Source organism: Harpia harpyja, chromosome 20 (assembly GCF_026419915.1).
Source record: "Harpia harpyja isolate bHarHar1 chromosome 20, bHarHar1 primary haplotype, whole genome shotgun sequence".
NCBI lineage: Eukaryota > Metazoa > Chordata > Aves > Accipitriformes > Accipitridae > Harpia > Harpia harpyja.
Window position 1 is genome coordinate 3,687,869 of NC_068959.1, and position 114,672 is coordinate 3,802,540.

At 51.5% G+C, this 114,672-nt stretch overlaps 1 protein-coding gene and 2 long non-coding RNA genes across 9 annotated transcripts; 1 reads left to right on the forward strand and 2 right to left on the reverse strand.

The window, feature by feature from the left end:
- Window positions 1-4,479: 4,479 nt before the first annotated feature.
- Window positions 4,480-20,636, reverse strand: LOC128134339 (uncharacterized). The gene is made up of 3 exons (XR_008232723.1): window positions 20,226-20,636; window positions 11,284-11,444; window positions 4,480-6,933 (listed from the first exon to the last, which is right to left on the reverse strand). It is a non-coding gene; the product is annotated as an uncharacterized LOC128134339 (long non-coding RNA).
- On the forward strand, window positions 18,613-102,849 carry JADE2 (jade family PHD finger 2). 7 transcript variants are annotated; one of them, XM_052771966.1, is made up of 12 exons: window positions 18,613-18,996; window positions 21,158-21,634; window positions 26,096-26,153; window positions 29,160-29,245; window positions 62,412-62,581; window positions 73,905-74,116; window positions 78,128-78,295; window positions 78,833-78,949; window positions 85,084-85,545; window positions 90,838-90,955; window positions 95,553-95,681; window positions 98,235-102,849. In XM_052771966.1, exons 2-12 carry the CDS (start codon window positions 21,597-21,599, stop codon window positions 99,116-99,118), a joined length of 2,442 nt encoding a protein of 813 aa, XP_052627926.1. In that variant the 5' UTR covers window positions 18,613-18,996; window positions 21,158-21,596; the 3' UTR covers window positions 99,119-102,849. The 7 variants fall into 7 exon arrangements, with proteins under 7 accessions (XP_052627926.1, XP_052627921.1, XP_052627927.1 ...); XM_052771961.1 differs by lacking the exon at window positions 21,158-21,634 and adding an exon at window positions 41,657-41,814; XM_052771962.1 differs by lacking the exons at window positions 18,613-18,996; window positions 21,158-21,634 and adding exons at window positions 21,922-22,052; window positions 41,657-41,814.
- Window positions 102,850-111,522: 8,673 nt separating this feature from the next.
- Window positions 111,523-114,151, reverse strand: LOC128134421 (uncharacterized). The gene is made up of 2 exons (XR_008232740.1): window positions 114,099-114,151; window positions 111,523-113,021 (listed from the first exon to the last, which is right to left on the reverse strand). It is a non-coding gene; the product is annotated as an uncharacterized LOC128134421 (long non-coding RNA).
- Between the last annotated feature and the right edge of the window lie 521 nt (window positions 114,152-114,672).

The following is a 114,672-nucleotide window of genomic DNA, read 5'->3' on the forward strand; positions in this document are numbered from 1 at the left end:
CAGGGGGAGGGTGCTTGCTGCTTAATCACATTAATAATTGTGATGGTTTCTGTGACCCCACTCACAGGAGCAAATGCTCTGAGCAGAAGTTGCAGGACAGGCCCTTACAAGAAGGGCGTTTTTTCCTGGGCTGTACATGCACCAGGGCATAGTAAAGGCTAATAATTTACAACTGTCTGAACAAACCAATTACAAACCTGTTTCTTTTGGTTATTTGCTGAGTAATGACTATGCTAAGCTCTTTATAAAGCATATACAGAATCACAAACCTCAGCCCTGTGCCGCGTATGCCCCGAATGGGTAGGGAGTGATGTTTTGTCGTCCACCTCTTCAATCAAACTGTATTATTCCCAGTGCTGCTGCTGTGGGGCTTGTGCTCCAGGCAGCCCTGCAGGTCTGCATAACACCAGTCCAGAGCCCTTCAAAGCCTGCAACAGAAAAAGCTTAAAAAAAAAAAAAGGTATTGAGTATTTCCATCCCAATTTCTTTTGTGGACAGGTTTAAGAATCAGCTAATGAAGTGTGCCTGTTTGCAACATGCTGGTATCCTGGAGATGTAAATGGGGTAGTTCAAAGAACACACATTGGTTAAGTAGCTTAGTCTTTAATTTTAGTGGAGTAAGCTATTGTCAGATACTTTCAGGGAGCTAACAGGAGAAAAACAATGACTCTATTTGGTAGAGTCCAGTGGATGAAAAGTATCAAAGGTATAAAGTCCTAAACTGCTGAAAATAGTTGAAAATAACGGATTAGTTCTCTCCTGACTCAATGCCTTTATTCTTTTTGACATTATTTTTTTTATTGCCTTTGCTCCTATAATGCGTCGTGGTGACTCAGTGTGAAAGGTCTGTAATAATGTTTCATTGCTGTGAAGTCACCAGATAACTGCTATTCATCCTCTGGTCTAACGCAGTTACAAATGTTCAGAATATAGCCAGAAGTGGGCTGACATTGATAGAATAGGGTAGAATAAGAGATGGAAAGAGCATTAAAAAGCATAAACTGAGGAATCATACACCCAGAAAACAAGGGTTTGAATATCTATTGGAAATCAGAAATGGCTTGTGATAATCTGGTGGCGTACAGAGCTATTTCATAGGATAGCTGGTGCCACAGCAGCACGCTTATACCTTCCTCCTGTTGAAATAATTGGACTTGCTCACAGATACAATGCTTGAGTCAGTATTCTCAGTAAGTTTGCAACTTACTTAGCCTCAGACCCTATCTGATGCTTTTTGGTCTTTAAAATATGAAGGCTCAGGCCATGTGGTCCTGTAAAAGTGCAGGGCTGTCAGCGTGCTGCAGTAGCAGGTCTGAGCTGGGATGAGGCTCTGGAGATGGGACCCACCACCCAGTTCAGCTTGGGTTTTGGCATTAGGGCAGGTTGGAGGAGGGAGGTGCCACCTCCCTTTAAAGCCTCTGTGCCCAGTTCTGAGTTTGCCAGCTCCTTCAGATGCCTGAGTGCTGCCCTTCAGAGCAGAGCGCCTGTTCCCAGAAACTTGACTTGGTTTCCTCCCTTAGCAGGGACATCTGAGGACCATATTTTAAGTAGAGACATCAAAGCTTGACCTAATAATAAACCTATTGACTTAGGGCATTTGGGGGCATAAATACAGTAAATTTGTGTTTTACTGAGCATAGTGTTGGCCAAGTCCCTTTTGCTAAAAGGACATCTCTTCTGAAGCAACCAGGGCCCTAAATGCAGCAAAATGGAGAATGTATTTTAAAAAAGTGCTGGCTTGACAATATCGCACAGTCCTGTCCCAGTCTGTATCCAGTTCTCAACTATTCTCTGCCTCCAGTTCAATAGTAATGTCATATTTATTTACTTGGCACTGCTGTGTTAATGAAAAAGCCACTTAACAAAACAAATAGAAGGAAGGACATTTGCAACCAATTATGGTATTGCTGATCAGTCAAATTGCATTGGAAATTACATGTTGAAGTTCAGCCCAGGCAGCTGATCAATTACCTGGTAGCTTGGCACTGGTGCATGCTATCAACTTAAATCAATGTAATTTCAGTTGCTATGCCAGAATATATATGTGTATTCAATATGACATCAATATTATATAATGATGGTTAAAACTAATTGGCCAAACGCCGTGTTCTCTTATCTGCTCTGCAACCCCACTGGAGCCTGATGGTGCTCCAGCAGGCAGTGTGGAATTTGGCTAGCTATTCTTCAAATATACCCCTGGGCATCATTTAAAATCATGTTTTTAAAGCCTTTCTTTTTTGCAACCACAAGGGAAGTTAGCACTCCAGCATATAATTCAGGGTTGACCAAATTGCCAGCTCGCTATCTGCTTCTAGGGGAAGACTTGCTGTGCGCGCTGGCTCCTGGCGAGGGTTGTAGAAAATGGGCGCTCTCTCTTCGGTGGCAGATGCACATCTTGGCTGGTTTACGCACAGCTTCCTCTTCTTAATTAGCTCTGACATTTTAGCTATCATGATATGGGGTTGGTTTAGAAGTGAAGGCTGAAAGCACTGGGTTTTGCTGAAAACAAAGTTTGTGTTAAGTATAGGGAAACCGAGACACTTCCAGCAGTCTGAAGGCTTTGTGATGGGTGGGAGCACAGAAATACAGGAGCTTCTGGAAGTGCCAGTGGTCACTGGCTCCCACACCCGATATCACCAGTTTCAGCGCTCGGTGCTCTCCTATTTCACTCTTGGCCAATGAGTCTGATCTCTTTGCCCTCCCGTTCTGTGCCAGTGACAATTGCAGTTCACTGGCGGTTCCCAGCTCTGCCGTACCTCTCCTCCAGGGAATGTGCTGTTATCAGTACGTGTTTATATTTTGGGAGCATGTACAGGGAATTGAGCCATGGCTGTCCTAGGTGCTTTGCAAAAGCAGGGGGGGAAAAAAAGGCAATCCCTGCCCTGAAGGTCTTATGTTTTGCAGGCACTAATAACCATGGGGATGCAGCATACAAAAATATAGATATAAGGCAAGGATCCTTCTTTGGTAGTGTAATTTGGTTTGGCTAATGCTTAGCTGAGAGTGCAGGTAGGGAGCAAGGAAAGGAGGAAAGAAAATCTTGGTTCATCGGTTGCCCAGCCATAGCCAAGGTTGTGTTTGGTAGGTTTTTTGGCAGAAGTGAGTTGTAAGGATAGTTTTGAAGGAGGAGAAAGGAGTGGCTGTTCAGATTTTATCGGGGAGGTTTTCCCAGGCTTAAAAGAAAGCTGGGCAGAAAGCGAGTCTGCGCTTAGGGAAGAAGCTGACAGACGGATTATGGAGGCTGGCGGGGCAAAGGTTATGGGCTGGCCGTATGGTAGGTAGGTTATTGGTTCAGCGAGGTAAGAGGAGATGTGGAAAGGTAATAGGAATAAAGAGAAGAAGGCAAGAAGCTTGTAAATTATGTAAACAAAGGACCAGTATGATTGTGGAATGAATTGATGTGGTCTTGAGGGCAGCTGCTAAAACTGAAGATTGCAATAACTGATGTAAGAGAGGAGGGAGGCTTGGAGTAGAATATTTTTGTTAAGAAAAAGGCTTTAGAGATATTAAAAAGAAAAAGAGCAAGCTTGAGACATGATTCCAGAGAAATCCAGCCTGTGCATGTGGTTGAGACTGTGGGCCTGAGTGAGAGGATGGGGGTATCACCTGGGTGAGAAGGAAGGGGGAAAAGAGGGAGGACGGCAGCAAACTGCCTGTGCCTGGCTTACCGGGAGGGGTGGAAAGTGGAGATCTGAGCTGTTCTGTAGAGCTGTTGCAATCTTTCTGAGTTATTTGAGTATTTTTCCAATGTATTTTTTGATTAATGGATCTTTATATTGTTGCTGATTCTGGTAACTTACCCAGCATCACAAAATGTAGGTAGCTGTGGATGGTACCCTGGCTATTCAGTCAGCCTGATTCTTCATCTGACACCAACTTCATGCAAACAAGATTTCTTTTGCAATTTCCAGAAGTTCCTCGCAGAAAAATACTCTGAGAAAATTTTGGCTTGTGGTGGTTTATCCTTTCTAACTCTGGCCATCACTCAAATAAAAAATGGCAGTGGTCTGTGGAAAAAAGAAAAATAATTAAAAAATAGATGCTTACTTATATTTTTCCAAACCACCAGACCAGTTTACTTGATTGCGTCTTTTTCTCAGGAATGGGTAATGTTTCCCTTAATGTCAGAATGCAAAATAATGCCTAGATGAGTCTTTCAAAGAAGATACTTTTATATTTGTCCCATCAAATGCAGATGATCAGCTATTTCTTTCTCCTACCCCAAATATTTACACCTAGAAATGTTAAGAAGTAGATTTGTTTTCCTTTCTTAATTTGCTTGGCTGGAAAAAAATTCTTTTTATGACAGTTTTTTGGTTTGTTCATGTTGGAGTATAAAAACAGGATGTAGAACAATTGGATATGGGTGGGAGATTTATATCGGTTAGACTTGGAGAGCATCATACCCCAGTATGGTATGATGGAAAGAAGGTGTGAAATCCTGGATCCAGAGACATCGGTAGCAGTACTTCTTGTAGCTTTAATTTCCTTTATTAGATATGAATAATAGAATAAATCATACTCTTTCAAGAGCAAACACAGATTTCTCCACAATAAGTGACTTCTTTGTGATCCTTTTCAAATTGGAAGCCATCTTACTCGATTTTAGTTCTCAACCACACCAGCAACAATCACATTTCTATCTGGAGAAACCTTCACCACAACTTCGGCTCTGAGTTTGCTTGGGTTTCCACGAGGAGTTCCCGAACTGCGGACAGGGTGGGATAGCGAGGAGCAGTGCTGCCAGTGTCACTCTCCTGGGGAGGGTCTCTGGGAGGTGATGCTCCGGCTCGTGTCTCGGCTTGCGTGGATGTCTGCTGGGGACCGAGCAGGTCTGTGCTTGAGGCATCTCCTCCTGACAGCTCTCTCCAAGGCAGCTGTGCAGGCAGGAGCTCTCCCAAGGCTTTGCCGAAGTCTCTGTGTACGTACACCTATGTGCTGTGACAGCTCTCATTTCCACTCAACAAATGGCTGGAGGTGGAGTGACGATGATGAAGATGAAGTGATGCAGCCTCAGACTCTGGTGCCCACAGAAACGTGCAGCTCCCGATGCTCTAATGTGGCAAGTCAACCCGCAGATCTGCAGGAGGACTATCTGCTGAGAACTCCGGCCCCAAACGAGCCCTGCGGCTGGTCTTTACTTTGGACTCGGATGACACACAAGGATGGGCATCTCCAGCAGCCCTCAACTCAGACTCCTCACCCTGCTATCCCAGTGAGGGTAGCACATTTGCATAAGAAGCAACCGGGTGAGTAATACCTGCCTCTGCAGGCATCAAATGCCGCAAGTATTTTGCGGTAAACTTGTTGCTGCGCTGGGCAGGGAGGATGCACTTTACTCCGAAAGCAAAGGATGAAAGCCTTTGCGGCAACGGCTGTGCTTTGAAAGCGACTGAGCCCAATCGTCTGCACAAGCAACTGTTTTATTATCAGAATAACTGATCTCCCAAAGCACTTAACGCCACTGCCTGCACAAAACGGAGCCAGCACACGCTGCAGCCTTGCAGCCTTTTGCTAGTGCTGAGTATCTCAGTCTTAATCCAGCCAATATATTGCTGTTAATTGCAGTAAAATAGTGGATTTAAGGGATTCACCTGTTTAGGTTGCTCATTCAAGTGGGCTCAGCGTTGTACAGAGAGAAAAGAACCACCATTAGATGGCTAGCTTGTATCTGTGTGACCTGAAATGGCTGTATTTGCCCAATCCCGAAGCTACAGGTGTGCAGTGACGCAGACCTGTGGCTGTCATCACAGAACTAAGAATAAACTAGATTTGCACCTTGCATATCTGTTTGTAGATAAGATCAGTACTTCAGAGCCAGGTGGTCGATATAGCTGATGGACAGACTGGGAACCTGGGTGCTGGGTTACTCCTGACTTTGGCCTTGGTCACTTATATCACTGGAGCAAAATTTTGTGTGCTTCTGTTTTCTTACATGGAGATAAGGATACTGGTGCCTGGATTAAGAGTGTTATTAGGGAGCCACATTATGATTATAATTATTGTATTACAGGCTGAAAGGTGTGCAGAGGCTGGCAGTGCTGATGCTGAGCTTCCTCAAGGAGCGTGTGCATTTGCAAAAGGGAAGAAGAAACTGTACAGGAGGATTTTTCTCATATAAACTGAGGAAATGGATTATCTGTGAAACAGCCAACAGTTTTTATTTACTGTGAAAATCTGAATCTCGCTTTCAATTTCCCATCAAGATAAAATGCAGGCATTTGGTTAAAATGGTAACTTAATGCTCCAGAGGTTTAATTACTGCCGCTCCATAATCAGAATCAACACAGAGTGCAGTCTGCAGCTCTCAACTTCAACAAGAAATGCAGCTCCCCACAAAGCAGTCAATAAAAGGAAGATATATAGCATGTGCTCAGACTTTGTGGTCCTTCCCATAGCTGAACTTGCAAATCTGATATTGCTAATAGTTTTCTTTCAAAGCTCAGGTTCTCCCTTAGCTATTGTCAACTTGATAGCTCTGTATTACTACATTTTAACTTTCTCTGTGTATAATATCTATATACATGGTACTGAATTAAGGGAGTTCAGTGCTGGAAACTAAATTTCCAAATTTTTTTCTTGTATCAACAGAAAGCACTGGTCTGAACTTGTCTTGATAGCAGTGGTTATTGAAACTTTGTAAGGGCCTTGGCTGGAAGAAGTGTCAAGATGGCAGATACATTTTCTGGACTGTGGCTGATGTGATCTCTGGCATGGGCCTCTGCTCCATGGGATTATTGATGCTCCTCCATTGCAGTTCCTGGTGCTTTTCTTCTTGCTTTTCTTCTTTAAAGGCTTCAGCAGACTTGCAGATAAGACATAGGGCCAGCCTCAGTCTTACTTGGTACTGTTTTCCCTCTGCAAGTTAAGATTTCTTTTCTCCAGTGCATTTTCTGAACGAGGTCATCTGGCTGTGCCAACTGTTGTCGATCCCTGTGAAAATTGCACATGCTCTATTTTACACGTTATTTTGCAAGTTTGGTTTTTAGTGAGCAAAGCCTTTACCTGTATTGCAGCCATGCTCCTGCCTGGCACTAAGGTAGCTATATCCAAGCAAATCTGGCCAGCACAGGTACTGCTAGCAATGCAGCTGCAGTCCTCTGCCTTCTGCTGGGGATCAAGCCCTGGCTTTACATCACGGGATGCTCCCGAGCTGGAGCAGTTTCTGCAGGAGTTGCAGTAGCAGCCACAGAAGTCGCACTCAAAAAAAAAAACCTTTGCTACAGTTTCTGCTCCTCTAAGCAAGGGTTAATTTTTTCTCATTACCAGCCCCCTGTAAAAAGCAGCACATCTTGTATCCTGCCCTTACTGACTTGTGGAAATAAGAGATACCCTATTAACAATCTTTGTACAAACAAAGTGTTGGCCTGGTTAGTGCCAGCACTTTCCATCCAGCACTAGTATTTGTTTTTCCATGCTCTTAATCTTATAAATTGAATCGAGTCTGATAAAAGTGACTTCCTGAATATTGCATAACAGTTTGTTTCTGTCAGGATGGAAGACAAACAAACCTGACCTTGAACTCAAAGTTTCCTCTCAGCAGGTAGGGGCTTCCAAAAGTCTGTGCTGATCTGGGAAATGCCGGAGGGGGCTTCTGGTCTCCTTGCTGCTCTGGGACAGCAGTGAGGCTTCCCTGGCAGCCACCCTCTCCCCCAGAAAAGCTTTGGAAAATGCTTTGGATCCTCCTCTGGGGACCGGAGAATCCCCTGGAAAGAGCTGCAGCAGGAAGACAGCAGCAAGTTCTTGCTCCAAAAAGGAGGCAGAGGAGAAATCCTGTCCATATCTGGCATAGTTTAGCCTCCAGGGATTAATTAAAGGTTTTTTCAGTTTTTCTTTCAAACCTCACAACATTCATCTCTGCCTCACTGAATAGGGAAAAGGGAGAGGCGTTTTCTCTAGTGAATCACCAGCCTGTTTCAATTTTCAGTTTTACATTGCAGTAATATTTTTTTCCTAAGGGAATACCACAGGAAGGGCAAACTCTGGCTTCTCACCATCAGAGCATTACATCATTAATACGAGCTGAAAACCTGAGTGGCGGGCGAGACAAATATTCCCTAAACTTAGCAGCCCCTCCTTTCCTTGGTGCTTCCATCCCCTCTTCCCGGCCCATGGGTGAAGGCAGCTGAAGGTGTTGGCAGAGCCAGTGTGGGACAGGGGACCAGGGCACTGGGAGCCCGTGCGTGATGATGCTACGGGAGCAAGGAGGTGTCCTGCATCCCCTGAGCTGCTGGCAGTGCTGGGGCCCTGGGGACTAATGGAGCTCTGGGGCAGCAAAACCCTTTCTTCTGTGACTCAGCCTTGTGGCAATGGGGGGGGGAAGGAGCCACCTGGCTGTCGGGGCTCCATGTGAAACACAGGGGGTCTTTCACACACTTTTCCCAGTGCCAGAAAAGCATGGGATTGGGAGACACTGGTTTTTGGGCAGCATCCTGAAGAAGGGCCGCAGCTCCTGGCACAGCCTGACCCGAATGTGTGTGTGGTGCCCTGTCCATTGGGCCCTGCAGACCAGCTCTCCGGCTGTGCCCTGGCTGCAGTGTTTGTTTTCTGACCCCATTACCTATTCCAGTTTGGATTTCAGCTGCTTAGGCTTGATTATTTTAAACCCCCTCTATCTGATTATCAGCCAGGCCAGATATGAAGCTTCCTGGGGGATCCCCAGCAGCATTGCAGAAGGATAATTTGCCTCATTCATGCTCCTGGAGGGGGTTGGTCAGCAGAGATGGGGGGGAGAGTTATGGGGACAGTACAAGACGAGGGGAAGGCAGCTCCCCCCGCACCCCCTGTGCTGCAGCCTCTCAAATCGGACAAACTTTTTGCGATGGATCCCCTTGCTGCCGTGGGTGTGCAGGGTGATGTGCCCACCACCCCCCCAGGAGGTATCGGTGATGGGTACCACGGCACACGCTAACCCCCGTCGGCACGGGAGGATGCTTCTGGAAGCAGAGCAGAGCGTGACTGCCAGCGCCGAGCAGCACAGCAGCGACAGGCTGGCATGGCAGGGTGCAGCAGATTGGTACCGAAGCCGGGCAGCCCTGTGCAACCTTCCCAGAGCTGCCTTGCTCTTGCTTTTCGGTTTTCTGTTGTTAGCCTAAAGCTGTCCTCCTCCTCCTTCTCCCCCCAGCAGGATGAAGAAGCCTCCAGCTGGCCTAGGAGGCTTATCAGCTCTGTCTGGCTGGGTGTTAACAGTCTATTTGCATAAGTACCTGTCCCCGTCATATGCTGCTTGCCTTTGTGACTCACTGTATTTGTTTATTTTTCCTCCAGCAGCCAGGCTTGCGGCGTGCTGCTCCCCGAGGTATGCCAGGGCAGATGCCACCACCCCCGGGCACCGTGCAATGCCGTGCACGCTTGGGCCAGGGTGCACACCCTCCCTGGCTCACCCGCTCCTTCTGCCCTGCGGGACCGGCTTGGAAATTAAATGCGTAACTCGCTGGGTCCTGTTTTCTCCCGGCTGTCAAGATAAAATTAAACTGAACCCCCCCTTTCACACTTTGGCAGCTGTCCCTGGCTGGGGAGAGCAAGGCTTCCCCTGGGACCGAGGTCCCAGCTCGTATTGCAGGGAAGGGTGATGCATCTGGGTTGACGGCTGTGTGATGGGGAGCTGCCTCCTCCCTGCTGTTAGGTGGGCACGAGTCGAGATCCTTAAAGCCCTTTCTGAACTCGGGTCTTGGCTCCAAAGGCAGAGGCAGCGTAGCCTGCCAGACCAACTCTTTTGGATTTGCTGTGCTAAAGCGAGCATCGCTACAGCTCTGCTCCAAGCGTTGGTCATGACCGTGGAGTCACCTCCTCAGGTAGGAGCTAAGCGGTCTTGTTTCTGCTCATTAGCTCTGAAGGGTTTTTCCATCCATAATAAGAAAGTCATTAATGTTAAACTTCCGCTGCCAGGTACGATTGATTTGAAGATTATAACCACTATAAAGGGGGTATGCGTTGCATATACAATATGTTAAATTCCTGGCGTGCAGGAATTGTTGCTTCGATGGTTGTCTGTCATCCATGGAGCTCACCAGAAAACGGCTCAGATGGATGTGGGGCTGCTCAGCAGCCTGGCAGCACAAGTTAAGAGTGGCCTCTTTTCGAAGGGCAAAGGTAAATTCAAATCAGTAGCTGGCACATCCTTTGCAGAGGGGCTGTAATCCTCTCCTAGGAGACAATAGACTCAATGATTGTACGAGTCTTCATGCTCTCATTGCTGTGATATTTTACAAATATAGTGCACATCTTCGAGGTCCTCTGTGCTCACAGGAGGGTGATGTTCAGTGTGGGATCCTCTCTGCAAGGAGCTACCAGTACTGAAGTATTTTCTTCTGAATGTGGCCCAGAACCCTGTCCTGCTGGTGTGTTATACTTCCCCTGCATGGCTGATGAGCCAGTGAATCAGCTGTCCATCCATCCATTCATCCAGCCAGCCACTTCTTGTATGTAAAAGTTATTTTAGACACATATTTCTGGCATTCATTGTATCATTCATCATATAAAGTGCTTTTGACAACCTATCAGGTGAGCTGTGCCAGGTGTGCGTTTCTCCTCTGAGCGGGAGAGCGGATGGATGAAGTTGGGTGAGAAGAACAAGGGATTTGGCTTGGCTCAGCACATCCAGTCTCAGTTTCGACTGTGTGGCCTGGGGTGTGATGTTGCAGGGCAGACTGAAGTGTGCTCTGCAATGGAGTGAGATGAGAGAGCGTGGAAAGGCAGATAGCAATTTGATATGAATATCATCGTTGAAGAGGATCAGTGGACCAGATTGTGCAAAGAAAAATGCAGTGGGTAGCAGAGGGAGAAAAGAGAGGGAGGAAGAAGCAGACAACACGCCACAGGAGCCATCCAAGAAGGGGCTAAAAGAGGAACAAAACCACAAAAGGATAAATTCATAAAGCCAGGAGAGGGCTGCAGGAATCCCATGCCTTCTTTTAGAAGAACAGTGCTCAAGCTTTCAGCTATGGCAGATTTAGTGGCTGCTCTTGGAGGCACCATGGGTGGGAAATCCACTCTGGCTTCTACTGTTAACCATAAAAGTGTCTGATTTGTGACCAAAATTCAGATGCCCTCATTTCCCCACCCTGGCACTGATGACTGCATGCCTATGGATGGTAGGGTAGCCATTCTGGCTTTATAGACACAACGAAATAAAGGTTATGGCTGCAATTTCTTGAATTTACAGGCAGACTTTGCTCCTAACTACGCAGCCTAAAAAGGATTTGAAAATTACAAATCCCCTAAAATGTGGATTATCTGGCTATGTCAAACCCAGAATAACTGAAATTAAATTAGCGGGATTACGCCAGAGGCAGCGGGTTCTCCTCATCTGCTCCTCCCGTGTCGCGATGAGCCTCGCACCTCCAGCTATCGTGCTTCAGCAGTAATAGAGAGGCAGTTCACGTGGTGGGTCCTGGTCGCATCGGAGCAGTGTTTTCCAGTCTTGGCAATGCCACCAAATGGACCTGTGGTGCAAAATGCATGCGAGAGGGGACCTAGCTGCCTGTGTGGCAGGCGGCTTGCTCAGCAAAGCACTTTGTCGATCTGCACGAATGGCAGCATGAGCCTCATCTTAGTCCTGTTCTAACAGGAGACAGAAAGACTAGATCAAGGTCTTCAAATTTCAGAGGAGCAGAAGGTGGAGATCTTGGATCCAAAAATCATATTTACTGTCCCTCTCTCACAGCCCTTTGTATATTATGCTAATAAATAGTGCTGCACATGCACAGCTTGATCCATACCCTGAAGAAATCAATAGGAACTGCCAGGTGCTCTGTCCTCTGAAAATCAGATCATGCATTTATGTGACTGAATGTGGCTTTCGGAACCAGCTTTCAGGCACACTTTTCAAAAGCTGGTATTGGGGCATATTGTATTGGGTCCTGGCTATACTGAGACCTGATGAATTTTCTTGAAATAAATAGTGTGAAGTTGTGAATCTCAAGAAATCTCTCACTTTCCAACTTTATCTCTTTTCCTCAAATGCATTAGCAGCTCATTTGTCCTTCTGGCTACTCTTAGGTCTTTCTGAACTGTCGTCACCTGTCCCATGTCCCTCCCTCTCTGCTCGCTGCATCCAGGCTAAGTTTGCTGCTTGGAAATAGTGCTCAGGCGATGGAGTATCCGTGTCAACCCCCCTATGGTTAAAACCAACCCCGTAAGCAAACCCTCATCATTTTATTTATGACTTTTGGATGAGATAATGGTTTTCCACTTTGAAAAGAAAGCTCTCTACTTCAACATTTATTTTCTATAAATGCCTTGGCATTTATATTGCAACAGGAGACTATTCAGTGACATTATCTGATAAATATCATGTTATACAGCTGCAATTTACAATGCATATATTTTTAACAGTGGTTCTAACCTAAATTAAATGCTTCTAAAATATGGTACTTATGGAAAACAAATGTCTGTTCTAGCAATTTTGTTTTTCAGGGTACACTATTTTTTTAAAATCGGATACCATCTTTATCCTGTCAGGCAGTAAATTATGCACTTGCACTTTCATAAACGCTCCCCTTGGGAACTTAGTCAATGAAATGGAAATGTCTTTTTCACACCCTCCAACTCCAGAGAAATACAGGGAAATAGCCAACTCGGTTATAAACTGAATGTCTAGAGGGAATCCATATAAAATGTGGATTAATACAGTCCTGATGCATGTATTGTTTAGCATATGTACCATTCACTCAAATGGCGCATTGAATTGTGACTCAGATCTTTAATGTCTCTCTCTCTCTTTTTTTTTTAATTGGGAGAGTAATTTCATGTTCTGTGGTGGGATCTGCAGGTAGGAAGACATGTGCTGGCACCTGGCTGTTAACCTCCCTCCTAAGCCAGGGCAGCTGCGGGAGGAGGAAAACTCTGTTGGCCTGCTCAGGGGAGTAAAACACAACTGCTTTTACACCTAGGCGGATCCTTCCCTGGGTTGCAGGGTGGGAATGGGCAGGAAAAGGGTTTGTAATGGCACGTCCTGCCTTTGGGATAGCCTTTCATGAGGGAGAGAAGAGGTATGTAGGCAGTTGGACTAGATGATCCTTGTAGGTCCCTTCCAACTGAACTATTCTAAATCTTCTACCTAAACACCTTCACGCTGAAACCACGAGCGGTCCGAGGAGCTGTGATATCCCATCACCGCCTCTAATGTGGAAAGTTTGAAACGCCGACAAAAAGGGAGCAAAGGAATGAAAGCGGGGAAGTGCGTTGCAGGGGAGTCTGCTGTGAGGCCCAAGGATCCGTCCAAAGCAGGAGGAACCACAGCAGGTCTGCCGTCGCAGGAGCAGCACTGAAGCTGTTCAGCTGACCGTCCTTGTTTCCCCAAATCTACCCTTGAGGGTCCTTTGAAAGCCCCGGTTCTTCCAGTCTGGGGACTGCATGAAATGTGTGATGTATTAGATGCACTTTGCAATAGAAGTGAACTTACAGAAAACAGAAACCAACAATAACAACAAAAGGATTCTTGAAATTTGGCAGAAAAAATGCAGTGCACAAAACCCACAAGAACATGACCATCTTTGCACAAAACCAGTTACGGATGCATTCCTTAAAGGTAATCCCTTCAGACAGAGAGAGGCTGCCATTTCTTTGACAGGTATTAAAGCAGCTGTTGCTAGAATACAGAGAATTTTTGAGCTATCCATCAAGGGATGGACATTTAATGCTGTATCTATTTTTTTGTTGTTGTTTACAGTTTATTTTGATACCAGATTTCTAGCTACTGAAGGTAATTGAGACTGCAAACAAAATCTCTCTATCACTGATCTGCCAAATCAAATTTTCTTCTCCTCCAAGTGTAGTATTTTTCCTTAGCTTCAGAGAGGAAAAGAATTATGCAGAATGAATGAGAAAGAAAAGAGATTAGTTTCTATAATGACCATAGCGGCCACCTCTCCCTTGATCTTTCTGTAGGAGTTCTTTCTCAAAGATGGGAGTGATTACTATTGTAATTTAGAACAGAGCTTGTTCTTTTTCCTTCTGCTGCATCTGCTTACTACTTTCCAAATTAACACACATTTTAGTAAAAACTAAATATCCTGATTATAGCTGGGATATTGGACGGCCCTATCTGGGATACGGATGCAGCAAGATTTTCATCATCTTCGCGTTTCCATCCTGGAATGGTCTTTGATAGAAATTAAAGTAGCCGCAAGGCTATTTTGACGACTTCTGGCTACCGGAGGCCTCAGAAGAGGGTATCTAAGGCAGTAAATGAGCAGCCACGTGTCTCCTGCACTATTTTCAAGTTGTGTGGTGCTTCTGAGGATCTCCACGAGCTCTCTGTCGTCAGAGCATCTCCCTGCCCTGTGGTGGTCCTCCAGTGCCCAGCATCAGGGCCGGGTGGGTATTGCAGCAGGAACAGGCTGAGGGAGCTGAGCTTTCCTCGTGGTTTCTCACTAGCTAACATTAGTAAATAGGTTGTTTCTCCAGGTCTTCAAAATGACATTGGATTTTCATTGCGGTTGGGGACTACTCGCACTCCCTTGGACCTGTCCTATCCGCGTGTCTGGTGCTAACGTACTACAGCAATCAAATTTAATGCCAACGAGGCAACTGGGTTTTCTTCTTCCTCTCCCGCGAGATCTGTCTGTACCGAGGTTTTCACTGGTCTCAGGTCTTGTTGAGAAGTTTTATTAAACCAAACTGTTGGGAGATGAGCTATTTTACACGCTTGTTCTCCTGAAGCTGCTTTAACGGCTTTGTAACCATAGCTCTAGGGTGAGCCAATTCACCCCTAAAATCAGTGTATTCACACCTAGTCATGCCAGCACCGTGCTCCCCCAGAGCGCGGCGGCAGCCCAGCAGCACGGGCAGTGGAAGCAATAGCTCTGCGGCACTTCGGGGGACTCGTGTTTAGTGACGGGATTTAACTCCGCAGAACTCATACAAAACTCATAAAGACTCCGTCCTTCGCTTAAAACCATCTGTTAATTCTACTTACGAGCTCATCATCGAAAGGTTGCCTATATTTTTCTTCTAGCTTTGCAAAAATAAGCACCGGTGAATGAAGATGAAAGGAAAATGTTGCTGGTTTCTTCCCTGGAGATCGTATTTCTTACTTGTTGCATAACTGCTTATTTTAGCATCAATCAGCCAAGCCTTTGTTGTGTAGACAATTCTGTCGTTTTAGAGGATTTGTGCAGTATTATTTCTTCCAAAATGCTTTTTTTCTTTTTATCATTAGATTTATTTCTTCTCTTAGCAAATGCCAACTGACAACACCCTGTCAGAGCTCTTCATAAGTGTTACATAAATGTCATACTATGTAAACTGAGTATCGTATATATCATATAGATGACCTTTCTGTAGAACCATCCGTCAGGTGTTATCTCTGGGTATTTTACGTGTATGTGTTACATATATGCAACTGTATACAAGTTTTGTTTAAGTGTGCCTATACGGTAGCCAAAAATCTGTTGAGCGTGCGATCGCTACCGCCCAGGAAAGTACTCCAAATGCAGAAATGTCCGAATTCTTGTTGTCAGTGCAACTTAATCTACACCCTTTTGTTGAAGCAGAACACGATTTTAATTGCATGTTCAGATACTATTTTTCTTCTGCGTCGCTATGGCGTGCAGTGCATGAGATGGTCAGTGAGGGGCTCAGCAATGCTGGCTTGTTCCTATTGTTCAGCACATGATCCTAGGCCTTAGCTCAGCACATTATTCACATGTCTGACCACTTTTGGATTTCGCCGCAGTAGAAAATACGGCTCCAATATTTCCATGTGCCGTTTTCAAAGCAGAACAAGGTGCTCATCTTCTGGATAACAAAAGCGCACTGAGGGTGCGTCGAGGGATGCTGCGGACCTGCTGCGTGCAACCCGTCTGCACGGAGGAACTGATCTGCGTACCTGGATTTTGACACGCTGTGACCTCCTTTAGAGGTGTTGTGCAGAAATCCCGGAGAAATGGCCAGAAGGGTCATAAGGCTGTAGTGTGCCGTACAGGACGGGAGCAGGGATGTTGGCAGGTTCCTCCAAAGACAGAATTATTAATTTCCTCATGTTTTTTTCTACGGTGCTTTGCACTATGCTGCATCAGTGCTTCAGCACGTTCATTAATCCTCCCCAAACACCCGTTATGAAGACAGGTCAGGGTGACACGTGGATGGATTAAGGTCAGTTTTGACTAATTTGGGGTACTCCATCTGAGAAGTGTAATGTCTGCTTTTTCAGCGCATTTAACACGATACAGCACTTCATACGTGCAAGCACAGCACCCACTGCTTCCAGCTGTACTAAGATGGATGTCAGCAATTCAGGCTAAAGGTTTCAAGCTACGCACCCACAATGTGGGCAATACAACCGTCAGCACCCAAAAGTTTAGTTTAATGACTTTATTAGCATTACAAAGCCTGTGGCAAGGGCAAGGAGAGAATCCTGGTCTTTGGGAGAGTTCTATCCTGTCCTCACTGTCAGACTGCGTCCGCGTCCTGCAGCCCTTGCTTTGTTCTGTGGGCAAGTTTTTGGTTCTGCAGATAAGATGAGGATCTGGCCAAAATTTGTTTCTGTTTTGACTTATGGAGCAGGTCCATGGCATGCAGGTGTCATATGGAAAACAGATTGTGATAGTGTAATTAAGAACTGCATTGGAATATGCATGCACGAGAAAGTCTCCATAAATCGGTACAGAATGCCTCACTTTGGACATTTCTGACGTTCTGACCAGGTAACACAGTGACCTTCAAAATATCCCTTCGCACAGCCTGTGCATATAGATGGGGTGGGATCGATCCATAGGTGAAGTCCTGGCAGCAAATGCCGCTGTGTGCCAGAGCGGCGGGGCTGGTGTCCGCCGAGGTGCCTGGGGCTGGCGGGGACCGACAGAAAGGGGCTGTGCTCATGCGTCCCACTGCTCTTGTCCTACCAGGAAAGGCTTTTTTAATTAGGAGATGAAGTTTCCAGTTCCCTGGGGGGCCGTTGAGCGGGGTCTGAGCACTGGGGCGGCAGGTGCCCCACGAGCAGCATCTCGAGGGACTTCAGCAGCCAGAATGAGGCACAGTTTTGCTGCGTGTTGTGACCTGCTCATCTTCAAAGCCCAGTAACATGACTAATTTGGGTGAGTTTATCTAAAAGACCATAAAAGGCTGCCTCACGCCAAATTTCCAAGACCCTACTTCCAGAGTTACATTCCTAAAGCCAAACCAAAAAACCTCAACAAGCCCAAGAATGACCAAAGCAATGCTCCTCTCCTCCTCTTGCTTTCATCCTTGGAAGAGCCAAAGGACTTGGGAGCATTTGGAAAACGTCCAGCACAGGCTGCCAAGGCAGAAAGTTGCAGCCTAATTCATTCAAGTTTGGCAAATTATAAGGAGCCAGAACAGGGACGTACAGCGGGGAGTGTCCGACTGCCTTAGCTGTGGTGGTTCTAGCTGTGGTCCAATGGTTTTCTGCAACCGGTAACTCTTGAGTTTTAGAGCTGACCAGGTTAACGAATTTAAGAGGTGATGGCAGATTGTGATTGAAAGACCATCTTTAACCCGAATTTTAATCTTGGGCAGCGACGGCTTAAAACAGCGCCCGACAACTTCTGCAATTTGTTTTACCGTAGGGCCTCCGGGAGTTTGGAAAGATGTACGTTGTATAGACCACTCCATCCAATTATTATTATTTTAATTTAAGAAAGCGTTTTGTATCTCGACAGCCGCCCTGCTGCTGTTTCTAATCCTGGGCACAGAGCTGGCCGTGGCCAGCCCTGAGCCACACCGACCCCAAGCCATCCCTTTGGGGAGCGGGCGGGAGCCGCTCCGCTCCCCTCCGCGGAAACTCTGCGAAGTTTGGGGGGATGATATCCCCCCCCCCCACCCCTCCACGCCGAGGCTTTGCTGCTGCAGCCGCATCCCCTGCCCAGCCGCTCCTCGCCCTCCCGCGGGCGCTGCGCGCCTCCAGCGCGGCCGCGTGTGCCGGCGCGGCCCGCGGAGCAGCGCGGAGCCTCCGCGGCAATTCCCACGCCGGCGGCCCGCCCCGCGGCCGCGCAAGTTTACTACGCGGAGGGAGGGGGTAGTAGTGGTGGGGTGTGTGTGTGTATGGGGGGGGGGGAGCAGCTCCGCACCGCGGCCCCCACCCGCTCCGCGCTGGGCAAGAACCGTCTTTTTGACGCAGGAGAAATGGCAAATTTTAAGTACGTCATTAATATGGCGCCAAAAGGTTTTTTTTTTTTTTTTAAGTATAAGCTTTTTTTTTTTTTTTAATTTTTTTTTTTTAAGGTTGCAGAAGCGGCCCCGTGTACGCCTGTGCGGAGCGGGCGGGGGGGGGGGGGGAGCGGGGCGGGAGGGGGGGGGTGAAAGAGAGGAGGGAAAGAGTGTGAGTGTGTGAGTGTGAGTGTGTGTGAGTGTGCAGGGCCGGCGGGACCCCTCCGGGGCGAACGGGCTCCGGGTGTGCCGTGCTGGGGCTCCGGGCAGCGCCATGGGGCCCCGGTGGCCGGCGGGGGGGTGAAAAACGAAACGGGGCGGGCGGGCGGACGGCGGTACGGCCCGGGATGGGACCGGCGCTGGTGGCACCTGGCCCTGCCGCTGCGCCTGGGGAAGGAAGAAAACGCAGGAGGGAAAGAAATTGAAGATTTGGGGCGGCCGAGGCGGGGTGGGGGGTGTGTGTGTAAAGGGGGGGGGGGGTGGTGGGGAGGGAGGGGGGGGGGGGGAGAAGCGCAGCCACCATTATCCGTCCCCGCTCCGAAAGTCGCTTCCCCGCCTCCCTGCCGGAGCCCGAGCGGCGGCGGGGCGAGGAGAGCCTGAGGAAGTGCGGGGGTAAAAAAGAAAGAGAAACAGGCGGGGAGGGCTCGCCCGGCCGCCGCGGAGCGGCCATCTCGGCTGGGAAACGGGGGCCGCATCCATGGAGTTACCGGGCGGGCGCTCCTAAGGAGGGCCCGACCGGCGCGGCCCCGGCAATGACACCGGATTGAAGCCGGCGAGGGGGCTCTCCCGGCCGGGGACTGCGGGAGCATCCCCCGCCCCCCGCCTCCTCCCCGCCCGTAACCCGAGAGACAGCCTCAACTCTTGGAGGACACTCTCCTGGCAAAGGTAAAGGCTCGGCGGGGCTGGCGTCGGCAACGGGCTTATTTTGCAGCGGATGGTTATTTTGCAGCTCCCCGTGCTTCGCTTGTATTTATTTATTTTATTTATTTTTTTTTTTTCTTTCCTCCCCCCCCCCCCTCCTTCCCTCCCCCCGGCTGCGAGGCGGGGGATGTGCAGCATTTCCAGGGGTGGATTGCGCATGTTGGTCACTCTTGTTTTAAAGTGTACGAGGGAGGCAGCGGGAATGTAAACAAGAACTTTTAAAGGCTCGGCTCGCAGCTTCGCCTTTTTTTTTTTTTATTTTCCAAATTAATGACTGCGGCAGAGGCTGCTGCGCGCCCTGCCCGCCCGGGGGAGGGAGGGAAGGAGGTTGGGGGGGGGACGGGGGACGCGCACCGCGGCTCCTCGGGGCGATGTGCGGTACCGGGCCGGGCTTTGGCGGGGGGGGGGGGGGGGGGGGGGGACAGGGGGGAGGACGGACACACAGACACACACACGGCTCCGGGGCTCCGCGGGCCGGGCAGCGCTGCCGCGGGGCTGGCGCTTAAGGCCGGGGAGCGGCGGGCCCGCGGGCGCGGAGCGTTGCGCGGGGCCGGGATGGCGGTGCCCGGGGGCGTGGCGGCTGCCGGCTCCCGCCTGCCCTCCTTCCCTTCCCTTCCTTTCCCTCCCTCCTTCTTCCCTCTTTTTTTTTTTTTTTTTTTTTTTTTCTCCCCTCCCCACCGCTCCCGGCCGCCGCGCCTCGGGGCTTTCCCCGCTGCCTTCCCCCGCCGTACCGCCCCGCTGGGTCCCCGGGTTACCGGGCCCGGGAGGCGGCCACCGACCCCCCCCCCCCCCCCCCGCCGCCACCGGCTACCACCCTGCATCACCCCGGGCTCGAAAAACATCGCCGTGGCCCTGCCGGGGGTCCCGCGGGGTGGTTTTCCCCCCCCCACTCCCGGGCTCCGAACCGGCAACCTGGCCCCCTCCCGCCGGGGGGGGGAAGCAGCGGCGCCCCGCACCGCCCCCGCGGCCGCTCCGGCCCCTTCCCCGGCTGCGGAGCGGGGCAGGCGCTTCGTTTTCGGGATGCGGGGCTGGGAGCAGCTTACCTGCCACCCCCCGGGGCTGCTCCGCTCCTGGGGCTGGAGGCAGCGACCTGGAAGAAGTTGGGAAGAGCTGCAAAGGGAGAAGGGGCTGAATTGTCAACCTCGGGTGCAATAAGGAGGGAAAAAAATAAAATAAAATAGCTACCTCCATACCTGTACATCCTGAGCGCTTTTTGAGTGGGAAGGATGGCATGCACAGGGAAAATTCCCAGCTCCTTCTTTCAGCACCCACAGTGAAAATTGTTTACTTGCGGGTTTGAGCCTAGACCCTCCTACCGCTGGGACATTTCTAAGAGGGGATTTTGCCTGGGGGAAAAAAAATCGGTGATCTCAGCCCTTCTCCCCGGGGTAAGGAGCCCGGCTCTTAGGAATGGTGTTTGACCTTTAAGCATTTATTGGCTACTGAGGTTAAAATAAGCTTGAGATAGAAGTAAAAATAGCTTGCGGAAAGGTTAAATCAAAGGTTAAATTTGTTTTTCCTAGGAAAATTGAGGCTGATGTCCAAAAATGAAGGCTTGGAGCAAAGGATGGGAGGGTACACGTTAGGTCTGTAGGCAGGGAGACGCAATTCATTTGAAGTATTGGGGGCTGCTGGTAGCGTTTGACGCCAAGTTCTGAAAGTTGGTGGGTAGGTGGTCTTCAGACGAAGGTATTTCAAATAAGGTCTGGTCTTTGCCTTTCTCTGGGTACTTGGTACAAGGATTGGAGTGCCCATAGCTCCTGTTGATTTTCCCTCTTGAGTTGCGGATGCTCAGAGACCTGCAGGGCAGGGCAGCCGACTGCGAGCGAGGAGCTGTGCCCTGTGTCCCTGCCTGTGCCCTGTGTCCCTGCCCGCTCCCTCCTGCCCAAAGGCAGGGGTGGCCCCGAGTGCCCGCAATAACCTTTCTGATTACTTGTGCTCTGTCTGGGCTTGCTGAAGAAAAAACCGGATAATTAGAGGGTAACAAGTCAGAAGAGGCAAGCAGAGTTGTGAGTAGTAAAGCAAAAAAACCCAACCCCTTGTAGATGTGGAAAAAGGCAAAGCACAGGAAGTAAAGGAGGGCTTGTTTTGTTTTAAATTGAAATGAGATTAAATTTTGCCCCAGGGAGCCAAGACAGCCAGCAGAGTTGCTGTGGAGAAGAGGAGGAATGGCTCGCTCTTCACCTGGGCAGTTGAGTTTTTGCTGAGGATGTTGGAGCTGACAGCAACCTGTGGAGGAGGCGGAGGGGCAGGCGAGCCCCGGCTGGCAGGGACAGGCTCCTGCTGCCCAGAAAATGAGTGTTCCTGGGTACCAGGATCGTGCCTTTCTGGATTTCCACTTTGCAGGGTTACCAGCGAGGTTAAGGAAAGAGCAGCGCGGCTTCCCCCGAGATGCAAGGGCTGAGCACCAAGATTTGCTGGCGGTCTGTTGGCACAGCCGACGCGCATCCTTTGGGCGAAAAGTTTGTTCTTCTGTTACTGTGAAACTGGGGCTGTGCCTGCGTCGGGGGATGCTGCTGCTCTCTCAGAGCCTCCCATAGCAGCGCTTGGCTCCAAAATCATTAATGAGAAAAGGCAATCCGACGAGGACAACCCTCCTCCGGTATAAAGGCTGGGACCTTCCAGCCCTCCACCCTTCTTCTTATGCTTTCTAACAACTGGCTGGTATTCCTAGACAGAGCAAAGAAATAGTTAAAGCATGGAGAGCAGCCCCTCGACTCCATCCACCCGGGGCGCAGGCGATGGATGGGACAGGGGCTCAGGGACCCGGGGAGGGGGGGGGGGTCCATGGGAGCAGGGGGGGTCCGGGCTGGCCGGAGCGGTGTGCATGCCGCTGGGGGCACTATTTTCTGTTTGTGTTCCTATTTCTGGGCTGGAAGAACAAACAGGGAAGTGGTTTTTCTGCAGTCTCATTGCAGCTCACAAACAGAGCACATAATTCAGCCGGTGTTGCTCAACTGTCACGGCGTCAGAGGTGACGGCGCAGGGGGACCGAGCACGGTGCATTCCTTAACGTGCGGGTGAGCGCTGGGAAGAGGTGATGACCAAATACTTTTTTTTTTTCTTTTGCTGCAACTTATGCAGGTTTCTGTGCCTGTTCCCTGTGGAAGCCAGCAGCGAGCGCAGGCACGTATGAATTTCTCTAGTTTGCTTGCCACAGTCCAGAATGGTTCATTCTTGCAAACAGCCCCTGCACAGGGTGCTGCGATGCCGTCAGGAGCTCCAAATCCCACGTGGACTTGACGTACGGAAGAGTTTGCAGGGAGCTGGGAAACGTCAGCGGATTCCCCAGAGCGTGGGGATCGTGGAGGGGGTCCGCAGAGGGTGAGGAGTTGTTTGAAGGCTGGCTGAGGCATTTTGGTTGAGCGTGCGTGGGAGCGAGCGGCTGGCCCAGGCAGTGAGGAGTGCCCAGGTGGGACAGGAGCTCAGGGTCTGGGCACATGCATCATCTCTCTGTACTGCTGCCTTTGCTTCTCCCAGGTTGCATGGGCTGGGCAAAATTGCATCTCCAAAAGGTCCTCTTCAAACCCTCCCCTGCTGGGAGGCAGGACCTGGCAGCCCGAGGCCATCATCTCAATTTTACCGCCAATCCTGCTGCTAATTTGTCCAAGGCTCTAGTGATTTACATTTGTTTAGGCTGATGGAGGGCCATCATCTTCCTTGGTTTAGCATTTATCCGCCTTTCTCAGCTTGAACAAAGGCAATGCTAAACATGTGTTAGTTTGCAAGCAATTCCGTTTTTGGGTTTCCAGGCATTAGCGCAGGGCTATGCCTGTGGATTTGAGTTGCAGACACTTCAGGGGGATGTTCATTTGTTTATAAAAGAAACCCACATCTGTTTCTGTTTGAATTTTTTAAGCAAGCATACATAGAAACCTTTCTCTTGGTTTCTGGCTCTGTAAAAGCTAGATTTTGGGCCAAGTTTGACCTAAGAGCGACCTTTTCAAAGTATTACAAATTTTTTTGGTATTTGTTTATGACTTTAATAATGATGCCATGCGGGGAATGGGTCAGTTAAAGGTGAAATTAGCTTCTAATGTAAACAAAAGATTAATTTTGGAGCAGTATTTTGTGGAGACTTTAAATTGCTTAGTAGTACACCAAGTGAATTGCTCCTGAGAGCTTGCTCCCAGTGAGGCTTGTTGGGGGCTGGAGCTGGGGCCCTGGGAGTACCAGGGATGTGGGCAATGGGTCCCCCCCCCCCGCCCTGGGTGCCGGAGGGGTGTGGGGAGCCTCCCCCAGCCACCATCAGACTTTATAACCCTGTGCTCCAGATGGGGAAATGGCCCAATTACCCTTCTTCTACAGTAAATTCCTCTGTTAAGTACCATGCTTTTTACTACTGTTTGGCTGCTCAAGAAGATGAGTCCTTCAGAAAACAGCATCTTCTTTGCACTGCCTGGAAGTTAACCATTTTCTGAAAGGGGCTGGTCGAGCCCTGTGGTTTTGGCCCCAAATTTCGCTCCCTTCAGGGACACGGTACCTTATGGGCTGTTGCGTGCCATCCCCTACCCAGGCGGTGGTTGCCTTTGAGTGCTGCTGTGTTCAGAGATGTCTGTGCTTGGCTAGAGCCAGAATTTCATTCAGAGCAATTTAATGCAATTTGGTTCAGAGGATGCTGTCTTGGATCCTGCCAAACAGCGGCAAAATGATTTACGGAATTAGGGCCACTATTTTACCTGCAATGTGAACCACTTTTGTATGTGAATATAAATTCATGCTGTTATATAGCGAGGGCCTGAAAGTGTGTTGTGTGGGTAGGTGTAGGACAGGAGCAGGGTGCAGGGACCAAGCTCACTTCAGGGGATGATCGGTGCATCTTCTCACATATATATTAGAGCCAAAACCAGTACCAGCATCCTGACATCTGTGCTACGCATTAATCATATACCTTTTTCCCTCCCTTGGAAGGAGAGTGATGTCAACGACACTGTCTTGCTGTAAAGGCAAAGATGAGAAACACTGGAAATGCCACTGCTTATCAGTAGTGTTCCTTTGCTTCAGCTCAGGTGTTTCTTTTCCCTGTTGACTTTGGCTTATTTAATCTCTGTGACTAGGAACTCCAGAATCAATAAAAGCATAGCTCCAGCTTTGTGCTCCGAAAGCCTGTTCGCCACTTCAGACCAGTAGGAACCAGTTTAAAAGGTTCAGGTAGAATTTCCACTAAAAGTAAGTAAACTGCAGTTAGAGCTATTTTCAATATCATTTTCCCCAAGCAAAATCTAATGGCTACTTGGAACAAGGCTGGTTTAATAACATGTGTTTCCCCTTGAATCACTGGGGGAAAGTATTGATATTGCCATATTCTCGAGGAATGTTTTAAATCATGTTTTGACAATGCCTTACCACAACACTGATAGTTAAAATGTTTACGATACTTTGTAGTATTATCCCTTATAATGGTGTGATAAAACATAGCACATATATTGTAAAATACAGGCATTGCAAGGGTTTTATATGCTTATGTGGAACTTTTCCTGTTGTTTGGGGGGAAATGGCATGCTCTAGCCTGCTATCCAGTCTGTGTGCTGCTAGTACCTGCTGCGACCGAACCACACATAACCAGTGTTTTATTATCATTCCCACTTATCGTTTACGGAAGCAGTAGTGTGTATGCCATGTTAACAACCTTGGACTCTTACAAAATATCTCAGAAAGTACTAGGAAGATTTCCACGAGATTAACGTTGTTTTCTGCGGGTGTATTTTAGCTCACAGCCTGTTGGATAGTTGTCTGGTCCGTGGGTAGCCCTTTCCATCCAGAGCTCCCCAAGCCCTGTCTTGGGGGCCACATTGGTCAGCCACCAGCCACATTGGTAAACTGGGGTCTTCAAAAGTTAAAATCTCTTTCTTCGTTCTTTCTTCTTTCTTTCTTCTTTCTTTCTTCTTTCTTTCTTCTTTCTTTCTTCTTTCTTCTTTCTTTCTTCTTTCTTTCTTTCTTTCTTCTTTCTTTCTTCTTTCTTTCTTCTTTCTTTCTTCTTTCTTCTTTCTTTCTTCTTTCTTTCTTCTTTCTTCCTTTCTTCTTCCTTTCTTCTTCCTTTCTTTCTTTCTTTCTTTCTTTCTTTCTTTCTTTCTTTCTTTCTTTCTTCAAAGCACCTACTGGTACAGGTACTTGACTTTCAGCTCTGAGTGCTTGGTTCTTGAGGGGTGAGTTCAGGAGAACCTGCAGATTTCAAGCGGTTCTGGGGCTTGTTCAAAGTCACAAAGCAAATCAGCAGCCAAGCTTGAAACGGCTCTCCTGTCCTCCTAAGCGGTGCGGTGGTACCCAACTGCTGTGGTTTTGTCTCTGAGAGGATGGAGAAGTCACAGCAGCTGGGCAGAAGCTGCTTGCTGACCCCCCCGGGAGCTGCGGTGCTGGCGGTGGGCTGCACGGCTGTGCCGAAGCAGGCAGAGCAGCACTGGGTGATGGGAAGCGTGCTTCAGGCTTGGCTAGCGCATGCTAGCTGTGTGACAGATATACCAGAAGTCTTAAAAGAAGTAGATACCGCCTGAGTGGGAAGATGAGTCAGAGGGTAAAACCCCGGTCTCATTGTACACGGGGGTCCTCTTCAGCTCCGGGATGCTCGGACTTCCCCCTGCAGACATACTGAGAGTGCGCGCAGTTTCCATTCTTCTGTCTGCGCGCCTCTCAAATTTGCAGCCCAGACTGGTGGTTCACGTCTTTTGTCCCGTCCAGCAGTGCCGTGGTCCGTGGTGGGGCATCCTCCGTGGTGGGGCATCCTCCGGTGACGATGCTCTTGCAGAGGGAGAGAGAGGCATTTGGTAGCAAATCCCCGCATAGGCAAATTGCCATGCAAAGCTGAGTGATGAAAGTGTACTCGCTGTACCTCCTAGGAGTGGGGAAAGCTGGTGGAGAGACACCGATACCCTTAAAGTTTTTTAAAAAAGCCCTGTGAGGATTGTTTTCTTCCTTTTGTAAGCCCCTGGGTAGTTGTCTGTCCTGAGGGTAAGTACTGGCTCGTGCTGGGATAACACGGTGTGCGGATGTTCAGAGATAGCAGTGATTTGGTGCTGAGATGAGTTTCCTAGGCATTAAGTGTAATGTTCAATTTCTTTTGTTACAGATGGAAGAAAAACGACGCAAGTACTCGATCAGCAGTGATAACTCAGACACCACTGACAGTAAGACCTTTAATTCAAGGCTTTGAACGAGATAACTAAGCAATTCACCTCCAGCAGGGAAAACGCTTGAATAATTGCTTTGCAAAGAGTGGAGGATACTGCATTTACTGGGAAGTGTCTGCACAATGAACTGTGCGCGGGGCTGGGTTTGTCAGAAATGCAGCAACAAGCTGATACCAATTTAAACACCCGGCTGTGGCTCCTCTTAACTGATGAGAGTGTCTCCCTCGTGTGAGGAGTCTGGGCGAGGGAGAGCTGTTGATTGCAAATCTGCTAACGAAGCAAACACCCTCTGTAGACAAGTTGTCCTCTCCTGTGAGCTGCAGCCTGAGACTAGTTAGCTCTTGACTGAGTTGTACTGGGGGAAAGGGAAGTTTTTACTGGAGTCAGGGTAAAACCGGAGCCGCCTTGTTCCCTTCTTGCGAGCTGAAGAGTGACGTGGGAAAAGGGATAAGGCTCAAGCCAGCAAAGCTTGCAAGCCCACGCTTGCTTTTCAACATGTACCTCACTTCATCCTCATTCAGGAAAGCACAGAAGCATGTGCTCAACAATAAACATGTGCAAGTGTGCTGAATTTTGGCTATAAATAGAGCGCTTTCCTCTCCCACTTATTCCAGGGTTTCACCCACTGCAGACATACCACAGTGCCTTAGTGTTCAGTACCCTCGAGGCACTAGTCTAATCCCTTGTCTGGGCTCCGGAGTTTCCTACTAGTTGCTCTTGGTTTCTTACGAATGTCACAGTAATTTCATCTGGGCCGTGCTGGGAATTTGCTCTCCACACTTTACAGGATCTGGCTGCTGGATATCCGAGAACGAAAGGGACTTTGCTAAAGACACTAAACTTCTGGGCCTTTTCCTAACAGGATGATGGGGAGATTACAGGGGGTTATGGAAAGGCTGATCTTGCTGGGTTTGGCTGCCGTTCCCACAGCTTTAGCCAAAAAAATTGTCAGCGTGAGCGGAGTTTGCACCACTGCTGCCGACGGGAACCTGCTGTTTGGCTGCTGGGGGGGACCCCCATTCTGCTGGAGCCCTGGGGGGGTCTGGGGGCTGAGCCGTGCCTATGGAAAGTGTTTCAGGCTCTGTCAACACTGCTGGCTTCTCGTAAAATAAAACATCTCTATCTCAGAAAGGGGTTTGTTTTGGAAGCTGTGCTCCAAACTTCCCCTCTCCTAATCCCCAGATGCTCAAAGGCTTACCAAGCCGAGCCCCGCTAGCTGGCTTCTCTGCCTTTCGGGGGTAAGGCATCTTTAATCACGGTATTAAACAACATGGCCTTATCTCTATTGGGTTTGGATATTTATGCTGCAGGTGATATCTAAGCTGTTGACAAATGCTCTCCTGCAGGATAATTGTAAACAAAGTGATGACCTTCTTTTTTATGCCTCTGCCAGGGAAGGATGGTAGTGGCATGTTATCTAAGTCTACGTACTTGTAGCACCACATTGTAGCTTGAGGAGAGGGGGCAAGGTGGAAAGTAGTGACTCGATCTCTCAGTGTAAACTGTGGATCTGCTGCTGCAATGCTTTGAGCAGCTTGCCGAATAAAGCGGCATTTCCCGGCGGCTGCAGCGTAGGGACTTCTGCTGTGGGCTTTGCCTACGCAGTCCTGTTACGTACTGAAATGATAAAAAAAATGCATATGCGTGGAGCCCACTTTAATGACACCTAGCCTGACACTGCAGTCAGAAAAACAGCTGTCCTTCGGGAATGACTGATGCCATCAGACCTGGTCTTGATTTTACAAGTATGAGAAAGGGGCTTTATCAAGTAAAAGAGTGCAAGGTGAACTAGTGCCTCTTCCCCTGCAAGCAAAATCAGGCATGTGAGATTTATCTGGGCTCATGAGGGACTCAATTGCCTGAGCTGGTGGAGGGAGGCACATTTCCCAGCGCAGTAGTCCTGCACCCGGGACAGCCCTGGTCCCTTGTGCCAGCTCGGCTCCTGGCCAGAGCCCCTCCTGAAGTCCTTGCGTGCATGGCTCCATCGTGTTTGGCAGTTGCTTGTGTGCACAGTGGTGTTTCCTCCTATTCAGCCGTCCAAGGGTAAAATCAGTGTTAAATAGGCCTATCGATAGTGAATTTGTTGCACCCTGACAAAAGCATTTTTATATAGTGGAACCTGGAGGGGTCCTGCTATGCAGAAGACCCAACTGTCATCATTATTATAAAAAGATTCCAATAATTAGTTTATTGTTTATTATTACCAAATACATACAGCTTTTTTTTTTTTTTTGAGTGATAGTAACACGTGCAGGTTGGAAATAGAGATTAATGACATAATGGTCCCAGCACATTTCAGGTGTTAGCTTCCCTTGCCTTGTGGAGGTGGTAGTGGTGATGCTGATACTGCTCCAGTCAGGATGATGAGAGTCCATTTGTAATACTCCCAGAGTAATGTAATCCCAAAGCAAATGCTGCCTTACTACTGAAAAGTGTAAAGTGCATTCACTCGATGTGTCCTGTTGCGTGAGTCCCACTAGATGCTGAACTGCACACAGGCGTGGAAATGACTAGTCCTGGCATGGGCAGAGGAGTTTTACCCAACTTGGTCAATATTTTTGACCAGGGGGTCTGAAGTCCTCGAGCAGTTCAGATGCTTGTCTTTAAGCATACTTGTTGGAAATTTTTTAGTCTTACCTCCTTAATTCATGATCCCAATAGATTCCTGATTCCAGGAATGAGCCCTGGCTCATTCCCTCTTAGAAGCTGTTCTTTCTCGTGACTTTGGATTTCTCATTTCTGATGTCTGCATTTGAAAACAGTGTTTTTAAATTTCAGAGGCCTCTGTTTCATCTATAGCAGCAGGAAAGTGATGTTCATCTATTTTGGCGAAGTACCCTGGGATGTGCACAAAAACAGTGCCATGTCAAGGTATTACTGCCTCTTAGCATTGACCCAAAGTGTTAGTTGAGGCTGTAGTAGCAAGCAGTGGGGCTGGTGACAAAGACACGGAAAAAACTTTGTCTCTTTTCCAGGTAACCTGTCTCTGTTGCCTCCTTGCAGGTCACACCACGTCCGCCTCCAGATGCTCCAAAATTCCGAATACCAAATCCACCTGGTCACGGCAGAAGGAGAAGAAGCCCTCTGAGGTAGGCGGGCTTTTAGGCTTTTGCCAAAGGAGAGCTTTTCCCCCCGGGGCCGTGCTTGCCCAGATGTGGTGGCAACCGGCGTGCCCACGGCTGGCCGTGGCCGGTGGGTGCCAGGACAGGGCATCCTCCAAGAAGCCAGAGCCCACGGTGCAGAGCCAGCCTCAGCCTCGTGCTCGGCTCTGCTGGGAGGGAGCAGGCGGAGGTACCCGGTGGGCATCTCTGATGAAGGGTGGGGGGTCCTTGTGCCCACTCCATCCCTGTTGATGGAAGTGGGGAGAGGTTGAGTTTGGTGGGATTGGGAGGTCCTGCAGCATCGGGGTGGCTACGTGCTGAGTGTTTGGGTGCCTGCCTGGATGCCCTTTCATTAATAGCACGGGTCATAGCGCTGATGCCAGGGGAGGGTGGCTTGCTGGCATGGAGGCTTCTCCCCGTGAATAAGTGGGAGGTACAGAGAGCCCTGAAATGAGAGACAGCACAGCTGAGTTGCAGATTATGTTGTGTTGGTTTCCTCCTGTCGCGGGCCTCAAGGGCATTAAGCTGAGACCCTTGGTGTCCGACCTTGCCGCAGGGTTGTCCGTCGCTCCTAGCTGGTACGGGCAGCGCTGCCCACCCCGGGGGGGACACTGCCGAGGTCGCCCCTGCCCGCTCTGCGGTGCAGGGTCTGGGACCGGGTCGGGAGGAGAGGTGTTTCCCGAGGACCGTGCTGGAAGGTACGATGCTCTGCCCCGTTTTCCCTCACGTGCCTTGGATACGTTTCCACTAGACGTGGAAACTATACTAGGCATGAGCTGCTGTTGTAGCAACTGCAGGGTTTAGCGGTGGTCATCTTCATTTCAAGAGCAGCGTGAGCGAAGCCAGAGGGACATTGTTCTCGCATTCCCTTTCCTCTGGACCGGGGTCCGGAGTCAAACGGAGCTAGGTTTAGAAGCAGGTGAAGCTGGCATGGCCGATGCTTGCTCGCAGGCTGTAAACTCCTTCCCAAGCCCCCACGTTACGCCTCGCCTGAGGCTGTGGCCCAGTAAGCGCAAACCTCTCTTAACATCCCCCCTTTGCGTCAAGCTGAGTAGAGATTTTGAGGTTTTCCTGTGGTCACTGCCTGAATTACAGCTGCACTTAGTTCTTACCGCTCTGACAGATTTACATTGATATATCTAACGTGTTGGCAGTGGACAGAAACTTAAAAAGTCCGAGTTGTTTGTGCCTTGGGTAAAGAGAGGGGCTGAAAAGCTGTTATTACCGGCTGAGGTAATTGGAAACACTCCAGTGAGCAAAGACCAGGGGTGCAGATGTCACTGGCTGCTGACAAGGCTGTCAGAAAGTTGTGCATTAGGGCTGGTAATGTCATTTTTTGCTTGTAGATGTGTCTCTTGAAATGGGCAAGGGGGTGTATTCTGTGAGCTGAATACCCCATTGAAAAATTGAAGCATTTAGGGCATCTCCTCCCTCTGGGACACCGTTACTCCCTCTCTGAAATAACTGCCCATCCCTGTGCCCAATGCGTCCATAAAGGCATCAGATTAGCTGTGTAGGTGTCTTCAGGAGTCCCGCGGAGATGCCTGGCGTTAGACCTGGTTAGATGCGCGAGGATGTGACTCATGCGTCACCAACAGCGCCATACGTGCCACCCTGTAAAATCCTCCTCCAAGAGAGCCTGTGTTGGGAGATGTCTTTCTGCATCACTGGTACAGACACACTTTTGTCTTTAATACGAATTGGCTTTATCAGCCAGCTAGGAGTTTACCTGGCTGTTAATGAAGTTACTGGGTATAAGTCCAAGTGAAAATGCTTCTGCACTTGATGAAGGATGGTCAGACCCGGATCCAAGTTTTGCTGCTCTGCAACAGCTGGAGTGAAAACTAGATCTTAGTCCACGGCACCCAGGGAGACGTCAGATGTGGGGCCTGCAGAGGCCAGGCTCATCCCTCTGCTTCATGCTCTGTTATGTCCAGAGGATGGTTCTCAGTGAAATGTAGCTCTGGAACAAATAAAGTGGAGCAAAAGCTTAACAGTGCCCAGCTTAGCAACAGTTGAGACAGAAAGTGAACCCCGGTGGCGTATCTGAACTGAAACTCCAGGGGAATTCGGGGAGGCGATGTGTAATTACTCAAGCTGGAGTTTGGCCAGGATGCTCAAGCTGACAAACCATCTTTTACAAAAGCGTGGTGGGAACGTGAGCAGATGGGAGTGGTCCAGATCTCAGCTTTACTCCCCTTACCCTGCATCTCCCCCGCGGCTGCTGGCATCCAGTTCTGCTTGAATTCAGCTGAATCCCAGCAGTCAGGAGAGTGTATCCCTGGGGTTGGACACAGGATTGTCCACACGGCAGGTCCGAGACCCGTAGCGGTGTGTGGTAATGGTTTGGAGGTCGCTCCAGTGAGCGCCGGTTTATGGATTTCCTCTACGACAGCATCTTCCAAACTTTTCCACGAGTGACCCAACTTTGCTCTTGCCCTGAGCACTGGTGAACCCGTCTGGTCCATGTGTGGGATCCACTGCCCGTCATCTGTGAAACGCTGCGGAGTTTGGCATATCCCGTGGGATTTCTCACAGGAGCCCTGGAGGATTTCAGGTGAAGACTGGGATGGGCGTCGTGTCCCGCTGGAGCAAGTACCGAGAAGTGTAAAACAAACCACACCACTGTCAAACTACTTCACATGAAATAGCGAAGTACCTTTCTCTTTGCTACCCCATTGAGGATGGAAACCACAGGAGGGTAACTGGGAGAGCATGATGAATGTCTTATCAGATGTTGAACCCCACCGGGGCAGTCTGCCCCAGACTTTTTGGGGCTGGACAAGCCTTTTCAAACAGTAACTCAAACTCCAGGTTTACACATGGCTTGTAGTTTCATCAAGAGCTGAGCTGCTGTCCAGGTGCAGAGGGTCCGGGCACGTCCCGCGGGGCGGTGATGCTGGAGGACGGGCTGGGGGGAGCGGGGGGGTTTGTGTGCGTGGGGAACCGCCGAGCTCTCCTGCCCCTCTCGAAGTCACGTCCCCGATTCTCTGCGAGCTGCCGTCCGCATTCCCCCTGACAACCCGAGCAGGAGATAAAAAAATTAAAAGCATTAGTGTTACATAGTTATTAGCCAGGTCAGGGGGTGATGTTTGTTATGAAAGACTCTGTGAGAAGGGATTAACTATACACATTAAAAACCACCCTATACAAGGCATCTGGAAAAACAAGCTTCTTAACATGGAAAAGTACTGAGCTGTTTGTAAACATCCGCGAAGGGGGCCATTGCCAGGGAGGGTGATTATATTTATCTGTGCCTGTCACGGGGCTCTTGCCTGACGTGTCCCAGGCACCAGGCCTCCGTCTGGGCTGTCTCCCTTGCAGAGGTGACAGTTGTCCTCCCCTGCCCCACGCCTGGGCAGCAGAGACCTCGGGGCAGAGCCCCGGCGCGATGCCGATGGTGCTCCGGGCACGGGCACGGCTCTCCTGCCCTGCCTTTGCCTGTAGGCAGAGGATGGACGTGGGCAGCTGCCAGCAGCTTCGTGCATCTGCAGCGATAGCGGTCTACCAATCTGGTCATTTTAATTAATCTCATTAGAGCTCGTTGTGTCTCTGAACCTGGCTTCAAACGGAGCGCGGTGGCCGGTACCCATCCCCGGGTGCCGCCGGCCGAGGAGATGCTGGTCGTGCTCCCTGCCCCAGGAGCTGGAGGGAGGGGGATGCTCGCCCGGGTCCTCCCTGTCTTGGATGGTGAATCTGCAGCGGGGAATAAGATGTGCCTGAAGTACGGATTTCTCTTTCTTTCAGTGGCGTATTGGTGCAATCCTGCCCCCGGCTATAGTGCTGCTGGGGATACGAGCGCAAGCCTCGCCGGTTAGGCTGCAGTCATCAAGCCCTCTCTCCTGTTTCTGACAGGGAACAGTTGTCAGTGTCTAAGGAGAGAATATAAGAACAAGGCAAGTGTGTAATGATAGTCGCCGGTTCTATCTGCCAGCTCCCAGCCATCAGCGGCCTGGGGACTCCCTCGGATGCTGCCTCTGAGTCACTGCCTTAGCCGGTGTGTTAGTCATTAGCTCCTGAACTATTTGGGATCCGAAACACTACCCTGCAATGAGTTACACTGCTAGAATATATTGTAGGAGAAAAAAAAAACCCCTGCTTTTTTGTGCAAACCACCTGCCTGACACCCCTCCAGCCGTCCCTTTTCTAAGCCGAAGAGCCCTGCGCGGTCTCGGCTCTCCTCTGCGGGTGCTGCTCATCTCACCGGACATCCTCATCGCCCTTCTCCTTCGGTCCAGACCTTCTGGAGACGAGGGGACCGCAGCTGCAGGCAGGGTTCAAGATGAAGGGGAAACCACAAATTTATACAATTTACATTATTTTCTGCTTGCCTTGTTTAGATACTACTTCCGTGTTTTGAAAGATGTCTTTTTATATCTCTTTACAAGGATTTAACCCTTTTAACAAACATCCTCATTGTTTCCCTTCTAAAAAGTAATTCTTAGTGCATTAGGTCTTGGTTTTTTTCCCTGCGATGGGTATGTAATGGCCCAGTGCAATGTGAATTTAGTCCCTGCGCTCTCCATGCTTGAAGAAGGGCTTTTATAAATATGGCCAAGCAAGACTGGACATGCTTTTACTGGGCTGGATGAGGAGAAAATCCATCTCTGTTGAAAGGTTTGACTGCGGTGGCTTTGTCACTTCTCCCAGGCCGGCGTGGGGATAACAGATTAATATCATTGTCTTCTGAATGCTGAGAAGGGCCAGACAAAAATGCTTCTTGTTCCTATTTTAAATTCTGTTGTTCATTGAATCTTTAACATTCAGCATTTCGAGAGGAAACAAGACTAGATAAAGAGATAGCAGGCTGGCTCCCAAATGAACACGAGAGTAAGTATTTTTTTCCCCACAGGCAGATAATATCACTGCTTACAGATACACACCAGGCATTGCTGCATTTCGGAGCCTCGCTACTGAATATTGCTGCTCATCTCGTTTCGGAAGGGGCTGGAAAAACGTGATATAACGGCAGGGAAATAGGGCTGGGGGGCCTGGAGGGGAGCTGCCTGGGCAGCCGAGGGCTGCACCCACAGAGGTACCAGCTCAAGCTGATACGAAGACAGTTTGTACAACCAAAAACTACTCCCAGGGCTCCCATTGTTCCCGTTGTTTTCTCTTTCTCTAAAAATCCTTGTGACTCATGAGCTACAGCAAACAATTTTATGCTTGAGAGAGTGAAGGGCTAATAGTGCTAGCTGGAAACGAGGAGGGAGCCCTGCAAACGAGGCAGCCGGAGACTCCCGTGCTCCCGGTGTGGATGGAGGCAGGGATTTATGGCAGGGGAGGGGTATGCAGGACACGACTGCCAGGACTGCAGTCAGGGGAGAAAAAAAAAAGTGTGTTGAACCGAAACCTAAAGAAAACCTGTTATCTCGGTGTCAAAAAGCACTCCAGCGTCCCTCGTGCGGTGTCCCGCTGCTGCCCGTCCTTCAAAGCGATGCTCGGAGCGCCAAGCCGCCTGCGCTCGCTACGGAGAGGTCGTCCGTGCGAGATCCCGCATCGCTGCTGCGGATGCGAGGGCTTCGGGGGAGGATTGCAGATTTGTTGGGTTATAGGAGGGAACAGATTCACGTGTGAGATTTCAGATGCAGGCTGTGGCCAGTCCATTCCCGCTTCTCCTGTGCACCCTCTCCCTTCCACCATGCACTTGATTTTGAACGATGGGCTTCATTTCTCTTACATTTTGCACCGGTGCTGTGCGCTGTGGAGTGCTTTGGAAAGTTGTTTTTTTTTTTGCTAAAACTTTTCCAGGGATACAGATGTTTTTGTGTATAAACAAAATTGCATCCCATCCCATCCCAGGACAGGGAGGAGGGATGGAGCTTGTCCCGCTGCCCCAAGAGCAAGGTCTAAAAGCCCCAAGGTCAGCAGGGTGCAAACGCAGGGGAAAATGCGTAACACAATTCCTACTGACTCGGAAAGCCTCGTGAGCAGGGATCCGGCCTGCTGGAGCCCATCTGTGTTTGGCTGAGCCGCCTGGTCCCTTCGGAGCCGGTTTTCACCCGCGCTGGTTGGCAGCAGGCGCCTGGAGCCGGCGGCCCCGGCTGCATACCCATGTTGGGTGATGCCGAGGCCGTGCCGCCTCGTCGGGTGCGATCGGCCGTGCCGGATCCTGCGCGGCAGTCCCGGGGCTGGCTGCTCTTTTAAAGGCTAATTAAAACCAGCGCTAGATGAGTTTTTTCTTTTCATTTTGATTTAAAGCCCCAAACAGATACAGCTTTTTGGCTCTCGCCCAGGAGGTGGTTTCGTACAAGCGGAAAGTTGTTACCGCGGGATCTGAATTTGGTGTTTTCGGGTCGGTATTTGGGGCTAAGGGAATAATTGGCAGGCTCAGAGCTACAGTGCAGTCGCTTGAAAAGCTGAGTCCTTGACGGAGCACGTAAAGTGGGAGCTGAATGGCGGTGAGATTGCAGGGTCACTTTATTAGAGGGGCTCGAGAGTGAGTCAGAGAACCTGGAAATCGATACGAGGATTGCACAGAAAGGTGGCGGAGAGGCTCGGAGAGGGGCTGGTTGGCTGCGGGGGAGAGACGGAGGAGGAATGCTGCTGCAAAGCGGCACAGCCTGCGAGTCCTTTGCTAAGGGAGGGATGGGAGCGCGGCGTTCCTGATGCCTCGCGGCATGCCCATCGCCCTTCCCGTCGCAGCGAGGCACCGTGTGCCCTGGCATCTCCTCCCAGGGGTAGATGTTTCTCTCTGAGGTTCTCCAGGCGTTGGACAAATGGATGCTGGTCCACGGGAGAGTTCCTGGAGGTGCCTTGCAGCCGTCTCAGGGTGCAGGGAGCGACGGAACGGCTGCGTCTGGCGGGTGAAGCAGCAGATCTGCGAAGCGGAGCGGCCCGATGTACGAGGTGCTGGTGGCTCCGGGAGGAGCTGAATCCAACCCCTGCCTTGCAGGTCCCTGCCGTAACCACAGGAGCATCCTTCCCACGCCAGGCTGGAGTGGAGTGAAGCATTAGGCTGTGAAAATTGGAAGATGTGTTATATTTAATCAGCTCGGGGGTTTTTTACGTTTTTTTTTAGAGGAAATCCATACAGTTTTTGCTTCACAACAGCAGATTACAGAAATAACAAAAAATATTGATGTATCGTTGGGGAATGCGATGGCTTTGGTATCCCAGTGACTTTTCACGTTCCTGCACCGCCAGGACCAGCTGTCCTGGGGAGGCAGTCAGTCCAACACCGCAAACTGGTGGGCTGAAAGGATGGGGAAATAGTAGAGATCAGTAACGCAGGCTTGCCCAGCCAGTGAGATGTGAGTGCCGAGGGTAACTTAAAGGCTTACAGACCTTGGAAACGGAGCTGACCCAGAGCGGCTGGATCCGCAGGACCAGGCTGTGGCTGGCAGTGGTGCTGGGACAGGAGGGGTGAGCTCGAGCCTGTGACTGCCCAGTAGTTCTTCGGTCCAGGGAGCAAGAACTGCCTAGAAGTTGTTTCCTACACAAAAAGATCTGGATGGGACTGTGTCAGGCAGCTTCTCCACACAGCTGGTGGTAAGCTGGAGCAGCAGGAGCTCTGTGTTGGTGACCTGAGCTGCTGCAGGGGAGGTTGGTGGGATCACACTGGGAATTAACCTGCCGCCTCGTGTATGAGCGACATGGATGTGGGCAGGGGAAGCTGGCTGGGAAGGCGAGACGAGAGGCCGATGGGTTGCTTTGGGAATGGCAGTGGAGGTGATGGAAGCTGCTGCAGTGATTGCTGCTTTCAGACAGTACTTGATGGTTTGCCGCTCCTGCCTCGTTTGGTACGCTCGTGCCGAGGAATGGTATCTTCAGGAGTATTTTTATCCATTCTTACTCTTTATCCATCACTGTGATATCCACAGACACCTGCATTTTGCATGTTATAATCTGGTGCTCTGTAGGCACTGTGGGAAGGCGGTGGTGGGTGCAGCGGGACCCGTGGCAGGGTGCGGGGGTGGTCTTGCCGTGGGTGCCCAGGGCTGGCAATGGGGAGCGAGAGGTGCAGCCCCCGGCAGGAGCTGCCAGATTCACCTTCCTGCTGCAGCTCCCGGATCATTGGGCACCTCCCTTCTTTTTGCCTTTTCCTTCTGCCCTGCCGTGAAACACTCTTCTTGGCTCATGCGTGCGGCTGTGGGATCAGCGGGGACCGAGAGACAGAGTTTCTCCCTGTGCCTTTCTTCTGCCTGGGGTGCGAGGCTGCACGAGCACGCCGACCCCGACTCCTGGTCCCTCTCGCTTGGCAGTACGAAGGCAAAAATGTCTTGGGAGTTTGCAATTTCATGTTCTTTTTTCCCCATCTTTAAAGCTGACGATAGCGAAGGGTGAGGCTGGCCCCTGCGCATCGGTGCGATGCATCTCTGAGCATTGGTGCGATGCATCTCTGAGCATCGCTGAAACCTGCCTGAGGTTCCCGAGCAAGCAGAGGTAATAAAGTGAACGTCTCGGTTTGGCCTTCCCCGTTGCCGGCAGATCGATAGGCAATAAACTGGATCCCACTGCCGGGCTGGAAGGGGAGGACAGAGCCTGGCCAGGGCTGCGGCGGTGGCGGGGGGAGTGGGGAGCGGAGCAGCCTGGCCTCGGAGACAATTTGTCAGCTCCTGCGGCCGGGGAGAAACAGTAAACACTCCTATTGAGGGAAAATTGCTTGTTTTGTGGTACCCAACTTTCTCTTCACCGCCAGGTCCTCGGTTCATCAGTGCCCAATTTATCCTTTATTTGGTTTTCATAAATAATTCAGAAGAGTTTGAGTAGAATAATTGAGTCTTTTGCCAACCCTAATCCCAGACAATTCAAAACAAAAAGACATTTAGATTACAATTTGAGCGTATTAGCTGTTGGGAGATTTCCAGACAACTGATCTGCTTTCCTTTACAATTTCTGTGCCGTTCTATCATTTCTAAAGTGTTCTGCTTTGATAGTTAATAATTTGAGCATTTCCAGTTTTTCATGAAAAGACAGAGGCATCGCTGTGATAAAGTGCGGGCGTGCGTGCTGCCTTTGGATGGGCGAGCTTATCTGTTTTCCAAGAAGGACTAAATAAATGAAGTAGCGAGATTGCAAATCCAGCCTGCGATGTGTCTTATCATCTTCAGGGAAATAGATACAATCGTGCTTATTTGGCTTAAAATTAAAACTAAGCTTCTACGCCGATGTGAGCTGAAGAGCCAGAGGGGATGAATTTGGGGAAGACTTAATGCAGGAAAACACGAGCCTGGGATCCACACCATGCAGAGGGGAGAAATTACACCGAGGGCTGATGCCGTTGCTGCGTTTTCCAACGCGGAGGCTGCGAGGTACGCGCGGCGGTTTGCCGGAGGGTTTTGCATCTGCTGAGGACGTTGCGAAGCGTTGGCGAGGCTGGTCCCGCTGGTTCGGAGCAGCGGTGAGTGGTGTGGGATGCACGGCCAGCCGCCCGTGGGATGCCGCCCGGACGCCTGAACCGCCGAAGCCATGACCGCAGCAAAAAGCTGAGAGTACTAAAGAAATTACCTAAGTAATAATTATAAGCCAAGCAAAGCATGTTTAGTTTCTGACACGAGGATCGGATGGAGCCGTTTTATTTCTTGCCCATGGACGGCAGCCCCGGGGGGGACCAGGGCTCCCCAGTGGTGCTGCCAGCTCCTGCCTGGACCGGTTGCACGAGGCGGTGCAGGCTCCTCCATCTCCCTCTTCATCGGTAGGAGGAAGGTGATGGGCCAGGCGTTGACATAAATCCGCCGTGGCTGCCCACCGCCGGTGTTAACCTCGAAGCGACGGGGCCCGTCCCCTCTCAAGCTGTCGCCCGGTGCTGACTTTGCAAAAGAAAACGGGGATTCTTGTTTGGGGTAAGGCTCTGGAAAGGGTGTCGCTGCGGTGGGTGCCAGCCCCCCGGGGGGAGGCAGACTGCTCAGGGCAGGTTAACGACACGGCTGGACTTTTCTGGGGGCCAGTTGCCCTGGAAAGGGTAGTCCCACGTCCCCTTTTGCTGGTCGTGCCCTGCGGCAGGAGCGTGATCATGCTGTGCTGCCGGCACCGTGCCGGGTAGGTTCCTGGAGGAGTTGTTTAGATTTGCATGCCATGAAATGGTGATGCCCTGCTCCTGATTGCATGTTCAGCCACGGCGTTGAAATGGGTGTCCTCGGGAGGCAGCCGAGTTGGCGGAGAGGGAGGTGGAGGGCACTTACATGTCAGCAGGGTCCGGTTTGGGGAGTTCTGTAAAGCTGTTGGGTGCCCAGCACCTTTGGAAACCATTCCTACCTGGCTTTGCCCACGAATCCCAAGGCCGAGTGTCTCCAAACCAGCGTTTTCTATAACGGTTTTGCAAATGGAGCGGCGTAGAAGTGCTGCAACGCTCCTGCCCCGGTGCAGGTGGCCGGAGCAGGGAGGTGGCACCGGCCCCCGATGCCGCCCTCGACCGCGCGTGGTCCAGGCACGGGGGAGCATCTCGTCGGCCAAATCAGAGCGGTCCGGGGTGGGGAGGCTCGCTCGGGTTTGCGTCGTCCTCGTCGGAGGTGGGCACCAGCACTGGGTAACGGAGATGTTGTTTGCCCGAGTTGTGACCCTGGCAATGGGGGGGTGTCAAGGAGGGGGTGTGTTTGTACACCGTATTTTAGAAAACAAGGTAAAGTGGGGTTACTTCGCTTGTTTTGGTGTGCAGACACACGGCACTGGAAGGACTCGGACATCTCACGTATCCCTTCTCGTGTTTGATTAACTTTTTTCTTAATTTTTTCTTTTTAATTTCTCACACTGGCAACACAGTAAAAGGTTACTGTGGCATCCATAACCGTGCATTTGCAGCACATGGAGACTTAAAGGAAGCCGATCTTTCTCAAACTGAGCCTAATTCTGACTGTAATATGTAGGCTGTTAATTATGTTTATTGAAGGATGTGCTGAGACTGTGTCTGGCCAACTCAAATCAGGTTTATATAGATGCAGTCAAAAATGTCTCCAAGCAGATGCATCAGGAGGAAAGTACCAGTAAAATTCAGAGAGGTCCCAACATAGAAAAGGTTGTTTATGTATTGTATTTAACTCTAATTGGGTTAGCAGCTGAGACTCTGAGGATTAAACAAACTGACCTAAATACTGGTCTCAGTGGTCTTAGTTAATGTCTAGTTTCCTGCATCTCTGCTGATTTGGTTTCCCAAATACTCTCCAAAGCATGTTATCTGTGTATCGAAAGTGTAAAACCATATTGTATCATTTATTGTGGTTCTGACAAAGCAATACTCATTTGGAGAATAGATTCTGTGAACAGATAAATAGCATCTGAAGAAAACACCTGATCCATCCTGGCCCCCCAGAAGGTAACACAGAAGTAGCAGGGATGCAGTGGATAGAGTGAGATGGTGTCCAGGCATGATTGCTGGCACCGTTGGTTATCATTTCAGCTAATAGCAGATGGTAGAGAGGAGAAATCATCCATTTTCATTTACAATTTATTTTTATGCTGCAAGAGGCAGGATTGCTCGAGTCATTGCTGTCAGGCAGCCCTCTGGAAGGAATACCTTATTTACCGTGAAGGATTTTTTTGGAATGAGTTTTTCATTGTGGTGTATTGGGGGAAGACTCTGCAGGGCCAGAAGTGAGATGCAGAACAAACCCATTTACTGTCTGAGGGGCTGGAGGATTGTCATAGAGGAGGGGTCCAGTGTCGATCTCACAGGAGATGTATTGGGTCAGGAAAAATCTCTGTGTGTTTGGCTGTGGATGTCTAAGCAGGCACCTAGATCACCTTTTAGTTGGATATTTTCTAGCTCTAGCGTAACCCAGCCTAGCTTTATTTTGCCTTTTGCTCCTTGGTGTGCAATCACCACTGGAGCAATCGAGCCCTGATGGGTACCTTCAGTTTTTGGCTGTCCCCGCTCGGGGCAGTGAGGTGACATGATGGGGACACAGAGTTGCTCGGGGCAGTGAGGTGGCTCTGTGTTTCCCACAGCTTCATTCATGTCAAGAACAGTATTTCTCCTAGTAAGGCTGAACGTGGAGAAGCCCCCAGTTGCTGTACGCCCCTCGGTGTTTGGAGTAGATATTTGTGTGGCTGTGTTGAAAACATTGATCCCCTAAGAGAAAGCAGCCTGTTGTTTCTTTAGTTTAATACTACTTTTTTGGTGCGTGTCTCGGCCAAGCTTGCACCCTGCGGCTGGATTTCACGTCTGCCTGGGCTGGGGCACCTCGCAGGGCTTGCAGCCGCAGGGGCTCAGACTCTCGGCGCTGCCTGGCCAAGCAGGGGAGCCCGTCCCTGCCTGCGTGACTTCTTCTCCTGCCCAAATCTCACCCTGGAGGTGACATAAAATGCCACCCTGAAGCCATACCGTTGGGGACGCAGGCACTCGCCGTGCTGTCCCTTGGGGACCGATTCCCCAGGGCACCCTCCCCGACCACGCGTGCACCCAGCCTCTGCCAGTCCCCTTCACCCTGCCTCTTGGATTTTGTTTTTTTGTTACCGGTGCAGGTTTTCCGGACGGATCTGATAACGGCCATGAAGATTCCCGACTCCTTCCAGCTGAGCCCCGACGAGTACTACGTCCTGGCCGATCCCTGGAGGCAGGAGTGGGAGAAGGGCGTCCAGGTGCCGGCGAGCGCCGAGGCCATCCCGGAGCCCGTGGTCAGGTAAGCGAGCGGGGTCCCCTCCGTGGGGTCCCCTCTGCAGGATCCCCTATGGCCGGACCCCTCCGTGGGGTCCCCTCTGCCTCGGTGGGGTGCACACCATCTCGGAGAGCGTGTAAAGGGGATGCGCGGGGACATCCCACCGCACCCTGCCGTGGGCAGCTGATTTCTGAAAGTCCCTCTTGGGTGCGCCCGGCTTTTCTCGGGCAGCGGCGAGGAGCCGTGCCAGGCAGGCCAGCTCCTTGTTTGCTCTTGGTCGGGGAATTTTAAAAAGGTCTGATAAAATCAAAGGGAGGGTAAAAAAATACCAACAGAAAACCACCCAGAACGTCAGCCTCTGCCTGGCTGGTTGATGCATCTCCGTCTAGAAGCACGTGGCTGTGCCGTTGGTATTTCATGGCAGGGGTGCAGGAGTTGGCCCTTAAATTAAAAACTTCCCTCTTTACCATGTAAGCTGTTGGTGCGTATTGGAAACGTGATGGGCATGCTGAGATTTGGGGCTTGGGAAAAGGAGCCCAGCGAATAGACAGGCATCTCCTGGATCTTGTAGAGACGATGTCTATCGGCCTAGATCGGTGTCTCATTAGCTATTTTAGAATAGGGAACTGAGTTTTAAAATAGACACTTAAACAGCTGCTCGGGCAGAAAAGAAACGGGGGAGCTGCTACCCGTTCGCCATGTGCAGGGGATTATCCCAGGGCGATGGCCGAAGCCGTGGGGGGAAAGGCTGGTGCTGCCGGTGGGTGGAAGCGGGCAGGTTGGAAAGGGACCCCAAAACTCGCAGGGTTGGACCCCAAAACTGGCAGAGTGGGGCCCGAAAACTCGCAGGGTTTGCAGGAGCTTTGCAGCTCTCGTGCTCCCTTCGTGGCGTGCGACCCTGGGCGCGCATCCTGCAAAAACACTCGCAAAAGCATCGTGCCGGCGTGGTGCTGGGGCTGCGCGTGGGAGCGGGGCGGCTGCGGGAGGACGCGTTTTGCCGAGGGATTTGGGCAAGGCACGGAGGCCGGCGGAGGCTCCGCTTGTCCCACAGCAACAGCAGCTGCTGCTGCAGCTGCCGACCCCGCTTCTGAAGTAAACTTTTGTGTACGTTCCCCTTCCTCCCCCGGGGAAAACAGAGAAAGAAATGAAACTTTAATGAGTCTGAACACATCAAAAGGGAAGTTGTAAAGGGGGCTGTTGAGTTGATTTAATCCTTGGGAAAAAAAAAAAAAACAAAACCAAAAAAAAGAGAGGGGGGAAAAAACCCCCTATGTGTGGAATATCTTTTTTTAGTTGTCTTTGATAGCTAACCGCAGTCTGGACTCACAAGCGCTCTGCTCCCCAGCTGAGGGCTCATGCCGGTGCTATTTCCAGCTGAAAAGTGATAGCTCGGCGCTGCCTGGGCTGGCGGTGCCCATGTAAAGCCAGCCTGAACAGTGGGCTGCCTGCGGGCGCTGCTTCCCGGCGTTCCGTCGGGTGAGGTTTTGCATCCCAGACCTCTGAGCCCGGGGGGCTGCCGGGGCATGGGGCAGGCTGCAGACATGCCCCTCTGCTTTTCCCTGAGCCCTTCTTTGTGGGGGTCCCGGGGCAGCTCTGCCAATGCCTGGTGCAGGTCATCCCTCCCAGGTCCCCATCCCACTCTGTCCCGCTCTGGTACCAGCCCTTTCCCAATATCTTTCACGTTTTTGGGGGCCGCTATCTTGTTTCCTCTCAGTCCTCTCTCCTCTAGACTAAGCAGATCCATTTATTTTAAGCTTCCATCAAAGGTCGTGTTTTCTGGAGTTGTGAACATTTTTGTCACCGTCTTCCAGGCTTCCCCTGGTTTTGCCCGTGTCACCACAGGGACATGCCCACGGGCTTCGGAGGGGACATTAGAGACCCCACCACAGCCTGGCACTGCCCACTCACCTTGAGCTTCGGTTTCAGTTCCCCATCAGATCCTCCTCTGAAGAATTTCCTAATTCTTGGGGTTATTTTGCTCATTCGATTATTCTCGAGCTCGGTGCTATTCCATAATCCTTGACGAATTGCCTCTTGCAATAGTTCCAGCTCTTTCTTCAATGCCTCAACACCGTTTTGAGTTCAAGCCTTGCTCTCCAAAGAGTTTGTGACTTCCCCTTCGTCGGAGTTAAACTCGGCAGACCGAGCTAGCGTACCGCGTGTCCGTGCGAGGAAGCCTGGCCCCGCAGAGGTCTCGGCACAGCCCACGGACACGGGCAAGCATCTCCTGACAGGTATCGTTGAAGCCTCGCTAAGTCAAGACGGGTCCCATTTGCTCCTCTCCTATCCACCCACCACCGAGGTCCCAGCCCACGTCGGGTGGTTCTTACCCTGTGTTATTTTCTACGTGCGTTCATATAGATGGCTTGTTTGTTTCAGTGGTTTTCCTGAGTTTTATTTTTGAAGGCAGATAATGTGTGTCGTCTTCTGGTCATCTGAAATCTGAGCCGTTCTCTGTGACCTCTCAAAGATCCTCGTTAGTGGCTCCATCACTCTCAGCTAATCCCAGGTGGATTTCTGCAGCCCCTCTGGGTTGCAACATGCCCCTCTCATCCCAGGCTGCTCCTCCCGGGCTGCTGCGGGATCGTGCTGCTTACCCACAGCCTTATCTTCCTCGGAGGTCTTTCCTCTCTTGTTGCTCCATCTGTCTGTCCTGCACCGTGTCTCATCTGCCTGAACCATCTCTCTTTGGTGGCAGGACAGCAGGCATGGCCTGAAGGGCTTTGTCCTCGGACTGAAGCCTGTTGAGGACATTTTGCCTTCGCTAGTGCGATGTGAGTGGAATGAAGAGCTCATTTTATGGCAGCGTTAATGGTTACACCTGGTTCGTGGCCATGATGCACATCCCAGGGGAACAAGGGGTGACACTGCCAGATTTTTTTTAATCAGCTCCACATGCACACCAGAAGGCAAAGCTGAGACGGGTGTGCTCCTCCCGAGCAGTTCTCCCTCCGATAGCGTCCCTGCCCTCAATGTTTTCCCACGTGGGTCACCAATGTGAGAGTCAAGAGATGGAGAGAGCAGCGTTCGGACTGCCAAGGACAGATGAAGACTGCAGTCCCTTTCGTATCACCAGTGTTAGACAACTCCCTCTTGCAGCTTGCCCTCCTTTGGAGAAATGTCAAGTAGTTTTTTACAGGAGATGACTATATTTCATCTGCCTAAAGAGAGCAGCCTTAAAAGGCCTTACAGCTCCATTTACCTCCCTAGTTTAATTGCTTTAATTTGCCCGTGTCTCCATCCCGGCAGCAGCGAGCGGGTACCTCGCTGGTCCCACCTGAGCTGCTGATTTTGCTATCACCCTGCGGCTGCTGCCCCACGGGCTCTGCACCACTTTCCCCCTTTGCTTCCAAACTTCCTTTTTTCCCTACTCAAAACAAAAAATTTCACCTAAACCCAGCAGATCCTCCCTGTGTCCGATATGGGCCATCCAAATTCCTTTCTCTGCTGAAAAAAATTCCCAGCACTGATTTTTTTGTAGACTGGGGAAATTTGGAGCCCAGCAACTGCCGCTCTTTCTCACTGTCAGGGCAGCGTTTTGCTTCCCCCCCCCATCTCGAAGGTGTAATGCAAAGGTGTGACGGAGTATCCTGCCCTTAGTTTTGCGGCAGCAGGGAATGGATGCCCGTGGTAATCCAGTCCTAACGTTGTCACTCCTGACAGCCATTTCCATGTGAAATTCCCAGAGGGAGGCGGGGGGGGGAGAAGCCACTAGAGCCCCGGGAGCTGGAGAGCAGGCAAGCACTGCCAGCAAAATAATACTCAGCCCATCATCCTGCGACCCCAGGGGTCTGGTTCCTGGGCTGAACGATGGGCAGCGAGCAGATTTTGTCGCGGAGGGTGCGAGAGTCGCTTCCCACTCCAGAGACGGATCTCACCCTCGGAAAGGTGCCTTGTACGCAGCCGCTGCTGCTCTTTTCATCTCTCGCCTGGGCGCTTGGAAACCAGCTCTTCCTACCCGCACCCTGCCTCTAGGTTTTGTACCTCCAAAGCTGAAAATTAGATTTTTTGAAACATTTTATTTTTCTGGAGCTCTAAAATGTCAAAAGCTGGGGGTGAGACAGAAGGAAAGAGCTGTATTTTAAGGAATGCTTTCCCCAGAAAGCAACTGTCTCAAAATGCCTCTGCTAAGAGCCACCTTAAACTCGAGGGACCTTTCTAGGTTAGCACAAATCGCAGTGCAGTTACAAGGAAGGCGGTGGGGGAAGAGGTGCAGCATCTCTTGCCTCGGTGTCCTGGGAGGCACGGATGCTGCCGACGGCCACCCACGTGCCAGGGTTATCAGGCAGTGCAGGAGTTCAGCTCTTTCCTCTCCACAATCATTTCTGGCTCGTCGCTACTGAAAAGGGTTTTATTTTGTACGGTAACACGCCTGAGAATTGCCCAAAGCTTGAAGGGCTCCAGCGTGGCGAGAAAAGCCGCTTGCAGTCGGATGAGAGCAGGGGAATGAGGATTCGAGGCGAGTTTCCCTTCCGACAGGCAGGGAGCGGCAGGCTGGCATCCTCTGCCCGCGCGTCTCCAGGTCACCCGCCTTGGGATGTGGGTGGTGATGATGCTACATCCCAGTGATGACAGTACATCCCACCTCCGTTAGAGCCCGTAGCCGAGGGATCTCCACTGGCTTTCCAGAACCAGAGATGAGCCTTACAGCCCCTCTGTGAGCTCTACAGTTATTTTACAATTGGGTAAACTGAGGCACGGAGATTTCCACCATGAGTCAGTGGTAGAGCTGGGTACAAGGTCCCAGTCTGGTGTGGGAGCGCAGCTGGGTGCTGGATGCAATGTTGGAGCATCTCAGCACGGCTTGAGTTTAAGGATTATGCAAGGTAAAGTAGCAGGAAGAGTTACTGAAACGGTCTCGGAGCATCAGGGCTGCAGGTACCACTCCTGTTGTAAATGGGAAAGAGAAGCTTTAGCTGAGCTTTGTCTTCCCAGAATCACGCCGTGATACACCCAAGAGGAAAGTGGGCCTTGCTGGTTTGCCACGGGTGCTTGTAAGAGGGTGCGAAGCCCTTTTTGCAGAGCGGGGACCCGACCCGGGCTCATCCCTACCCACTGGCAGCGATGCCGGTGCCACGCACAGCGATGCGTTGAGGTTGCTCGGCAGAGCATCCCTCCGTAAATCAGCGGCACCTACGTGGTATTTTATGCACCTGTACGGGTTTTAATTCCTTGTTTATTTAATGATTTAACATTTTTGGCATGTGGCTCCTTCCCCAGGCTGACAGGGATGCAGGCAGGATCTAGAGGTGGCTCTTGGATCTCGCATTAAGCCACATTAATATGTGCTGTAGATTCTGTTTCCTGTGAATTTGCACGCAGCGGGAGGACGAGCAGGAAGGCTGCTTCTTGCTGGCAGGCTTCCCAGATATTCTTGGTGTTGCAGATCTCTACTTGCATCGTTGCTGTGGCCCTGTTTTATCAGAAAACAGCAAGTGCTGTGGCAACAGGAAGGCACAACCTCTGCGAGTACCGACTCGGCGATGCCGTCTGCGACATCGGCACGGTGTTTGTGTCACTCTCCTGTCCTCCTCCCTCGGGTCCCCTCTGGTCCTTCTCCTCCGATGGCCACACACGCAGGTAAAGCAGCTCCTTGCTGCGCTGCTGGGCATGCGTCGAGCTGGTGCGGGGCTGGCTGTGCCCGGATTGCGATGTGGAGCTGCCCGGCATTCATCTCCTTCGAGCTGTGTTGCTCTTTAGTGGACTCCAGTCCCATAGGGAGTTGCCCCAACATCTCCGGGAGGTCCAGCAGTTCTTTGAGAGGGTGCGGAGTTGTTGGCAGCGGTGTTCCATGTTGTGGTTTTGCGATACCAGCATCATTGCAAAAGAGAGCAAGAGGAGGCACCCAGAGCAGGTCAGCTCGCAGGGAGCGGTGTTGGAAGTGAGCGTACTGGGGCGGGGAGAAGAATTAACTGGTGCACCAGTAATGGGTGTAGGAGTAGGGCACGTCCCTGCTCTTCTTCCCTTCTTCTCCTGGTGAGTGGAGACCAGCTCATCCCAGCAGGGCTGGATGCCACATCCAGAACAGCCAGCACAGGGAGGGAGCGGCTCCAGCGAAGGGAGAAAATAACGCCGGGAGCAATCTTGGCCGCGGTGTGGAGCGTGGTAGCGCCGAGGAGCTGCGACCAGGCTGGCCCGGCAGCGGGACGGCACGATGCAAACGTCCCGGCAATGCCTGGATTTCACCTCTCCCTCTTCCTCCGCGGGCAGCAGGAGCCCTGGATGGCGGCCAGGCTGTATCCTTGCGGCAGCACGGCTCCCAGCCCGGGGAGGGCTTTCCGAGGCTTCGTTCTCAGCATGTACTGTTATGAACCAGCACACTTTGTTCTCGAGTGTTGAGATTGGACTTCCTTTCCTCGGTCGGCGACGGAGGCTGGCTGTTGACTCATCAGCAGCTTCCCTTGGGCTTTGCTGCAGAAGGGGCAGGCAGGATTCTGCAGCAGTTTGTGTATCTTTTGGAGCAGAGCTTTTATTTTTTTTAACATGATCCTTTTTTTTGTGTTCCTTTCCTTTTTTTTTTTTTTTCTTTTTCTTCCCTCCAGCTCATCATGAAAAACGTGTGAGTTTGGGGCTTGCAGATGGCACGCTGGTGATTTTACAAAGGGCTATTTCTTGGGTCAGTTATCACCATTCTGTGGCTGCCTGCCCTGAAATACGCCTGGATTCTGGTATGCTTCAGAAATACGTGTACGCTTCCCTTTCAAGATCTGAGACTCTGATCAAAAGAAATAAAAATCCCAACTGCCCTAGGCCTAAATGTTTAGATCACAAGCTCTGGGACACGGGAGCACAGGGAGAGGGAAGCTTGCTGCCTGCATGCTCCACACGCTCCCGGGGACCCCCGCCGTGACGCCTGCCCGCGGCGAGGACGGGCTGGCCAGTGGCACTGATCCAGGGCAGCAAAAAAAACCCCCCGTGATGTAACATCAGTGAGTTCCCTCTGCAGCCGTGCCACTGGGAAAGGGAGGTTTCCAGTCGGATCCGCTCAGGCAGCCTTTGTCCCCGCAAGCAGCGGGGAGGGACAGGTTGTTTGCAGGGTGGTCTGTCCTGCCGGTCTTTCAGAGACCTGATTTAGGACGGGGTGAATCGCGTCCGTGGCAGCAGCGGTTCTCTGGTTCAGAGGACCTGGGCAGTGCAAAAGGCGGTATCGGCGCTGCAGAGGGTTGTTAGTTTGTGCCCATTGCCTGCAAAGGACTAAGTGTGATTTACTTTGTCTGTTACTTGTAATCATTTCTGTTTTACAGTCTGCTTGACAAGTTCTTGTGTGGGCTTTCAGCAAGCCCTCACCTTTATTAGCTTGCTACGGGAAACGTGTTAATCCAGCCTGTTCTTACCTAGTACCGAGCCACTTGGACTTCTATTTTGAATGTTTGCTAATCCTCCCAGTGGATGCCTGTGGTTTATACTGGATCAAGCTCACAGAAAGTCAAGTGTATTTCAGCAGTAAATGTATAGAATGAGCAGGCTTGATTTCTTGCGGCTGTGTAACAAGGTTTATGGCTCTCAGGACAGACTCTGGTTTGGTACAGCCTCAGGAGCCTCCACATCTCACTCCATCACCTCCGCTCTCCATCCAGAACCATGAATTTAGTGTATAGTCGGGCAAACCCTAGCAGATCTGATTGCTGCTGCTTGCAACTGCAGCAGTAATTAAATCACCTCTTAGTGATTTAGTGCACCTTGCGTCCCAATTGAACAATACAAGAAACTATTACTCTTAAGTGCTCTTCAGAGTGATGGGAGGAACAGGACAGCCCGGCAGCAGGAATAGCTGCATCGTTCTTGGTGCTGCTGTGGCTATAATCCCGTTGAATTTAGGAGAAGCCTGCATTGCTAGAAAGTGAGCTTTACCGTGTTCGCAGGACCGTGGTGAGGTGGAGGAGAGCTGGTAGGTGGTTTTTTTGGGTGCACTTGAAGAGGATCTGGAAAATGCACCAAGTGTGGCTGCATAGCAGTATGTGGATGGTGCAAGAGGCAGACGGATCCCTCCTGGTTTTGTGGGATGGGCTGTGCGCTGCTGCAAGTGACTCAGCGTCAAAACTGTTCTCATGTGTTTCAGGGTTCAGCGTTAGTGCAGTGATTCAAAACACATTAAAAAAGGCTGGATGCTGCCTTTTCAAATTCCTCAAAGCTTTGCTTTCATTGGGTTGGTTTTCTGTAAGGAGACCCGTGTGCTGGCGCTGCGCTCATCACAGGAATAGTCATCTTTGTGCCCCCGTCTGTATTTGGAGCTTTCCGATGCTCAGCTCCGTTAGCAGCAGGGTTGGGGGGATTTGGCCAGTTCCCGATCTGCGACTCGTGCCCGCAGCCCCTGCTCAGAGCATGGCAGGTGCAGGGCTGCAGCCGTCGCTCGCAGCCTCTGCCTCTGGTCCCCGATAGTAGATGGACACGAATACGAGTGGAGCTGTTTCTGTTACTGAAATAACAGTGGAAACGTTATCTGGCTGAGATAATTAATTCCAGATGCTTTAACGTTAGTAGCTTGGCTTAAGTTACATGAAGAAGCAACATTTTTCGTCTTTTTATATCCAGAAAACATACACTCAAGTGTCCCTGCCTTCCCTAGTAGCAACTCCAAGATATATATATTGCTTAAATGGAAACGAGCAGAATACTAGCAGCCTGCTGGCTGGGTTTGGAGAAGGTTGGCGTGCAACACAGGTCCCCGAAGGGCCGCCAGGTAGGTCAGTGGTGCTCTGGGAGAAGGAGAGCAGCACCCATGGGTGCTGGCGCTGGTGTTGGCTCTGCCTGGGTCGCCCCTGGGGAGCAGATGCTGCCTGAGCATCCCCTGCTGCCCTGGGGTCGGGGGCTGCCACGTTTTGCTGGGTTTCAGAGCCAGAGGAGCAGCACAGGCTGTGCCTCCTCCCAGCAGAGGGTCAGAGCCCCCTCCTGCTGCCTTCCATGCCGCCGTTAAGGCTGAACGAGAGAGAAAAGGGGGAAAGGAATACGAAGAAGGATCCTTGCACAGCACCGAAAATGATGTGTGTATTTTGCTCTCAGCCCAGACACTGCTTTTGTCTAGTCAACCAGAAAAACATCTGCGTTTTGTTGTTCCAACCAGCCCACCAGCAAACCGCTGCCTGGCCATCGCTGTCTGTCCGTGCAGCCGTGGTTTTCTTCTGCGCAGAAGTTGTGCAGATGAACCCCGCTGTGAAATGGTGCCCGTCCTCTCCTCCACCTCGGGAAGGTGGACGCTGCTCTGCAATTTCCCAACGCTGCACCTGAACGCTTCTTTACCAGGTCCCTTCTCCGGTCTACATTGAAATGATTTTCTGGGCACTGAATCAGAGTTGAGACTTAAATAATTCATTTGTTGAGCTAAATCTCGGTGAGAGTTAGGCTGGAATATAAACGTGAGAAAGACAGGGACATCAACACTCTGGTCTTTATCTAGTCTTCTGAGTATCAGCCTTTTTATATGGTGATAAACAGCTCAGAAACGAAATTGGAAAAGCTGTCTGGATTTAACAAGATGGCTGTTTAGTGCCTCCTGTTCACTTGTTTTCCTCTTTTTATCACATCAAAGAAGAGTGAATCACTTTCTCCTTAGAGGATTACATTATTCCAGAGGCCTGGAAGGACCCACTCTGGTTACAGGCTGTTACTGGAGGAGATTTTAGATTGTGAGGGGAAAACAGAGCCTTTTTCTTACTGCACCTGTTAATTGCGATTTGGACCTTCAGCTGCATTTCTGTAAAACTTCCAGAACCTGCCTGTATAAATCCTCAACTGCCAGCACCACGTGAGGGGCCACCCTACCCCGTCCTTAACATTTTGCGCAGAAATAGGATTGTCACAGGGGGATTTCCAAAGGCAAACAGCGAGACCCTGGATGGTCCTGGAGGCAAAAGGAGTTTCCCAGCCGAGACGTGTGCATGGTGCCGGGGCTGCGGAGCTGCGCAGCACCAGTCGCTGTACGCTCCTGATCGCTGGGGATGTTTTAAAAGCTGATAATGACCATTTTTAATATTCACTGGATAGCGCCGAGTGTCCCGGGTTCCGCTGGGAAAAACAACAGCTAAAGGGATGGTGGGTGTAGCTGAGCCGCACTGTCCTGGGCTGGTCCCTGCCTGGCAGAGGACACCGGGATCCCTGATGCATCCCGGGGTCCCCGACGCATCCCGGGGTCCCTGACGCATCCCAGGGTCCCTGACGCATCCCGGGGTCCCTGACACATCTCCAGTGCAGGAGGGATGGGGTGTGCAGCCTGCGCAGCCACCCAGGCATTACGTCACCCGGAGCCACACTCACTGGCTGCTGGTACCCGGAGGGCAGGACACTGCTGCAAGCAGCGTTAACCCCTTCCTGAGCATCCCGAGTGCCACTTGGGTAACACAAAGGGACCTTCACGGGGCTGAGCATTGGCCACCCATGTCTGCACAGTCAGGGGGTGCCTTTTGGGCACGGCTGCTCCTGTTACAGGAGCTCGGTGCATCCTCCCGGGGCCAAATCCTGCTGCTTTGTTCTCCTAAAACAGCAGCAAGAAGCCAAACGAGAGCTTCAGAGCTGAACCAAGTGTTTACTGCCTGCGTAGGTTTTCGGGACAAGCAGGTTACGGAAGGTTGAGGTTATAGCAGAGGGTAGTGCCAGCCCAGCCATCCATCGCGCCCATCAGCAGTGCTGGTGATGAACCACAGGGTTGCAGCGGGCTGCTTGCTCGAGCACGGATGTACACGGGAAGGGTTGATGTTATGTTACCTCCATCAATTTTTTTTTGTAGAAATGTGCTTGTTACAGCCCCTGACATGAGCATAGCCTACAAACGGCCACCAGACCAGACAGCCACCGCAGGTTCCCCTTCCCGGACCCACCTTTGACCCCCAGGCTGAGCCCTGTGCCCGCAGCCACTCTGTTATGTACGTATAAATTTTTGTGGATTTGCAGAAGCCGTTGCCAAATCTTGAGGGGCTTTGGCTCCAACAGTCAATAAGGAAATACTGCAAATTCTTACTCTTCTGCACAAAGCGGTCCCAGCAGTGCCAGCTTAAAACAGGGCTTTAATTCTGTTGAGGTTCTTGTTTATTTTAAAATAAAAGGGTTTGGTGACAGTGGCCCGTTGAGACACGCTGTGTCACTGCTCTCCTCCCTGGGACCGGCCACCTCCAGCTCTTTCTCTGCTCCATCACACAGGAGGACGCGCTGGCAGAGGCCGGGTACCAGTGGTCCCTCCCGCGGGGTCCGGGGTCTCTGGTTTCAGGTCTCCTGCCAGTGGCTTGTGCCAGGGGTGACAGCAGGGTGCCCGCAGGGCTCTGAGCTCTCGAGCACCCTGCGCTGGTGACCGGGGTGCTCCCGACGTTACCTGGAGCATCTTCGGTCGAGGAGGGGAGTGGTGAAGTGCACAGGCACCCGTTAGCACCAAGACCTGGATCCTAAAGATGGTTTTAGGCTCATCCAGCTGGTCCAGCCAGCTTGCATGCAGGGCTAAACATCAGGCCAGTTAATTTAAAACGTAACCCATTTAATATCTTCTTGGCGTTCCCTTTCTTCTTTGAACCCAGCTTTGGGAGTATAGTTTTTGGCTCATGGTTTTACAGACTTTATTAGAAGCCATAAAAGTGAAATAAGAAGGCGTAACGTGGTTGGTAAATCTGGGCCTGGGTACGTTGAGGGTCACAAAATTGTGTTTGTGGGTTGCAGCTCATTACTGTGACCATCCACCACCATCTGTAACCCCGTCCTTCGCCCTTATGCCACCAGGCTCTTTTTCTAACATCTTAAATTCCGCTCTGCTATCGAAGAGCAATAGCGCCTATAAAATCTATTAGTTTAAGTTCATAAGAAGATTGGGCATCTGGTCCGAATGGCCTGCTAGGTACTATTTTAATAAACAGAAAATGAAAATCATCCCTTTAAATTGCTTTCTTACAGTCATCATGTGCTGCAGGAGAATTCCCCTGTGAGCGGAGCTGGTGGTAAGAACGGTATCGGCATCCGCTGAAGGTTGCTTGGCAGAGTTATCTTTCCACTGACTTTCCTAAGCTGATTTATTTATGGACACTGGACAAGACTAACTTAGACTGGAACGTGGGTAAAGAAAAGATGACTGACTAAAGCCTTCATTGTAATAAGTATTTTCAGAAGAGAAACACTACGCAGGATTAATTATTTCTATCTAGTATATTAAAAGGGAGCATATAGAAAAAAATGCCTTCTCCCTTCAGCCAAGTGAAGCATTCCATTTACAGAGATGATTAACCATGGGAATTTGCTGAGTGTATTTTATTACTGCGTAATCTTCTTCAGGGATAGATGTGATCCTCGAGAGTGTTGGGGTCCACTTACTCCTTTTCCTCAAGTGCCCTTGAGAACCACTTTCAGACTAATGGCCTCAGGTTTGTTGTGCTTTTCAGGCTGATCCCAATTTTCAGCCCTTGGTTTAAATGAGCCCTTGATTGATACAGATACTTTTTTTAAATGCCGTGTCTCCGGCTGGCTGGGTAAATAAAGGAGTAAATGCTTCTTCAGCATAATGGAGCTTCTGCGAACGGTTCGGCGCTCGGCGGAGGCTTTGCCTCCGTGATGCTTATCTCATGGTCGTGGGTCTGCTGCAGTTGGGTGCTCAGTGACGGTGCTCAGATGCAGGTAAAGCCGTTGTGCCACCGTGGAGCTGGGCAGGTCCGTCCTTCCCAGCACCGCGTCCTCCGCCGTAGGGGCTGGGGGACAAGCAGGGCTTTGGGGGTCACTTTGGGGTGGGGGGGGAGGTTGGGATGGTGTTGAAGACCACTCGCAGGGCAGAGAGCCAGGGCACCTCGCTGCTCTCCGAGCTGTTCGGTGGCACCCCCGAGAAGCTGTTGCCCCAGACCGCGGTTTTTTTCCCCAAGAACAGTGTCATTTGGGGAGCGTGGTGCTTGCTGTGCTCTTCAGCAGCGCGCTGTTTCTTTTTTATTTTCAGTAGATGTGGGCTTTTTACTCGCGTAAAACTTCAGGGTCCAGCGAAGAGGTTTCTGCTTGAATTTTTTTAAGGTATTTTTGAGATGAAGAAAATCCTTGTGTTGCTGTAATAGGATAATGAGTCTCTGTAATGCACCTATGTTGTACTAATGAACTTTCAGGCAGTGCCGTTTGTTTTTGTAGTGTTTTCATTTCCTGCTTTGGCATTATTTATCCTCTGCCACCTGCCCAGTTTGGTGCATTTGAGACATTCCCCGTTGGGGTGCGGGTCACCCCAGCCTCGTGACGCTTTCCATCCCCAACCCGGGGTCATGCGCGATATTTTCTGTTCTCTCAACACCCCCTGCACATCACAGAGCCTCAGAAGCTCAGGATCTTGCCTTCTCCATGTGCTTCATAACACACTGCTTGCTACCTAAGACTCTTTTGCTCTAATTTAGGTTGAGAGAGGTGGTTTGGGGCTTTTTGGAGCATGTTCTTGCTTTTCTTGCAGACCCAGTTTGGTTGGGTTGGTTGGTCATGCCCTACACAGGGTCCCTGGCTGCAGGGATGCTCCTGTGTCACCATCACCATTTATTTGGAACATGCCAGGGCTGATACAGCCTGGGGATAAGCATGTCTCGCCCTCTTTGAACCGAACCGAGTCTAGGGATGAATAACTAAAGCACCAAAACTCTGGGGGAACAGGAAAAGCCCTTGAAGACGCATGAAATTCCTCTTGTGCTGTGGAGATCTGCTCGTGCAGGAGTTGGCCCCGATGGAGACGGCAGGGCAGTGCAAACAGGTTGGGCCGATGAGATCTCAGCCTCACAAATGCCCCAGTAATTAATTTCCTAGCGCTGCTTTTGCAGTTTACCTGACTACTTCTATTTTTTTAAAAAGCAGGAAATTTTCTAAACAAGCCAACATAAGCCCTTCGATACGGATAAAGGGAAATGGGAAAACTGGTAATTGAGGTAATTAAGAGCTTGACTCTTGCCTTCTCTCAGAGAAAAGAAAAATCGATGGAGTGCCTGGGCGGCCGCATTGCTGCTGTCAGCAGGAGGGGATGCGGACGCTCTCCCACGCCAAGGCAGATGCTAGGGCACAGCACGGCTGTGCCGCTGGCTCTCGCCAAGGGTGAGGAACAGGTATTTGCACCAATCGTCAGAAAACCATCTCTTCCAGCATGTACCTGCTTATTGCCAGGCTCCTCCGGGCACCTGCTGCCCGCCACGGCCCCGGCAGCGATGGTTGGCATCCCTTATCACCCACGTCCCGCACCACGGGTGATGTCTTGCCATCCTGAAGCAGGTAAGAAGTCCTGCATCTTCCCCACCACGCCCGAGGCTGGAATAGGAGAGGAAAACTGAAAAACAAGACTAGAAATAAAAAGGAAGGGTTGGTTCCAATGGGATCACCGATGCCCGAACCTGGGATGTGAAGAATTTTAGTACATAATGCAAAATTCACCACAAATTTGTGTGAGTTGATGGCATGTGTGCAGACATCCTCATCACCCAGCCTGTTTGTTTTTTTTTTTCCACTGAGCAGCTATTCGGAAACGTGGATGTTTCCAGAGGGATTAAACCCTGTTCCTGCAAAACCGTGATGATGTCCCTGCCAGGCCCAGCTCTCGGAGCCCAACGGGAGATGGACAGGAGATACTGGCGAGGGCAGCCTCCGTGTTTTTTTCCTTTTTTCTAGCTGCGTCTCCACTGCAGTGTGTCTGGGCAGCACAAAGCTTACAGCTTTTTGGGCTCCAGTTTTCTTGATGTTATTGTAGATGAGGAGGGGTGCACAGTATGGTCTGTTTTCTATATTGCTGTAAATCAGGGTATGGGTTTTTCCAAAGGATTGCTCTTCTGTATTAAATTGTAGGATCTCTTCCTTCCACTGTTTCTCCTAGCCCAAGGCAACTGTCTCTGCAGTCATTGATCTTTATATCTGAACACCGAGAAGCTCTTTGCAGGTGTGTTAGCATGTGTCAGGGAGGAATGGGTTGCTTTTTAGGAACGTGATTTTACCCGCTAAAGCAAATCCAGGAATCAACGGGGAGGCTGCGCACCTCCAGGCATCGTGTCCTGCTTGGTCTTCCCAGAGGCTCGGGGTGTCCCGTGTGAGCCCCAGCATCTGGCAGCCTCCTGCACCCCTCGGGGTGGGAGGGATGCTCACAGGAGCAGGCACAGCCTCTCGTACGGTTTGCTGAATCGTTTGCGAGCCGTAAAAACGTCGTGTTTAACTAAGTACTGTGGAAGAGTCGAGGGTTTGATCTGGACCAGGCATCCAGCGGGTCTTTGTAGGGTTATACAAGCTGTTCGCTGTATGAAAAAAATAATTTTGCAGTTATTTCCGAGGCACCATGGGGCAGCACATAGCAGCACCGCTCGAGACAGAGCTCAAAGCCGCCCGGCAGGGCAAAGTGTCCCGATGAAAGGCACTGCTGTCCCTACGGAGGTGCAGACTTGGCTCTGGAGTCTCATCTCCCACCGGTGCAAATCAGCCTTAGCTACGCTAAACTCATAACATTCATGTCAGTAGCAAACTTGCGTCAGAGGAGCCAGATCCAAACCTGCAGTTTTTGTTTTCCGATTAGGTATCCTACGTGAGGTTTCAGCCTCACTGGGTCTGGCCATCTCTGGGTGTGCGGAATCTGCGGGTAAGGTCTCGATGGCAGCGTTTGTTTTCCTGGGACTGGGGGGCACAGCGTCCCCCCGGTGTGGGCATCGCCTCGGGAGGCTCTGGCTGATGCACGTCCCTCCTCCATGGCTGTGTTGGTCTCAGAGGTTTCATGCCAAGGGGCTCGGGGGGCTGCGGACCATTTGGGATGTCTTTCCTTTTTCATCTTTTCCCTTGGTTACGGACAACAGGCTTGGGGTTAGAAGTTCTCAGCCAGGTGCCGCCTTTGTGCAGTTTCTTCATTTCTGACCTCCTCTGTTTGCTGATACTTGAAATGGCAAGAAGACAGCATGAACGTGTCCCAGCATCCCCAAGTCAGAATTAACTCCGGGGAATGCCAGCTCGTGGTGCTGGATCAATGAGGGGGCACAGGGTCCTGCCCATGAAGAGGAAACTCCAGAAGTAAAGTTTAGTGGTTCTCTTTAGAAGATACATTTCTTATTAATACTTATTCCGTATAGGACTAATAATTGCTAACGGAAGCAAACTGCAGTGAGATAGGAGTTGTGCAGGCAGCGCAGTGCTGCGGTAACCAAGTGCTGCAACACTTGATCAACCCTCCCCAAAATGTGTTTCCAAACGGGGGGAGGCACCTGCCATCTCTGCGTTGGCACATTTCAAACCTTTTAACTGAGCGCCAGCGAGCATGTGGAGCATGCCGTTAGATCTTTGTACCTTAATTAACTTGATCTTCATCATCAGCGATGTGGTGAGAAGCAAAGAGTCGCTCTGTAAATTCCGGTTCCCGTTAAACCAAAGCAAACTCCCATTTAACGGCGCAGTGTTAGGAAGGGCAGAACATCAAGCTTTTGTGCCAGCAGTGCTGTCATCATCAGTGACCCCGTGAAGCTCCCCGCGACCTCTGCATCACCGGGGTCTGCGCAAAGCCAGGACCCGAGAGTCTAAACACCCATCCAAGTTTTGGGGCGGTTTGGTAGCATTCGGCTGCATGACCGGGGAGAGTCACTCGTCTCCCATCTCTGAGCATCGGGTTCAGCAAAAATCCTTTTCCACGAGATAACGTGCAATAAGGCGGCAGAGGCTGCGCACACACGCTGGGGCTTGGGCAGGCACCGTGTCGTGCACGCTGGCCGCACCGGGAACGCGTCGGCTCGGCTCTCGGCGGGTGGTATCGTATGTACTGCGTTATAGATAACCCAAAGAGATTTCTCCAGTCACCGTCAGCATCCTTATCAGACTAAGTGCGTTTCGGTGGCTGTCGATACAGTAAATGACCTGTTCAGGCCGCTCCTTTGATACGTACACAGAGCATTAATCTTTGCACTTTTATGCCAGGCTGAAAATAGCAGCTCCTTTCCCCCGCCGCCCCGAGCATCCCCGGCTGGCCCTGTGTCACACTGTCACCTGTTGCAGCGGCTGTTCGGCGAGCAGCTTGTGTAACTCGGCTTAATGAAGGCTGAAGGCACCATCCCTGTGCCCGCTCAGGCAGCTCTTTCCAACAGGAACGCTCATCGCAGTTGGAGGATTTTTGGTTTCTTCTCAACAGCTCTGAGCTTTCTCTTGTAAGACCGCTGTGCCCAGCCTGCCTGAGCATCCACCGAGGGCCTGGTGCTTTGCAAAGCTGAGCTGGACCTGGGCTCGTGGGAAGGAGAGGTTCGGTCCTTCTTGGACCAACTCACGTCGTACCAGTGACTTCTGTACATTTTAGGGGGTTGGGAACTCCTTAGATGAGAGTCCTGAAGCCTGACCGGAGCATGCCTAGTTTCAGTGTTATTACTGCTGTCTGCATTAAATACAGACATTACTGAATCCCCAAGCCCTGTCCTAGATTACAGTGAGCTCGTTTTAAAATCTGGGGACTGAGAGCTGTCTTTTCATGGGGTTATTTTCAGATCCCGAACTGAAATTTGGAGATGTCCTCAGGGCATGGGGACACATCTTTATTTTCAATTTACTGATGGGGAAAGTAAGGCAAAAGAGGCAAAAGGAACCCCTTTCTTGATGTTTCCTTCTCCGAGCAACCAAATTATTGCTTCTCCTGCTGGTGGCTCTGGAAGTACCTCCAATGGTCGTGACTGCCAAGGGCAGCAATTAAACTAAATGTCTGGGTCCGGAGAAGCTCCAGGTTCATCTTCCTGCCCTGCCACAGATTTCGTTCCCAACCTTGGGCAAGGCAGGTAGGGTCCCCTGTTCCCGAGGGCAGCTGTGCACAATTTTTTTCCCTCAGTGCTTACAGACCTTGGAGCATCTGGTACCACGATTCAGCTGATTACGTGATGGGCACAATGGCTTCGCCCCAGGCACATCACAGAGCACGAGGCACTTGATGCTCTGACATTAACTTACGTATTGGGACAGAAGGCAGATAAAAGTCTTGCAGGGGCCATTGGGCTTCCCAGCTGGCACTGGTGCAAGAGCAGAATTGGATCCGCAGGCTTTGCAGGGCAGAGAAGCTGCTTGCACGGGGATGATGTGCTGCAGCGGGTTGCTGTTTGCTTGTTTGTTTCTTCGCAGTGTCTTTCTGTGTTGACATTTGCGCCGGGAGGTGGTATTTTGGGGGGGAAACGTGAGCTGTGCAAATACTGCAGCAAGCTCCAGCTCCCAACTTCGCAGAGATCTGTCAGCTGGCACCACAGGCTGCTTTTCATTTCCAGCTCGTCCTCTGCTTGCATGTCATTATGCATGACACTGTTGACGTGTGCATGGCAAGTGTCATGCATATTGCCGCAGAGTTGCCAAGAAAAGGCAGAAGAGCTGACAGCCAGCGCCTGTTCACTCTCTGTGCAGGGAGTGTGCAGCAGATGAGGCAGTTCCTTTCCCTGTCCCTGTGGTTGTGATCAGAGAGCGCTCGGAACAAATCTCGCAGACCATCGTGGGATGTTGTCCATTGCTGAGCCTGCCAAAGTGCTGCCCAGCACGGTTTGAATGCGGCACTAAAGTCTGTCGCATGCTGAAGGTGTCCCTGCCTGCAACGTGGGGCTTGGTCGCCAGGGCTTGGCTGGAGGATGTTTTAAATCAGGGGTTGCTCTGCCTGCAAGTGATGCCCGACCCACTCTGTGCAGGTATCCACTCCCCAGGGTATCTCATCTGAGCAGCCCAGGACCAGGATCCGATCTCTGTTGTGCCCCAGTAAATTGGTAGTAATTGCTTCTGGGGAATTAATGGCTGGAGGAGTCACTGTTGCTATCAGTATTTGGACCATCGCATCCATTGGACCTCATTTTTCTCATGTAAAGAGTTAATTTCCATAGGTGAATGGGAAAACTATTGCTGTAGGTAAAGGAAAGTTGCCACGGACCCGTGCTGGGACCGGCTGTCAGCGTGAGCCCATCAGCCAACTGGTGCAATGGGGCTGGAAGCAGAGAACCCAGCCAAGACAGCCTGCATCATCGGGGAGAGGGCAGCAAGCAAAGCTGGGCAACTTCTGGTCACCAAACTATAACCCATCTTTCCTGCAGTCAGGTCCTGGACCGGGTGAGAGGGGAAGCACTGGCAGAACTGGGGAGACCTGCGGGGACGCCTCTGCTCCCGCTGAGCACTTCGGGCAGGGCACAGCGGGGAGAAGGCGTTCAGCTGCCGCTGGCTCAAGTTTCCAAACGTAACTAGGGCAGAGCATTGCACTTAAATTCATCCACTGGGCAAAGAGTCTCGTATTCGCAGGGCGCAGAGCGCGCGGCGGTGCCAAACCCGGCGCCTGCGTGCCGCCCTCCTGCCCGCAGGGTGGAAGGAGCTTGATCCCCAGCGTGGCTGAGATGGCAGCGCGATGAGCAGAAGCCCTTGCCTTAGCCCTGTCCTCACGTTTATCCCACGGCTGGGGCGCATCCTGCCTTTCTGAGGGTGTGGGATGCCCCTTTGTGGCCACGGAGCGGGGATGGGTCGGTGCCGTGGTCTCCCCCTCGCCAGCAGGACCACTGGCTCCGGGCAAGAGCATCGCTACTCGTAACGGCCCCGGTCCTGTGCTTGCGTGTGCTTTCCAGATCAGATTTCCCGGTTTCACAGGCAGGAAAGTGTATTTCTCCCAAACAGGCTGTTTCTGCCCTGATGTGGTATTCCTGCATGAGCCTCTCCACGAGCCCCCATGGGGAGAAACAACCCTCTAATGCCAGGGGGAGCGACATGAGGTTGATGACAGCAGCTGTAGCCGTAGGTCGAGTTATTTGACTCGGGAATGCGAGCACGGAGGAGGCTGCTGCCACCAGGCTGGTGGTAATGCAAGGTGGGGAGGAAGAAAGGAGCCATACAAAGTGGAAAACTGGCTTAATTTCTCATGGTGTGAGGGGGAATTGGAGAACTGTTGAAGATCGGGCGTGTTACCGCAGAGAGCCCGGCGCAGAGCCGCCCGCTCGGTGATCCCCTGGGGTTGCTCTGTAGCGTGGAGCCGTGCAGGGCACGGGCTGGTTCATACTGAAAAACATCAGTGGGCGTTTAGGAAGAATGAGATGTGGTGGTAAAGCCTGCGTGCGGCACTGATGTCAGTTTTATTTCTGAAGGGATTGGTGTTATATGACCAATCTGCAGGGAAGAATACACTGAGGCAGATGGAGGCACAGGCTAAAAACCAAATTCCTGATTCCCAGACCGCTCGTTCCCCTCCTGATCGTGGCCCAAGGCGGGTGGCCATGGTGCTGCGTAGGAAGCCAGCCCAGTGGGAGCCGGAGCCGTGCCGTGGTGGGATGCGGGCTGGCCCAAAGTGGCGGGCGCGATGCTGGAGCGATGCTGCCACGGTGCTGCTTCTCCGTGCTGCTTTTCTCTGGGACACGGGGAAAAGCACAAACTCCGGGTTTGAGGTCCCAGGAAGGGGAGCTGGCAGCCAGGCTGTGCTCAGCGTTTCCTGAAAATCGGCTTGTTTTGATGCATCCCGACTCAAACCACCACATAAGGTGCCCAGACCAGCAGTCTCTGGGAAAGTGCTTGTGCCCAAGTTGTGGTCCTCAGAGCGTCCAAGGCACAGGAGACAACACCTGAGCACACAAAACCCCTTTGATTTTGCTGGGCTTGTTTTTGTTCGTCGATTCAGGTTTGTGCACAGCGTGGTTGCACCCTCCATGGCAAGAAGTGGGATACTTCTGCGAGTTGTAGCTCTTTCTCAACCTCTCCTTCTTTTTTTCCAGGATCATACCGCAGCTGGAGAACTCGCCTTCACAGGTTTCACCGAGTAGCCTGCCTGGCTCTGAGATTTCGGAAGCTACAAGGACTTACTTGCAAGGAGTGAGCCGCTACGACCTGGATGAGCTCGATGCTTGCTGGTTGGAACTTGTTAATATGGAGCTCAAGGAGATGGGTGAGTATTGCTGTTGTTTTTCTCCTTGCCTGGGCATCCCAGAGTGGGCATTTTTAAGGCTTTTTAAGTAATTGTGGAACAAAAGGCCTTGAAGAAGAAATCTTCTTTAAGGCTCTCCAAAAGAGATCATGTGGATTGCCACAGCGCAGGATCTTGAGTGTATCTATCTCAACGCTTCTCACTCACATAGGGCTTTTGGGATGTGGTGCAAGAAGAACGGGGCAAACCAGATGACGGTAGGAACAGTGCAGCGTGCCCTGTGGAGCAGGGGTCTGATTTGCAGAAGAACTGATAGACCCAGATCCCTCATGACCATGCTCTGATTGCATGACCATCATCAACTCCCGTACTGATCCCTGCAGCACCTGGACTGCAGGAGGAGGTGTTGGTCAGGATGGGTGTGTTGAACCTGACTCCTCTTCCTTTGGCCAGATCTGAAAGCATTTCTCCAACGTTTCTCCAGCCGGGCAGGTGGAGTCAGAGGGAAGAGGCTTTCCTAGTCAAAATGTGTAATTCTCAGAAATGCTGGTCCTGGGTTGTCTCTCCGTTCCCAGGTGTCTCTAAATATCACAGCATAATGTAGCCTGCTGTTATATCACTGCACATTCTTAAAATCCATTAGTGCATTTCGGTTGAGTGCAAGTACCTGGACTTGGAATTTGACCATTGGCACTAGTGCTTAGCATGGTCTGCTGGGCACATTTGTTGGCACAGACATGTGGGTGTGTGATCCTGCCAGACCGTGGAGGGATTTTCCAGTCCTTGTTAGGTAAGGCTTGCTGCGGTGTGGCTGCTGCTACGCAGGTAAGAATAACAACGCCATAAAACAGTCACCTTGTGAGGTCAGTGAAAGCTGAAGTGTGCCTACATGAAGCATTACTCCCCGTTGCAAAGGTCTTTCAAGGGTGGGACAAAGTATGTTATCAAGTGCTTGAGCAGACGGGATTGTGCACTGCCGAACAGGAAGGTTGTGCTGAGTCTCACAGCCTGCCGGCTAAGAGCTGCAGCAAGATTCAGTAAGATTGCAGTAAGATTTAGTTCAGTAAGTTTGCATGGAGCATAAACGAGCTCAGAAGTTGGCCACCACATTGGCTGATCTGGGTTGCAGAAGATCTTTCTTCTTCTGATGTACTTGTGATTTACAAGCAAATTTTGCTACCATGGTCTCTGGGACCTTGAGAAAGTTGTAGAGGCTGCTTTTAGAGTTTGGCTAATTACCTATTATATGTATCCTGTATATTGGATTTCCCATAATCTCGGTGTTGTGGAGCCCATAGTATCACTAGCAAATCGCAGTCAGCTTTGCCCTCATTAACTGGTCCTGTATTAGCAGCCTCAGCTCTGTCATTAGCACACCCAGGTTTTGAAATACTGGCAGCTACAGTCAAGTCCTTGGGCAGCGCAGAAGGTGCTCCTGGGCAAAGCGGAGTGGCTAGGTCCTGCTCAGGTACCTTGCAAGGATCCACCCTTCCTAACACAACACGGCTGCCGTTACTGCATCAAGAAACCAGATTGTACCACACTGGACGTCCTTCTGACTCCACCGTGCTTTCGCTGTATCTCCTGCTGCATTTCTCTCGCTGTCTCCGCAACTGGGTGGCCGTCAGAGGTGTCTCTGGGCTCCAGAGAAGGGTTGTCTCTATTTCCACTTCCCCCTTGTACGGATTTCAGAAGTCTCTAAAAGGCAGCAGGCAGAGATTTGGCTTCTGCAGCTCAGTTGGGTTAAATTTGGCTCGCTTTATTATTTCTTCAAAGTATTAGGTTACAAATGCAATGTCTTAAATGGCTTTCAGATGTGGAGCTCCCATGCTGATGGGTAACTGGAAGGTTGAGGTGAGACGGGAGCTGGCTGTCCCCTGCGGCTGCGAGCGGCACGTCGCCTTCGGGCTGGCACGTGCCAAACCGGAGTGTGTTGGGGGAGAGAGGCGGCTTCGCCAGCGGTGCTGCCTTGGGAATGTGTTGGATTTAGGAGGGGAGCTTGAGCATCCTCACAGCTATCTACCCCCGGTAGCCCCGCTCCTTGCAGGTGCATTGGGTGGGCTGGCGTCGCAGCATCCCGGTGAGCACCCCCTGAACCCGATGTCGGGACAGAGGCGATGCTTTGCCGCTGACCCTCTGTGGGATTTTGAACAAGATGCATTTTTTTTTTCCTCCGGCTCCTTGTCATTTATCAGCCAGTCAGCTTTTTCAAGGACAGTCTTTAGGAGGTGTTTCTACAGCACCGGTCTCTGACGAAGCCCCTGAGCCCTGCTGCCGTAACCAACTAGAGACGGTAATAACGAACCCAGGGGCTTTCAGCAGTGGTAACGCGAAGAGCCTCACTGTCCGTCAGCTGATTCTCCAGCCCATTTCTGTTGCTGAAAGAGCACTGTAATTACTGGCTGAGCCTAAAATACGCTGGGGAGAGAGCAGCTTTGAAAACCAGCGTTTGGCGTGTGAAATCCACTGCGGATATGGCTTCAGCCCGAAGGATTCTGGTATCTCGCCCCATCCCCCAGCCCTCCCGACTCCTCTAGCTGTGCGAGGGCTAGTGCGTTTTTTCTAGTGACTTGAAAGGGAAAACATGTGGCATTGATTAATAACCCATCCCCGGCACCGCGGCGAGCTGGGGGTCTGGCAGGTAAGGAGCGGGATGGATGCTGGTACTTCTGGCTGCGGGACCACGGTCGCATCACCCACGCCGGCCGTGCCTGGTGCTGCCCGGGGAGCTGGACCGCAGAGGCTGCGGGGCATGGGGGCGGCTCGGGATGCGTTTTCCTGCCCGTGGAAGTGATGGGGTTTGGGTGCTCATAGAGGAAAGCTGTTGCAGGAAATCTGTCGCTGCTCGCCCTCCTGGGCTGTGCCGGAGCGGAGGCTCCACTCCCTCTGCTTCCCATATGGGAGAAGCCGTGCAGCCGGGCGCAGCGGCGTGGGATTTGGGTGCCCTTCGCCGCCCAACGCAGAAGATTGCCGCCTGCCTAGGTTGGTCTGAAGGCAGTCCATAAATAGCGCTTTCTCCCAGAAGCCCTCGAGGTTAATGACATGCTGAGATTTCCAAACCAGCTTTGCTAATCTCTGAGATCATTAACATGATTTAACTGGAGAATTGCAGCCTCCTCCTATTCAGAGAAGTCAGGAGTTATCTCCCAGCGTCAAGAGATAGGCAGAAGTTTAAATTCCTCCTGGGTGTTTGGCTGAGCTGTTGTCACTGGGCAGTCCAGGGGCACAATGTGTCATTCCCAAAATATTTAATGACAAAGAAGGAGCCTGATCTCTGACTGGCTCTTGAGGAGCTGCGGGGAGGAGAGCTGGAAAACACCTATGAGATCATCCATCTCGCTTTGCTGTTAGCGCGCATTGATCCACGTAGCACATGCCTTTTCCAGTCCTTTTTAGGTCACCCCAGGGATGGAATTTTATCACCAAGATCAGATAAATCTCCAGATAGCTCCAGCTCTCTGCACTCTGCCGGCTCCTCTCCCAATTAGGTGGAATTGTTCCGAAAAGCAAAAGTTTTACGCGTAAAACAGCTTTAAATAACTTTAAACTCCCCAGTAAGATACCTCAGTAGCTGTTACTGTACGTGGTAGAAATGTAGTGTTTAAAGAACTTCTGTGCACTAGAGATGAAATCAATATTTCAGCATGCCTAAATGTTTTATTTGTTGCTGCTGCAATATGAGATAGTAAAAAAAAGTGGATCTGAAGGAGTCTGAATGAAACCCTGAGCCAGATTCCTGTATATGCCACTCCAGGCAGCACAGGCCTTTCCTTTTAGAGAGGAGCCATGCCGTAAGTCGTCGTTTTTATATTAACATTTTATGCTGTATTTTGTGATCTTCCTTAAATCCAAAGCTATTGTAAAAGCAAGGCTAGAGAGACTTCAAAGGCCAAGGCTGAAATATCCCTTTGCGGTGATCGGCACTTCATAAACACACGGAAAATCCTCAAGAAATTGCTAAAAACGTTGCCGGAATCAATTTTGCTGAAGGCAGAGTCGAAGTTTCTAAGTATTCCCTTGACTTAATCCATATGGTGTATGCTGCTCACATATGCCCACCACAGCTTCTATCTTGGGAGCTGGAGGTGTTCCTGGTATTTTATGGCAGGAACATGCAAAGGTCACATGTATTGCTTTTGAAGCTCCAGGGGGAATTCATCACTGCATACTTGAGATATGTCTGTGTACTAATGAGATGATACCTCCCTCGGCGGAGGTGAGATTGGTCAAGTAGATGTGGAATAAACCGAAGTCGCTGGAGTAACCGCGGGGAAGGTGTGCTCAATGGAGCAGAGGCTGCCGTTAAATGCACGCCTCGGAGAGCGGCTCCTTGCCTCCCTGGCAGCGCCCGGAGTCCCTGTCCGAGGTTACCCCCATCCCACCGTGTCCTTTCGGGATTCGGGGAGCCCCTTTTCCCCCCCCCCGAGGCAGCACGCTGGCATTCCCCAGGCAGAACCTGTCCCCACGCAAGTGCCACCCCCCTACGGGTGCCCATCACCGTGGCCAGGCTCCATCCGCTGCGCAGGGCCACCCCAATATCTGTCACTTGAAGCTCTCCCGTTATTTTAACGACTTCGAGAGCGATTCCCCACCGTGCTGTGGTGGCACCAGAGGGGCAGCCCCATTCCCCGCCGGGGCAGCCGGCCGGAGGGAGCCCTACAATGGGGACCATTGCCCCCCAGTGTGGGGGATCCAGGGGCTGCTGTTCCCCCCCCCAGGGATGCTCCCCAGCCCCGGCTAGCTGGGAGGATGTACAGAGCCTGTCCCTTTTATAGTGGGATGCGTTTCCTTTAACCACCAGCCCGGGTTCCCCCTTCTAAGTGCATTCCCCCCAGCCAACAGCCAGAAGGGACCGCTCGCAGCGATGGCCCTTCCACCACCTTCCCCGCCATGCCCCCGCACCCAGGACCACCCTGCTTGCCGCTCATCGCTCGTGCAAGCTTACCCCGTTAATAATTCAGGGTCTGTTTGTTTGGATTTTTTTTTTTTTCTTGTTTTGAAGAAATCCTGCCAGTTTGGAGCTGTTTTATAACACGTCTGTGCTGCAGCCTGCAACAAACATCCGCGCGTAGCCTGAGATCTTTGTTCTCCGCCGAGATCATAAGCTCATTGCACAAGTAATCATTTCAGCAGCAGACCGGTTTGGTGCGTGGAGAGACGAACCAGCAAATCCTCTACTACTTGGTGGTATATTACAAGCAAGAGATGTATTTAATAGAGGTACTGATGTACAGCGTAGAAGTATCTTGGGAACAGATTTAGGGCTGGAAGCTGTTCTCAATTACACTGCCGTTGATCTGGATTAACGCCGTTGGTATCAACGGGAGGAGGACTCGCCTGAGCTGCCCGTAGGCAGGTGCCACGCTTGCGCTTGCTGGTGGGCTGTTGCTCTTCATGGAAGGCTCCATACCCCAATTTAATGCGAGGGCAGAACTCCCACCATGTAAACGGGCAAGTCGGCGAGCCCCGGGGTGTAAAGAGGCACAGAAATGATGGCGATGAGGAACGATGAAGGTGAGAGCCCGCTGTGGCTGGCCGACGGAGGGTTGCTGAGCGGCACGGCGCGGGTCTCGGAGAGGCGGAGGTGGATGCGCAGGGCTTCTGCTCTTCTCCTGGGTAAACAGCATCGCCTGACGAAACTACCTCCAGCGATGCCGGCCGGGATGCTCCTGAAGCAGTGGGAGACGCGGCGGTTTGCTGGGGTGCCGCAGCACGGGGCGGCTGAAGGGAAGGCGGGGAGGAAGAAGAATAATAATTCCGTCTTAAATAATCCAGGTTAATTTTGTGTGAAAATAGCCTCGGCCTTTAAGCTTATCTTTAAGCAAGGAAATCCAGAAGTATTTTCAGGTGGCAGTTCCTTAAGTTGTCGGCAGAGGTGAAAACACAGTGAGCCTCTGGAAGGGAAAGCTAAGCTTATTTAACTCCTTATAGAAACAGATATTGCAGGAAAGCCATGTTAATGTATAGATTAGCAGGGTTGGAAATCAGCGGGAGAAGCTTTAGACATTTTACCTCCGGGTTTTTCAGCACAATCAGTTTTTATGTCAAGTCGTTGTTTTGCTATTTCCATAAATTCCTTGCAGTAATTGCAGTGGTTTCCAGCAATATTCAGAGTTTTGCTGCTGGATGGAGCGAGGAGGCTTTCATCAGAAGTGCTCCAGGACAGCTCTGTCAGTGCCGAGCATCGCTGGAGAGAGACAGCAGCTTATAAAGTGGCTTCTAAAACATTTTGTCATCATCTTAAATTTGAGCAATAATTGATGTCGGTGGGTGGCGGAAAGGGTGATAATTGGTTCCTGTAAATCTTTTAAGTGCATTAGCAAGCTGTGTTTGTAACAAAATATCTAGAAGTTTCACTGTGGATGCTCAAGCTTGCGCAGGTTGCATGTCGCCGTTTGTTTTGTTGGTCACGCTTTACGTTAAGGGTCTGTTTATAAATAACACTGGTAAAAGATTAATGTACAATTGCTGCATCTCCCAAGCATTGTGTGCCTGCGGGTGATGGGTTAGGGGTGGCTGGGGGAGTCCCAGATGGTCCGGTGTGGTGTTCGGGTGGTCGTCCGTCATCCCCTGTCCTTTGCAAAGGATGCCTGGGACAGGACCTGGGATGCCGCAGGAGCACCCGGCGCAGGGCAGGGGTGGCTGGTGTCCCCATCGGTGCCATGAGCGTGTGGGTGCTCAGCTCCCAGCCTTGTTCAGCGGCAAAGTGTGCTTCTCCCAGGGCGTCCTTCTGCACAGCGGCGCCTAAACTCGGTTTTAGCATCTAGCCAGTGCTTTTTATCTTCGGATTGCTTTCATTCTCCCGGCCTCCGAGGGGGGAAGGATCCTCAGCACAGCTTTCCAGAGGCAGAAGCCGAAGCGGGTAGGTTTGAAGTGACTCGCCCGGGACGAGCTGGAGGGACACTGAGCTGGAAGGAGATCTCGGGAGCCCGGAGTCCCCGTGCCGCCTGTGAACACCCCTGTCCCAGCAGGGAGCTGGTGTCCTTTCACTCTCAGTCTTTCAGAGATGCTAATAGACAGGCCTACATCATCTCAGAAGTGCTTTCCTTTTTTTTTATTTAAAAAAAACAGTAATTTTGCTTGTTCATACATATTTTTACTGAAAAGTAGACTCCAAGGTTTATAGCTTGTGAATCAGCTAATGGCATAGCCTGCAGTCCTGATGACTGTTTGTTCATGAGCTGCTTTATCTCCAGGTATCCTCCACAGGGTAAAAGGATTTATTGTTTCAGTAAATTGATTTTAGTGGAGCACAGTTTAGTCAGAAATAGGTCTCCGTTTTGTGAAAGGTGGCTCTCCAGCTATTTTTTTCTCCCCGTGCAGTGAGTCAGCTCACACCACGACAAGGAGTAGCTGAGAATTCATTTAGCAGAAGAATATTGCTCCTTCATGCCACATAAATTACGATATTACAGAAATAATTATAATGGAGAGCGGCGTTGTGTAAAGGAATGTGCCTGGTGGTTCTCCCAGACCCGGCGCCGTGGCCCAGCGATCCCAGCTCCTTTGGGATAAAATATTTAAATCTTGTGTTTCAGGTGCCATATGGGCAACTGCTGCGAGGTCTGGGGGAGCTGAGGCGTGTGGGGTCGGGGACGGGACCCTTGGGAGCTCTTTGGGGATAACAGGGATGCCGGGCAGCTGCGGAGCCGCAGGGATCGTGGCAGAGCGTGACGGCAGAGGTATGGGGAAGAGTTTTCTGCTGGGAGCAAAGTTCAAACGAAAGGCCGGGTTCCAACGCGTTTTCCCTGCCTGAATCAGATCTGGAGACCTCCTGCAGCGCATCGTCGTCTGGTGCCTGTTCTCCTCCTCCATTTCCGAAGCAAAGTCTCCCTCCTCCTCCGGGGGATGCTTCCTTTGGCTGGGTACATGCTGCCCGCCGGCACCCTGCTCTGGACCGAGAGAGGATGGCTTTTCTCCGGCTGGGATGCGGTGGGAGGCAGTGCTCCCTGGGTGACAGTCCTTCCCACCGTGGGGGTGATGTCAGGGGTGTCCCATCAAAACCAGTCATCGTTAACGCGCTCAGTGTTAATGGGGCGAGGGTATGGGTGGCCTCCTGGAAGGGGTGATGGGACATGGAGCTTTTGACTCCTGTGTCTGTTTTGAACATGGCTCCAAATTGCCAGTGATTATATTGGTGTGAGATGGAATTCTCACTTCTGGACAGAAGTGTCTCCCTCCGGACAGAAACTATGGAGAAGTTTGCCGATACACTGCCTGGCTCTGCGGAGGCTCAGAAAAGCTTCGTTTTCTCCCCCACCTTTCGTACAAGACCTTGGCATACCTTAACCAGGTAAAAGTACGTTCCTCTTGGTCAGCAGGTAGAGTCCACCGTCTGCGTGATGGTCTCAAACGTGACTTACTCCCTGAATGTCACTGGATTTATTCATTGTAGCCAAGATTAGTATCTGGGTCTTTGCTTTTCCTTCCCCAGGGACAATAACAGTGTCACTTGTACGTGTACACAGGGAGTGTTTTGGTGGAGTATTTTCTTGTTTTTGTGATTTCGCTGGCCACGATCAATACAGATAGAGTTTTCGCAGCCAAAAAGATGACAATTTTATGAATGGAGTTTAATAGCACAAACTTTATAGGATGCAGAAGGAGATAAATGGAGCACAAATGGAAAAGCACTTCACCCCCAGGCCCCATTGTTTAGTGTTTCATAAACGATTAATCGCTTCATCCCCATCAAGTGCAATTGTCAATTCAATAAGCTCCGAGGTATTCTGAATGGCGCTTGGCAAACGAATTCCTAATGTAATTACATCTAAATGGAGTGTGAGAGCGTGCGTGTGTGTGCGCGCGAGAGGGAGAGATCTATATTTTTCGATGTAACGGTATAACAACTACATTGCACGTAGGCTGATAAGGAAACCCTGCTGGGGTGCTGGTCTCGCTCCGGCGCGAGAGTTTTGGGATCGGTGGGGACTTTCTCCCCAGGGTTGAGCTGGTGATGCCGGGGCATCGCTGTGGATGGAAAATGCAGGAGATGCGATGGGAGCCGGTTCTTTCCACTCGAGGTGAAACGGGAACGGTGACGATGCCAGCGCGATCCCGGCGATGCCAGCGCGATCCCGACCCTGAGGGCAGGTCAGGGTCACGATTCCTGTAGAAACCCCCATCCCTTTCCTTCCTCATGCTGCCTGCAGCTGCCGGCTCTCTGCCTGCCCTGTCCCCTGAGCACCGGGCAGCTCTAGAAAGCACGCGGTGAAAAGCTCTGGGAACACTTTAATGATCGTTTTGCTTTCCAGAAGAGCAGAGAGAGCAGAACCTGAAATGTTGGGAGAAAGGGAGTAACTCCAGGCTGACACTCCGGTACCCGGGATCATAGTCACAGATGCAGACTTGAAACGCTGACCAAGAGGAGTATATTCTTGCCGGGCTTGTTTAACGCTCGCATAAAGTCATGCCGTGGACCAAGTGCAACTCGGGTGGTGCGTTTATAAAGGGACGCGATTAAGGCAAAACCAATGCTCTGGCTTTGTAACCCGCTCCCTGCCCTGTCGCATCCGACCGGCACGACGCCAACAGCGAGCCGGTGGCTCCATCCCGGCTCCGGCGCGCGGAGCTCGCCGTGCCGCCGTGCCAGCGCAGGATGCTTCCCATCGCTGAGCTCCGGCAGCCCCCGGGCAGCCTGTGCCAGCCTGGGGCTCTGCAGAGATCCCGCGCCCATCGCAGGGGCTGCTCCGTCATAAAACAGGTATTGTCAGGTTCCTCGGCGTGTTGCGGCACAGCAGCCCGGGCGCTTGAAAGGGTTGTGATAGGGAACGGTGTTGTCTGTCTTAGATGGTATCTCAGACTCGACACAGACGTGTAAAATGCCAGGCTGGATGTTTGCAGAGACTTGTCAAGCCAAGGGAAACGGTGCCAAGGCGAAACGTTGGGGAAGAGCTTAAAAAGGCAGACAATGGTGTGTTTGCTTGCCGAGCTCGCCTACGGGTTGCTTTTCCCCCTTGACAGAGTTTTTTCAGCTGGTCCGTGGCCATCGGGGGAAGGGGCAGCCCCTGCCAGCCCCATCCAGCTGGAGGTGCTGGGAGCACTGGCCGGGACCTCCGCGGCCCCGTCCCTCCCCAGCCCCGCGGACCTCACGGGGCCCCAGAGCTCGGCCTGGGACAGGGACATCACGCTGTGGTTCGAGAGATGCCCAGGATGGAAGATTTCTCACTGAACATTTAATGAGTAACTGCTTCATATTAGTACTTCCTCAAGCCTGTTTTTTTCCCCTTCTCTGCTCATAAATCAGGTATTTTCTGCCATTGCCTTGCAACGAGAAAGGTGGACAGCAGCGCGGGTCGGGCTGCTCCGCTGTCTGGCGCATTCTGGAGCATCCTGGCCGTCATCATGGATAATACACGCAAATGAAATGCAAACATTAAATGTTTTTTATCGCATCTTGCTGGTATCTCCGTCCCCATCTCTGTGCCTTCCCTGGTGATGAAATAGTGCTCACGGGGAGACGGGGTGCGGTGGGGGCTTAACTCTGCCTCTTTCCCATCGTAGAGAACCTCACTCCGGCTGCTGACAGATCTTTTCCTTCTCTTTTCCCTTACCTGGAGTGACCTCACGTTGCGTTTGTGGCACCGGGATCTTTGTGTGGGGGTGAGAGGCAGCACTTTCGGGAGCAACGTTCAGCGTGGCACCGTTCCGGTGCTGCCGAGCTCCTGGCAGCAGCATCCCCCCTGTAACAGTGGCTGGGTATTCTGCTGCTGGAGCCGCTGCTCTCAAAAAGCCTCTCCTGGTTATTGGCCTCATATTCGTGGTTGTCAGCCTGGATAAACCTCTGGTAGAGCACCTCTGCCACTTCTTTCCACTAAAGGTCCTGGTTTGGGGGGGATAAAACACAACACAGCAGTGTCTGACCTTCTGATTTCACTAAACCCAACCAGGAAAAAAATAGGTTATTTGTCCTCAATTTCAGCCTTTGGCTTCAGTTTTACAGTGCCATTTAATTGGCCTTAAAAGGGTCAATTTTCAGTCTCAACAATTAAAGCATTGACTTTGTGTTGCCAAAGCTTGTCTGAGCCCTCGCTGCAGAAAGCATCTTTGCAAAACTTGTCTCCTTGAACATTTAAACTGTCAGACCTAATTATCCGCATTGCTTCAGCTGAATGGGTTTCTTTCCTCTCAGCCAGCAGCAATATTTTGTTACTGTCTATGAAATATAAACTGCAACCCGAGTTAGAAGCAGTCGTTTTCTGAATCGCCGCTCTTACCATCGCCGTGGATTTGCCTCTTGAGTTGCAATCTAAAATGCTCAGCCCTTTGCAAAACGCTCCCTGAAGGCGGGTGGGCTCCTGCGCCGGAGCTGCATCAGTGTCCTCCTCTGCCTTCTGCCTTGCAGAAAAGCCCGAGCTGGACGAGATCACCCTGGAGCGAGTGCTGGAGGAGCTGGAGACCATGTGCTACGAGAACATGAACATCGCCATCGAAACGGAGGAGGGTTTGGGCATCGAGTACGATGAGGACGTGGTGTGCGACGTCTGCCGCTCGCCGGAGGGGGAGGACGGCAACGAGATGGTGTTCTGCGACAAGTGCAACGTCTGCGTGCACCAGGTGAGCCCCCGCCGCGGGGGGAGAGCGGCCGGTTTCGGCTGTCCGCACATCACGCTCCTATACCCTCCTCTGGGTTCCTGCCATCCCCCCCGTCCCCCTCTCCCCGAGCTGCCGTAGACCCCTGTTAAGCTTTTCTGATGGATTCCCAGTGCGTCTCCAGTGGAGCGAGGATAGCAGATGGGGTCTTGGATAGCTGGCAGGCAGCAAACTTGCTTTTCGTACTTTCTTAGCCCCAACCCTTCATAAGTGCCCAGAGAAATACGCAGCCAGAAGTTGAAAACCGCTTCCTGCGAGCTTGCTTTGCCCCCTCCTCCTTATTCTCTGCTCTCTGTGGTATTTTATTTTGTGCCTTCTCTTCCATTAGTGTGCTTATTCTTCTTTCTTTACCCCATCTTTCTTTATTAAACTGCCGTAGGATCTTTAGCACCCAGGGGTGACCAGCACCATGTTCGGGACTGGCTGGTGGGCTGGGAGGGATGTGGGTCTGCAGCCCTGCACCCACCCTGCACTCACTGGAGGGGTGGGCTTGCATGGACCTCCAGCCTCCTCCGCAGCGTTATACTGGGGGTAGTAGGACCTTCCAGCTCCCCCAGCGCTGTCTCACATCGCAGGATTTCTGTCCCAGCTTCCCTGCTGTATGAGTGTAGGATTTCATTTTATTTTGCTGCCTGGGAGGAAAATAATTTTATTTTTAGAATTGAATGCAAATGCTTCAAGCCCTTGCTGGGGGGGTCTCTGGGCTCCTGCGCTTGGGGAAAACTTGACAAGGAGAAAGCAGCCGTGCAAGGGTCTCCTGGGTCCCGTGTGGGTCCGGGGATGTTTTGCTGGTTGTGCTTTGAGGGGAAGCACTGTGCAGTGCTGGAAGGGCAGCCCCTGGGCTTCACCCTCTGTGTGAAGGGTTTTGTTTTTGTTTTTTTTTTTCCTCTGAAGAGAGCCATTTGCTCATCTTTTGGGCAGCTTTTCCATCAGCGCTTCCTGGAGGTGGGAGAGCGTTGGAGATATCTATACTTGCGGGAGGTGGGTGTTTTGAATGGTTTCCATCAGTGAATCAGATTCCACAAAATACCAGGACGATTCAGGGTTGGGGTTGGGGGGTTTTTTTGCGTGTTGGGGTTGGTTTTTTTGAACAAGCCCAAGTGGCAATGTCAGGCTGGGAGCTGACACGTGCCGGCGGGCAGGGGCTCGGGGGGAGGCAGTCAGCGTGCGCAGGGCTGCCGTGGGGACGTACGGACCCCCGCTGTGCCCGCCACGGGCCGTGGGACCCCGCGGGCTCCGCTTTCGGCAGCGGCCGCGGTGCTGGGAGCAGAGCGGTGCTGCAGAAGGGGATGCAACGGGCCGGATTTCGAGGCTGTTGAAAGAAAAGGGAGATTCTCTGTTGTTTTCAGGGGGCAGAGTCCAGCCCTGAGCCCGATGCCAGCCTGTAAGCTGCCTGCGATTTAATCTCTGTGCCCATTTACGCCCTAAGCCACAAAGTCCAGAGCCACAGCGCGGGGTGTTAACGTGGCATCATGTTTCTTATCTAACCTGCCCCGTGCCTTTGCCAGCCCCACATCCAAAACCCGCCGGGGACGATGCTTTCCTGCGGGCATCCAGGTGCCGATGCCACGGGCTTTGGGTATTTGGGCAGCGGTGGAGGGGAGCTGGGGTCTTGCGGGACACGGCCGGAGCCGTGCTTCATCCTCCTGCATCCCAGCGGGAAGGGGCAGAGGCAGGGTTGTGCTCGGACACACGTTGGTGAGTTATGGTGCTGGAAGGGATCGTTGTAATCATCTCATCTGCATAACACAAGCCATGAGGCTTGCTATTAATTAATTCCTGTGAAGCGTAGCTTTTAGAAAACACATGCAATCTTCATTTTAAAATTTTCAGCAATAAGGAATCTTCCACCCCCCCCCCGCTGCTAAATCGTTGTGGTTCATCGCTCTCGTGGTGGCAACATCGCACTTCTCTAGCATGGGAACGATCCATCTCCAGCTTCCAGCCAAAGTGCCGTGCTCCTGTCATTGCCGAATTCCCATTCCCTGGCGTGGGGATGTGGCCGAGCCCTCCTTCTCTTATCTTACATGGACCACACCAAGTTTTTCTGTGGCTCAGCATCCTCCCTGTTTTTTTGGTGTCCCCATCTCGGTGATGTTGCACCTGTGACAGGCACAGCGATACAAAGAGCTGCTCTGCTCCTACTCAGCATTGCTCTGGCTCCGTGTTCCCAGAGCACCTTCTGGCTGGTGCTGGGCTGGGAGAGCGTGTTTAGCTGATAACCCACCTCATTTCTAGAGCTGCTCCTTGTCCAGGACAGAGGCCCCATAGTATTTGATCCTAGGAGCAGAACTGCACCTTCAGCTGCTCTAAAACATCTAGGAATAAATAACCGAGAGCCAAGACTCTGCTGGAGATGCACACCTGGTCATAATTCCTCTTTTCCCCTGGATTTTGAGATCAGTCTGCCAGTTTATTCTCCTGGTAGTACATAGCAGGCTGATTTTTTCTCTGGTACTAAATCACATGTTTTATAAAACTCTGTTACAGAAATGATTTATCTGTCAGATTTGGAGGCACTGTGAAACACACAGTTAAGTCTCTCTGAACCATGTAGCCTCGCAGCAATAATATTACCTCCCTTAATTCCTTATTATCCCAATAATCTGTTCAGGAAGTGGCTTTTTGCCCTTGGAAATCACTATCAGTCAATTTGTGCTTTGGGGCAACCTAAAGTCATGTTAGAAAGTCTGTTCTTGGCCGGTAAAGACTGAGGGTACACTTTTCCCATGCTCATGCATCTCCACGTGCCCCCTCTGCCCTGTCCCCACCTGCAGCACTGTCACTCACGGTGATGGTGACGTGCAGCGGCAGGATGAAAAGCTGTTCTTTTTTGGGGTAAACTTCAAGAAGTGGAGTTGACAAATGCCTGGGCTCAATTTACGGCCAACAGCACTGGGGGTCCTTATCGGCGCTGCCCGCTTGCCTTCTGGAGGGACGTCAGAGCAGCCAGATCTGGAATTAATTACATCGCCTCACTTAAAATAGTGACACAGCCTCGCGTTAGCGCCTAAGGCAGTTGTCTGCCACTCTCTGAAAACCCTTTAAGTGCGAGCTATCGGGACCTGCCGGTTAAAAACTGTCTGGTTTTAGTAGTAGCTGTTTAATACAGTCATAAGTTACGGCCGAAGTGGAAAGTATTTTATCATCATCATTATGTGATATGGCTTATCATTTGGCTCTTCCCCAAGTACGGAAGAGAAATATTTATGAAACACTTTGGCTTCTCTGCATCCTGCACTATCGCAGCAGGTCAGGGAGCTCTGCGGGCGACCTGAGTCCTTTAGTTCTCACTCTCTTGGCCGAAGACTTGTCCTTGCCTCCTTTAGATTTATTGTCCTTTAGATTTATCATCCTTTATGGTTCCTCCCATATGATTTATATTCATGACTATCGTTTTCCCCTTTTTATCTTTCCATGGTTACTTTCGCTTCCCCTTTAGGCTGTGTTGGGTGTGTAACCAGTGTGGCCGTCTTTCTCAATCAGGGGTTGTGGCTTTTCAGCCCTCAGCTACCTCAGAGGTTTTCTCTGCATGGCATTTCTTAATTCTCGTCCTCGTGGGTCTGGTAGCTGTTCAGAAAAGGGCAGGAGATGAGCGGGCAGATGTCGGCACCGCAGAGCTGCCGGTGGTGGGGGCTCTGATGGAGCAGCCTGGCTGCCCACCCCTGACCTGGAGCTGGGCAGATGCTTGCCATGATACACAGCACGTTTTTATACTTAGCTTTTAATTAAAACCTAGGACACACTGATCCGGCATGAGTATCCATGTGAAAACAGGGAAGGTAGGAAGGAAGGAAGAACTTAACCTCGCTGTCTGTGACTGCGGACCTGCTTTACGTCTGCTGTTTATTAGGATGCCCAGATGCGGTGGTGATAAGCCAGCGGGAATGAAAAAGGTGGGAGTGAAGGAGGAGGTCTGGGAGGACGCTCATCCTGGGCTGCTGGGACTAACCCACCTCCCTCGTGTCTGCGCAGGCGTGCTACGGCATCCTGAAGGTTCCCATCGGGAGCTGGCTGTGCCGGACCTGCGCCCTCGGGGTTCAGCCAAAGTGTCTACTCTGCCCGAAGAGAGGGGGAGCGCTGAAGCCCACCCGGAGCGGGACGAAATGGGTCCACGTTAGCTGTGCCTTATGGATACCTGAAGTAAGATGTTTTCCAACCTCCTCTTGACGTGCGGGTGGGCACAGACCTGGTTTCCAGGTCTCAGCCCAGGATGTTCGTTAATGGTCTAAATAGTAAGTCCGGTTTGGCTCGTCAAGCTGTGCCGAGGTCAGAGCTGCGATGCCAGTCGGTCACCGGGCTGCGTGTTTAATTAGCAGCCAAGAGGCACCCTGTTAAGGGAGGACACAGAGGTGGGGTGCAAGGGCGTAGAGGTGGGGGGCATTCACAGGACCTGCCTGGGCAGGGTAAAGCTGATTTCATATGCCCATCCGAGATACACAGCAACATCCAAATGAGGAATTAGTTCATAGGAAACAGCAACATAAATTTTTTCTTCCATTTCATCCAAATTTGTTTCTGGTTTGGGGGGTTTGGGTTTTTTTTTTTTTCCAATTACAAGTGACCCTGAAAAATAAGAAATAAAAAATCCATCCCTCATTCAGACTGCCGCATACATCCCCCTGTAGGAGATTTGGGATGGCAACCAGTATTTACAACTTGTCTTTATTTCATGACCAGGTTAGCATTGGATGTCCTGAAAAAATGGAACCCATTACAAAGATCTCACATATCCCAGCAAGCAGATGGGCTTTGTCCTGCAGCCTCTGCAAGGAGTGCACTGGGACATGTATTCAGGTACGTAACTCGGCGCTGCAGAAACTCAGACCTCCGGGGTTGTGCCTGTAATAGCCGCCGGAGATTCTCGAGATGTTGGTGGATGCAATCTGGCCGAGGCTTGTTCCTGCTGCGAATAAACCTAATGACAGGGAGCACAAGCACCCATCAGACATCATCAGATGTTCTTTGCAATCATTTAATGTATTGAGTGCTAGGAATCTAGATTAAGTTTCTTTGCATAACACAGTGATGTTGCTGTAGTGACACTAATTACCGGGACTGCAAATGACCTTGGTTTGAAATCGGGAACCTCCAGCAGAAAGGCTTGGCATAGCTGCCAGAAAAGTGAAATATTCGTGAGACACATAGCCCCAGGTATTTCACAAACCAGTGGCGCTTGGCTGGGAAGCCTTTCAGTTGGGAGGATATCAGAAAACCCCAGGATTAGGTAGTCCTCACTAGCCTGCTGGCTTGGAAAATAGAGTATTTACCGTGTACTACATTCCCACATTTTCTCCACACCTAAGCAAACCAGTGCAGACATCTGAGCGCCCGCTCTCCCTGCAGCAGCAGCGTGTTAAAGAGGGGGCGAGACGTTCTCATTCGGACGGAAAGCAGGACACTCTGGGCTTTCCTATTACAGAAATGGGACAGAGCTTCCCAGGCCATAATCTCTCTTCCCCAGGCAGCAGAACAGAAGTTCCCATCCGAAATGCAGCACACTTGGTGCGAGAGCATTTGGGGAGCCTTGCTGCATCCAGTGATTCCCCCTGCTCGGCCAGCGTGATGTCCCGGTGGTCCCTGGGGACGGGCTGGGGGATCTGCTGCTCTGCGGTGCCGGTGCCTGTTGCTTTCATTGGCAGACCAGGCATCGGAGCAGTCTTGGCTTGCAGGGGGGTGGGGGATGGAATAGCCCTTAAGCTTTGAAAAATGGGGAGAAAGTTTGGGATGTGTACCAATTCCGACTGATCAGCTCCTGTACAGCAACGGGAGCTGCCCCCGGGAGGTCGGCGTACGCAGCAGTGACTCTTGGGGACCAGAATAGCTGGCTGGTCGCAGAAGGGCGATAGGAGTAGGAGGTCTGCAGGCTCCACTGCGTTTTTGCCACCGCCTTGGGTTTAATACTTTAAAGGGAGCTATTTAAAAGCAATCCCCTTAGCTTGAAATGAAATCTCACAATACTTCTTTAAATCTCTAGCGTTGACTCACTTCTTTTTTGATGGCTCTGGGTGGATCTGCTTATTCACCCTGCCAGATGGAGATACTGTGTCATAACAGCAACTGCTTTCAAAGAACGGAAGGGCAGGGAAGGAGGCAAACAGGCTTGGCAGCATCAAAAAGAATTCAGCTTCTCTGAGGCTTCATCCTCTTAGCGCCGGCATGGCACGGGAGCTGTGAGATCCCGGGGACTGAATGGATTTGCATTAAAGGTCACCTGAGACAGAACAGGAGCTTTATTGTCTCATGTGCTGGCAGCTCACGGTTTATAAGTCTTCACGAGATTGTCACCGGAGCGTTTGCCGAGGCCACCCTGGCACGCTTGGGGTGGTTTTGCTTCAAGGAAAAGGGGGAGAGGGGAAAAAAAGCAGGCGGTGCCTTTAGGTAAGGATTTATGGGGTGTATCAGCAAGTTCACCCATGGATAAAAAAACGTGCTCCGTACTCATCAGCGGTACAGAGCTCTGTTTTGAAAGCTAATGTTTATGGAGCATATTTTTGATTAGTGCCTGTTTATACAGGTGTAATCTAACTACCTTTGTCAGCATTTTGGGTTTATGACCCAGCTCAAAAGGAGAAGATTGTTTTCTGTTAAAGCACTGAGCTTTTATTCTTGGCAGTGGGAATCAGGTGCTCCAGGTGGGGCAGGTCTGGGGAAGGAGGGGTGCTGCTTCCAGGAGGGGTTTTCCAAGTAACCGGTTGGAGCTGGGCTTTGCTGAAAAGGGATGCAAAATCCGGGCAGCAAGCTGGAGGAATGGAAGGCTGTCATCCCAGAGGGGGACGGGCATGCTCAGAGGCAGCACTGCAGCTTAAGAAAACACCCACCTCAACCACGTTTACAGAGACCAATGTGAGATATTTTCGCGTAGGCATCTCTGTGCATCGAGGTATTTTTCCTCATCCAAATTTGACCACGAAAGGGAAACAAACCGAGGGAAACCTGAGGAAGGGCTCCCCACTGCCCCCCATGCCTTTGACCTTGCTGCTTGCACATAATTACTTCCCTTGCTTTCTGGTACAGAGCTGTGAACCCAGTGTAACTCGGCATGGCCATAGTGGAGCCAGAGCTCTGGACGCTGGGCAGGGATGCAGCCCTGGAGGCACCCTTTCCCTGGCTCCTGTTAAGGGAAATCATGACTTCACGGTGGTTCTTGTGGTCAGACATCAGGAGGTGCCAAAGAGAGCTCAGTATCCAGCAGGAATTTTCTTGTTTGCATTGCTGAGATTGAAAAGAGAGTCCCAACTGCGCTTGCTTGGGACCCAGCTCCCTCCTCACTTCTCAGAGCAACTGGAAGAGCTCACCAAGGCCTTTCAATGCAGCACAAAATGCTAGGTCTCTGTTAGTTGCTGGCAGGCTTCTCCAAAGGGTACGGTCTTTTGCTGTCGTCATCTTCCAGCTTTCTTTTTGTTGTCGTTTTCTGGAGAAAAAGCCCTCAGAAGTGTCCTGCACCACTCACTCATTATCACTCCTCTGCCCGCTGCTGCCTGCTCCCCTTGAGCTGCTTGTGCCACTGGTGCCCATCCACTGGGTTAACTGGTGTGGCGGTTCCCGGAGCTGTCGTCCGATTGCGCCTGTAGCCCTGAAAACGTACGGCTTGACATCAGGGGAAGAGCAGCGTGTGTGCGCCGTGCAGCCCCCTCGCCATCCTCTGCCTCAGCCCCGCATCCTCCGAGGACGTCTGCGATGCTGAAATTGCCTATTTCAGCTGAGAAGCGCTACCAAGATCCAGACCATCTGTGGTCACTAAAAATCACATGGTAGTTTTTGTAAGGATGCAGAATTGTCGCGGCTGATGGCTTGGCTGGAGTTCAGCACCGGTAATTAATTTTTCCTTCCTGAGTTCCCCTCGCAGGTCTGTTGGAGGAGCAGCTTCCTTCCCCTCCGGCCCCAAACTGCAGCGGAGCACCACCGTAAGCTGGTAAACTTCTGTTTGAATTTCCTTGGCAAATAAAATCATCCCTCTATTTCTTCCCAGTAAGAGTGGTTTGAGGACTACTTAACAGCCCATGTTAATCTCTGGTGCAGTTTTCAGCCTCTCTCTTGGAATTCTGTTTGGGAATGGATTTGCCTGGATAAGCAAAGTATGCTGAAATCCTTGAATGAAAGGTGCTGTAAGATAACGAAGCATGATCGATAATGAAGCAGACTTAGGGGCTGCGCCAGTCTTTTGAGCCTGGTTTGTTCTGCGTGGCAGATCCCTCCCTCCCGCGAAGAGCAGCTTCATTCCAGCTTCGTTCTGGGCTGGATCAATATGTTTTTATTGTTGGTTTATGCAAGGTCCTTGGGTAGCCGTGGCCGACCAGGTACTTTCCTTTGTTGCCCTGTCAGCCAAGCTGCCTAATTATTTTCTGTTTGCATTTTGGGCACGGTTTCTGACAAGTGCTGCTTGCCATCTGTCGGAGGAGAGATCCAGGACGGGTGTCATTCCATTTGCTTTATTCCTAAGGTGGAGTGATGGTCGTTCCTGTTAGCAGGCCGTTGTCCTGGCAGAAGCCACAACCGTGTCGCTAACGCTGTTATTAGCACTGGTGACAGGAACAGGAGGGAGGGGACATCGCTGCGTGGCTTTCCTTAGCTCACCTAGTTCACCGACGGCGGCGAGTTCTCCGTGTCCACTTTCTCTACCGCAGATATTTATGTGCGTAACAGCACAAAAGGATGCTGTAGTTTAAAGCATCCCCAGCTGTTACGCCAAAACAGCCAGGATGGAGTATATGGGGAGTACGTCGGGAGTATGTCAGCAGTATATCAGAAGTACGTCAGGAGTACATCAGGAGCTCCGGAGCTCCATGCAGTACCATTACCATCTTGGCTACCAGAGAAGAAACTCAACCACGGGAATTGCCAGCTGGCAAAGGCCTACAACCTGAAGGTGCCGTTAAAAGCGAGGAAGAGTGACTCCGTCAAGGAGCATCGCATCGCCTTCTCGTGTCGGTGCTCGCTCCGTGGCTGCAGGAGCGAGCGCCAGCGCTTTAAAAGCCAGCGCGTGATATACTGGCTGCACCGAGTGGATCTGGAAGCTGCAAGTCAGGCTGGGCTCCTTCTGTCCCTCCTTCCGTACCAAAAATAAATCCTCGAGAACGGAGCCGGTGCTTCAGCCGTGTGGGAGGCTGTGACAGGGCTTGTCCCGCGGGATGGGCAGGGCAGGAACCCGCTGCCCACCGCTGCGGTGGGTGCACCGGGCTGGCACGGGGAGCACCGGCAGGTCCATACGATGCCAGGTTCCATGCAAGCGCCGGCAGCGTGGCAGAGGGAGCTGATTTTTGCAAGCTATCAGCTATTTTCACGAGCAATTTCAGGCTGAAATAAGGACCAAATGGTCATATTTAAACAGGGTGAGCGGGGGGTAGGAGTTCATAATCCGCTTGCATTTGGTGCCCGCAGGAGTTAGTGCCCAGCATCGCTGCCCAGAGCTGTGCTGGTACAGCTCCGGGCTTGGCTGCGGCAGGGCTGCATCCAGGTCTTCCCGCTGGTTTCAGAGGCTTTGGAGCGGGGCCTGGAGAGCCCTGGAAGTGGAGGACTTGGACACCGCTTGCCTACGCTTTTCTTGGCCCTGGCAGCCGCGCGAGTCTCTCGCTTTCATAAGCACGGGCAGATTCATAAACGAAGTCAAGGGAAAATATCTAAGAGCAGCAATGTCAAAAGTTCACAGGCTGGGTGAGTGAGCAGTAATTCAGGGCTGATGGGATGAAGAGAAAAAGCCATAAAATTTCTGTTCCCCGACTACTACCAGAATAGTTGTTGTTGTTGTTGTTGAGAATTGAAGTGCAGCAAAGCCCCAATAAAACTCTACAGCATCCTGAATGGTTTGTCATCACATCGAGGAAATTTCATGTGCCTCTGCCTGGTCCTTCAGGCCACAACTGCATCTTCATCCCCCGCAAGAACAATTCTTCTATAAATGCTGAAATATGGTGCCTACAGTAACAGCCCACTTAAAATGTCTCATTATTGCAGTTTAACTGGTCATTAGCAGCTGGAATAGACTGATTTCTTACGGGTTATGGTTGAAATAATTACCTGACACTCTGAGCCGTTAAGAACCAGTTAATGAGTAGAGGGAGAGAAGGTGCTGACATGGACACGGGCACAGCACTGGCTGGGGGGGTTCCTCTGTAGGAAACCAGGCTGAGGTTTGTTGCCTGTGGGGTCCAAGGCCATTTAAGCAGGAGGTAAGTTAGGGAAATCGTTAAAAAATTAATCTGATACAAGTTTGACAACAGTTTAGCCACTGTACTGGTTCTAAAAAGTTCATTTCATGATGTTTTGCTCTGTATATGCCGAGTTGCCTTTTTTTTTTCCCTTTTTAATGGAGCTAATTAGAGGCTGTGTAATTTCCAGAGGAGAAAGGCATCGTGCGCCGGGAGTGTTGGCTGCTTCTGAGATACCACGTTCACTCATAAACCTTGACACGTTCTGTACGCTTTCAATAAAAATTGCATATTAGCTTTTGATGTGGTAACAGAGTGGAGTAGTTTAAGGGTGAAATACAGATGAAAATTCCTCCATCAGGAGAAATCCACTGACAGTCTTTGAGCGTCCCGTTGGCCCGTGCTGTTGTCTATGGCTGTTGACATGTCTTATTGGAAGAACCATTGGAAGCCCCTGTTTATGGTAGGTGAAAGATGAGCAGGGCCCGTCACGGAGAAGGATTAAAGCAGATAAGGTGCTGGCTGATATCTAGTGAACCTTGGGTTTCTTCTGCTTTGGTTTATGGTGTCCGGCTCATGGGTGTGTAAGACTTGGGCGATACAGGTGTCCCTCCATAAGGAGTACCTGTAGCGGAGCATCCATCACTTCACGGTAGGTGTTGTCACTCAGCTGGGTGTCACTGGCTTTGTAGTCAGCACTTGTGGTCCCGCTGTGTTGGGAAGCGTCCCCCCCACACCAACGGTGCTTTTCCCTGGCCGTAAGACCTGTCCTTCTCCCCGCAGTGCTCCATGCCCGCCTGCGTCACTGCGTTCCACGTCACCTGCGCCTTCGACCACAACCTCGACATGCGGACTATTCTAGCAGACAACGACGAAGTGAAGTTCAAGTCCTTCTGCCTTGAGCACAGCACAGGTGCCACCAAGCTGCCCGAGGAGGCACGGACAGAGCCCGACCAAGCCCAGCTGGACTTGGAGAAGGTCACGCTGCGGAAGCAGAAGCTCCAGCAGCTGGAGGAGGACTTCTATGAACTCGTGAAGCCTTCGGAGGTGGCGGAGAACCTTGACTTAAGCGAATCGCTGGTGGATTTTGTCTACCAGTACTGGAAGCTGAAGAGGAAAGCAAATTCCAACAAACCGCTGCTGACACCAAAAACAGATGAAGTGGACAACTTGGCCCAGCAAGAACAGGACGTTCTCTACCGACGCTTAAAGCTCTTCATGCACCTCAGGCAAGACCTGGAGAGGGTGAGTACAGCTTTTCCTTCAGTGGTGTACCCATGTGCTCCGTCAGGGCTGCTTTAATGTGCGCTGGTGCCTATAGACAGCACAAGCCCTGTTCCCCCTTGCCTCAGTTTGACCCCCCTAACAGTTGCGTCCCTTCGTCTAGAGCATTATTCAGAAGAACGGTGCTCAGCACGCATGTATCATCACTGCCAAAACACTGACACTGGTGAAATAAATTAGTGACGGTCTCAGCCAGGGGTTCAAAAGAACGAGGGAGAGGTGCCTCGGCGGGGCTGGGTGGATGGGAGGCAGATGATGCTGCAGCTTACATCCGCTACATCTTAGCAGTCTCAAACCACAAAATTATCCTGTGCTGCCCCTCAGATGCTTTCCAGCAGCAAGGCACAGGAACACGTCATTATTTACTCACATTAAACGTCAAAGACGGGTGAATGGCAGGAGCGAGCAGCAGGGCCAGCGGGACTGGGCATTCCCTGCCCTGCTGCAGCCGAAAGTGGGTCGGCTCCTCGGGGAGCTGCGGAGGATGCAGCCGGAGGATGCAGCCGGAGGATGCAGGTGCCCGCAGCTCCCCACGGTGCGGGACATCCTTGCACAGGGGAGGGAGCAGCCACCTCCACGGCAGCTTTCTGGGGGAGAGCAAGCATCCGTGAAGCAGCAGTACCAAAGCGGTGCCGGAGCCCCTCTCATCGCCGCATCGCGCTGCCTGCCTGCGGATTTGGCTGTCATGGCTGCACGGAGGGAAGGAGCAGGCAGGAGCAGGGATGGGGCAGAGGCAGGCTGGAGAGGAGGAGGGGCGACGAAGGCGAGAAGCAGCGAGGGGAGGAATTGCAGAAGAAGCGCAGCACCCGGAGTGAGACGGCAGAGAGCGGCCGGGGAGGGGACGGGTGCCGTAGTGGTGTTGCTGGGGGGGGACACAGGCACAGCACTGGGCAGCAGTGGGATGGGGACAGGCAGGGCAGGGCTGCCAAACCTGGCACGCAGGGGCCAAGCTCCTTCTCCTCCTCTGCTTAAAACCCAAAGCCCTGCCTGGTTCCCCCTCTCCTGTTCCTGGCAGAGGGGTGAGTCCATGGCGCCTGCCCAGACCCCTGCCTGACTGCCCACCCGGGGTGCAAAAGCCATGGAAGGGCTCAGGGGGTCTCTGGGAGCAGGCAGGGAAGGAGGAAAGCAGAAAATAGCATTGCTTTCACCCGGTGGAGGTGGTGCCGTGGTCCCCTGAGCAGGGGGGCCGAGGGTGCTGCAGGGGACGTGCTGCTCCCTGGGAGGCAAGGTGGCAATGATGCTGCCCCTGCATATCCCTGAACCCTCTCTCCAAGCTGCTGTGGGTCTGCGGCATAATTTAACCCATGGGGAGGTAGGCGGTGGTGGTGAGCCCTGGGTTCATTCATGTCCAGGTTGGGTTTCAGCTCTGGACCAGTCCACCCCGGTCCCTTGCTGCACCCACCTCCCCCGGTGGGTCTCGGAGCCCGAGAGCCTTCTCTGGTGTAAAAGCAATGGGATTTCAAGCTATTGGTCTCTTTTCTGTGGCCCTATCGGCCTTCATCCCTGCATACATCATTGCCATCGCTCTGCCAGTCTGTCCCTCCTTTGCTCCTGCCTTTGCTGCATCACGTTTCCACCTCTGTGTTGGGCTGGGCTGGTGCCACCGTTAATGGGTCTCCAGCACCAAGCTGTAGGCAACAGGCTGTAGCTGCCGGATCCGAGGAGGACAAGTTCAGCTCACTTTTTTCCCCTCATCTGCTTCTCTATATTGTAAATCTAAACCAGGCTGCTCCACCTCCCTCTGCTTCCACTTGCTCCCAGCTTGACTTCCCCAGCTGCAGTGAACCACTGTGCATCTCTGGGTACAGCACTTAGCTCCAGGGGCTGCCTAATTCAAAGACACGACACGGCAGCTTCTCTTTGATTTCTTTGTGTCAAAACTACGCTTTTTACCAGATTTCCTATTTTCTGGAGTTGGCTCCAGGCTTCATGGGGTCATTCCCCATTGGCGTTCAGCCTCTGCTTAGCAACTCCCTGCCAGGTTTCATTGCCTGGCCCTGGAAGAGCTGTTTGTTTGCTCTGCTTCCAAGAGGGGGAACAATAAACACTCGCCAGATCAAAGTCCGGTACTCAGATGGGTGATACGGGTTTAAATCCAATTGCTGCTAGTGCATCCCAGGTATCTGATCCTGTCTGTCAGCGCCGCTCACAGCCGCCCCGTTCCACTTGCAGGTAGTGAGGCATCACATCAAATAGGGGCTGAAGAAGAGCAGCCTGGAGGGGTGGCTTTCAGAGGGTGTCCACGGGGCATCACATTCAATTTTAGTGTTTTCAGCAATTAATCCGGTGGAGATGGTTGTGATTTGAGGGCTGATAATGCTATCTGGATCCTGGAGTTGGGGAGGCAGAAGCAGTGGGGAAGATGATGATGGAGCAGCCAGGATGATGGCATTTCCCTCTGCCATCTCCTAACCACTGTCACTTCTGCACTTTACAGTGTCAGCAAATTAAAACTATTGCCTGGGAATCCTAATACAGTCCCCTCATTTTGTTTCTGGCCTTTTTTAACCCCCTTTGCCTTTTTTTTTTTTTTTTAAAGCTTTTTCCAAAGACTGGTTGTTTAAATTAGCTTTAACAAAAAACTGTAGCTTTCAGGTTTTCATACCAGCATCTAAGCTTGGCTTGGGGAAGCAGCGCTGGGTAGTGTTTAGCTGTGGAAGTGTGTGTAAATACCAGCAGTCTCTAAGCAGAGCACAAGTAATGTTTTCTTCCAGGAATATCAAATCATAGAGAAGAGATGCAGCCAAACACTTTGAGATGCAGGTTGCCAGAGGCAGTTGTTATCCTCATAAAGAAATTTTAGTTTGATGTTTTCTCCAATCCAGAACAAAAAAAGAGAACGTAGTAAAATACATAGCATATAGCTTGCTGCTTTATATTTACAGCTAGGGGATTCAACAAGAAAAAAACAGCTTTTTCTCCTGTATTCCTAAGTGTTTCCCAATTGTCCTCAGGTAAGACCGATACTGTTAGGGGATGGCCACGGTCATCCTGCTGTCTTCACAGCCTTTGGTGGCAGACATTAGCTAAGCGTGGCATGACAGTCTGGCTTGCTCTGCCACTGTGAGAGCCACAAAGGCTCCCAGCCCCGCAGGGACAGTCCCCCAAGCCTGGAAATACCCCAGCCTTCCTCTGCAGGGAGGGGTTTGAGGACGAGGAGGGAGAGGAATCGGAGACATCAGGGTCACGCAGGAGTGTGGACATACCCACAAACGTTACTGCCCATGCCTCCATTCAGCCCACCTCCTTCTTACCTTAGTACAGGCTCTTTCAGAGCATCAGGAAGCTGAGCAAATGCTGTCAAATCCTGTTAGCTACCATTAGCAATTTCTGTTTCGCAGCTGAAACCCTCCCGTTTCCTCTGAAAGCCTCGAAGCCCGCCGCAGCCATGGTGACAGAGCCCGGCTCTCCAGCCACCTTTACACAGGGCTGGCAAAAAGCGTGGCACTGAAATTCATCACAGGGCAGATGCCAGCGGGTATCACACGGTAGCTCTGTCATCTCAGGCTGCTGGAGGTGTTTATCGGCAGCCCCGTGCGATGAGCAAGGTTTAACCGCTGCTGCGCTAGCTCTTGCGAGCGTTTGTCTTGTGCTTTGCTGTTCGTGTTTAGGGCTTCCTGCTTGGTTAATAAAATTTCTTGAACTGGGACAAAATGCACCAGTGATTTGCGGGTAGATGTGGAGCAAATGTGAGCAACCATATAGAGGAGCCAGATTTGGGGTAGGGGAGCTGCACCGGCTGCTGACCTGGGCTGGCGTCAGCTGGATATTTTGCTGTATTTTCTATGCTCTGTCCTGGCATTTGCTTTAGGGCAACAGGCGGTTTTGTAAAGCTCTGACATTCAGCAGATCGGTAGCCTCATACCTGCAGCTCGCTTCCAGCTGTGCCCCTTCCCTGCACTGGCGTGGGAAGAGGGTCTCTCCCTCCTGCAAAAGGAGCAATTTGTGGATGAGAACTGGCGTATTGACCCCGGAGCATCGAGGTACTTCTTAGCATTTGGCAATTTTTTTGTGCAGGTTTCTATGTCAGGTGTGAACAGGGCACGTGTGTGATGCAGCTGCTGGAACGAGGGCTCAGGGCGATGCTCGGCTGCTCGGGGCTCTGTGCGTCTGCTGGGCCTTTGCATAAATATTTTATAATGCTCTTTCTACAGCATCTTCCCTTCCGAGACTTTCCAAATCCTATAGAGACATTAACTTCTTCATTAGGTCTATGAACAATTAACAGGAGATTAAAACAGCCTGTGTGTCCGCACCATTGCTGTACCTGGGTAAGATTACCAAATAATTTACCTGTTTCTCCTGGCTCTATTCCCATTTTGGGTCTTGGTCACTTTGTGTGCTGATGTGTATCAACAGCAGAGTTAAAGGATGTGCTGCAACAAGTACTGAAAGTTAATCCTGACTAATCGGAGCAGATTAGCAGCACGCTCGGCCCCATTTGACTCCCTGCGTGCTCTGTTATTCAGGCTAAAGTTGTGCCCTCAAAAGCACTGATGCTGAAGGGCAAACCCTGCTTGTGAATTCAAGCCTTTGATGGGAGAAGTTAAAGATTAACTTATGTATTGTTTATGTTCAGAAGAAGACAGGAGAGAGAGAGACTCCCCTACATGCAGCATCCTACGTGGACCCTTTGGACCCGGGGCTGTCCCAGTCCCCCAGGCGGGATGGTCCCAGTTAGCTGCTCCCCAGAGCACTGGGAGCAGTGGTGGCCGAGCTGTCCCTCGTGCCAGGGCAGAGGCTGGTGGAGCCGAGGTTGGGGTCTCCAAGGTGGCTGCTCTGGTTTGGGGTGGGTGCCCCAGGCGCGTTGGCAGGTACCTGCAGGGCTTTTCAGGGAGACTTGGTGGTACAAGAGAGACGTGCCGTCGGGGTAAGCAAATCTCTGGAGATACTGTGCTTCCTTACGGCTTTTGTATGCCCAGTGCATGTGCTGGAGAAGCCGGCCAGCCTTCCTCGCCCCCCATGCAGTCCTGGCTGTCGGAGCCAGAACAGAGACATTTAGGCTTTAAATCATTCACTGCACAGTTTTTCCCGTACACGTTACACAGTTTGGATCAAGAGCCCTCACCTCTAGTCCTGGCACATCCAGAGAGCTCCCGGTAGGAGTTTTGGTGCAGCGTGGATGATGGTGAGATGAAGAAGACCAAATCCCAGGGAGCGGGCATTTCCCTGGGCGACAGAAGCAGTGACACAGCTTGAGGGGACCCACTTTGACCCTGCCTAAAACGGACGCTGTTTCTTGTGTTTCTGTAGGTTAGAAATCTCTGTTACATGGTGACGAGACGGGAGAAAATGAAACACACCATTTGTAAACTGCAGGAGCAGATCTTCCATCTCCAGATGAAGCTTATTGAGAAAGATCTTTACCCAGGTCAGTACCGCTTACCAGAGTTTGTTCTTGCAGACGCTGTCCCTGCCGTCCTCCGAAGCCAAAGACTGGTGCCCAAGCCTCAGCCCCCCACCCCAAGGAAACGAGAGCTGCCCCCTCCCCTGCAGTGTTATTTAAGCACAGTTCATATGTTGACTCTGCCCATCTCCAGTTTTGTTCAGAAACACACAATAAAGCCATACCCTGGGTGACCGGAGCTCCTTGTTTTCACAGATCCCTCTCGATCCTCCTCTCCCTGGGAATCGGTCAGAAAGACCAAGCGTTTGGTTAGGCGGTGATGCTAAGGCAGTGTTTTGGCGACTTTTCATGGAGACGGAGCTGTTTGGGAGGAGAATGCAAATCCTGGGCACGGGGCTGCTGGTGTTGGGGCTGATCCACGGCAGCTGGCTCCCTGGCATGGGTCAGCAGCCCTCGCTTTGGACTCTTTGCAGATGCCTTTGGCTCTGTCAAGAATCAAAGGTTAAGCTGCTGGCGGGATGTCTGTTGCTCCTAGAGACCGGCTCCTTTAGCTCTGGTCGGCTGCAGTTCTCTGCTCCACATACCTATTAGTGGAGAACATCACGCTACTGCATGCAAAGCCTCTGACAACTTTTAGTAAGGAACTGAAATAAAGTTGGTTTCCTTCTGTCCCTTTTTTTTTTTTTTTTTTCTTTCCCCTTTTGCACAAACGGTGCCGGAGCCCACAGCTCCTGCTCCCTCCTCCTTTCCCTTCGGTGGCAGGGCAGACCAAACCCCATGGCTGCAGAACAGTTTTTTCCAGCAGCAGCATCTGGCACTTTGGCAGGCTCTTCCGACGGTTGTTGTGTTTGTGGCTTTGGAGTTGTGTTTGAAGCCATCACATGGTTGGGGTTTCTTCAGGAACCGTCTGGGCTTTCCTTGACAAAAGTTTCCTTTGACTGAAGGTTTGGAGGCTGAGAAGTGCGTACGTTGAGATGTTTGTGACCCGGACCCCGTGCAAATTCCTCTCGATGGCCAGAGCTAGGGGTAGCCGGGACCCCAGGGTGTGCTCCGGGGAGATGTGGGTCCTGTAAATCTTGGTCCCCGTGACACAGATCAGTGACACCGTGTGTTGTTCTGTATGTCCTTGCTGAACCAGCGATACGGGTCACCAGCCTGGGCACACACAAAATGGTGTTCCTGGCTGTTCCCACCAACCGGAGACCCCGCGTTGCACATCCCGAGAGCCGTTCCCTAGCACCCGGGAAATTTGTGCCGGCTGGTGCTCCCGGCAGTGATGCTGCTGGCTGGGGCAGCGAGGCGGGAGGTCCAGCTTGGGAATAACGAGTGGATAAAAGACAAGAGCAACAGACTCAGACCCTGAAGGCAAATGCCATGTGCTGTTGCTGCTGGGCTCTGTGGATTTTGGGAGGATCGCAGGGGACCTCGTGATGCTCTTCAGTTCAGCTGGGTGTCCCCAGTTTAGCGTTTGCAGCTCTCAGAAGGCGACAGGCTTGGGGTGGTTTGCCAGGAAAGCTTTTTGAGCTCACCTCCCTCGCAAGCGGGGTGTTAGGTGGCTGGAAATGCCCTTGGGGACCTGCGTTCCCCAAAATACCGTAGGGAGTCTGACCTCAGGTGCATGCCCGACCTTCTCTCTAATGCAGCGATGGGGTGGGAGTCGGCAGCTCCTCCCGGGGAGGGTGAGCTGGGACCCTTCCCAGTGGGATGCAGATGCCGACCAGCGAGGGAGAGCTGTGTCGGGGCTCTGCCGCTCACGTTTCGGGGCTGTCTGCGCTGCCGAGTGCCGGCGCTGTGCAATTGCCCTTCCTGAAAATGTTTAATGCATGTACTCAGGGAAAAGCACGACTGCCGTTACTGTGATGTTTGTTCTGCCTAAAGGTGAGTGATCAAGAGACAAACCCACGGCGAGAGGGTGACTCAGGTGGCGATTGGCGTGCAGGCTGTGGGATTGCTTCATACGTCTTGATGCAAATGTTCTTCTCTCCTGCCCCAAATGGTTGGCGTTTGCCAATTTGTTTTCCACCCTGAACCGACCGAGCTGAGCTGCTCATCTCTCCTGAGATGGGCTTTTTGGTTTAGCTGAGCAGGGGCTGCTGCCTCTGGGACCCGGCTCCCACGAGTCGCTGCTGCTGGGAAAAGGGCCCAGGTACAGGAGTTTGGTCCCGGGATCTCCAGGTGGTTTGGACATCGGGGTCTTTCCCATGGCAGGGGGACATGAGGGACCCGAGTGCCTTTCGGCATCGGTGTGTAGGTTCTCCTGAGCTCGGGAGGATTTCCCTTGCCGGGACGTAGCATCAGGCCGTCAGTTGCGATCCCAAATGTGAGCGGTGACGGTCATAGTGCAGGCAAGAGTGCAGGACACAACCCACGCTGATCTCCAGGTCCTGCCCGACAGCAGGAGCAAGCGCTGGGGCCGCCGGCAGCATGGCCCAGAGGGGCAGGGGGTGTAAATGAGATCGGAGAAGGGCTCAGCCTCCGGCTGCCCTTCCCGCGGCACCTACACAGCCGTGCCCGTGCCACCCGTGCGTGGCATCGCGCAGCAGAGCCGCAGAAAGCGGTTTGGTGCTTATTTTCTGCTTCAGCTCCTAGCTGTCCCATCCCGGTCCCATCCCGAACACGCACCGTGTAGACCCCAGTCCTACCAAGCGCTCCCAACACCCACACGTTTGCTAAACCTCCTTTATGCCAGTTGACGATACTTAGAGCTAAAGATACTCGGCACCCAGCGGGACCAACGCTGTGGGTAACTCACGGCTGCGTTTGCCATCATTACGAAGCGCTGACTGGTTTGAAAGCGGGGGGACGGTTCCTGTAGCATCCCCTCCGCACAGCTCCCGACCGGGCTGCTCTGCCTACCTGGGGTTTCTTGGAGAAAGGAAGAAGTCTCCATTATTTTGCCTGGATGAGGCCAGTTTTTAACTGCTGTTACGGTAGTCATCGACTGAAATCTGTTGGGGTTATTCCAAAGATGGTTTTGGCACAAAGGTTTTTTTGGAATGGCTCCCACATAAAACTCAAAACTGGAGGGGTTTATTTTTCCTGCTGACAAATGATCATTTAAGCAGGAGATTTTTAATAAAATTAGTGAGAACTGACCGTGTAAAATGAACCCACCTCTCTCCCCTGTATTTTTCTTGCATGGAGTGGAAAGTAAACACTGTCTGGCTTTGACACACGGCTACTATTTTGACAGGTTCCTCTTCAAAAAGTACTGCTCGGGTTTCTCTTTAGCCCCATTGTGCTGTCTAAACAAAGTTAGAGTTTTATTTTGTAAGCGGAGTGAAAAATGTGTCTGCCTTTCTGCAGTTATTTGGCAGGAACATAGCAAATACCAATTTTGCTTTTGCTTTTCTTTCTTTCAGTGAGTCCTTTGGTCAGGAGGGGTTCCTGGCTTGGCAACCCCAGGACTGTAAATCCTCTGTTAATCCAGACTCAGGCAGGTGCAATGCGAATTCCCTCCCTTGCTCGCCCAGTACATTTCCACTGCCGCAGCGAGGGGAGCGCAGAGGTTATTCCCTCTGACCCATCCAGGCCACGGCCTCTCTGCTGAGGCTGTTTGCAGGTCTGCTGCTGGCCGACACAATAAACCGATTTCGTTTCTTAAAATTATTGCTCCGATAGCTGCACAGCTTGTGCAGGTTCAACCTGTGGGCCAGACTGAAAAAACCGCATGTCATGCCTTCATTTCCATCAGCCACCCACATTTTGGTTTAAGGGCAATATCCTTCCCCCTCTGAAAATTAATAGAAGTTTTAGCATGGACTTCTGTGGAAGAACGACCTAACGGAGTAAGTAAAAACTGTTGAAGTATTTTGCTTGGCAATACAAGTCATACTTTTATAGGGTATTTGTCCTGTTTACCCAAGAGGAATAAATCCAGTAGAAGTTCAAAGTCATTTAGGAAAGACTGATTTTTAGCTGAAAGTCTGCATAGCTAAGAGTTATATCCCTGGCTTTCCATAGGCGATGCTGGTCATCTTCCCTACTCCATTTACTTACGCTCAATACACTGCTTAATTTTTATAGCTTTGGGGTTTTTTCACCCCCGCACAGTATGAGTGCGAGCAGTTACTATTGTCGAAAGGTCAAATCAAATCAAGGTCTGCTTAAAAACTCTGCCGGTACCACTGCTGTCAAACTGGCTTTGCAGCTGAATCCCTCCAGGAGATGCTCTTGTCGGTGATGGGTGACACTCCGCCGGGTTTAGAGGTCCCCTTGTCTCCTGGAAGGTGTCGGAGCAGGGTTCGGGGTTAATCCCTTCTGCTGCTCCCGCAGGTCCTCACCCCAAAGCCCCGGTCCAGGAGGACACGTCGGTGGCTGCAGGGTCTCCAGCAAGTCTCCTGCCTTCAGTGGGACTGCTCCTGCGGCCACGTTAAGTTCATATCCAAGGCCCAAACCTCTTTTTTATATAAACTACGGGATTCAGATCTTCTTAATGTATAGAGACCTTAGCCTACAGTTGGCCAAAATCTGGCTGCTGTTCTCCCTTTGACTTGAGAGTTGTTTGCAGGTCTGGTCCAGGTCTCCACTACAGGGGTGTGCCCCAGGGGAACTTGCTCACCGCAGCATCCCTGATGCCTCGTCTCACACGGAATTTTCCTTTTTTTCTAAAAAATGCCAGAACAAACTGGGAAGAAGACAAAGGGTAAGAAAAGTGACCCGAGAAGGAAAGGAAGAGATGGTAGAAAAAATAGTCCCGAGAAGAAAGAGAAAAGGAAATCAGTCAACGAAACTGTATTGGGACAACTGGGTAAGTCTGATTTTATGGGCGCAGAGTTGACCCGTGCCGCTGAAGGCTCCCTGTTTTGGGGAGCAGGGTTAAGAGTCCCGGCCCCTGATCCCTCCTGCACGTACACGGTGGAGTTACACCCGAGGCCATGGGAACCTCTTCAACTCTCCCTTGTGAGCATCAGCCTGAATTACCGAGGTCCTACGGGAGAGACGGCGTCGGAGACGAGGTCCCTGGTGGGGCAGGGGGCATAAAATCCTCCCCCCGCAGCCCCAGGGCTTGCGCCCAGATGGAGAGACTGCGTTACAAAACCTGTGATGTGCTGCTGAAGCGTCATTTTGCTTTCTGGTGATAAAATCAGACTTACCCACCCCGCAGTAGGGCTAATCCCCTGTATCTTCTGTGCTGTGTAGCAATGGTGAATACAGCACATGGGCTGTGCATTTTCATGGCATATACTGGCCAGGGCTGTGCGGCCACGCTGGTTGTGCCGGCGGTCTGGGAGCATCCAGGAGACGGGCACAAAGCACGGCTGATCGCTTGAATTTGCTCGGGGGGGGCGAGGAGATGCAGGCTGGCTCTGCGGATGCTTCATCCAGCTCTTCCCCATCAGCTACAACCTACCGCTGCTCAGCAGCAGTCGAGGCTGGGGGGGGCGGAGAGTAAAAAAACAGAAAAAGGTCTTTTTTTGACAAGATCCTTGACAACCGCATGGGGTTTTTACACGGAATTGGGTTTTTGTTTGATTTCCTCTGGCGCCGTCACCTCTGCCAGCATGCAGGGCAGGAGGTGATGAGTTCACATGTGCTCAGCTGTCCCGGGGATGCACCGGTCCTGTGGGGCTCCCGGACAGTCTGGGGGGGCTATAAAAGCCTCCTGGGGGTACAGAGAGTTTCTGTGGGAGGTCTGGGGGCCTGGGCTGTGGGATACTTGGAAAGTAACGGACACCCTGCCTTGCTCTGCTTTGCCCATTGCTCGCCCCAACTCTGCTGCTTTCTGTTCATCTCAAAGCTGTTGGGTTTTAGGCAGGAGCCCCTTTGGAAACAGGGCTTTCGTGCTCATCCTGTTTCTGCCAAAGAAACCTTGGATTTCCTGGGGCAAATTCCACCAAATGATGGAGGGCTGGGGCGTCTCTGAGAAAAGCTGCACTGCTGCGAGCCTGGGAAGCCAGGCAGCCAACCCAGAGCTTCACCAGGGTCTTGTAAGCTCCTGGATTTTGTTAAGGGCTTGAAGCATCACTTGGGGCTGCAGTCATCAGAGAAGGGCCGGGGAAAGGCGAGCTTGGCAGGGCCCTTGCCGGCAAGACCTTGGGCTGTTTGGCGCCTGGGTACCACGCGATGCCCTAAGCTCATCCCTGCTCCTGCTTCCCCTGCCCTGCATTGGGCTGGTGCCAGGCTGGGGGGCTGTCTTCTCCAAAAGGACCGTGGTGACCTGCCAGGAGTTGCAGGACTGCCACCTTGACAGCGTCACCTCTGGGGGGGGAAACCAACCTGACCGACCTCCCCAGTGCCACCCTTGAGCAGCCCTGGCATCACGCAGGGTGTTTTGTTTGTGTGTGTGTGTCCCCCCCCCGCGATGGTCGCTCATCCACGCAGCGTGGAGGTGCGGGGTCACGTCCCGTATCGCTGCTCACAGGGGAGGGTGATGCAAAGCTGCCATCGAGACCAGCAAACATTGTGGATGTGAGTCACCCTGCCCGTGCCGCTGCTCTTTCCCTCTTCTGTTGCTAGGCTGACTGCTTTAAAAGGAAAGCTCTTACCTGAAATCAAAAATCAAACCTAATTTTTCCTCCATCCGTAAAACCAGCTCTGATGTTGAACCTGTGGGTTTCTGTTACAGGGATTAAAACTGCATGTGCTTGTGCAGACAGGTATGCGCCTTTCCAGTTGCTAATTAGACCCAGCCTAGCCCACGATGCTCGCTCTTGCTCTCAAGAGATAATTAGGAAGTTTTTCAGCTTTTTCCATTCCAGCCTGTCACCTCTGCTCCTCTTCTTCAGTTTTCACGCCTCTGGAGTGTTCGGAGATGTTCTCAGACCTGCCTCCCACCCTCCCTGCCTTTGCACGCAGATTTAGCACCGGTCCCATCACCCCACTGACCGCCTGGCTCCGGTGGTGGCCGGGGTTTGGGCAGCACGTGGTGTCCCGGTGGCAACTGCTCCCTGGGGAAGCTGTCACCCCTCGCCTGGGCACAAGTCCCACTCTGGTAGCAGTCACCAAATTTTTCAGCTTACACCTGGATCGCTTGTCTGCCGCCTTTGCACGGGAATGCATTTTCCACCCGTGCTGGAGTGGGTTGGGGCTTGGCATCTTTGCTCAGTTTAGATTTGGGGAGGTTCTCGGGGTGTTGGGTGTGGGGGACCACTCGGGTTGTGGTGCTGTGGCCTCAGGGAACCCCAAATCCAGCATTAGTGCTGGAGTAAACCCTCTCCTGTGTCCTGATGTGGCGCATTATGGTCGACCTTTTGAGCGTGTCTCCGGCGCCGGGGAGTTTCGGTGAGGTTGGTGGCAACGTCGAAGGGCAGCGTGGCCGTTCCTGGCTTCTGAGGCAATCTTCTGCTTTTGTTTTTCCCAGGCTTGTCAACCTCCTTCCCCATCGACGGGACTTTCTTCAACAGCTGGTTGGCGCAGTCGGTCCAGATCACCGCCGAGAACATGGCGATGAGCGAGTGGTCCCTCAACAACGCCCACCACGAGGACAGCACCCCCGGCCTCTCCGAGGAGCTCCTCCAGGACGAGGAGACCTTGCTGAGCTTCATGATGGACCATTCCCTCAGGTCCCCGTTCAAGCAGAGCGAGGCCACAAAGAAAGTGAAAAGCAGAACGAGAACGAACACTAAGAAAAAGCTGCCCAGGAGCAGCCCCCCCGCCGTGGGTGGGAGCCACCCAGAGAGCTCGGAGCCCTGGACTAACAACGCCAGCGACTTGTCGGATGATGCCGCCAAGCCCTTCGCTCCGGATTCCGGACCGAGCAAGTCGGAGAAGGGGACGGCGAAGCTTCCCACCGACCGCAAAGGGACGGGCGAGGCGAAAAAGGCGGCCAAGAAAGGCTCTCTCCCGAAAGCCGGCGAACCTCAACCCCCGGCCGGGGCGAGGGGCTGCGTCGGCAAGGAGGAGGAGGAGGGGGAGGAGGAAGAGGAGGAGGAGGAGGAGACGCCGCGCTGCGCTCAGCCGGAGCCCAGCCCCGCGGCCAAAGTGCCTGACTCCGTAGGTAGCCCCAAAACCGTCGTGCGGTTCAAATTACCAAAGGAGAGCCGAGGGACTCGGAGGTCGCAGCCCCCCAAACCCGAAGGCGCCGGCGGAGCTCCCTTGCGTCGTTTCGACGCCGAGACGGACGGCTACTTCTCCGACGCAGAGATGAGCGACTCGGACGGGGAGTCCCGCGGCGGCAGGGCGCAGCGGGGCCAGCTGGATGCGGCCGGCGAGGACATCGTCAGGATGAGCATCCTGGCATCCTAACTCCTCCCGACCGACCACGCCGGCTCGACGAGGCCTCAACCCAGTTACAACTGCCATGTCCAATTTCTGCCTGGTATCATAGCGAGGGGGATTTTTAATATGTGTATATAGTTGGAAATTCGGCACTGTTGTCTTTCTCTTCTCTATACGCCTGAGATACAGCTTCAGCTTCACCGACATCGATGACCGTGACAGTAGTGGTCCCTCCCCGGCTCCCTGCCGGACCCCGCTTCCCGGGAACACGAGCTGCCGGCACCCGGCGGGACTGATGCCGAGGGTGCCGAGAGGGCGGAGGGTGCCGGTACCCGTGCTTTCTGCAGGGATGACAGTTTAATTCATGGGCATTATTTAACGAGGGGCAGATTTCTGCCCGGGACGGTTGCCCCCGGAGCAGGGAGCGAGCGGAGGGTACGGTAGCGGCCAGCTGCGGGAGGGGAGATACCCGCCTGTGTGCGCGTATACGAGGAAGCAAAATAAGCGATACTAAAATAAATAATGACTAAAGCACAAAAAGCTTGTTGGAGGAAGGCGCTTGGGGTGGAAGAGAGCAACGTTACGTTTCTATTTTTAGAAAAAAACCCCAAACCTCGGTTGTTATTTTTCCCCTCACCTTTCCATCTGGTCGGGATCCGTCCAGGGGCCAGGATGCAGAATTTCTCCCCGTCCCTGCCCTGCGGGTCAACCCCGTTGAGGTTGTTAGAAAAACTGAAGTGATTTACTCAGGTGAATTGGTCAGCTGTTAGCGAGCTGGAAAATGGAAATGCAGGGCAGGACGGAGGAGAAAAGCATCCTTTAAAAACACCGTGGGGAGTCGGGGTTGGTTTAACCTGGGAGGTTGAGCAAAGTTTTTCTGCCCGCGCTTCTCTCCGATGGCTGCCATGGTCCCACCGTGCCGGGGCGGCACGTTTGAAATCCCCTTTGCACAACGAAACGCTTGGCCCCGAGGCCAAACGTACCGTCACCGAGGGGAAATGGAAACGCTTGCCTTCACCATTTTGTTTCCCTACTAAACGCTACAGTGGAAATGGTGAATTTATTCCTCCCCATCCTTTTTTTTTTTATTCCTTAAATCCTGGTTACAAGCTGTTGACTTGTTGCGGGAGGGTGATTCACAGAAGCTGACATTATAAATATTACAATAATTTAATGCATAAAATGTCCCCAGTAAGCCTTAAATGTTGTTTAAAAGCCCATGTTACCTACAAGTCAGGCGAATTTCCATGTTTGCACTTAATTGCACCATTACTTCGGTTTTGGCTTCAAAGGTCACAGTTAAGTCGTGCTACGTGTTTTATTGGAGTGACCCCAGTGTGAGCTCAGGGAACAAAAAAAAAAAAGGAATTCACTGAAACTTTTGTTGTTGTTGTTTTTTAAAAATAAAAAATGTTTAAAAAAAAAACTAAAAAAAAAAAACCAAACCTGGGACACTTCTGCAACCGGTTAAACCCATCACTAAACAAAAACACCTTGCAATTGTCAAACCAATCAGTCTGATAATTTTGTGGATGCCAAAGAATATTTTGACAGTCAAGCAGCACAGCCAGAAACCGGAAACTTGTCATTTTGAAAAAATTGGAAGTTATTTAGCAACAAAGGACTAAAGACACACTCATAACACACTGCTGCGGCGTTAGGTTCCAAGCTTGCTCCGAGGGATGCTGCTGCTCCGAGACCGCATCCTGCCGTTTTGATTTCCGATGCTTTTTGCTCATTTCACTGTGAGCTTTCTTTTGAAACTCTGAGACTCCTTCAACTGATGTTTTAGAGTAGATCATCTTTATCAGCCTTCCAAAGTCCTTATTAGTGGTAAAACTGCAGCAAAGATAAGCGATGACAGCCTAGCTCATCCCAGGCATGGCGAGCGGCGGGGGCTTCGGGTCGGATGCTGAGCGCCTGCACCCAGCCCTGGCTAAGCCCAACACGAACCCGGCTGAGACTGACCATGCCTGGGGAGGAATCTTCCCCCGATGGGAAAAATGTTACACGTGTTATTAGCAGGAAAAAAAAAAGCGAAAACACAAAACCAGAAAATCAACAAAACGGGAACCACCTTTGTTATAAATTAGCATAATCCATTGAGGTTGGAAATGAAAATCTGCTCATTAATTAAGGCTCAGTATGTTCAGATAATGTTAAATACAGTAAATAGGACTTAGTTTATCTTATCAGGCTTGCTAGCTTTAGCTACAGTATCCTAGTATAAGAGTCATAACAATAATCAATATGCTGCCTTTTAATGAATCTTGCTTCCGTGTGCTTCACTCAATTATGGTTAAAAAAAAAAAAAGCAATCCACAAATCTCACTGTACACAGCTCCATTCATCAGCTTCTGCACTACTTGTCTTCTCAGTACAGGAAAGCAAAAAGGGGGGAGACTTTAAAGAACAACCAACCCGGCACTGCCAGCACCAGGCAATAAAACAGTTTGAAACACTCCCAAAACGTCAGGCATCTTATTTTGCCATCGGGAGACGGCGTTTAGGTGGGGAAAGCTGAAGGGGGCTGGTGGGGCATGTCAAACGCGGGGAGAAGAACGGGGCGGGGGGGGGATGGAGAGGAGAAAAGGGGCTCGCGTGAGCTGGGGGGGCTGAGCGAGGGCTGGACCGTGGCAGGACGGCTGCGGCCATCCCGGCGCATCCCCTGCCCGGAGCATCCTCGCCGCTGCCTCCGAGCAGGGGAGCCTGGCGTTCAGGAGAGAAAATGCACAAGGCAAATATTTTTTGATGTTACTGTAAATGTATTTTGAAATGAATAGAAAGAAAATAAAAGGGTTTATTTTAGTAGAGAAATGTTGTCTTTTAAGATGTATAAACTGCAGGAATCGACATTTGCACTGTAAGAGCACCCGTTTCCTTGGAGAAGCAGCAGCGGTTGCAGTTGAGATGAGGATGCAAATAGCATCGTGCCCTGATCATGGAGCACAGCCCCAACATCAACCCCAGCCCCGATAGCTGCGGGAGTTTCCCGACGACAGCTCCGATTCCCCACACCCATTTTTAAATTTTTTTCTTTTTTTTTTTTTTTCCTTTTATTTTTTGCTTGCACCTGTAGTATGAGATTGGGATGCCTGCTGTCCCACGGAGCTCGCCCCAAGGCGGGGTGCAGGAGGGAGCTGGGAGGCGATAGCAGGATGCGGGAGCAGCCGCCGGTGGGAAGATGCTGCCGCAGGGCGTGAGGTTTGGTTGTTCTTTAAGGAAATCCCCCCACAGTTTGCGCCATTCCACACACAAAACAGACCCACTTCACATCAGTTACAGGAAACGATATGAATGTCGCAGGAGGAGAAACCCTTCTGTTTTCTTTGTTTCAAAGAACGTGATGTGCCATTTGTTAATATAAAAGAGAAATATTGAAAATATATTGAAAAGAGCAATTTTAAATTATTTTTGGCTTATGTTGCAATATTTATTTTCTTGTATTAGAAATTCCTTTGTAGAGAAAAAATGTATTTTTCATTAATGCAAAAACCTATTTCTCCTTTTTGTACATTTTCCATGTTAGTTAATCCTTAAAGCAATATAATGTTATCAAACTCGTTCTGTGTGAGACTGTATTATGCATGCTATTTGTGTTGCCTTGGAATAGCTCTGTCTGCCATTATTTTCATCCTGTTTAGATACAGTGTATGCTTTAATACACATTGGGACCATGGCCCATTGCTTATGAAAAAACCCTTTGCATTCCTCAGTGTGTTGGCAAATGCAGTCAATAAAGCAGTGTTTTCTGTGTACCTCTGTGTCGGTGTAGTGAGCAAGGTCACACAGAGCAAATTTGCCCAGGGACCAGAGGGCCCGTCGGAGCATCCCAAGGGATGCAGCTCTGTGCGTGGGCATGCGGAGCTGGTCCGGCCCTGCTGATGCAGCCACTCTCTGCCCGTGAACAGCAAATTTCTGAATTTCCATTGCATTTCCATTTACGTTTCTGTTGCCAGACAGCAGCGATCCCACGAGGAGTGCAGCTGGAGACATTTGTCACAGCTGGAGGGGAGACCCCAAGCAAGAGCGTGCTCACAAAAGTCCCCCGTGCCTGAAAGTTTCTGTCATTCAAGGTAACCACCCTTCTCCTGGAGATTTTAATCTTATTTTGCAGATTTGGAGCAAAACACCCAGGGGAAGCCCCGCTGCGAGACGGCAGGTTCGGAGGAGCAGCCTCTTGCGCCAAGAGCTGGCGTAACAGGCGGGGAAACACGCTGTTGTATTTGCTATTCATGGGAGTGAAAGCAAGCTGTGAAATCCAAAATACTACAGCAATGTGTTGCTGTTCGTTAAGACGCTGCTTGTTATCCTGCTGATGGGGGTTGCGGGCAGGCGGGTGCCGGGGCTTGCCCCTCCGTCGCACCTCCACCTGCCGAGCGTGGGGGGAGAGGCAGGGCTCATCCAGACAGCTTGAAAAACCATCGCTGCTGAAGGAAAATGCCATATTTACTGGACATACTTCGTTCAATTTATTACCAAAGTGATTGATGAGGGAAATCACAGTGCACGGTGGAGATGACGCTAAAACCGTCAGTCTGAGATGGGTCTTCTGGGGGGGGTGCAGGGAAGAAGAAAAGAAAATCTGCCTTTAAACTACCACTGCCTTATATTTTGCTATTAAATGAAAAGGTAAAGGATCAGTTTATTGCAAACTAAGGATTTTATTACTAAGCTGTGTTATTGCTCGCAGCTCTCGAGGCATCCCAGTGATGAACTCGAACTCCTGGCGGGTCCATGTAGCCCCACAGTGCAGGCACGATGCCTGCAGCATCATGCATGAACCCATCTGTCCAAAGCCGGTTCAAGAATCATCTTCTATAATAAGTTTTTTGCCTGTTCTAGGCAGGGAGATATTAAAGAGTTTGATTTCATAAAGCAGGGAGTGAGGCCAGCCTGCCACGCTCCTGGTTTAAGAAAACCCCTTTGGTTTGATTCCCTGATGCCCCTGGCCCTGGGATACTCCCAAAATGTCTGAGGGAAGATGACACACAGCCCTGCCAGGCCTCGGGGGTCTGATGCTGGGAAACATGGAGCAACAGCTGTACCAACCGGTAAGGATTTTGTCTCCAAAATATCTGAGGGTCATGGAAGAGAGAGCTAGCCAAATTCCTGGGACGATGCATCCCTGCCTCTGGCACCTCTGTTAGACCAGAGATGGCTGAGATGGTCTGGCCAGATGTATCGTGGGAATGGGCATGGGAAATGGAACCCAAATGCCTGGAAGGAAAGGAAGAAAGAAGAAAATTTGGGGCAGCTAAAAGGACTACATCACCTCTGTACATCCCCTCCTTTCCCAGAGAGCCCATTTCACAGGAGAGACAATAACCGAGATGACAACGAAACCAACTCACCGAGAATAGCTCGGCTCCTTAATTCTGGCATCCTTCTGTTTAGGCAAACACCTTCTAAACCACCAACTGGCTCTCACAGGAGCGAGGTGCAGTGGGGAGCTCCGCCAGGACAGGACCCAAACCCTGGGTACCCAAACCCGGGCAGCATCCCCACTGCCCATCACCAGGTGAAAGCCACCAGCACCGCTCCCCAAGCCACCAGCCGCGAGGGTCACTGCTGTTCGTTCAGGCATCCAACAAAGTGGGGACACCAGGGACCCACCAGCAGCACCACATCATCCTTCTCCTACAGCCCAGCCTGAGAAATAATTCCCCAATAAAGTTAGAAAACACCATTCTTATTAAATATATATATATTTATAGCCACTTATAGCACATGGGGTTTCCCTGTGTTGCTTTCTTGGGGTTTGCCTATAGTACCCTTGTCACAGATGGTGCTGAATGCCTCGGTCTGGAGTGAGCAGGTGAAGAATCATTTCAGTTTAATTGCAAAATAAATGTTAGGCTATCCCCTATATGTTTTGCATAAGGATTGCAAGTGCCACCATAAATACTAATGGGGCAAATATGCCCCTGTGTCAGTAAATCATGGGCAACGGATGTGAAAATGAATTAGTCTCCTTTCAACTTATCCTGAAAGAATTGCAGTAAGATCTTGTTTTATTGTGTTTGATTAAGTGCTAGTGGTATAACATAATTTCCCGTAACCATTAAAAATGTTGGTGCTGTGCTTCTGCGTAAATGCCTCTAATGTGATGAGAGTGTATTTAATATTTACCCTTCCAAAGTTAATACGTTTAGGGGAGACATTTTGTGTGCTAAAAATAGTTCCTTGGTCTTGGATTTCCATGTAGGGCTGTGAAATGATGTGTCTGCTCTGAATGCAACAGATGAATAAGAAAAAAAAAAAAAACTCTAAAAAAATAAACCAACCTATGACTAACCCACAAAACAAGGGAAAAATCCTGCTCTATCCAACGCTGACCCTGGCTGAACCAGCCGGGTTTCACAAGCGCTGCCTCTGCCTTGATGTCTTGCCCGTCCCAAGCTCCACTTGACAAACTCATTCCCTGTTCATTTAATGCACAAGCTAAAAATAGGCTGGTGCGTGCGACGTGGAGGGTTTAACCAGGCACCTTGCTCGTAGAGGATTAGCACGGGGAAGTAGGAGTGATGAGATGGGGCTGGTTTTGCTCGCGGGCAGCTCTTTCTGCTCCTGTGATGTCCCCGTACGCCGGAGATCATCGACGGAGTCGTGGTGGGGAGTGCTCAGCCCCCAGCCAAGCGATTTTGGGGGCACAGGGTGAGCCCACGGCTTTGCCCGTATCCATCCCTCATCCCTGAGAGGGTGCTGATCCTGGACCTTGTCTGCACAGGGGTATAAAACATGTAAATAACAACCAATTCATAGGAGAAGTAGAAGGAGGTAGGAGCAATATAGCTCCTTCCAAAGTCAGGAGTCAGGTGCTGGGGGTGTTGTTCGTGCTGTGGCTGCGCTGAGAAATGAGTCCTGGGGGTGTCCGTGAGCTCTGCTGATGCGTGCAGTGGTGGGATGGAGTTTCCCAAAGTGGTGGGATGGCATTTCCCAGCCAAACCCACTCTGCCGAGTATCAGACGCAGTGGTTTTGCTCAGAAGTAGCTGCTGTACATTCAGATGTAATAAAGATTAAACTAATTGACTGCCTGTGCTTGTATTTTAAGTGGTGCTTTATAATGCTGACACTGAACACTAGGAGAAAATGCAGAGGTTAAAATACTGCTGTTACAGCTTGGTCATTAGCAGCCCTGCAATGAGCTTGAAATGGTCTAATCAATGAAATGGAGTTTTTCCTGGGAGGCAGGCAGGTCAAAGAGCAAAACAACACATCTGCGGCCTTAACTCCTGGGAAAATGATTCTCAGGAGGAAGATGCTGTGTTTGTTTAGGACGCTGCTGCCATCAGAGCGGGACACCGGCCATCCTCATGGGTCTGGACCTGCCACGTGCTCTGCCTCCGTCCAAGCATCCCCCTGCGCAGGCTGGAGTGCTACGAGCAGCTCCAGGCACCCTGCAAGTGAGAGAATTCCCTGCGGAAAACAAGGGACCGAAACCCCTTCCAAGAATGTTCAGCTAAAAATAGGTGTTTGTTGTATGGGATACCACAAATAACACTCACGCTGCGCAGAGGGACCGGCAGGCGGGGGATAAATTCCTGCCCTTAATAAGCAAGCAGGATCAATAAAGCATTTCTAAAAGAGGGAAATCAGCAATTTTCACAGCTCCAGCTTTAAAATGACTAAGTTTAGGGGATAAAGCATAGCAGCAAGGATGCCGGTCCGTGTGCCATGCATTCCCAAAGACAGCTTGAGCCAGGTGCCATCCTGGGGGACACGGGAGTCCCTGACACCCAGTGAGACCAGCACACAGACCTGGGGTGGGCCAGTCCCTCTGAAGGGCTGCTTCTGGAGACCCGTGAGGAATGACCTGATTCCAATCAGCTTTTTAAATCCACCATACAGAGAGCACCCTCCAGAGCAGCGCAGAGCCAAGCGGCATCGCTGCATGGCCAGAGACAGGTCAGGGACATGCAGCCCCGGTGCCCTGAGCATCACCTCCTTGGCACCAGCTCTTCTCTAGCAGCAAAAAGCACCCATAGCTGATTTTTTTTTTTAGGTTTTCTGAGGCATGGGGGGTGCCAAGGCACAGTCAGCCACAGGGCAGCAGTGCCGCCGTTTATCGGCACGGCAAGAGCCAGATGTGTGGCAGGCCATGAGGACTTTGGTCACTTCTCCGATCTGAAGCCTGCAAGTATCTCCCCAGTCCTCTGCATGTGCTAGACAACAGCTATAAAACCGGCTCGTATAAATACACCAGGAGGAATAAGCACTATAAATAGCCGAGCTCCAGGAGCGCAGGCTGGGAGCGGCGTGGGCATGGGATGGCACCGGCACAGCTGGAGCTGAAAGTGTGCCGAGAGCGGCTGTGCCTCCCCCGGACCAACAGCAACCACAGCCACCTCTCAAAAATCCCACCAGCCCACCTGCCAGGCGTGTGTGGTATTTTCCATCCCGAGCTTTAGAAAATAGTCAGTGATGATGAAGTAACTGCCCCACTTGACACCAAGGGAGATGTCACTGCCGCCTCCGGCCCACAGCTGTCTTCTACGGCTGGAAAACATGACCTGAACTTTGAAACTCAGCAAATCTGGTTCTCCCAGCCCTACAAGGGGGAGCAGCTCCGGTGGGAAATACCCTGTGAAGGTATCTCCATCCAGCTCCCTTCCATCCAGCAAAGGTGAAGCTGGATGGAAGGGAGCAGGGACACAGCTGATTTGGGAGCAATCGGTCACCAGCAAGTGTTATAGCAGTAACTAAACAGAATTATCACTTGAAGACACCCTCAAGGTGGGGAAAGACTTAACTGCAGTGCTGACAGCGTCTTCTCAGCATCAGTGAGTGGTTGCAGGTAAACCGAAAAATCTCTTCGGAGCATGAAGTGTTCCCGCGGTGCCTAGCAAGAGCCGAGCGGGAGGTGGCTGCTCGGGCCATCACCTTCTCCAAGGAAAAGGAGGGAGATGCTTCAGGAGGGTGCTGGGGAAAAGCCCCCGAGCAGCACGGGCGGCAGCAACTACGCTGGGTCAGGAGCAGCAGAGCTGCCTGGGTGCTCAGCACGGCACCGACAGCCCGGCGCAGCATGTCGCATCCCCTGGAAAGCCCAGCTACGGTGCAAACCTGACCCGCTGCACGGTCCCTCAACGGGGATTGCAAATGTCTGACGAGTAACTTTCCTGTAAAGTCATTTATTCAGCCTGTCCCTTGCAAACCTCCTCTGCTGAACAGCTTGCTGAACACTGCTGGGAGCGAGGCAAGGAGCAGAGATCAGCTCTACACCTCAGAGGGATGATCTCCTCTCTAAGCGTGGTTGGGCTGAGGTCTACACACTTTCCAGCATTTTAAAAGACAGTTAAATTAGCTTAACTATCTCAGGCCATTCAAAGTTTCCCAAGTTGAGCTGGGATGCAAAACCCACAGTTACTGTACGTTGTGTTGTTCTTGTTCTCACAGATTTTGTTGTCTTTTACCTAATATTTAGATGTTGAGTGATTCCTTATTTAACCACACCATCTTATCTGTGCAATACGAATCTGCAGCTGTGACATTTCAGGGTTATTGCCTTTGCAGCATCTGTAATAACAGAAGGATGAAAAATGTCAACATGCATATGGGACAAGGCAAATATGCACTGAGTATTCCGGCTTGTTCTACATGGAGAGAAAAGATAATGGATTGGTTCCCATGTGACGAGTATAGCAGCTGCAAGGGGAAAAAAAGGTTGGCTCTGGGTGTTTTTATTGCTCTAGCTCTCCCTGCCCACCTCCCCTCTGGGTCTCAGCAGGAAAGCTGGAAAAGAGCCCGTTAAATGCAGGGCACAATACGCCAAACCACCAGGAAACCCAGCAAAGTCTGTGTTGAAATGTCCCTTTTGCAGCTCTGCTTGCAAGGTTGCATTGGATTTGGTGGTAAGTAACAGGAGAGTAAAGGTAAACTGCTCAGCTTTCATGGTGGTTTTCTCTGAACGTCTTCAAAGAGACGGCAAATTTTGGCTAAGGTGTCTTAAAAGCAAAAATAAATGTAATTTTGAAGACTGTAAACTTCACCAAGAGGATTGTTTTGGACTGGAAGAGGGTGTGCAGCAGCAGGGAAGCTCAGGGGTAGGATGGGCGCATTTGCAGCTCCTGGCAGAAATGCCTAATGCCCTGATAGTCAGCAAAACTAAAACAGAGTCTGGCCAAGATGCTGAAAAATGTTTATTCCTTCACTTCCAGGGAAATAGCCTGGGTAAATCAGGAGAGTATTTTTTCCCCCTTTCTTTCCTCTGGTTTTTGTTCAGCACCGATGACGCCGATTTATTTCCCGAATGAAATATTAACCTCAGTGTAACTTACTGCTTTCTAACAGGGGGACGCAGGATGCCATTTACTGGCTTACGAGACTGCTCTCTGGCTTTTTTTAATAGTTTCATAAAATCTTTGGCATAGCTAAGGATTCCCATCTCCTTACAATTAAGTGGACAACAGCACGCTTGAGCAAACAGAATTACCTTACACTAATGAATGTGTGGCTGAGTGAGCCCAAGGGCAGCGCTGCCTGCTAGCCAGAAGGAAACGTGTTTGGACCTTCGCAAAAATCCCATTTCGGCTGATTTCCCAGCCTGAAGGTAGTGTTTGCTGGCTGCTGAAGAAGAGAGGGGATGCTGGGGGCTGGCAGCAGTGAACTCATCATGCATTTACAAACTAATTTTGCATTTTTGGTTTCCGTACATATCAATGAAAGGGATTTGTTGGAAATGAGGGAATTGGGGCACAGGGAAAGGTTTGCTCACTGGGGCTTGCATGGAGCTGAAGGGCTGTACCGCTGGGGTAAATAAGCAAGGAATTAGCTCATTATTGAATGGCAGGAAAGAACCAGGAGTCAGTTCCCAGCAGTGACTGAAACGTCTCCCAGACTCAGCCGTCGACTAAACCCGGCTCGAATGAGCTTTCACAGCTCTCTGAAGGAAAGCAGCAGGAGCGGAGGTCTCACTGACAAAACATCTCCATCCCCTTCACTTTGCTTTTTGTCTTTCCCAGGAAGGCGCGTGGGGCCGGGGCTGTGCCCCCCTCCAGGGACATGGCACTCGGGTGCAGGGCTGTCCCCCCGAGGATGCTCCCTCGAGCTGGTACAAGTGGAAACCTTACTGCGGGCAGCAGTTTCATCTACATTTTGCTCTGAGATTTTGAGTCATCCCAACCTGAAAGTCAGAACGAAAGTCACGTCGGGGTGGAAGGGGGGGGGATGTGAAACACCGAAACCCGGGGGAGGCTTGCACCCTCACCCGGGAGCAGAAGGCAGAGGGGAGGCTGCAGAGGGCTGAGACCGGCTCATTGCCTGGCACCTCCGACAGTCAGTGCCCTCTGCTCCCGAGCCTGGCCTCCCACGGGTGCTGCAGCCCCTTTTAGGATGCTCTTGGACCCGATCCGGGCAAGAGGACTGACAGGCTCAGCTCCTCTGCAGAGGAATTTGTTTTTCATCCTGTGACACCATCAAATGTAGACCTAAAGGAAAAGCCCGGACTGAAACGCTGCTGTGGCCGACCCAGCCCCAGCTCTGCTCCTCTAATGACTGGCCCAAATTCCCCAGCCTCCACGCTGGCTCTGCCCCACACGAGTACCCCGCGCAGCTGAGCCCTGCCGCAGCTCGGTGCAGCTCAGCAAGACGGGGGGATGCTCCAGCATGTGCAATTTTGACCCCAAATTATCAAGGCAGGGAACACTACATGTCCTTCCTAACCGAGACGAGGAGCCTGCGGTGCTGCCCGTCCCGGTCAGGGCTCAGCCCCTGCCTTTCCCTTCGCCAGTGCCATCGTCTCCCCTCGGTACAGTTTTGGCACCTTCACCTGGAGAAGGGGAGGGAGGGGAAGGCCTCGGTCAGCGACACCGAGAGCATCATCTTTCCCACAAAACGCATGAGTCATCTCCGCAACGCGCAGCCGGTGTCAGCCCGAGACACAGGATCCCAGCGCTCTGCCCACACGCCGCTGAAGAGAGCCAGCCAAAATCAGCGCGTTTGGCTTCCCGGCAGCACCCGGCCCCCTCCTTCCTTCCTTCCCCCGCCGCCACTTTCAACAGCCACCAGCTCCGCTCGAAAAGATGCTGCTTTTCAGAAGACTTTTTTTTTTTTTTTCTTTTTTGCGGTTGATCTGGGCCAGCTGGCTTCAGAAAGAAAAAACTGGGCTCATCTCCTCTCTCCCCGAGTTACACGAGACTCTCCAAGCAGTTTGTGTTGGGTCTGATGTGGTGGAGAGGGGATTTGCTCCAAGAGAGCTTCTCCTCGCTGCTGCACACACGCTCTGCGCTGGCAGCACAGCCCCGCTGAGCACCTTCCCACCCCAGCAGTGGGGATGGGGACAAGGACGGGAATGGGGATGGATGGGGATGGGGACAGGGACCCCCCGAGGCACACCAGGATGCTCAGCATCGCTGCAGCCTGAGGACCGTCCGCTTCCCCGTGCTCTGTGTGCACAGTGCTCTTTTGCGCAATGAGGAAAATAGCATGAAGATGTTACCGCAATAATTTTATGACTTCTCGAGTCTAATTTGATGGCAAAGTGGCACTCCAGCCCCACAGGCGGGTGATCGCGCTGCAGAGTGTGCCGGAGCCATTGCTGCTCCTCCAGATGACACTGGGTTGTCCCCATGCATCCATCCTGGTGGCTCACCACCCGACAAGCAGGGGGGTGGGAGCTAGGCTGGACCTGGCAAAAGAAATCCATAAATAAATAAAACCCTCAGAAGCAGCAGCACTCAGCCCGTTTCAGGTAGTGTTTGCCCCAGCCCAGCCACTCCCCGGGATGGATGGGAGCCGGAGCGACCCAGAGGGATGCGGGACTGTGCACGGAGGAGCAGCTTTCACAGTAGCAGCACGTGGGAATTGCTCTTTTCTGCAGGAATACGAGGCCCCAGCACTGGCAAAGGTCCTGAGGAACACCCCACCGGTGCGTGCTCTGGCCTGGGCACAGCCACCTCCGGGCAGACATCCCAGCAGCGGGGAAAACATTTTTGGGAAGTGCAATGCCACGGGGCTGGTTTGAAGCTGCTCGGGATCACACCGAGTGCCTGCAGAGCAGCTTCATGCCCCTGGGATAGCCCAGGAGCGGCTGAAGAAACCATCCCACCGCTCACTGCGGTGCCTGCTTGGGCACGTGGAGAGGCAGCTCTGCCACAGCTCCCAGCTTCGGCACTTTTATCGAGCACCACATTAACCATTATTTCAGCAAACAATGCAGCAAACCGCAGGGGAAGGGTGGGGAGATGCTGAAATTTGCAGGCTCTTGTTAGGTACAAATGCTGCTCAGCTGCATGGCACTTACTTACCCATGTGGTTTATGCAGAGAAATCACGCGAATAAATATAAAGCAGCACTTGCTGTAGAGAATGAGTGTAACCCACCTGATGGGAGAAAAAACATCCCATTTCGGCTGCCCGGCAGCCGGGCCCCCCCCGGGAACTGCCGCATCCCCTGGTTCAGAGTCACGCAGCTCGAAAAGCACTTTGAGATCTTTTTTGGATGAAAGCCGTGGACAGATCGAGCCAGAGGGAAATGGGTGCTTTCAAACAGAGGCTGAACTTCTTCTGGAAGTAATTGCAGGCACTCAGCACGTTGGAGCAGCAGGCACAGATGGAGGCTGGGAATAATACAGTAATAGCCCAAGCTTGAGCAGAAGGGGTTTCTATTTAAGTGCCATGCTTAAACTGTAAATTTCCCACAATAACCTGCAATACCTCTCTTTGGCTTTCCTTATGCAGATGTGAACCGCAATATGAAATGCCTTTAAAACACAAACACGGCCTAACACCTGTTCTAACGTTTCCTACGCCGCTCTTGCTGAGAGAAAAACAATAAAACAAAGCCGGATGGCACCAACAACCACCAAAAAGCAAAACTGTGGCAAAGCTGCCGGATTAAACAGCATCTCCTTACGCAGCTCCCACCTGCGGGCGCAGAAGCTTTTCAGGCGTTACGGCTGAGCATCCCACCAGCGCCAGCATCCGCATTTACCTGAAATTAAAAGGTTTTTAGCTTTACAAGAGTATCTTACAGGCACAACTGTCTTGAATTTCTTATAGGAAAAACTATATTCATAGAATTTAAGGTTGAAAAATCCAATTCCACGTGGGGAGAGGCCTTGACCCATGTCCTTCACTGTCGCAACGTGTGGCATCAGCCATCGCCAAGGCTCAGCCTTGGGGTGCTCACAGCACAGCGGGGTCCCTGCACCCCTGTGGCAGGTGCTCATCCTGGACTGGGACCATCCTCTGAACCCTACTTCCAAGGAAATATGATTTTGGAGGGCTACCAAGAAGCTGGGGTATACATTGCTGGTTTGAATAGTGGCATTTTTGCAAATATTTTTGCTTTTTGCTGGTATTCCTGGGTACTGGGAGCCCTCCTGCTGGGTGCTCGGGACCAGCGAGGGTGATGGAGGCTGAGGGTTTCCCCACCTTCCCATCTCGGGCCAGGCAGGACCGCAGCGAGCCCAGCACGCCGACACCCCTGCGTCCTGCACAAATCTGCATTTTATGCTACAACAGATGAAGAACCACTGTTCTCGCAGCTGTCTGACATGAAAATTATTCCTTGGGAATTTCCTAGAGTGGCGAAGGGAAAAAGCCACCCAAATCTGGGCAGAACGCCACGGAAGCCCAGTCTCCCACGCAGCCTCCACCACCCGGGCAGGACCCGTCTCCCCGATCCCCCCTTTTCTTCCCGGGGTGCCAGCACCCACTCGCATCCTGCAACGCTAGTGGTTTCTAACCAAAGGCTGCCGCAAACTAGACCGAGATCACCAGCTCATTTTATGTTAGACAGTAAACAGACATAAGATGATCGCTTCAACTTAATTGTATAATAATTAAGCCCTCATATTCCTGTCATCTGCAACTGTCAAAGGCAGTCTGTACGGGGCTGCTGCTCCTCTGGAAGAGCCGTCACTCATTGCTGCTAGCTTCTGAGCGGTGTCAAAATAAGGGTAATTTTGCCTGCAATGCCAGCTAATGGCTGTAAACAAGCGATCGTGCTTCGCTTCAGAGCTCTGCCGCGGAGCAGGGGCCGTGGGGACGGAGAGGTCCTGCTCACCAGCAGCGTGGGATAACGTCCCGGGACAGCGCAGGGAGCGCGGCAGCCTCGGGGTCCCCACGTCCCGGCGGTGGCACCGGCATCGCACCCCCGTCAAGTGAAGTCACCTCCTTGCCTTGTGCGAGCAAGCTGTGTAAAACATACGTATTTAAGCATGTTATTAGGAAAAATTAGAGACAAATCAGCATGTGCTTTTCCCCGCAGGAGCAGAAAATGAAGGCTGAGGATGGAAATGTGGCTTCATTTACTGTGCACCCAGAAGAAGATGCAATTCCCCGAGGTGCAGCTGAGCACGGCACCCACTCGGGCACACGCGGAGATTTGGATGGGCTCCCTCTCTGCCGGAGGAGACAGCGAGGAGACCACGTTCCCTCCCAGCTCCTCTGCTCGCCAGGCCTGATCCTGCTCCCTCGCTGCATCTTCCACTTCTGAACTGAACACACTGTATTGTCCCCCTCTCCCGGGAGAGCCGACAACCCCAGGAGGTGTCGGCATAAACCCGGGCTTTCTCCTTCCCCTTTGGCTGCCTCCCCTCCTGGCCAAGTCACGGAGCTCTCCGTGCCTACGCACAGTA

Coding starts and splice junctions, on each gene's coding strand:
- JADE2 (XM_052771961.1), top strand. CDS start 26,096: ATGGAAGAAAAACGACGCAAGTACTCGATCAGCAGTGATAACTCAGAC. Junction 29,246..41,656: donor AGGAGAAGAAGCCCTCTGAG/GTAGGCGGGCTT, acceptor TTACCGGTGCAG/GTTTTCCGGACGGATCTGAT. Junction 95,682..98,234: donor AACTGTATTGGGACAACTGG/GTAAGTCTGATT, acceptor TGTTTTTCCCAG/GCTTGTCAACCTCCTTCCCC.